The sequence below is a fragment of the Plectropomus leopardus genome, chromosome 21, assembly GCF_008729295.1.
Source record: "Plectropomus leopardus isolate mb chromosome 21, YSFRI_Pleo_2.0, whole genome shotgun sequence".
NCBI lineage: Eukaryota > Metazoa > Chordata > Actinopteri > Perciformes > Serranidae > Plectropomus > Plectropomus leopardus.
This window is the reverse complement of record NC_056483.1, coordinates 21,554,790-21,698,968: the sequence shown is the minus strand read 5'-3', so window position 1 is coordinate 21,698,968 and position 144,179 is coordinate 21,554,790. Positions and strand designations below refer to the sequence as shown.

The 144,179-nt window shown below is 39.9% G+C and overlaps 3 protein-coding genes across 3 annotated transcripts in view; 1 reads left to right on the top strand and 2 right to left on the bottom strand.

Moving 5' to 3' along the window:
* Positions 1 to 30,025, bottom strand: part of kcnh2b (potassium voltage-gated channel, subfamily H (eag-related), member 2b) — a 354,032-nt gene extending 324,007 nt beyond the window's left edge. The window contains 1 exon segment of the mRNA XM_042510198.1: positions 29,440 to 30,025. Within this exon segment, the coding sequence (XP_042366132.1) occupies positions 29,440 to 29,515 (76 nt within the window). The 5' untranslated portion in view covers positions 29,516 to 30,025.
* Positions 30,026 to 33,979: 3,954 nt separating this feature from the next.
* Positions 33,980 to 128,797, bottom strand: sspo (SCO-spondin). Its single transcript, XM_042510441.1, has 117 exons — positions 128,745 to 128,797; positions 127,564 to 127,773; positions 126,726 to 126,808; positions 124,999 to 125,169; positions 124,563 to 124,786; positions 124,176 to 124,278; positions 123,816 to 123,974; positions 122,888 to 122,973; positions 122,571 to 122,696; positions 120,773 to 120,929; positions 119,944 to 120,196; positions 119,681 to 119,822; positions 119,453 to 119,594; positions 118,349 to 118,521; positions 117,989 to 118,207; positions 117,728 to 117,893; positions 116,778 to 117,030; positions 112,966 to 113,176; positions 110,872 to 110,966; positions 110,534 to 110,790; positions 110,286 to 110,420; positions 109,780 to 109,982; positions 109,545 to 109,672; positions 108,433 to 108,542; positions 108,158 to 108,307; positions 107,593 to 107,686; positions 107,284 to 107,493; positions 106,357 to 106,562; positions 105,948 to 106,062; positions 105,517 to 105,638; positions 105,224 to 105,397; positions 104,907 to 105,140; positions 104,625 to 104,747; positions 104,233 to 104,330; positions 103,496 to 103,727; positions 103,232 to 103,384; positions 102,710 to 102,847; positions 102,394 to 102,576; positions 102,129 to 102,279; positions 100,929 to 101,088; positions 100,568 to 100,616; positions 99,963 to 100,064; positions 99,676 to 99,803; positions 98,959 to 99,079; positions 98,748 to 98,875; positions 98,490 to 98,631; positions 98,234 to 98,365; positions 97,415 to 97,595; positions 97,176 to 97,251; positions 96,676 to 96,697; positions 96,358 to 96,478; positions 96,045 to 96,258; positions 95,723 to 95,864; positions 95,368 to 95,544; positions 94,215 to 94,409; positions 94,035 to 94,112; positions 93,791 to 93,946; positions 93,389 to 93,547; positions 93,130 to 93,294; positions 92,843 to 93,034; positions 92,143 to 92,265; positions 91,461 to 91,590; positions 91,005 to 91,130; positions 89,927 to 90,018; positions 89,287 to 89,490; positions 88,974 to 89,144; positions 88,535 to 88,790; positions 88,319 to 88,365; positions 88,053 to 88,223; positions 87,799 to 87,933; positions 87,097 to 87,233; positions 86,909 to 87,003; positions 86,725 to 86,774; positions 86,172 to 86,342; positions 84,101 to 84,271; positions 83,918 to 83,997; positions 83,644 to 83,813; positions 83,188 to 83,234; positions 82,739 to 82,939; positions 81,569 to 81,739; positions 80,469 to 80,669; positions 80,238 to 80,349; positions 79,897 to 80,117; positions 79,274 to 79,426; positions 78,956 to 79,122; positions 78,523 to 78,668; positions 77,962 to 78,182; positions 77,210 to 77,245; positions 76,872 to 77,036; positions 75,540 to 75,752; positions 74,152 to 74,319; positions 73,730 to 73,864; positions 72,153 to 72,390; positions 71,119 to 71,271; positions 70,942 to 70,988; positions 70,495 to 70,665; positions 70,100 to 70,276; positions 68,718 to 68,873; positions 68,317 to 68,441; positions 65,990 to 66,129; positions 65,607 to 65,653; positions 65,116 to 65,361; positions 62,019 to 62,180; positions 61,716 to 61,832; positions 61,459 to 61,597; positions 61,022 to 61,218; positions 60,713 to 60,883; positions 59,639 to 59,766; positions 59,393 to 59,547; positions 57,377 to 57,423; positions 54,086 to 54,250; positions 52,131 to 52,342; positions 50,946 to 51,041; positions 44,047 to 44,107; positions 42,953 to 43,083; positions 39,449 to 39,599; positions 33,980 to 34,467 (listed from the first exon to the last, which is right to left on the bottom strand). The coding sequence occupies exons 1-117, from the start codon at positions 128,795 to 128,797 to the stop codon at positions 34,445 to 34,447; spliced, it is 17,223 nt and encodes a 5,740-aa protein (XP_042366375.1). The 3' UTR covers positions 33,980 to 34,444.
* Positions 128,798 to 132,807: 4,010 nt separating this feature from the next.
* Positions 132,808 to 137,784, top strand: aoc1 (amine oxidase copper containing 1). Its single transcript, XM_042510479.1, has 5 exons — positions 132,808 to 132,896; positions 133,301 to 134,839; positions 135,786 to 136,074; positions 136,552 to 136,684; positions 137,312 to 137,784. The coding sequence occupies exons 2-5, from the start codon at positions 133,303 to 133,305 to the stop codon at positions 137,579 to 137,581; spliced, it is 2,229 nt and encodes a 742-aa protein (XP_042366413.1). The 5' UTR covers positions 132,808 to 132,896; positions 133,301 to 133,302; the 3' UTR covers positions 137,582 to 137,784.
* Positions 137,785 to 144,179: the final 6,395 nt, after the last annotated feature.

Here is a 144,179-nt window from a genome sequence, read left to right as displayed (position 1 = left end):
TTTGGTCTATTCTTCTAGGTGATAGTTAAACTCCTTCATGCTTCTCAGTGCTGGACCGCTGGCTCTCCTGGGACCGCTCTCTTTCTCTCTCCTGTCTGCATCATTCCTCATGTAGGATCCAGATCTCTATCCTCAAGAAGATTCAGCCTCTCCTCCTTACTCTCTCTCCCTTTGTTTGTTTCATTCATTCTGGTCTATCTGTGTGAATGATGATGAGCTTCAGCTCAGCTGTTTGTGCAGCCATCCTCTTTCTAGATTACATGGCAGCGAGGAGGTCGTGTGACGCAGGATTTAGTTGTTTGGTGACACCTAGAAGCTGCTTTTTTTCATTTGGATTGTTTATATTGTAATGTTTACATTAAGGAATTCCTCCTCAGTTCCTCCTCTTGAGGTTTCCCCCCATTAAAGGATTTTTGAGGGATTTTTAAAAGAAGCGTTTAAAGGACAGAGGATGGCCTATGCTGCACACATTGTAAAGCCCCTTGAGGCAAATTCTGATCTGTGAAATTGGGCTGTATAAATAAAACTGACTTTACTTGACTTTAGTGCTGATCCTAGACTCTGGGGAGCCAGGGGGGTCAAAGGTGAAGAAGCCCATAAATTGGACATTGGGAGGGCTTAGTGGCAGTACACTGAGTAATGACTTGATGGGCGATTTAAGAGTGGTTATAGATGTGATTGCAAAATTGGCCAATATGAGTGACCATCGGGGACCCCTTTTCCAAAAAGTCTTTGAGGGGCCCAAAAACACTTGCCTGGTTTGCCTCTCCTGCATTACTTGAAATAAAGTATTATTATTAGGATTATTATCCAATCACAAGTGTTTCTCGGTCCTTTAGAACCACTTCCAGCCTCTGTGCCACTTTTCTGAGATTTTAGCAATTACTCTGATGGGATCAATGCTATCATGACTGGTAAAATCTGATGGCCAAAGCTACAAAATGAAACTAAGGTTGTAGTAAACCATAGTTTTCCTTTAAATCCACCAGCGCCTCAAATAATGTGACTCTGCCGGTGTCTCCGCTCTGCCTCCAATAAAGCAATCTACAGTACAAACTAACCTTCCATGGCATGCACACTTGACATTGATCAAGCTGACTGGTCTACTTGTAACTACAGTTATGCTCTCAAAGGACTTCATAGAACCTGAATTACTGTCAGCAGAATCAAAATTTCTATTTCTCCCTTTATTCCCCGAAAACACCCATCAATCAAAGTCAAGCTACAAAAATCAAAACTGACCATGCCCATTTTTCCAATGTGAATATTGATCAATGCAGTCTATGTCTGCTGTCATTTCTTCCTGTGTTAAGCACACAAGTATCACATTTTCTCCCTGCTTCCTTCATAAAACACACATATCATCTATAGAGGCTGCCTGTCCGGGCTTCAACAGGCTGTTCTCCAGGGAGACATAAAGTAGTGGAAGGGCCTGTTCAGATATTCATGGAAACAGTGGAGATCGGTAGTGTGGATGCGCTTGATAGTCTGCCTCCATGAATTAGCGGCAGCAGCAGCAGCCCGCAGAGCCTCATAAAGCTTGATGGGTTTGTCTGGCTGCAATGAGCACTAGGTAATACAAAGGCAGAGATGTGTGTGTGTGTGTGTGTGTGTGTGTGTGTGTGTGTGTGTGTGTGTGTGTGTGTGTGTGTGTGTGTGTGTGTGTGTGTGTGTGTTCATTTCCCAGCCTTGGAGCTGTGGATTTCAGTCATTGATAATGGCCAACAGGACCAAGCAGATGGGTTTTCCCAAGTTGTTTAGGTCTTTAAAAGAGCCTGGGTCCTTTAGAATGCATGATAGCTCAAAAGATGAGTCATGTGTGGATAAATGTGGCCATTCTTCAGACAAATGCACACACATAAACAGAAGATATAATGCAATCTTGATGAAGACATAAAGTACATGCTGAATGATTCAACCACAAGAAAACCACAGAGGAGGGAACGTTAGGAGAATGAAACAGGGACACAAATGTGCGTTTGGAGACAGACAGGTGCGGATAGACAGACGAGAAGAGCAGCAGGAGAGACAGCAGAGTGTAAAAACCAGCTGTCTCAGTGTTTGTGCTGCTCAGTTTTCAGGCCACAGCTGGACATGAAGGAAGGCTGGCATTATTCTGCCAGAGAGGAGGTCAGCTGCTGTATTATTACGCCGCGGGCATTCTGAGGGAAAAGTGCAAGAGATGGCAATATTTGGAAGCAGCAGGCAATGTGTTCAAATTAAACAAGGGTAATGGTGGGCAGCTATTCACAGCAAGTAAATGGAAATACCATTATGTTTGGAGCACGCTTCTCTCTGTGGTGCTTTACAATGTCAGCACATGGGCCGAGATATTTAGCTTTCTTTAACTTGTGTTGACCTCCATCAGCAACCTGCAGGTGGGCTGTTATCTAACTCACAACTGTTACAAGGAGGGGTGGCATGAATATGGAGAACAAAACCCAATCACCAGAATAAATGTTGGCATTGTATGTTTCTGCAAACCATGGATAAAATACAATTATACATAATTGTGTAGTGGATATGTTAAAACTTCACCTTTCTTTATATTTCAGCAGTGCTGTTGTTAATGCAGTTATGTTTAGGGAACAAAAAACAAATAGAACACCTACACTTGTAAAAGTCAACTTATTTACTATGTGCAAAAGTAGACACGGACGTGTTTCAGGTAGGGAGCCATTATCATTGTAACAAAGTAAAAATTAATGTCAGATTAAATATACACAGGTGAGGTTCAGACCACAATCAGGATAGAGAATACATATTTAGAGATTTGATACATTTGAAATGTATAATTGTAATGTATTTAAGGTTTGCAGAAACATACAGTGCTAACTTTTTTTTTGTGTAGTAACTGGGCTTGAAAACACATAATGTGTAAATGTTTAAAAATGTTCCAAAAATCTATCAAATGTCAAATCCAGTGTCACATATGAAAGTCTCCCAATCCACCACCCCCAGCCTCCACACCCTCACCTTCTCACTACATAAAAGGTGCACTACCTCTTGTATCGACACTGAATATATCGACACTGGTCATTCAATTTTAGAAATCAAAAATAAGAGAACTTTATTGATCCCTGCAGGGATATTGGGACACGTTAAAGTTGCTACTATACTCTATATAACCACAGAGAAATTATAAGAAATTAAAAAACAAGTATGCAAGAAAAAAGTGCATTATGCTAAAATATGTCACATTACATAAATGTGATTATATAACAAAGAAGAGATGTTGTGTAAAAAAAAAGAAATATGTACAGATTCATGCATTGTACTACAAGTGTCCTAAATATAACTGCAAGAGTAAACCAGGTAAGACTTTAATAAGAAACAGTAATGTAAAGATGGAATATTGCACAGGATTTTGCACTGCAGAGTTATTATTTATACAAATAATGCCGAGGGCAAGTCTGTATTGCATATTGTGCAGTTTTGAAGTTGAAACAGTACAGTACTGCACAGTTGGAAATATAAATAAAAAATAAATGATGGGTTATTGCTGCTGCTAACAGGTGAAATAAGTTTATTGACTCAGGCCGTCTGACACTAAGGGAGGAGTTGAAAAGTTGGATGGCCACAGGCAGGAATGACTTCCTGTGGTGCTCTGCAGTGCATCTCAGAGCAATGAGTCTTGCACTGAAAGTACTCCCGTGATCGACCAGCACATCATGAAGTGGCTGGGAGACTTTGTTCAAGATACCACAAAACACAGGCAGCATCCTCTTCGCTGACACTGCCACCAGAGAGTCTAGAGCTCAACCGCCACCACATTTTAGTGGCCTTGAGGATCAGTTTGTTGAGTCTGTTGACGTCAGCTTCCCTCGACCTGCTGCTCCAGCACACAACAGCAAACACAATAACACTGGCCACCACAGACTTTTAAAACATCCTCAGCATTCTTCGGCAAATGTTAAAGAAACTCAGCCTGCTCGGAAAATAGAAACAGCTTTGGCCCTTCTTGTCAACGCATCCTCATACAATGGTTCATACAATGGTTCTTAAAATATCTGACTAATTAGCATAGCACTACAAAAATAACATTATGTACTTCAGTTACGTACATACTGTAAGTTACATACATAATGTACATAACCTAAAATTAGAAATGTTTAGGCAAGTAAAGTTACTGTGGTTGAGTTTAGGAAAAGAAACATGGTGACAACATACCTTACAATGACTCAAAGTTCACTGAAAGTTCACATAATTCAGAGCACCAATCTCCTGGGGAAAGATGTGTGCCGTGATACAAAACTGCTTCTTTCTTTACTATTGTCACTGCATTGATCAAGTGATCACAGCCTTACTTACTGTACAAATTTCCAGCCCATTCTCATTCCCAACTCATCAAATACCACCACTTGGTCAGTGATTTCGGCGTCAGACACAGAAATAAAAGGTGGAATGATACGCCAGGCGGTGTCATTTTGTAACTCCACAGGCCTGCATCTGCCTGAAACAACACCAATAATAACATAATAGAAGGACATAACATAAGGAGCTTGAAAGTCCTTGTAGGGCAGGTGGGAGGGGGGGTCAATGGGTCCAACAATCCCTGGACTTTCACCCTGGAAGCCAATTTTCGGTTTCTGTATGAATGTTGAGCCAAACCATGATGTTTTTTTTTCTAAACCTAAACACGTGTTTATGTACACATGGAAATAAACATAAATCTAATGTGTTTCAGCAAAATTATCAAAAAAAAGACTGTGTTTCTAAGCCTAATGAGCAGAAACTATGACACAATGCATATAACAGACATAAATTGCTATGGGGTCCCAAAATGTCACAGGCAGGCAGGAGGATACCTAGTGCGTCATATGAAGACATGAAAGTCCTTCAACCAAGCAGCAACATTTGATGAATTGGGATGAGAATGTGTTGGAATTTTAGTGCATTACTTCTCGTAGGAAAATGTACAAACAGTGTATGAGAACAGCCTTCTCTTGTTGAAAGCTTCTGTGTTTTACACCCATCTTAATTTCTATGAACTCTACTGGGTATTGAAGCACTCCAAAATGTCGAAACTGACTTCCCGCATTGAAACTGGAGTCACCTGTGCCTTTTCCTCAGATCTACATCCATATAGAAGCAGAATATAGTTGGATATTCAGATGTGCATCATACTGCTCTTGTAACAACAAATGGCCACTTTAGAATTATGAGGGTCCATCTATGTTCGGAGCATTTTTTAGATATTGAGCTCTAAAGTTTTGCATTCCAGATAGCTAAAATTATGTTGGTGTTTTCTAAATAAAAAGTCAGAAAATGCATATAACTTAAAAACACCTCACATTATGTTAATAAACTGTCACAGAATAAGAATGTATGAATAACTCAATTCTGGGAAAATGTCAAATAGAACCTCATCATTCTAAGGTAACGAAATTAGGATGAGACAAAAAAAAAAAGAAAAAAGAAGCACTACAGAGGGCAGGATTTCAATAGTCTTGCAGCTAGTTTATTTAATTATCTGAGCACTAGCCCCCCAAATCTGCTTTGCATAGTATCTAATCAAAATATTAGAGAGCAATTACTAATTCCACACCTACCATTTGCCATGATTGTATTTCATTTGCTATTTACGACATCTATTGCTCGTCTGTCCGTCCTGGAAGAGGGATCCCTCACTATCCTCTACCGCTCTTCCTGAGGTTTCTTCCTCTTTTTTTTTTCCCCGTTACAGGGGTTCTTTTTGGGGAGTTTTTCCTTGGGTGATGTGAGGGTCTAAGGGCAGAGGGATGTCGTACACTGTAAAGCCCTCTGAGGCAAACCATGTTTTGTGATAATGGGCTATATAAATAAAACTGACTTGACTTGAATATTACAACATCCATTGTTGAGAAACATTAAAATCAGCACATTTGCCTTGTTGAATGCTCTCTTGGATTGGATTAAATACAACATATTGTTTTTGATCATAATCAGTGATATTTGCTTTGCAACACAACCTCGTGTCATGATTGAAAACTATGGATTACAATTTAATAAATGCATGTCCCACACACTACCATGTCAAGTTATTGAGTTTTAGGTGATCTAACACTCCCTCCAACAGCTTTGCTTTTAGTGACATCATTGACCACATCTTGCTTCGCCCTGTAATTTCCTTCTAATGAGCTTTTGAAGCTGTAGAGGAGGGAGCTGATGGAGAGGCTGATTAAAGACGAGCTGCTGCTGCTCAGGAGGAAAACACCATTTCATATTCCCACAGACACACACTCTCTCACAGATTCATGAGACACGCACACCAACACACATATAAGATCTTCGACGCACGTACATGTTCACACAGACCCACCAACGCAGACTGAATAATTCACTAAGACCAGACCTTGGGGGCTCTGCAGTCTGCCAGTTTGTGTGTGTGTGCACACCGTGTGTTTGTGAGTGAGTGAGCGAGTGTGTATCTGCGAGTGTGTGTATGTGCTTGGAATCTCCCTGAGTACACTGCGTAGGCGGGTAAGGAGGGAAGCCCGTGTGTTAGAAGCACAAGTCAACACAGTAGCTCTCGCCTGCTAGCTACAGAGACAGAGAGATAAAGAAAAAACAAGTGAGATTAAGGACAAAGAGAGAGAGATGAATGAAGAATAAACAGGGCGAAAGGATGAAATAGAGAAGGACACTAAGAGCAAAAGAGAAAAAGAGAAAATGGACAAAGAAGAAGCGGACGTATGTGATTGGTGGGTTTGGCTGAAGAGAATTTTTTGGTGTCTACCCGTTTCTAACCGAGCAATTGCCATGGAAACTGAAGATGTGACACATGCTTTATTCTCAAACACAGAGAGCCGACACTCACAATGAATTCACACTAAATGTAGAGCCACTTTACATGCTGGAGTGTCTGTTAAACCAGCCAGCCAATGTTCAGAAACAAAAACACTGTTTATTCTATGTCTCTGGTAATCAGAAATGAATAGCAGCCTCAGGTAACTAATGTATACCCACCAAATCTCCAGAATAAATACTGGCATTGTGTGTTTCTGCAAATCATCAGGAAGGTACATTTATGTGTCTTATGCAACAAAAGCAGGAACCAAGGCTGGGATATTAAGTGCACATGATAAGGATTACACAGCAAAGGCATGGATGGGTAGGTTCAGGAGAAAAACATGGCTTGGCTTTACATACAGGAAGGAAATACTGGGCTCCCAGGTGAAAGTGTGAGGTTTGTTGGACATACTCCTCCTGCTACTTATATTATATTCAGATTCTACTCACATTCTATCCGGCTGTATTATAAACTGATGACGCTTATCCATGTGTCACACTGCCGGTATCTTAAGTTAAAATCACTGACACTGACAAATCTTTGGAATAAGAACGTGCCTGTCTATCTTGTTCAAATGGGAATACTCATCATTACTCTTTGGCCCAGAATGCCCACTTGAGACAACTACAGTAACTCCATATGCTAATGAATACCAACAGACGAGGGTGCAATCTGTGCAATTAGCTAGTAAGAGGACCTTGAGTTAGTCTAAATTTTTCAAATTACCATTTCATCAATTTGTATAGTTTCATGACTAAACATGACTGTATTGTATTATATTGCAAAGCATTACTACCTCACCATAAACTTTACTGTCTTGGACTAAAGTTGTATTTTTGCCTGCTCCACTGGTCCAAGCTATAGAGACTTCCAGAAAAATGATGACTAGGAATAAAACAGTCCATTGAGTCATACTCTATGAATTATAAGGGGGTGTTTCCAGCTCAATACTCGCATTTTCTTAGAAGCTGTCAGACCTAAAAATAAAACTCTTTTGAGGGAGAGCTATGTGTCATCACTTCAAATTCTAAAAGTAATGAGATTTCTGATAAGGGAGCAAATCTGGACATTTTATATCAGTAGGTTTCCAGTTCTTTAGGACAAGTGTGAAACAACGCTGGAGTCAAAAACTCTTTCAGGGCACCAAGTGAAATTTATATGTAAATTCCTATTGACCGCTGATGTATGAGCAATGTTCCAGTGATCCCGTGCATCATGTAATAGCATTGTAGGTGTAAACCAATCCAATCCACACCTGTCAGATCACAGATGGGACAACTTCCTGTCTGAGTCCCTCCTGATCACCTCATCAATCAAACTGTGCCAGAAAATAATTACACTTCCTCTAACTTTCATCTGGTTTGCTCGGCTTTGCAAAGTGTTACAGTATTTCCCCGAAATGAAAATGCTGCCAAAGCACAACATGTCTTTCCAAAATGTACTTGTATTTTTTGTCCCATTAGAGATGCTGGCTGCACACTCTGTTGGCAAGACAGAAGTGAACACTGCTAGAGAAGTGCTGATGTCATCAGTGTGAGACAGCTGACAGGAGGACGGGGGGTCCTGTCATGTTTTGACAGCACAAGCATTTATTTCAGTCCACTTAGTGTTGCATTTTGGTGTCGTTTCTAAACACTTTGTATAAATAATACATTTCCACAAATATGCTTTCATTTATTTCTGAACAGAGAGGTGTAAAATACTTGCTGGCACATTGTCCTCTGTGTCCGCTCATATTATGAGACATGTAGCACATATTCTGGCAAATACATAGAAATTACTACAGGGCTACAGTAGTAAAGTAGTACAGTACAAATATGACTCGACACTTCACTGAACACTCGTTCACACCTGCTAATAACGTGTTTTGGTGATCTAAATTCAAGTTGACAGCTGAGACACATTTACACCTGTGTCAATCGTGTGTCTTCAGATGACCACTCGTGTTCAGATTTTGTTAAAGCCTTCGTCACTCAAGCTGGAAGGTCAAAGAGCCTCACGCAGTTATTATGTCCACACTCTCACTAGCTGGAGATATTCAGTGCATCGCCTTCCATTGGGCAGAATGATGGACAGCCATGCAATTATTTCATCCAACTTGTAAAATGGGTAAGTTATGGAGCGTTAACGCACTGTCACCAAAACAACCACCACGTCCTGCATTGATGACATAGTTCTTGTCAGAATGCATCAGGATGCATTAGTGTTTACACTACAAAAGATATGTGGTCAAATGTGTCCCAGACCACCTCAGCAAGTGGTTTGAGTTACCGGTTGACAGTGTGTCTTGGTGGTCGTTTTGTACTCAGCACTGTCCACTTTTGATCGGCTCACCGAACATGCATATCAACATCACCAAGCGGTGACCTCTGGGGTTGAAAAATGAAGTTAATGCAGTTCCTCTAATGGCCACTTGAGACTCCAAAACAGAGAAAATCCCTATAGACCACTGTGTTGGGGTGCCTGGTGGCTCAGCTGGTGGAGCAGGCGCCCCATGTACAGAGGCTGTGTCCTCGCCGTGGCGGCCGTGGGTTTCAGTCCGACTTCGGTCCTCTATCTGTCCTGGTAAATAAAGGCATTGAAAAAGCCCACAAAAAATATCTTTAAAAAAAAGACCACTATGTTAATATGCACAACTTTTCAACATGTTTACGGCCTGGTACAAAAAAACAGTTTTGGTCTCGATAGGTGAATTATTATGTAACTCATCCAATTACAATGCATTATGGCCCAAAGTTAAGCATATCCAAGGGCAGGCCTGCTTAAATGACAGCCCGTCTGCCAATAGAATAAATGACTTTCAGTCAGCTCCACCCCTTGCTCCACCACAGTGCCAGACTCTCATCTAAATATGGTCACTTCTGGTTCCAAAAAACCGAGACAGCTACGGCCAAAATGCCAAACTTGAAGCTTCAAAATGGCAGGCCACAAATCATCAGGGAGGCTACATCCATCATTTATACAGATTATGATCCAAATACAAGTGGACAGTCGAGAAATATGGCCGTTTATACCTGTGTCTGTCATGCATCTCTAGCTGATCACTTATGTTAAGGTTTCTTCACTGCTTATGTCAACTCAAGCTAGAAGGTCAGGGAGCCTTTTGCACAGTTAATATGTCCACACTCTTGCTGGCCGCTCGCTAGCATGCCGGTTATTTTCCTGTTAGCAGTGTGTCGGCACAGCTGGAGAGATCGCTGTTAGCAGAATTCACAGGGCAAAACTATGGACAGTGACAGGTTTTCATGAATCTGGCCTGTTTTCCTCTTAAAGTGTAACAGATTGATGCGTCTCCACAGATCATCTTAAAGGGTTTGGAATCCCTCTATTGTCGTTTGACAAAATAGGGGGCCCCAAACAGCATCTTGCATAGGGCCCCCCAAAAGCTAGAAACAACCCTGGAAAGTTACACAACACTTTGTCCAACTTGACTTAAAATAGGCAAGTCATCAAGCACACTGTTAGCTAAACAACCACCAGGTCCTGCATCAAGCTGTATTAGTGTTTACCAAATATATGAAAAAGATAAGTGGTCAAATGTGTTCCAGACCACTTTTAAGGTGGTTTTTGAACAATTGCTCTGATGCCCATTTTTCTCATACAGCTACTACTGAATATGAAATAGTTTTTCTTAAAGCTCACATCAGTTTTTCAAAGAGGTAACGCCTGTTGCTATGTTACTAGGCTACAACTGAATTGAAGCAGTTAAAAAAACTGTTCTTCGACCTTGTCTAAAAGCAAAGATGCTACAGCTGATTTTTATGGCCAGACATTCAGTGTTGCACCCCGTTGTACACACAAGAGACAGAAGTAATGGGAAAAGAGAAAACTTCAGATCCTGCTTACTTTCTCATTTCCTGACAGATAGCTGTGTGAAATGTCTGTGCTTGTCAGATTGCCAGTTTGGGAAAGCTACATAAATTGTTGGATACAATTCTGACTTTGGGAAGGTGTGGAGGGAGCAGGCATTAGACTCCATCCCAACACCGACAAGCATCTCCGTTGAGGATTAACGGCCCCTTCAAGGAGAACAGCTAAAAAGGTTTATTCTAGTTCCACAGGGTTAAACTAGAATAAACTAGAAGTTGACTCATATGTGCATTTAGGAGCCAGGCAATAAGTGGGAGAAACTTTGTCAGTGAATGTGCTGAGTAGGCAGCTTTCATTAAAACAAATGAGCCACCGTGTTTGTATTCTTAATCCGTGCTATCTCCAATACGCTACTTGAAATCATTTTAATGGAAATAAAAACATAGGCAGGAACAAATCCCACACAAATGCAATCCCAAAGTCACCTGACTCAAATCTTGGATCCCCTCACTCCACACAGCTTTGGATGCGGTCATGCGACGTAGCACTTTTCAGAGAGTACACACCGGTCCAGTCCCCCAACAGTCGTTAAGAGTGATAATCCCATAATCACCACAATCCTTAATGGGCTGTTTCGCTCTGAAGTGTCTCAAGCTACAGTGTGTACAGCGTCTTCCTCGGCCTTAACGAGGTTATGCAGATTTATGCAAATGAGGTCTAATCCCCGGAACGCAGGGGACTCCGGGGTCTTTAAATCGGTTAGCTGGCCTTTTCTGTGGCTCAGCTCTCAGGGTGGCAGAGGAGTCACGGTGAATGAGAGAGGGAGTTCGAACAGGTGAGGGGGAGACAAAGGAGACTGGATGAGAGGGAGGTGTGATCAAGCTGGAGCAGAACCCGGAGGAGGGAGACTTGATGAATGGGAGGACGAGAGTGAAAGGGCAGCTGCCAGGAGATAAAGCAGTGACAAATCGAGGTACAGGCAAAGGGCTGAGAAGTGAAGGACAGCAAAATGCAGGGAGCTACCAAAGCGGCCGGACGGTCGCACTGGCCTCTGTTTTGCCTTCACACTCCGTCAACTTTGGATTTCAAAAGATAGGTGATAAACAGGCACTCCCACCCTCTTTAACTTCTGAGTCCTAAATTTGATCACTACATCCATATTTAAATATGAGGAGTTGATCTTGACTATGTAAGATTATAATTACAGGTTTTAGTATGCTGTAACATACTGTGTTTCCAGACAGCAGCAAAGGAAGTCTGCTCCCAAGCCCCATTTGCATTACTTTTCAAATCAATGCATCAGCTGCAGACATCTGTTTTAGTGTGCTGCAGCAGTATGGAACAGCTGCTCTGTGGAATTGTACCACACAAAGAGACACATAGGGGATAGATTCTGCCAAACAAAACCCAAACCAAAACCCAACCCAAAACTCAATTTCTTTAACGCAACTGTTTGAAATGAAACTTATGTATAAACTTTTTGTGCACGACTACAACAGTAGGATCCATGGTAAGATTATGGCTACTTAATTAACTATAGTTATGACTGGTTAAGTTTTGTGCAACTAAAAAATTTAAAAATTAGATGGAGACTGTGGTTACAGCTACAAAAAAGTACAGAAAAAAGTAAGCATAGTAAACCCTTTACCTTCCACCTTGCAACAAAGCAACAATAATTTCTGCAGTGGCACCAAGTGGCAACCTCTAGTGCTGAGAAATGGAGCCATTGCAAAAGAACCAACAACTGCAAATCCTCTAATGGTCACTTGAAGCTGGCTCAAAAAGTGAGTCAACCTCCACAGACCCCCATGTTAAAATGTACAACTTTACAGCAGGCCATTTACAGCTCGGTATAAAAAACCCCAAACTTTTTACTATATATAGCTAATTTCCCAGTTCATGATAACTGTACACTATTGGGGTGGGAGGGCTTTGAGTTATGCATACTTAAGACTGCATGCTCACTTTGAGCGACAGGTGGACACCATTGTTGAAAAGTTGCTACAAAGGCAACACTGCTTACATACTGTACTGTAACTATGGCATAACACCAGATTTACAGGGTATAGACGGAGTTGTTGCTATTATAATGTGTTTTCATTTCATCGAAGTTAATTGTAATATTTAAGTCCCCTAAAAAAGTCTTGTCTAGTGCTTGGTTGTACTAAAAGACCCTCTAAGGCAGTGGTTCCAAAAGGGTGGATCCCAGTCCAAAAGTGAGCCATGACATTTTGTGAAATAAACATGGTAATTTATAATGTGAGGGCCTTGAATTAGTGACTAAGAAGAAATCTGGACCCCGTGAATGGACCAGTTAGGAATCACTGCTCTAAGGGGTCGGATATGCAGTTAAAATGCCAAACTCGAGACTTCAAAATCTGGAGTCCCTAATTATTGGGTAATGATACAGTGGCTATGTCCATTATTTTATACAGTCCATGATTGGCACTTAATATCATTCGTGTGAATTATAATCCAATAACATAATTCCAAGGGATGGACTCCTATTGGTCTTACAACTGCTCAAGTGTTTAAGGATACTGTAAATACTATAGCATTGGGAATTTATAGCTGTTTTTGTTTATTTTTTAATGCATAACCAATAGTAGAGCAAAACTAGAAACAAAGGGCCCACAACGTAATGCATGAATACTTGTCTGCATCAAACTCTGAACAAGTCTGATGCATTTTCATTTGTATCATTTTCTTCTTTATCATTCTTTGTTCAGTTTCAAGGAAAATGCTGCCCCTCTTTACAGCTTAACATCAAAGAATGAAATAAACCTGACAAGGTGCTGTTGGTGCATTCAAGACTGTCTCATCCTTTCCAAGAAGAAACACAGTAGAGATTCAGCGTTTGATGCTTTGGTCTTTGGGGCACACATTTTTTTTTTTTTTTTCATAAAGACATAGCCAATTAGAAGCTGATGATGTGGAGGGAGATATAACTCTCCCAGAGATGCTTTTAAAGTGTGTGTCATCATCTGAGAAAACAGATTGGGAGCTCATTTTTCCCTCAATCGCTGTGCAGCCACAAACATTCAGCTCTGACTTTGAAAAGAAAAACAGACTTTCAAAGGTGTTTTTGTAAAAGCTGGTTTCGGGGCACTACAGATTTTCATAAGTTCAGCTTTCTCACAGGGGAGCCTGCACATTCTCGGCTTTTTATCGAAATACGAAGAACACCCAACCGCATTGACTGGTAAACTTGATCATGATGATATTATAAAGCAATCCAACACATCCATTAAAGGACAGAAATAAAGCATTTGGTCTCCATGTCCATTTCCCCTCCATGGCCAATAAACTAGATCTTCCTGTTCTGGTCTTTATTAATCACGTTACATTGCAGTAAAATTATATTACATGAATTATGTACGGTTCAAAACTCGCAGAATCTGCAATCTTTCTGGTATATTTTTAGACAATAACATGCTTGACCCTTAGGGAGTGTTTGGTGGATTTTCTGCGATTTTCATTCTTCATTTTTGATAAATTCGACTGTGTTCATGCATACATTTTAGCATACATTTTGGCAAGATTGTGTATTTTTGTTTCATCTTGGAATTCCCAACTCAACTCCTATGGTAAGTCTAAAATACACTCTGTTAACAAAATCGTTTCATTCATACTGTTAAGTGTAAAAAAAATGTGGCATTTAAACCCAGCAGCAACAGCAGATTTTTATCCCACAGGCATCCAAGTATAAAAACATGCATTGTATTATTTCTGGGTGTCATTTGTCATTGTTGCTATTTTCCAACCTGATGACATCATTGTTTTTTTCCTTCTGAAAACCTAGTGGCATCATGACAAAAAATCTGTACCTTTGAAGGATTAAAGTTCTGGAAATTAATGAATATTTGATATTTGATGAGAACTGATGTTAGTTAAAAGAATTACCTCAGTGAAAGCAGAAAATCATATTCATGTAAAATATTTTTTAAAGCTTAATTTTGAAAAGTGCATTTTGTGTGCGCAGAGCAATACAAGGGTGTGTTATCTTTAAGCAGTCCCTAAGGGTTAAATGTGGTTTAATGTTTATAAGCTTCGCTTTTCAAATATTAGTAATACAAAATCTAACTCTGTTCCAGGCCTAAAAGCTATAGCAGTTATTTGACATGTTAATGGCACCTTTAGCCAGGGTACCAACCAAGGTATCACATATTGAATCTGCAACTCATGAATGAACTGCATGTTTGAATGGTCTGCAAGAAAAACATTTTGCATGAATGTTTAATTCAACCCAGGCAATTAATAAATAACATTTTTTTAAATTTTTTATACATTATAAAAAATACATGCCCTAGCTAAGTTACATTATGATCTGCTGTTGTTTTCATACTAGTTCCCACTGTAAGTTCAGATATGGCCATATGATCATACTCGAAGACAGCTAGGGCCGATATAGATCCAGATGTGGTCTTTATCAGTGCAAAGGTTGGTCAGATTTTTAAAACATATTTTTATGGAGCATCAGCAGTCGCTTTGGGTAATATGCAAGACAGGCTAAAACAGAAAACAGTACTCACATTAGGTTTAAAGAAGGAAGAAAGAAAAACAAAATAACAACAGTTTAAAAAAGCAACTGAACAGGTGGGTGAAAATAAGGATAACAATTAAAAATAAAAAATTTAAAAAATAATGTATTATTGTTTGGGCATAATGCCCAGAGTGGTGATAAGAAATAAAAGTGGTCTCCATAGTTAATAAACAAAAAACGCCCCCAAAAAACAACAACAACTGAACAGGAAGGTGAAAATGAGAATACAAATAAAATAAAATGAGATGAAATGAAATAAAATAAAATCTTATTCTTTGGGCATAATGTCCAGAGTGTGGATACGAGATAAAAGCGGTCCCCATATTTTGTCAGTTTTTTTAAAAAACCTAGAGGACAGAGCCTCAGCTTTTCCAGCTTGGCATTGTACACAACCGCTTTGGTCAACTGATCATGGGATGGGGGTGAGGCAGGTTTCCAATGTAAGAGAGTTGAGCGCCAGGCTTGAAGGTTGGTAAAGGCCATGACTCAACTGAAAGGACATTGGAGGAAAGTTGAGCAGATTTCGATTTCAGAATGAACTTTGTGCACTTTGTGTGTGAACATGATTGGCTCAAAGTAACTAAAATTCAATTGAAAAATTAACCATGTAAATGTGTTGACTTTCTTTCAGAAAAGTTGACTTCACAGCTGCTGCCCTAAATACAGATACAAATCCTTCTACAGGCATGATTCCTCCTGTTATATTCACTAAAGCTTACAGCATCACTGTGCTCCAAAGCCCCGGTGGTCAAGATGGACCGATAACAACAGGGTCAAAAGTAGGATTCTCCAAACAGCGCTAAAGCATGCAGTCTTATCAAAGCGTCCTTGACTAGAAACAGAAGCTGCTGTGTGCCCCAGCGCTCCAAGTTTGTCTTATTTTATAGCTGTAATAATGACACAGTCCAAAACTCCTACGGAACAAAGTGTCTCAGGTTTTGGACTATGTGTTCTCTCAGTATTTATACTAGCCAAAATAAAGCAATTAAGACTGAATTATTGCTCAGGTTTATGTGTTTATGAATGAGTTGAAGACCAGAGGGACACCAGTTAAAATCCTGGAAGCAGTTGGGACGATGAGGGTGGTCATACTCAAACACACTCTCCCCTCTTCAACAACTACTGCCTGTGTGCTCTGAAGCAAGACATCAAGCTCCATCTGTTCCATTAAAATAATTGTAGTTGTACTGGGCAATACTTGTAGGTTATGGACTGAACCCTGTCCGGCCATAGAAGACTAGAGCAGAGGATTAGGGCCTCATAAAAAATGTAAATGAGTTTTGAGATAAAACTCAAGTTTAAGTCAAAATTTGAAGATTAAAACTCAGAATTTTAAAGTTTAAATCAAAAATGCAGAGAATGAAGTCATAATTCTGAGATTAAAGTGACAAATCTGACAGTAAAACAGAATTCTCTTTGAATAAAGTCAGAACTCTGAACTTTAAACAAGTCACCAAAGTCAGAACCATGAAATTAATGCTTTAAAATTTTAAAATCTTTAAAATCAGAACTCAAAATTTTCACCTGGCCCTCATCCTAAGAATAAATGTGGAATAATCAACTATTATTATGTTCTCAAACTCACAAGATCTGTGTAGACCATGAACTATTTATAGGTACAGACAGGAACATTTTAGTTTAGTATAAAAAAAAATCCCTGAAAATGTCAGAATATATTTGGTTTTGTTTGAAGAACAAAGGCACTGAGAAAAACAGCCAGTGATACAGGCAATTCAAGAAAGTCGTCTTGTTTCAAAATGACTAAATAGCATGTTCTTTTAAGGGAAAAAAAAGCAATCCTACAGAGGTTAGTGCAGATGCTGTGGCAGCATCAGTTACATCAGAACAGTTTTTCTCTAAAGAAAACAAAGCAAAGCAAAGCAAAGCACAGTACTGAAGGTTTTTCTCAATAGAAAAATGTTTCACTCTTCTCCTGACTGATTTCGGCTTCTGTGATAAACGGTGATAGACAGATGGTTCATCCAGTCACCTGCCAAGTACTTTTTCAAAGTATCTTGCCCTTTTCCAAACTGTTCCCAATGACGTCTTTTCAGATGGTTTTGTGTAACAAACCATCTGGCGAGTCAGGTTGGCCAGATCTGGCAATTACAGGATAATGGTAAATGCTACAACATAATGTAATAGTAGCAGAATTAATAAAAAGTCATAAAGTCAGCAAACTGATTTAGTGATAACAGTTAACCAGCAGTTAGCTAACATTTTGTACATTAACATTGCTCTGGCTTTAAGGTCACAGTGTTCTGTACTTGCCTGTTGGTGTCAAAAAGTCATTTTTGCTTCCCCCATTGGCAGATTCTTTTTGTTTGGACAATCACATTTCTGTACACTATAGGATTATTTTACTCTTAATGGGAAGCTTGAACTCACAAGCACACACATAGAGAATCCAAAAACCACGCACAACCGCTTTCCTCTCAGCACTGCCCAGCAGGTGCCATGTTACCCGGTTGGATGCATGCCGATTTGAGATGTGAAGGCAGTTGGGCATTGCAGCACAGCGGGCATCTGCTGGCCACTGAAAAAGATGGAGGTGTGGAAGGAGGGAGGGAGAAAACAGGTTGTCAAACGAGACAAAGAGCAGAAAGAAGGAAGGAGCGAGGAGGGCAGCGGGAGAGAAAAGTGTTTACAGGCTCCAAGAGTTTGCAAGTATGAGCGAGTGCTTGTGTCTGTGTTCTTTTGTGTGCCCGTTTGGTAACGTGTGGGTGTATGTGTATGAACGAGAGACGGGGAAGAAGCCATGAGAGGAGACAGAAAGGGAGAGTGTGTGATTTCACACCAATAAAGTGCAATCATGAGGCACTGACTTTCTCCTGACATCAGCTCAGTGTAGCAGTGTTGCTGTGTTTGCACCCTCTGAGTGAAACAGATGGAGCAGAGAAATAAAACTAACCACTGCTGAACAAGGGCTGAGCCAGGGGGTGGCCTCTGGGGCCCCAGGCCTGGATTGTTTTCTCAAAAGCCCTGAAATCTTGAAGGTTTTTAAAATACCTTCAACTTTGTGTCAGTCAGACAATAATATAAACCCATGTTGTTTATCACACTATGATGTTCCCTACAGATATGTGATATAAGGGAATAAGTGTGCTTTTGTTGGCCTAATATTCAATTCAGAATATTAATGCCTGCATTTTTGGGTATTGTTGGGAAACCTTGATTTGTATTTGAAAAGTATTATGGAATAGATTCACATGCAACACATTTGTTAAATTTGTTAATTTGCACATTTGCTTAAAATTTAAAATCTACTCCAAGGTAACAAAACTATAACAAAAATAGGTTTCAAAATGAATAATTCTATAATCTCATAAAACGGGTTTTATGATATCCGACAAGAAGTGCACACAGCAGTTCATATTGTGCTTGTCAGGCGGTCCTCTCTTGCTGCTGCGTGACCCATTTTTCTGGCGGTTTTTGGGCATGCATAAAAGTTTAAATATTTTCAACTTTTCCACTCAAGGCAGAGAGTTGCACCCATCTGCAATGTCACTTTTGGTACGCAGTATGCTAGCTCTGCTCCACAGGTGCTGTTGCTAAAATTTTAGGACGGTTCTAAAATTTTAGGACATTTCTGTGGTTTTAAGACATTATGATTTTAGGATGTGTCTAGGATTATAGGACATTTTTAGGATTTAAGGACATTTCTAAGATTTAAGGACATTAGGGGCTAGGACTTCTGTTGGGGATGCGGAGGATCCTCCACTGGCATTTTTTTTATAAGCAAGCTCTATTTTGATGTTCTTATATGCACTCTGGCACCTTATGTATACTAGAAGTACAAAAACAATTCCCTGCGTACAAAAACAATACCTAGCACCCTATTGGGGGTCAGAGTTGGCCTGCAGGCTGCAAGTTGTATGCATTTAAAAAAAGCACAAAATTGAGCTTGTTAACAAAACATTTTGCAAGGGGAGGATCCACCTGGACCCCTCAACTAAAGCTCATTTTTTCGCCCCAAATTTCCTCAAGCCTTAAAAAAGATGCTCATTCAGTTTTGGATAAAACATAAGACTATTAAGCATACAGTCCTGAATAATAACCCATATTTCCAACCAACATCTCATTCCCGTCCCCGCTAATCAAAGCTGTCTAGAACCAGCCTTGCCCTGGACCCCCCTGCCCCCCAGGTTTGGGCTGAGCACCAAAAGTCTGTCTCCACCCCTGCAAATAAAGCCCGTCATAATGTATTTATTCTGTACTGGTACATTACGGCAACAACAAAAGCCTTTATGCAGAATGATTTTGAGACTGTTTGATTGAACATCTGGAGGATGATCACAAAACTGCAGGAGTGTGTAGTGACTCTGTTCCAGCAAGAAAAATCCAACAAGCAAGCTGGCAGATTGAACCCTCCAATGTCTCCTCACAGCCTAATCCACATATACAAGCCATATGTTGCTGTATGTGTGTGCAACATTTGCATGTACTCAGCAGCACTTGTGTGTGCTCACAGGAGCACAGAAGGCTTCTCCTCCTCCCTGCACTGGGAACATCAGTCTCTGCACCTTATGCAACTCTAAGATGAGCTCATCAAAGCAGGAGGAAGCACAGAAGCATTGAGCTCTAAACGCTGAGGAGGATGACCTGCTGTTGAAGGCAAAATGCTGGTTTGACTGACACGAGCTGAGAGGGAGATTTTGGAATGCTGAAGGCAGTAGAAGCACCTTTCTTGGCTCTTTTGAAGTTATGACAGTTATGTTTGTATAAGTGCTACATTTTGCAATAAATGACGCCATTGGTTTGGGCAGACCGAGAGAGTGTGTCCCTGGGCCCCACCATATCTCCATAGAAGCAAGGCCCACAGACTTTGTGGTGGTTTAGAGTCTATCTGCAGTCGTTATGCATCGTTTTGTGTTTCTTTGAGGGAATATTTTTTGTCATTTTTGTGTCTCTTTGCAATCATTGTGTTTCTCTTTGTGATTCTTTTGCTTCTTTTTGTGTTTTTTTAGTCTCTTTTCATGCCATTTGTATCTATTTGTGGTCATTTTTAGTCACTTCTTAGTCAGTTTCTGGTTATTTTATTTATTAATTTCCATCTTATAACAGATAACAGCAACAGCCAGCAGGGCATACTATAGATCATATGATCACAGCCACCTAGCTCATGTTTATGTGGCTTAAATATGAATTACAGTGCATTATATTTTGCTCAAACAGTTGATCAGAAATGCCTAAATAATTCAATTTATCAAGTAAATGCACTTAAGTGTAGAGTACAATATTCTCTGAATTGTACTAAAGTAGAAAAGAGAACAGAAAATGAGTGCAGGTACATGGACCCGGAGAACCTGTTTATGAGGCTTTTTCAGGTTATGATCATATTCCAGATATGGTGATTACAAAAGCACAGAGGTATTGGGTTGTTTACATTCCCAGCATTTATTCCAGTCTCTCCAGCTAGCATATTTGGGTTTCTCATAAACCGAATATGGTGTTTATATGGTCAAACACATAAAAAAAAATTAACTTCAACAACCCAATTATTATATGATAATTCATGTCCATGTAGGGGTGTGCTAAATGTTGAGTATAAATTGCTACATTGTATTTATAAGCCATCAAGATTTAGGTTCCCTCGCTCTCCTCTCTAGCCCTCTGCCTCTCACAGACACACAACAAAAACATCGACACTTCCTTCCTGAGATAAGCCAGGTCCTTCAAAATAAAAGCACCATGGATCCCCCCCTTTGATTTATTTAATTATTAAAGTACATTTTTAAATTTCATTCTAAAAGTACTTAAATTAACTTCTTCATAACCATATTTTATTAGATATTATAGTAGTGCATTAAACTGTATTATAGCTACTTTATTTAACTTTGTGACTGCAGTTCATTCAATAAGTTTGTCATTTAGTAGTAAACATTAGTTTAAAAGACATTTAAAAATATCAAGTTATTTATCATGTATCGTGATATAGCCTTAAAATATCATGATATTATTTAACAAGCCATATTGCCAAGCCCTATTCACATCCATGTAAATTACTCAAGAATATACAAATACCTCAACATTGTAGCTACATTTCTTGAGTAAATGTATTTAGTCATATACACCACAATCACTCAGTGCAACAGTGTGGCTCAAAGATGTATTTTTGATATAGATCTCTGAAACACAGAGAAGATTACTGTATATACCAGGCCTTGGATACACAATACTTGTTAGTAGGATCATCTCCTACACACGTTCTACTCCATCTAAGCCGTGCCTCTTATACTTTTATACTCTTAACTAAAATCTCAATTGTCTATATTTTAAGTTCAAACCTCGCAGCTAGTTACTCCAACCAATCATTTCTCCTAAAATTGGAGGCAGTCAGTTGTCAACATTAGCTGCACCTGTGGCAAGCAGCAGTAGTACATTGTAATCATTCAAAAATACTGCAATATATATGAACTACTTCTCCATGACAGAACGTAAAATCACCTGGAGATTATTACTACTCTACCTTTTCCTGCTCTGTGTGCATGTGTGTGCGTTTGTGAGGATGGGTGGGTGGGTGTGTAGGTGGGGGGGTCCTGGGGGGGGGGCAGTTGCTATGGCGACAGTGTGTTTGTACTTCAGCTGTGGAGTGGGAACATCCTCCCTGGAGGACAGTGGCTTCAAGGCTTGTAATTGGGCAAAGTCTTCTCTAAGGAGCGGCGAACAGACAGCAACACATTCCCCAAAAGGTTGCTATGACCTCATATTGAGGTCGAAGATGTTGTTGGTTGAGGCTCACAATCTGTCAGTGCAGTGTAACGTGTGTGGAGGCTATCACAGCACAGCAAACAGAGAGAGATACACGCACAGAGGATTGGAGAACAGTAAGCAGAGAAGATGTGAAGTCAGGCGAGAGCAGTGCATTAAGTGCCTGAGCTGGAAACTGTAACATCTACCCATAGATCTATTGATTTAATTAGTTTTATAAAGGTAAAATCTAATTACATTTAGTTTTTTGTCCATAACAAGCATTCAGAACAAATAGAAAACGAGGCAACAGTAAACATGTTGTCCCCCATGAATTATGCATTTTTTAGACTCTTGCAAATGAGTAGGTCTCCAGACAAACAGCACACCCTTTGGCCAATCACTGCAATTTCAGAAAGTGCCAACATGGAGAAACGAGAAGCAAAGTTTTGTGAAAATCTGATTATCTGATATTATGCATATTATTTTGAATATGTCATAGTCAAGCAATAACAGAGAATATTTCCGGGAAATTTGGTCAAAATCTGATCAGTGGTGTCTGCGACATTTTGGGTATGGGGCCTGGAGCCAGCCGCTCCCCGCTTGATGAAAAGAGAGGCATGACAGAGATTAAAGCAGAGCATAAGAAATATAAATGAAAGAATGTTGTATTAATATGGATAATATTTTCAGTAAACATGATGTGGCCACATCTTTATCTGCAAAGGATTACATAAGGCCTGGTCTTCTTCCTAAATAAGCAAAGATCATGCTGTCCATTGATTTTCCTCCAGTGGACACATCAATAATCTATATGCAAAACAGCTTTGACCTCCTGCCCATTTTTGTCCAATAATCATTTAACCATCCCATCATCCTCAGAATTTAATAGCCACTGTCCATTACTATCCAGGCGGTCTGTTACCCTGGTTGGATCAGTGAACCATATGTATAATTCCTGTTTTTTGTAATGTATCTTACACACGTGATGTACGAGTCTTAAATTAACTTAAATGTAAAAAGATTTCTGTCTTTAGCATTGTGATTGGTGGGGACTAATAGTACAACCAAAAGGAAAACCAGTCATCAGACCCAAGTTTTAAACTCCACTGTACACAAGTCATAGTACGTTCCCTCCATTTTAAATCATTAATGTATTTTTAAAGGAGCATACACAGAACTACACTATCGCTAAACGCCACCCCTTTAGTTTACGCAGACAAACAATGGGCACATTGTCTGAACCATAGCTAACTTAAGCTAACGTTTCCTAGCAAAGTTTGCTGCAAGGTGACATTATACACAATGTTTCTGACACATCGTATGAGATTATATAAACTTGTCACTTTGCAGCAAATGCTAACGCTGTGTTGTCTTACCTTTCAACAAATGGGGGCATCTTTGTTTGTTTATCCTCTTTACAGGCCACACAACTTAATCCAAAAGGAGACACTTTGCTCTGTTTATGTGAAGTTTATGGATGAAATACAGTCCATTTTTTAGCTTCTCAGGATACCTCGTATCAGTGTTGCATTTGCCCCATGCACATTGTTGACCGTTTTTAAAGTTAGAACTGCATTAATTTAAATAAAACTGCAGGAAATTCAAAATTTCTGATGCTTTTCTATTGAGGTCTACAAGCAGGATGTCCTGCTGCTGCTTGTGTAGCTGCATGCAATGTGATTGGCTTGTGGTGTTTGAGGGCGGGGCTTAGCAATCGGTCAATAAAACAGAAAAGTCACCATCTGACCTTAAAGCTAATTTTAATCTGCAGTCCCTTAAACTGTGTATTTTATGTGGGTCATAATTATAAAGACTATCACACCCTCGACCCCCACCCCCAAAGCAAAGCAAAGTGCAGCACAAGTGTCATTGCCTGTTTCAGACCAACGCAGTTGTCATTTTCTCTATCAGCACCCATGTTGAGTAAGTTACTTGCATCCATATGTGAATCCATCGGCGTGTAGGTTTTAAAATGAGATGGTCAGGCACATTGTTGGCATATTGAAAATGATTGTGCCATTGACCAAAAAAAAAAAACTGATCTACAGTGAGAATAGCCAAGTATTTTACTGCTCTTTAAAGGGTGTATTATTCATATAGTAAGATGCTCCGACATAGGCAAGTTCACAATTGCGCATACTCTCTGCTTGTTACAACAACAGTGATGCGTCTATGGGTTGCAACTGGGTGAAATAATACATGATTAATGAGGAAAATATGAATGACATTTAGTAAAATGTGAACATGAGCTGATCAGAGCTGCTGTCTGACTCTATATTAAGAAGAACTCTGTGCACATTTACAAACAAGAAGCAGCTTAACTTCATTTTTTATTTCAGAAGCTAAGAGTTCTGTTTCCTCCATTAAGTTTATACCCTCAGTTTTCTCTTTTGCCGTTTAAATGTCCCACAATATTTACTGCAGTGACATCACTTCTCTTCCTACATTACTATCAGCAGAAAACCACTTGCTGCTCTAATTAGCTGAATCCATCATGTTAAATAGTAGTGCACCGCTGCAGGCGTACCTGGCTTTTAAAGGAAATGAGAGATGACACTCTGATTGGTTGACTTCATGTTTTGCCAAAAACACACCTATAATTAATTGAGAGACTAAATACAACCTCTTCTTCCCTTACACCTTACTCTGCACCCAGATTAGGCACCATTTAACCAGCAAAGTTATATGCCTTAAATGCACTTACATCATACACTTTGAACCACGCTCTGTAGCTTGTTTATATTGGGCACTTAAAACTAATGAAATTGTTCAGAAAGACCATAAAGTTTACCCTGTCCTACGGGGATGCACATTTACAAACCTGCAATACCAGGTACTGAGCGGAGCTGTCTGAGAATGCAAAATTAATTTAAATCAGTATATGATGTTAGAGAAAGTCAAATTATTGTGTTAGTCTAACTAAAACTGGATTTTTAAAATTTATGTAACACATTAGTCCAACTGAATTCTTACTGAGTCAAAATTCATAAAGTCTGACTAAAAACACCTAAATAATGGGTTGATTTTCTCTTTCATGTACACCTCAACCGGACCTGAACTGAAATAGGTGTTCTGCACATGCTCCATAGTCCCTGGACCAGGCTTTGAGCCAGAAGTCAAGCAGCATAAATTTGTAGAAGAAACCTGGGAAAAACAACAGAAGAAGGAAAGAAAACAAAACCAGATGAAGGTATCAAGTAAAGCATAGAGTATGTGTGAAATGCACAGTGCTGAAAAGTTGCCCATGTTTTCAATGTTCAACATGCAACCCTTTTGCCGCTTGATAACTTTTTTGATATGTGATGTAAGTTGGAAAAAGGTCCAATAACAAATAGCTGAAAGGGAGCATATCACCACCTATCGTTCTCCCCACAATGCTTGTACACTAGGACAAGGACAGTGGTCAAAATAAATGACCTAATTGAGGTATAACCATAGCTCGACGTCACTGTTCATGTAAAGGAACTGATTGTAAACTGAAAATTAAAGTTGTATCGTATCGTATCGTATCGTATCGTATCGTATCGTATCGTATCGTATCGCAACATAACCAGCTGAAAATATGTTGGGTCTACACAGAAAGCAGCATGTTAGCAAACAGTGGCAGCAGCTTCAGCTCTCAACAGATGTCTATACAGGATGCATTCAGGCAAAGTATCAAATTAAAAATTTATAGACAACCACTTACTGTATTTCTGGGTTTCTGCTTAAATCATTAAATCTTGACTGTAACACAACAAATTTTTATTTCCTAACTAATTTAGGACAAAAAGGCACCACTCCAGTGATAAAATGTTTTTAAAAAGTGAAAGAATGACCTTCAATCATCATATTTTCAACTAATGCACTGACATTTGTTTTCCTTTATGAACTTGTCTGTAAATGTAGCTGCAGAGCTGGTTGATCAAATTGTCTCTTGTCTCATTAACATGTACAACAGGATTTCTCACACAATATGTCGAGTGGAAACGGTCTTGGTGCGATGTGTGGTGACAACAGATGCCAATTGTTTGCTCCTTAATCATCTCCTCCGAGGCTGAGCATCAAGTATCCATAGTACATCACTTTAAAAGCAGCCCATCCTGGGTAAAGAATGGCCTTGCCAAGCTTACTCTACCATGAACATTGCTTTTATTCCTCTCTACGTTCCACATGAGATACTTTTCATCACATACTGTATAGCTGAACAAACAGGATAAGCCTACCCTTGATTGTTGCTTGCATTAAGTACACCCAGCCTCTATTACAATATAAGGATCAGATGAATAAATGCACAGTTTACTCAGATATGGATAACATGAGGAGAGGGCTCAAGTTTCAATATGTGGAGCTGTGGGGTCAAAGTGGATTCAGGGGAAGGCATCGGAAATAGGCTTGGGCAGTATGTAATATTTCATACCTTCATAAAATGTCACTCCAGGGTATATGGTATATAAATGACGCACTAAGCTACCCAAACTGCCCTCCCCAGCTCCCAGTATGTGATGATATAAGTGTGCAGCACTAACAATCCCCTGAAGGCGACTTTGCTACCTACTTGCAACTTTTGAGACTAATAATTATACAATGGAAACCCACAAAATATTAAGCAAAGTAATATTCTCGTATCTATTTTCTTTATTAAATAAGCTGCACAACTGTACACCTTTTGGATTCAACTTTCTGTCACTTACAGAGGACTGACGAGGCTTAATTGCCTCATTAACTCATCAAAACACACATCATTCAAACTCGACAGAAACAAGTAAAACTCACCCAAACCATCTTGGTTAGTCTTTGCTAGTAACCTACTCAGTAAGTCCACTGTTCCAACAATCACCAGCTCCGGTTTGCTCGAAAAAATCCTTAACTCACCAAGTTAGAAGACGGTGGGCCAGCCACTAGGTGTCATGTTGTCTTTTAGCTCAGCTGCCTTTTCCCAGTGTTGCCTGATTGAAAATGTTAAACTATCGTAGCAGAGGCTCAAAATTATCATATTTTGAGAAAAATAATTGTACGCCAGTCACAATCACGAGAACGAATAGGTTCAATTTATAACTTAAGTAAACATGTATTTAAACGACTTTTTGACACATCTACAAATCTACCCATACCCACTGCCTTAGAGAGAAGCTATTTAAAGTCTACACGGCTCAGCCCAAAGCTGACGTCAGGTCAGCGGCCGAGTGTTCGCAAATACAAACGACAGCAGTGCATGCTCAACAAATGTGACAAGTTGTCAAGTGCGGGTCGCATTCATGTCATTACATGATTGGCTGTAAGGAGATCAGGTGAGAAGTGATGTGGAATGACAGATGTAGGAGCCTGGAAATGAGTTAAAATGAGATGTGTAATTAAACTAAGTGCTTATTGTAAGTGTCTCAATGGTCAAGTTCTCGTACATGATGGCAATTTTGGAATTATTGATCGAACATCATACAGAGGGCAAAATTATCATACAAATACAATAATGATCATTCATCTGGCAATGCTGCCTGTTGCACTGGTAGAGACTGGAGCTCTAGTGGTGCATGCTGTGCACTACATACAATGAGTTTATTTAAAAAAAAAAGGGGGAGCACCTGTATTTATGATGACATTGAAAAACATACCTTGAGGATTTCTAAATACCCTGGAAAACTGTAAAATGGTGATACCATCCATGCCTAACGGAAAGACTGAAATGGGATGTTTTGAAGAAATATTGGCAAAGCTTTCCACCAGGCTGCAGTTTAAAGTTCAATCAATAGAAGAGTTTGCTGTATAAAAGATAGATTTTCTCTCTTAACATTCTTGAATCAGTAAGGATGTCTAAACAGCTGCTCGTGTCCACCGACACTCCTCCTCAATGTCCACTAGTTCATTACCCACAGCCATTAGACACCATGTCATCACCATCATTAACATGCTTGGTTAGCCCGCCTATAAGGCCGCAACAATCAATAGACAATTATTCTAAAGATATGAGTCACTGGGAAAACATTTGGAGAGCACTGATGTGAGGTTCCCTGCCTCTCAGTTGTTCCCCTGCAACACCGAAGCGCTCCTCTCATAAATAAACATCAACCACACAGAGGAGATTTCTGCCACACGCTCAACTCATGCAAATCTGCTGTACAGAAACATTTAAGATATGAACACAACAAGGCCGGCAGCGAGCAGTAGAGTGTGTTCACCTTTGCAAAGCTATACGAGCTCATCAGGATGGAAAAAATAAGTACTGCAGGATTAATGTCAATTACCCAACTCCAACGTCAATTATTCAACTTGACTGCACTTGTGTGGAGTCGCTTTTCAGCGCCTCTGTGTCAGGGAAAAGGGTATTTTTGCACAAAATCCACCCCTTCACCTTGTTTGAAGCTCGGCTGATTCCGTGACTCTTGGGTGTTAGGGACACAGCACGACATCACTTGGTGTTCAAAAGCAGCCCGGTGAACTGCTCAACCCCAAAAGCAGATGGTAAGTGGAGGAAGTCAGATTTTTTTCAGCATTTTTAGAAAGGGCACCTCAAGAGTTCAAGCTGATCAGCTCCTGATGGGAGCAATTAACATTCAGAGTCCTCAAACATTTCAACCTAACATTAAAGCATCAGCTGACACTCATCCACTTTTCCACACAAAAACCACCATCTTCTTTTTCATCAGCCCTGAGGTGAATTTCCACATGAGCCTGTGGCTGCTGAGGCACGTTTGAAGTCTGGTCACACGTCCAGAGACGGAAAAAAAACATGAATGATTTGCATCAAAGATAAGACCGCCGCGGGGAAGTGAGCAAGGATGAAGCCTGTGTATTTTCAAATATAGACAGCTTCAAATTGCGTGCCCCCTGGGCTCGATGAAAAATTTAGTAGCTGGAATACATTGTTTGTTTTTGTGGCTTATAAATAAGTGTAGATTAATTGAGAGGATATTGATTTTTTTCTTTCTTTCAAGGCAAACAAAACAAGTGTGTAATAGTTTTGTCTGAAAAGCGTGTGTAAACTGGAATTGAAGTGTCCACAGACAATAGATCACACACCACCTGAAGCACCTAAGTGTGACTTCTTTTTGTTTTTTTGCAGATTGCTTTTTCTGACAATATCAGCCATGGCAGCAGCAGAGTGAGACACAAGGGTGACATTAAAGCATGAGAAGATGCGCAGGAAAAAAACGAATCACATTTCATTTTTAAGTTGCTGTGTACCCTTTGAATATACAGGAATCCTTCCTGAATGACAGATGTCTGATGCAGCTGCAGGGTTCGCATGCACAAATATGAGACTTCAAGCAGCTCAGATCTACACAAGCTGTTCATGTTTTCATCAGAAATGAATGTGGTGGAAAATTAAAAAGTAAATAGTTATTTGACGGGATTTTTTTTTTTTTTAAAGATCTTTTTATAAAGAATTTTACCAAATATCACATTTTCTAACCCCAGCTGCTGTAGCATGACTGCACCACCCTGTGACTATTACCCTTGCATCAGCAAACATTATTATGGAGGTTAACTCTGGAAAACAAAATGTCAACTGTGCGCCAACATCATTAAAATGCCATTTTCCAACCCCTTTGAGTCAACAAATCAATTATTAAAAGTGGGCCTTAATGACAGAAAATAGGTTATAGGAATGCTCTGAGAGAGAGGAAGAAAACAATCAGCTTACTTTGACTGTCGAATTTCCTGATGATTGTATCCAGGAAGGTGTTCTGCGGAGCCACATGGCCCCTCCGGACCGGCATCTTGGCTGCGGTGGCCCCTGGACTTTATGAGACTTCGCAGGAGTTAGATATATCACACAGTTTCCAGTCCCCGCAGCCGAGCGCGCGATGATCACTGCGCTCCCCGCATGGAGCCTCAGCGCTCACAGGTTCAGCAGCTGTAATCCGGGGGCCAAAGTTTTCCCAAGTTGGTCAGAGAGAGACGGTGGCTCCGGGAGAAAGTGAGGGCAGGAGAGTTCTGGACTGTTCTGTACGCGCGGCAGATCTGGGCCGTTTCAAGCCTCCAGTTTCCAGGTTAAGAGGAGCGAAGGGTTTCTGTCCCCCTCGAGGGGAGGGCCGCCTGTCAGGTGATATTTCCTCCTGGTCTCACACTCGGTGGAGCGCAGCAGACCTCTCATCCTGCACTACAGCCCGCTCCTGTGAAGCAGACTGGCCGAGCTTCCCGACGAGCGTCGTTGGAGCCATAGTTGGCGCTGCGCGTTTTCTTTTTTCTTCTTTTATTTATTTCTCATTCCACCTCCTCTCTGTTCTGCACCTCTGAGTCTCTGTGTGTAACTGGGGGAGAGAAGGAAAAACAATGATGGTGAACAGAAAAAGAGCAGAGCGCAGATCCGCAGCTCGAAGCGTCCTAGATGTGTGTTTTTGGAGGTGTTCTCTGTATCTCTCCTCCTCCTCGCTGTGCGCTCTGCCGGATGACTTCAGCTCTACCGGCGTCTAGCTGCGCCTCTTTTAACCCTTTGCTCATCGGGAGCTGCTCACACTTCTGATGGTGGATGAAGGAGTTCATGCGCTCTCAGCTACCCAAATTTTCCTAATCTCCAAATAAAAACGCTTTCACTTACACCCGAGGTTCCCAGAGTGGCGCCACGACGACACTTAGTTGCTAAAGCTGGCTCCTTTATCTATAATAAAATTGTTACAAATTATTCATTTGATAAAATTTGGGGGGGATGGCCTAAAAATAACACCCCAGCTACGGTTTTCTGATGCTTGGTATCAGACAAAAGAGGAAGGCGCTTTGTGCTTATCACACACACCTGCTGCGGCCAAACGACTAACAGGTGTGCGGCTTTACCTGTCTTCCTGTTTGGGATTCATTTGAGAGTGACACACACTCATACACGCCCGGCTGTCTGCTCCTATTGTTCTGCACTGTCCAAAAGCACCCTCCCCCCCCCCCCCCCCACTCAGAAATACTTACCCGCACTGAAGTGAAGCGCCTGTTTCTCTGGAGGAGTCCGGCTGCTCCTGGATCAGTGAATCGGATGTGAATGTGGCGAGCAGCTGCAGTTGTAATGCTGCTTCATTGTATTTCAGGGCTGGATGGGGATTCACCACTCAGGCTGCTCAGCTACGTCACACCGCCGGGGTTCCCCCCTTCCGTCATGCTGGGGATGATGCATTTAGGAACCGTCGGATATTGTGCTTTATGCTCGCGCGCACGTGAGTGATGACCTAGTTCTGTTTAGACTGCGTTTTATATGCTGCATATCTTTATGCAGGAATGATTTCCAAGGAGTGAATCAAAGGACTGAGACTTGTAGTGATCTTTGTGTGCATAGCTGCAGTGTAGGCATGTGTTTTCTGCAGCTCAAATCTAGATCATAGTCTGCCAAATTCCATCAGATTTAAATTCAAAAGCAAAATAAGGCTGCAGAATCAGTGGCTTGTTTTAAATCACTTCTTAAGACTTTTATAGACTTGCTTGTATGTGATGTTGTCTTTTGATTTCTTCTATTTCCTTTTGTTTATTTATATTTATTTTTTACCTATGTCATTCATGGTTTTTTTTTAAATTGTATTTGTGGTTTTATTGTTTTAATTGTTTCTGTTGGTTTTGGTCTTTTGGTTGGCATTATTTTATATTGATATTTTGTGTCTTGCATCTTGTATAATTTGTCCTTCTATTTTATAATTTTATAATCTTATCCTAACTCTGTCACGGTTTCATCTTGCTTGTGCTCACTTGGACTGTTTGGCTTTCCGTTGTTGTATTGCCTTCTATATTTCCCATTTCTGCTTTTGCTCTGTTTGTCACAGCACTTTGCAAGCTTTGTTTTTAAAGGCACTATATAAATAAAGTTGCTATTATTTTATTATAAAACACAGCCAAATTCTAACAGTAATGTTAAAAAAACAAACAAGCAGTGAAACACTGTAAATCTTGATTCTTTTTGGGGCCAGTTATTTTTCAAGGACCCATAATATTTTTTTGTTTTGTTTTGTTTTGTTTGTCCCAAATTAAGTAAAACCCAAACCAAAATCAATATTAATATCAATATCAACCAATCTATCTATGGCTGGTGCTTCATTATGCAAACCAAGAAAAATTGATGAGTACAGGCTCTATGCATAGCCTGTATATGGAACTTATTTAATACATTTATAAACATATATACATAAATGAGTGGAGTGTTATGAAAAAGATATGTTGCAGGCAGAGTTTTCCTTTTCCTGACTGCATTTGAAGGCAGCAGCAGACAAAGCTGTTGCCTGCATGTCTCACGGCCTCCTTCTCTCTCTGAGTTTTCCCTTTTAAATCCATAAGAAGTTGGCTGTTTCAGATTATTTTTATATCCATCTAATGGATGTAATAAGCCGTGACGGAGTTACATTTCTTTGTTTTCAGTTGTGTCTCACACAGGCCTAAAGCAACACGGCTGCTCACTGGATACATTTATCAAAATGACCTGCACAGCACAGCAGCATGAATGCATTCATTTTTCCTGCGATCACTGTTTTAATGATTGCTTAGACGTGATGAATTGCAGCCTTGCAGTTGGACAAGGCGTGCAGAGCCATCTATCAAAATGTGACATGTTGGTATGAATTAAAAAAATGTATCAGTTCCTGTGCTTATTACACCCAGCTCTATTTACTACAGCAGCTGAACGCCAGAGGAAGAGTGCTGCTCGGCCTTCCTCTCTCAACTCCCTTATTTAGTCAGGAACAGAGAGAGGGAGGAGTGAGGGGAGCAAGGAAGGGAGGAAAGAGGAGCCAAGGAGGGGAAGGAGGGAGAGAAGAAGGCAGACAGTTTCTTGTCACAGATGAGAGAGATTCCAGCCTGGCAAACTCTTGCTGTTGTTTTACGAACACAAAGAGAGACAGCTGACTATAGCTGCTCAGGGAGTTGTTAATATATTTCACCTTGCACAATAATAAATAAATATTTGACTAAAGACAGCGAAAAAAAATCTCCAGGCATAACTTTGACAATCCAATAAAAGCTGCACCTTGTTAGAATGAATAGACATACAACAAATTTAACTCTATCATAAAAAATATCACTTTATATTAAAAGTGCAGCTTTCTAGGGAAGCATTTGTATAAATACTTTATTTATTCTGCACAAAACAAACCACAGAAATGCACAAGCCTTCATCTGTGGGGTGAAAACAAAAGTATCAGAGAAAATTGCTTGAGTAATTTATGTCTGACTGTCCTGTGTGAAAGATTTATTGATATACTATTCCAGAGTCCAGATTAAAAGGTGATGGAGGCTTTGCAACACTGGCTCCCACTGCGCATCAAATCTGCTGACTCAGCTCACGCTTTTAAATCACGTCGGAAAACTTACTTTTATAGTGAAGCTTTTTCTTATAGTTGATAGTCTGACATTATTTTACTGTTCAATTTCACTTCTGTCTTATTATTATTATTTCTTCTAATTGAGTTCTTTTGTGCGTGTGTGTGCATTGGCATATGTTAGTATACATATATATGTCTTTATGAGTATATGTAGGTGTATGTATATGCATATGTTTCATAATTATTCCTTTTGGTTTTTGGATAACACTTTGTGCTTTTGCTTAAAAAAATTGAAACATTTTACTTAGATGATACCTGATACTTGTAAAAAGTACATTAACTGTACCGGGTACTTGTTTCATCAGAGGATTTGGCTCAAACCCACATAATTATTGAATTATATTTCTGCCAGTATATCCTCCTGAATCTACACAGTGAACCTTCTGGATCTACTCCAAGTTTAAACCTTGAGTTTGTAACTTGACTATAAAGAAGGGAAGTTTGTGTAAACGCCAGAGTTTTTAGTTAAGAAACACGGTAGAACCTGATCCACCACTGGCTGTGTTTGAAGTACAAGAGATAACTTTTTTTAGCTGTAGCATGGTTTATAACCATTTTAGCACGTAGATTAATTTCATTGAACTGGAAACAGACTCAACCTCCCATCAGCATTATGTTGGTAAGAAGTGTTATGCAGAACTTTAAAGGTCAAATTTATTTTACGAGGCTCTGTGACGAAGATGAAATAAGACTTGGCAACCCTTTACTGATTATGTAAAAGTGAGGCAGGTGAGTGTGTATGTCGTAAAACGATACTGTATATTTATTGGAAAAAGGTATAGATATTTTTGGAACAGCTACTAGTAAAAAAAGATTCTTGAATAGACAGACAGCTGACGGTACTCTCCAAATGTAGAAAAGGTTTATTGACTCACATGTTGCACTATGAACTGCAACATGTAAAAATACCTAACCAGTTCTGGTAATTTCTGTCTTTAAGAAGACTGCAGGCACATATACATTTTCTTACAACATACAAATGAAACATATGTCAATGCATAATAGGTCTGACTTGAACTGTATCACAGGTCCTTTAATATTACTATAAATACACAGAAGAAAAAGGCTGTACAGGCTGAAGAATAAACAGTGAAGCTGCAGAGCAGGAACTCTATGATCAGCAGTAGCTTCCAGTCATATGATGACTAAGCACTACAGAATAACGTGTACATCAACAGTCTCAGGACTTCATTTCTCCACTCCTCCCTCCATCCATGGATCTGTCCTTCCCAAATTCTCTATCCATTACCCAGCTGGTTTTCAGCTGCTCTTGCTCTCTCTAGTACATACACACATTCACATTCACACTCACACACACACTCACACTCACACTCAGCTCACAGACACACTCAGAATACTTGCTCAGCGTCTGGACAGGTCACCTCCTGTGAAGAAGAGAAACAGTGAGACTGATGGAGTCATAACTTCACTGCCTCCTCTGCAGGATGAACTAGAAGGGCACTCAGAGAGCGCGAACCTGCACCGATGCCTAACGCCCTGAGTCGCAATGTTTAAAAAAGTAAACGATAATTTGTGTATCCACCACCTGATTTAGATCAAATGTATTGGGTTTTTCCATTGTTCATCACACACTTTTGGCAGGTTTTGGGAAATTCTGACAGTTTTTTTTCCTGTAATCCTGCTGACAAACACAACAAAACATGACCTTCAGATCCAGATACTCTGAAGCATTTTATCATCATTCATAAATGTATCTTAAGCTAGGCTGTAATCACGGCACCCAATATTAAATAATGCTCAAAATGCTCCCTTCAGTCTTATACACTTACAGAAAGAAGGGATCCCTAGCTTTCTAATGATACCAGTATTGTTTTTGCACTTTTAATATTAAGCAGAATATGTCACATTACATAATGACTGTAACCAGGCCATGATTTAGACAAAACGGCTTTCAAAGTTCGCAGTACAAATGCTGTGCTCCTGAGGGCTGCCCGGGGTGAAAAATACTCAGAAAAAGCCTGCAGACACTTTTATTTTGTAGCCAGCAAGGAAACAAAAACAAGCGTACCTAACAACACTGTGAAGGATGCTAAGAAGATGTTGAACTGCAGTTTGTGGGATGATTTAACTTAGCAATGGTCTTCACTCGACAGTATTCACAACTTTATTTGTTATGAAAACTCTTTCATTCATTTGATCGCTGGAAGCTTTAATGAACTAAAGGAATATAAATTAGCAGAGTCGGCACTTTTTCTTCGTCTCTTTTGTCTACCACTTTGGTAAATCTGAATGAACTACATTTATTGTTGCTCATAGTTTCCATTTATTAAACTGAGTGATGAATTATGGAACATTTAGCCAAGCTAATGATGTGCAACATGTCCATACTGAGAAAAAGTTTGATGTTACACATGTTTATATTGTGATGCACAATCCTAAGCACTTTTCCTCTGCAGTTCTCAAACAGATGCTGGCTCAGGAGAGATTTATCTTTCAAAATGCTCTTAAAAACCTTTTTTATTTTTCCTTTATTAAACAGGAAAACTTCAGCAGCAGCCGCTGTGGAAGGAACATACCCAGCTAGCAGGGAACGTTCCCACAACATTGACTAATGTTACCTACAAGTTCAAAATAATGTTTTCAGAAAAATGTTTAATCTAATGTTCCAAGAATGTTTCAAATGATGTTCCTATAAGATTAAATGCTGACTAAGACGGAACGTTTTGAGGATGTTTTGGTGATGCTGAGAGGTGACAGATCATATTGTTCCTTTTAGAAAATGTTCCCACAATGCTACATGAGAACAAAGGAAGAACATTTTCAAAGCAACATTCAGAAAACGTCATTAAGGTCTGAGATTACAGAACTTATTATTTTTTAATGAAAATGCAACGTAATGTGATATGTTCACAATAAAACACATTTTTTGAAAATGGTTTGATGTTTATAGAGAATGTTATTCTAACTTTAAGAAGAACATTATGGGAACTAAAAGAAAACTTGCCGCTGACATTGTTGCTAAAATTGCATTGCCTGTATTGTATGAGTCTCATGTTTTTAGAACCAAAAATTGCTGGCTGGATAGCCTTTGTACACGAGGCGCCCGCTCTACCAGGAGAGCTAGAGGGCGTCTCTCAGATTGCTCTTAAATGGTCAATTTAACTATTGAGTTTCCAAAAAATATCTCCCAGGCCCCCCTGAAGGGGTGAACCACAGGGGTTGATGATTAAAAATGGTCCCCTCCAATGCTGAATTGGTGATTGCGGCCTTATTTGGAACAGCTTGACTTAATATATTTTGGTCATGAGGTTTTAAATCTGAACTGTATCCAAAAATCTATTGTAACAAATCCACCTCAAATTTATAGCGAGTCATTTATAACAGTAAAAACATGAGCCAAAGTTTTACAGATCCCAGCAGCTTTGACAAACGCATCCTTGAAAGTCATCTTGTGGCTATGAGTGTGTGTCAGTCAGAACAGAGAGCATTGTAGTGGCAGTTAATACATGTAAGTGTGTGTGAGTGTGTGTGACAGCGGCCACATGCTATCAAAGATTGATCGCCGTAACGACCGAATCCGTCAGACGTGATGTCCACAGGAGTGTGTTGCTGGGAGGAGAATATGAGCGGGGGGGATGTTCTGCGTCGTATGTGACCACATCCAATTAACTAACGCAATCAGCCATGTTGATGAATGGATTAGCACATAATTGCTTCAGAGGTGGGATTCTTGATTGAATTATTCATGGTGGGCAAAGGCAAACGTATGTTTCACGAAGATTACTCAAGTGTGTGTGTGTGTGTGTCAGTGTGGCGTTAATCAAAAGCGACTGAGAAACTGTATTGAGAGGAAGAGACGGACATGAGCGTTGCAGCTCCTTACTGAGCTGTCTTTAAAACCTTCAAACTCATTGCAACGCCGGCCACATTCATCAGTGTTGTTACTGCGAGTATTTTTCATGGGTGTGTTCCAAAAAGTGACCGGCACAGTGCCAGTTAGAGCAGCGTGAGCATGGTATCTATATCATTTTAATGTGGAACATAAACTGGCACATGCTGCTGATGTCTGTTGACCTACATGATGGCTAATACAGCTCATAAAAAAATGCCACATGTACTCAGAGCCCGGTAGAGTAGAGGTAGTGAGCACGTGCACTGTGCTGATCATGTGTTTCACACAGCTTGTCACGCCTGAACCTAAATGGAGAAGATAAAGTTTTTTTTATCAACTCTTATAAGCTGTCAAAACATGAAATTTAAAGCCATCGGTTGCATGTGACCTAAAAGACAGTGGATTATGTAACAGCATGAATTGCCCCTAACAACAAGCGTCAGTACGGTATCTGCAGCAATATCTGCAGCCGTTTTATTGTCAGTGAGTGCAGTGGTACGTGCGCCGCAGAGAGTACTTCTGCAATTATAAGGAGCTATCCTGGAAAGATTGTGGAGAGGCTCTGCTGATTTGTAAAAATAGATCATTATTTTGATACATTAAGACCATGTTCAGAGGAGTGATTATCATGACTGTGTTCTTTATTTGTTTTGGTCTTCAAAAGTGTCTTTTGTTGTGTTTTGTCTTCTTTTCTTCTCTGTTTTACTCGTTTTGTGGCATGTCGATGGTTTGTGATCTGTTGGCAAAATGGTGAATCTTATTGTTTTAATGTTATAAACATAATTAAAAAAATATTTTGATAAATTTGGATCATTGTAATTTTTTAACGGGGACAAATCGTTGGTCACATATCACCTGGATTCTTGCCTTCCTCACTAAGATTCCTTTGCTAACTTTTAAGGCTCAACACGGTTTAGCACAGTATGACCGAACCTCTGACTCCTGCTGTTCATGGTTGTGATCTGGGATCCTCTAGTCTACCCTGACTACTCATCCGGACTATAATCTTAGCTCTTAACATTGTTTTATTTATTTTTACTGTATATTTCTTTGCTCTATTCATATGCACTTAATGAAGCACTCTGTAACTTTGTTAAAGTGCCATATATATAAAGTTATATTCTTCTTATTATTATTATAGTCTGAAGAAGGGCTATGACACAAAAAGTCACACATGTGGAGGTAATTTAAAAAATGTTCATGGAAGCATTTTCTAGTATGCAGACTTTATTTATTTTATTTTGGGATCTATTATTATTAGATTCAAAAATATATCCAGATTTGTGTTTAGAAGTAAAATAAACACACAAATAGGATGTGATGATCGTCTTTAGTATTATTTATAATTTCCCCCAAACCGATACACTATCATCTACAACCATCTGATAGTACTGGACCTCCCACCAACCCGAAGTAGTACGAAACACCTGAACACCGCCCACTGTGATTTATGGTACATTAAAAGTACTCGTCAAGCAACACAACAAGTCAAAATATAAATAGGTAATATTTGTGTTTAGCTTCTGCCACTTCAGATGGTAAGCTGTGCAAATGAAAATTCAACAAAGGAGAAAAAGTGAAACAAAATACGTCAACATGATCTCTGGAAAGAGACATTGCTGTTGAGTTTTTCACGTATTTTTTTGGCGCTCTGGCACCACAAGTCCAATGCCATCTACTTCCATTATATTAGAGAGAAGACAGACATCTCTGCAGCCGATATCTCCAACACTCACACCAAAACTATCTGGCACTACAGGGGTGCCCCATGCACAGAGGCTGTGTCCTTGCTGCAGCATTTGCAGGTTCAATTCCAGCCTGTGGCACGTTGCTGCATGTCAGCCCCTCTCTCCACCCCTTTTATTCTGTAGCTGTCCCATACAAAAAAATAGCACTACAGGTAAGAAGAAAAATGTTTTTTGTGTAATTTTTGAGTTGAACTGTCCCTTTAATGCAGTTCCTCATGTTTTAATTGGCCTTAGTGCCATGCCAGCCACTCATGAGTTGTCCTGATGAATGTTGTTAAATGCTAAGTCATGTGGACAATATTTCAAAATAAAATGGACTATTATCACTCAGTCCAAGACTAGTGGCATAAGAAAAAAAAGAATCATGTTCTCTGGCTCACATGATATTATATTAGTTAGACCATGTTGAAAAACAGGTCCAGAGCAGCAGCAGATTTTTGTCAAGTGTGATTTAGCCCTTTGAAAGGTGTTTTCTTTTATATTTCACTCACGCACTTCATCAGTAAAACGCAATTATCGTGTGAAAAAAAATGTAAAATGCATTCTGCAATATGCAGCTAAAAATTTAAATTTTCAATCACATCCCCTTACTTCTCCTGTGTGGAACATGTCCAGCACTTCCATTCCTCTGTGTCTGCTGCCAGCCAGGAGTGAGTGAGTGTGTGTCACATGCAAACATTTTTACATATATTCAAATTTGCATTTCTCTCACTGACATGAGAGATGAACATGAAAATCCATTCGGCCACATTCATTATTCCCCACCTTGGCAGCTGGTGCATTCGCAGCTGTGGATGACGGGCAGTACGACCGGCTCGCTCTCTCCGCTGTCACACTGCAGGCTGAGGAAACGGACCGGGTTGTCAGGGTCCAAACGGTAACTACAGCATTCACAAATGGACTGGAGGTAGGGCTCCTGTAGAGGAGAGGGGAGGACAAGAGAGAATGAAATGATGGAAAAGGATGGGTGAAGTAAAAGGAGAAGAGGAGGTGAAGGGAGAGCCAGAGCGATGTGATGGAGGGAGCCAACTAGGAGATATGAGTGTAATCAGGAAAGAAAAGAAAATTAGAGGAGAAGGAAGTTATCAGAGAATTTCAGAAGAAAATAATATTGAGGGATTGGACGTTGAGGAAGAGAGAAAAAAGGAGGAAGAGTTTAAAGGAGGTGAAAGAGTACTGGAAGCATTGGTGAAGGAGTAGAAAGGAGGCAGATGGAGAAAACAGAAGCCCTCAACATTAAATGAAAAAGCTCCACTTTATTAACCCTTTGAAACCTGAGCAATTTTAGCTTAATTTTTTTTTTCCAAAAACATGTGAAAAAGGCAATGAGCAACAAAAGACAAATTGGCCTGAAAAACAAAACAAAAACAAACAAAAAATTACCTGAAAATTAGTTTAAAAAAAGAAAAAACGTTTTTTAAAAAATCGGAAATGACCTGGAAAAGTGCTTTCATAATAAAGAGTTTCCCCCTATTTTTTCCCCTCTTTTTCTTAAAAATAAAATTCTAAATCTGCTAATTACTTGCAATCTGTAACAGCCACTTGGGGGCAGTGGAAAAGGCAGCAGAGTTATTATCACATATAAAGTTGTTAAAAGTGTTAAATGTTTCCATATAAGCACATCCAGCAGACTCAGCACAATATTATCATTCAAACACAATATTCACTCTTCCAGCTCTGACTTGTTCTCCTCCTTCACTATGTTTAAAAGCTTGTTACTAATTTTGTGTTGTTGTTTTTTTATCATGGGCAGTTTGACTACAGTGGCTTTAATCAAAGGAATGAGCTGAAAAGCGCTAAAATGCTTCACAGAGCTGAGGAGAGGATTCTGTAATAATTATCCGTCAGCTCATCACTGTGAGCTACACCCACATTGTAGGTATTTGGCATTTTTAAAAAAAGAATTATGAATTAGTGCAGCTTTCAAGAAAAAGTGTGGACTTTAGAGTTAGTGGCATAGCGATAAGGACTGCAGATTACACCCAGCTGAAACTTCTCCCATGTGCCAAGCATTTCTTCAGTGTTCATTGTTGAGACAGTTTTTAACAAGAGATGAATCATCTGCAGAGGTCTCCTCTCCAAAACAAACACACCATGGTTTAAAAACCTCTAAAATCACTAAATAATTCAGTTTTATGTTAAGAAATCGGTGTTTTTTGACGCTGCTCATGATGTAGGATCTGCTAACTACAATGAAAGGATGTAAAAAATAACAAAAACATGAAAAAACATGAATGGCTTTGTCTTAGAGTCAATGTTTGGTTTGACTGCTCTGGGCTTCTGTAGAAATAAGCCAGTGCAACCTGGTGGACTCTGTAGATGAGGACCTGCTCCCTCTGTAGATATAAAAAGCAAAAAAAAAAAAAAAGCAAATAAAAAAAACAAAAACACAGCAATTCTGATTTTCAGGTGAACGAAAAAAAAACTTATTATGTTATAACCTATTTCTGCCAATATACCCCCCTCGATCAGTCATGTCCAAAGTTTGACGTGGTGGCCAATTGTGGCCCTCAGACTGATTTTAAATGGCCCTCGGCTTGACTTTCAAAATATAGTTTTTGATTTAATTGCAGGACAGCCTAGACTCTACACAGTGGACCAAATACTGTAATACAAATAATACAAATACACTACAGACAGTCATTTTGGTGATCTTACGTTCTAGAAATAAATAACAATAATAATACTAACAATCTGAACAGTAAAAACAATTGTATGAATATTAATTAAAGTCCTTTCTTTTCATTGAGAGCCTATCAAAAATTAAATAATTATCAAAAAAATAAATTAGTAAAAAAGAACTTAGGTAGCTAAAACACAATACAAGCACATATTTGGCAGTTATGGGATAATTTAGCTTTTTTTTTATAACTCATAAAACCCAAAAATACAGCCTTGGTGTTTTGTTTGACGAAATGCAGTTTCTTGGAAGTTGTGCTCATGTGTCCAATTAGTGCAGGCGAAGACCCAAGGAGGCGAGAGATTGTGGAAAAGAACAATAGGTTGTAGCAGAGAATGATAGATAAGGGAGGGTGAGGGAGCTGCTGTGGGAACCATGGATCAAAAACACCTTTAAACTCTCTGTAAAATAGTTATTAGTGCTTCACACACTTTGAAAAGTCCCGTGTGTGTGCACGTGTGTGTGCCTGCATGCGTTTTAAGACTTCAGCTGTGGGGGGGCTGAATGCACTCCTGCTTCCTTCAGTCCTGCTGATCAATGAAAAGGGAACTTCTCTGCGCTGCCTAGTCACTGGTTACCATCGCGGGTTGCCACAGTAACAGGAGGTAATGACACATTTGGCTGAGCTGATGTTTATTTTTACTAATCTGACTGACTCTATTTTTACTGTGGAGATGTATGGATGCCAAGGAAGAACAAAGTCACCATGGAGATGAGGTGATGAGCTCGCTGTCTTGCAAGGAAGAAAAGACATAAAGTGAAAGCAGAGGAGAAAAAGAAAGAGATACAGACTCTACATGTGACCCCCACACAACGCTCCTGTTCAGAACACCTATATTTAGATCACTGGGGACTCAACTGCTGAATTCTGTATTTTGTTTACCTGCCTTCATGTCAACTGTGCGAACTTTGTGTCTAACTGTGACCACAGCTGACTGAAGATAAAATGATCAAATAATCAGTTTGCCACAGTTTAAGACAGAGTTCAGCGGACCCTGCACGTGTTGATGGCCTGTGTTTGTGTGTGAAGAAGTGAGATTACAGAAGGTGTGACCAGCTGCACAGGACCTCGCTTTGTTTTGCAGAAACACTCTCAACACCCTGATGCTGGGTCACGCTTCAGGAGGAAAACAGATGCACTATTTGGTTGCACAATGATAGCCAAGGCAATAATCCTGATTATGTTCCTGCATATTGTAAGAAAATGTTTTTAATAGATAGTGTCTTTGGATTTGAGGAGAGAAAATTGTTTTACTACTTTTTTGGCAGTTTGCATCGACATGTTATGATGGCAGACAATCCTAATTAGATGAATATTGCTGAAATTCCTAACTTTCCGGGCTGATAAAGCACTAAGTCTATATATATCTGTCTTATACTTAAACAGAATTAACTGTGCAGCCCTGATAGGCAATTTGCAAACAATTATAACCAACAGCTTTATCACTTCCAGTTTTGGTGCCTTTGAGTCCACTTTGCTGTATTGACATTTATTGTACTAACAGCTGCCACTCATGTTAAGTCAATACTTGTTAGTGTTGCCTCATATTCACAGAGTATTATCTTGTGAGTGTGTGTATGCTCCGTACCTCCAGGATGACATCAGTCCTAGACAAACAGCGTCCCCTGCAGAAGCTGACCTCCACGTTGTCAAGCCGACAGTCTCCCTTGGTGATGTTCCTGACCTGCACGTAGCGACGACACTCTGGCACGAGCTCGCCTGACAGAGACGCAGGGAGAGAAAGGAGGAAAAAGGGGCAGATTGGACAGAGCAAAGGGAGCACACAGAGGGCATGGCAAAGGGGACTTTGAGAAACATAATTTCTGCATGAAAAAAAGCAGGAAAAAGACAATAGAAGAGAGAGAGACAGAGTTCCTTGCAGAGAGCAAAGTGACATTGCCTCGCTCCCTGGCAGCATGTGACATTTCCTCCACTGGGAGAGAGATTAAAGCCTCAATGTAGGTTAAGTAATGTAATCTCTCACTAATTGGGCACTGCGGCACTGGGTTTTCAGCCTCCTATAAAATGAAATATGGAAAATTCAGATCCAGTGAAGTGGTTCGGAAGCCATGACATGATACAAAGGGAACCATGGTGATGCTGTGTGACATTTGCATATTTGACAACTAATATTATTTCAATTGTTTAATTTGTTTTACTTTACTATGGGTTAAAAAGTAGACTGCGGTATTTGAGTATCCACATGGAGATTAGAGATGGCATGAAAATATGTGCCATCTTGGTCATCAGCCTCGGAGTAAAAGTGGAGCTTTTGTGTTTTATTGACCCTGTAGACTTTGATTTAAAGGTAATTTTTATTTTATTCATTTATTTGATAGAATCAGTGCATACTACTACCATTCCTAAAAACATGCCAGAGATAGCTAGGATGGCTTATGTTCATCTGTGTCCCCCAGGCAGGCAATAGTTAAAAGCACAAACATTACGAATAAAAGCACTGAAAATACAATCAATGATAAAAGCAGTGAAATGGACAAAAGGCTGCACTACATAGAGACAAGACAGACAACTGTTACTGTAGGACACACAAAGAACTAAGCAAAATCATGACAAATGGGCAAAGAGAAAAGTCAAGGCAAAAACACTTCACCTTTTCTGTTTTACCCTTTTAATTTATGGATTTTGTGATGTGATTTTTTGAACACTGTGTATCGTACTAACCTGGAAACTGCTTCCTACAGACAGGACAGCAACTGCCTGGCTCCTCCACCTTTACCTCACCCTGACATAGAGAGAAATAACACGAGTTTCACATTCCTGTGATCCGTCTCATGGAGAGAAGACAGGGCATGATACAACAAGTGATGGAAAGACAGTTAAAAATAAATGCCCCTTATCCTGCCAATGCACAGTCTATACAGTCAGCTACGTTTGGGCATAACAGCTTGCGTGATGCATTTCATTCAGCGTGTGACAATGAGCATGCATTGTATTACACATTTTTCAAAAGGTCAACAACCAATCCCAGAGACCAAGCAAGATAATCTCCAAAACAGGAAAAAAGAAAATCTGGTAACTGGCCGGGAAAGGGAGCCCAACCAAGTGATGCATCGCCTCTCTGAAAACACACCCAATACAGGTTAAAAAATGTGAAAATCACATCAACCAAACCAAGGAAAAATGCTAAATATGTCAATAATCATCTAAAGGAGAGGAAAAGAAATTAAAGAGTGTTACATCCCAAAGGAAGGGGATAATTTAAAATGAAATGTTTAAAATAGTAAAAGTACAATAGGTCACAAAAAGTGTAATTTTACAAGACTGAGAGTCTACAGCTATGCTAGCATGTCTGAGTACTTGGACACAGCGTTGCTGTGAACTTAATGTGAATATCCACATTCTAATGTGCTCACAATGACTAACATTCTGATGTTCGTAAGCTATAATGTTTACCATCTTAGTGTAGCATAGCATGCTATCATATGCTAATCAGAACTAAACACAAGGTAAAGTTGAGACTGGTGGGGATGTCAGAGATTTGGGCATGAACCAAATTACTATGCACACTGAACTTTGACCTCAAGATCATGGTAAATTAAAGTAAATTTATCTTGGAGGGAGCATGAATGTACCAAATTTTATCGTAGTCAATCCAATTATTTTTGAAATAACTTAAACTAATAAAATTGATAAACAGTATTGGATCTTTTGCTGATATCCGATATGCCAATATATAACAACTCATTTGGCTGATAACCGATATCAATATATACACTTTTTTCCCCCACCTAATGTTATTGATCAAGTCTCTTCTGTAGTGGCATTAAAATCATATTATGCATGCCTACCTTTATAGTGATGGTCCACCAGCATATAGAGACATAAAATGCATTTTTTTTCAATGTATGTCATATATTCATTGTGAAAAATAAGAAAAAAGCATGGTGACCGATTCCAAGTTCATTTTAAAGTTGATACTGGCCAATAATGATGACATGCCGATGGCTGATCCTGATAGTTTACTATAAAGCCAATATCAGCTGATACAGATGACATGCCGATATTATCGTGCATCTCTAACCAAAAATGTAAACTCATGGTGGTGCTAGAGAGGAAACTGTTCATGGTAATCCACCCAATATTGTCTGAGATATTTCAGGCAGGACTAGGTCTGCAACAGTATACCAGTTTCAACATATACCATGGTATGAAAATTCCCGATTATCATACCCTGTACATTTACTTATCTATGGTATTTAACAAACGTATCTGAATGAAGAATCTCACCTTTATTATAGTTATTTCCAAAGGGGAGACTTTTTACATATACCTCCTTTATTAAGAATTACTTTAAAGTTTTAATTTTAGTAATACAATTTTTGTTCATCTCTGTTTAACCTTTCTGTTTTAATTTCGTTAAGGGTCAATATCGGAAAACAATTTCCTGTCATAATTTTCTGTATTACTGTAATAGCGTCACAGGGAGATAGTATCTGAGGCTGTTATTGTACCATGACAGTCTAATACTGTTGCAATGCTAGTAGGGACCAAAGCTAGTAGGCTTAAAGCAACTTGTAATTATTATCTTACATCAGTTCTCTTATTTTTACTATTCTCATTGTTCTCTGTACTTTTTACTTGGACTTCAAATCTTGTTTATCAACGCCTGTCTGTTAATTGTCTAAACTTGTTGTCTTTTTGTGTGTTTTTGTTGCATGTTTTTAATGTGAAGCACTTTGAGCTGCATCCCTTGTAAGAAAAATGTTCTAAAAGCATTAATAATATTATTATCATTATTATTATTATTATCAAAACCACAATTTAAAAAGATACACCAGGGCATACCAGAAGGACAGTGGGAACTGATAGTGTTAAAACATAGACGCTGTAACATCAGTCCCAGTTCTCACCTCCCAGAGTGCTGTTGGTTTTCGTTCTAATCAGTCTAGGCAAAATTTAGACCTGGACACCCTGGATCATGAGGACCGGGGTTGAGATCGAGCACAGAGATGAGAAACAGAGCAGGAATAAAGAAGGCACAAAGTGAGACTTAAGGAACAAAAATAGCGAGAGAGCGAGACAATGACGTAGGGACACAAAGGACATAGACAGAGGGAGCCAAGTCACTGAGGAAGAAAGATGCAGAACAGTCCAGAGAGAAGCAGGGTGTCCCGTGGTGTCCCTGTCTGAGAATAGCTGCTGTTAGCATGCAGAGTCACACGCACACACACAGTCTGACAGCAGGCTTCAGCATCCCCACCAACACCAGCCTCAGCTCACCCCTCAAACTTCACCCAACTATAAAATGTCTCCAACACACACACACTAACACACACACACACACACACACACACACACACACACACGCTTCTCCTGACTGTTCACCCCGAGGACTTCTCCTCCCACTCTGCACTGCCGCCAGCCTTCCCTCAGGGATGGAGGGAGCCCACTCACTTAAAGGGTGGGAGGTCACAAAAAGGACCATTTTCAGGCATTTAAGTTAAGAGACAGTTTGTGTGTACGTGTCTGTGTGCGTCTGATGTGGCGAGAGGTGAAAATTATGTGGAATGCAGATTCCTGGTTATTTCACAAGAAAAGGCACTTGGCATTTAAAGTAAAGGGTATTCAAATTTGTGTCGTCTACAGGAGATCTCGGAGCTCTATTAATGTGTCTGGTACACAGTGAAAGAATTAAAAGGAGTCATACATTCTGATGGCTCTCAATGCCCAATGTGATAACAGAACTTTCAATACATTACCTCAAAAGGTCCTCCCAGCGGAGCGGCGGAGGCATGTTGGGTGATTTCAATTTTAAGAGGCATTGTTCATAACTGTATGCTGACTCATAAATATCAGAGTGCATTGTCAGTAACCAATTCTCAGCCTGTCAGGAGAGGGAACACGGCGCATTAAATGACCTTTTCATATTGGTCGGGATGAGGAGTGCTTTCACTGAGGCATAACTTAGTGCGGCTGGGGGTGGCGAGGGATTTGAAAATGCGAGAGGAAATAGTTACACAACTTCGAGCCGTTCCCGAGACACAGTGTAAAGACCTGTGTACACCACAGGTGGAACACTCAGTAGACTGTCTACTGTGTGGAGCTCAGTGTGCAATCAACCTCTCCTCTAAAGTTCTGGATGTCAGCAGAATGTATTTTTACCTCAGCCTTTATACAGCCCCGGTGTGCTACGGGTATAAACTCAGCTTACTGTGTCAAGGATGAGACAGTTGACTTTTTCCACTGTGACTTTTCTTAGCTTCATCACCATGGAGAGGAGATGTTTCATCTATTAAGTAAGATCATTAGTGGACAGCTTTTATTTATTCTATATTTTCTCATTTACCTCTTGTGTTATTTAACAGTGCAGATAGTTTTGCTTTTATTTAGACAGCTTTTGAGACAATGACTATGAAAGATAAAAAAAAAAAAAAATCATAAAAATGTATTATTTTTTGTAGTCTTTGACAGAGGTAGAGCTTTCGGTAGCAAACAAATACTGATTCAATTCAGTTCTGCATCTGACAGAAACAGAGGAGAAATCATTGACCTGGAAGAAGAGACAGAGCCACATGAGGACACTTCCCATCAGAGACAATGTTAAAACTGTAGTTTATGGAATTCACCACAGAGGCTGCCATTGTGTATTTTTGATGCAATTTAAATAATTTTCTCCCAAACATGAACTATTCTCTTGATGTATCTTGGCTACCATTCAATAATTAAAGGGTAATTTCAGCCAAATTATACTCTTTGTGTAGCCATGCAATTATTAATTTTTTTATTAAGACCTCTTGAGCAGAATTGCTTAAATAGAAATAAAGGGAAGCATGTGACTGGACAGAGGTGGACGGCACGTTTTTAAGGGCACTTTTCATTGGAGCAAATGTTAAACTTCACTTTGATTGTGTCATCCCTCTGAGGCTGCCATCATGTTAATTAGAAACAAAAAATAATAATTGAATTAATTATTTTTAAACATAGTTTTGTAATCTTGTTTACTTTTTTCTCAAAATTTTCTGGCTGCAACCCTATAGCATTTTTTGAGGTTGGTCCGTTCATTCACTATTAAAAGGTAAAAGGTAGATTTTATTCGACATTTTTTAAACATTGCTTAAAAAATGAAATTAAAATTTGTCCTTAATCCTGCTACATGTGTAGCTGTGGTCCAGACTAAGATATCTCAAAACCTACTGAATAGATTGCTTTCACATTTTGTTCTGTGCAAACATTCATGTTCCCCAACTTCGTGTCCTAGTGCCATAAAGTCAGACTCTTTATTTGTTCAATACTGAGGCGTATAGCCAGTTACCAGCAAAACCAAAGAAATTCTTACAAGCCTCGGCTGTACTTGTTGTTTTGTGCTAATAGCATATGTAAGCATGCTAATATGCAGAGCCCCTACAGTCATACGCTTTACCTTGTATGCACAAGTTGTCATCTTGTGTGAACAAATTATTTTGTACATACAAGTAGTTGTCTTGTTTGCACAAGATAATTATGTTGTGCACACAAGATAATAATAACTTTTTTCCCACAAGTCAACAACTTTTGCACACAAGTTAAAAAAAGAAGGTTTTGGGATTTTAGGAGCGCCATACTGAAATGCTCACCTACAGTGGTTAATGATATAATCAATGTGGTAAACATTATATGTGCAAAATATGTTAGCTTTGATACTTATGTTAGCATTTAGCTTGAGCCACTGCTGTCTGACCATACAAACCTCACAGAGATGCTAACTTGCCTGTAAACTCTTGTTAAATGGTTTATTCACCCTAATGACCCTTTAAATAAGGCAAAGAGTCACAGCTGACAAGCTAGAACAAAAGCATTGTGAAAGGATGTTTGGGAGAAAAAAAGGTTCATCTCATTGTGAGCAGAGGGATGACACAAACAGCATTAAGTTTAACATTATCTTATCCTTATGCCCTATTTCTTTCCAAGGCAGGACTTGACAGATTCTGTATTTATATGGTACCAAAAGTTCCCTCTGTTTCAAAATGTATTCATATTTTATATGGAGTTTATTTTTTTCTTTATCTGCCTCTAGTTGTACAGAGCTCATACATAATTGAGCATTCAGCTCACCGCCCTCTGCCAGATGACCAGCTGCTAACCAGTCATACAGTGTGCATATGACTGAGCATTATCTGCAAAATAGAAGACATTTTTTTCCAATGATGAGCTGTCACCAGCATTGATGATCTAATTACCCAAAATCATGTGCAAAATGCTGCTGTAGAAAGTTAATTAATGAATATTTAAAATTTAAAGAAGATGATAAACTTGATATATAACATTCCTAAATCTGTCTCAAAATTTCAGCTATGACTAAAATCACGCTTTACATATGGTCCCATTCATTTTGCAGAACAGATCTGTCAAATAATGAATATACTGCATTGGAAAGAAACTCAATTATGCTTAACAAGGAAACCAGGTTTCAGTGTTTCATGGGAGACAGAAGGGCATGTTAAAGGAAAAAGTGCAGGCTTGTGGGCGGCTCGGACAGTCAGGTATTGATCTACTTCAGCCAGCGACTTGCAGAGAACATCCCACACATTCTTGAGGGAGCAGAGCGTTTTCTCCCTCGTTCAGAGTAATTGAGATGTTTGTGACCAACAGAGACGTGGCGTGAACTGTACCACCCCGGGCTAGGAATGGCAGTTAAATGGGCCGATGCGTTTCTCTCTGAGACTGATTGTGCCTCTGTATGTGAACCTTCATCTCTCTCAAACTGTACTTAGATGCAGAGGGTGCACACAAGACTGCAGAAGAGCAAAAACAGACTTCAAATGCAGCTACAATATTCTTAGAACCTGTGTTAATGTCAGAAGTTTTCTACTGTACTTTGAGCAGATGTCCATAAATTTGAATTACCACTTCAGAAACATTATAGTAAATAACATGTAACGTCAACTGACTGTTTACGAAACCCCTCCCACAAAAAGTAATTGTCTAATCACAGTTTAGCAAGCGTAACTACACATAAAGGGCCTGACACGTATAACAAGCATGTAAGCTAAGCAGTCAAACAGTGTTATGTCAGCTCTTACATTGTCCTCATAATACTATGAACAGTAATCTGCGTATGTATGCAAAGTCCTGGGACAAGATTTTGAAGAGTTCTTCTATCAGTTTTTAGTCAGAGTAGTAATGACCAATCATGTTTGAGCAGGATTTGCAGTTTAACAGTCCATGAGGAGAGCAAAAGAGGCAAACGCACTGGCTGAAATACAATCTTGGAACACGATATCCGGACCAAGACTTGGCAACAACAGATCTCCCAAAATGTTGGCCGTTGTCCCCAGAGGCTAAATCATTGTCAGACAACAGCCTCTGAGACTGCACTGGGATAATAATAATAATACATCAGCTAGTAGAGATTTTCTGAGGTAGTTATTCCTCTGATATTTCAGGGTCTATCAGGCCACTGAGAGCAATGATGCAAGCAATACATATTTAATGCAATATTTAAAAATTTTTTGACTTAATCCAATAAAGTACCTGAGATTTTCTGGGATTCATGATACAAACAGACAGTCCTGTTTAATGTCAACAAATGCACAATCATACAGACGTCGGTTTACCATGGAGTGTCAGGGTGCATGTCTCACCTCATCACAGTGGAGTGGCGGGCATCTTAAGTGGCACAGTTTTTTCCCGTTCACACAGCGACATGACAGACAGCCCTCCTCCCACTCTGATCCAGCCTGGCTCACACACACAAAAGCACACACGATATTTATTAACTCGCTAGACTTTTAAAATGCAGGTATTACGCACGCTCACATTACTGCGAGACAGTCAGAGCAGAGTTGATAAAGTGCAACTGGTCATAGCTCAGGATTGATTTCCTTAGTGAATCCAGTAAAGCTGCACCTTGTGAATAATTTAGGTTTTGGAGGCCCATTTGATGCTATAATTATTACATCTCATAATGCAGACTACGTTATGCATTTTCTGTATGTGTGTTGGCTATAGGAATCATTAACAGTGCTCAGGTTTTATACAAAGGCACCAACTAGGGAGTGCCTTTACGGCTCACACTGAGCCATTTGGCATAATAGTCATGAGGTAGTTAATTAAAAAACCATAGAAGGTCTTTAAATGGACATTCATCATCACCAGCTGACAGACACAGAGAGAGAAACAGAGAAGACAGGCAGAAAAAAAGACAGATAGGAAGAATGACTGAGAGGGTAGATGAAGGGAGAGAAAGAGAAGCGCTGCGGGAGAATGGGGATGAAAAGAAAGAGGATGGAGTAAGTCAGAGATCGAACACGACTCCTGTAATGAAAGCAGAAGAGGGACTAGTGAGAGATAAAGTGGAGGTATGAGGGAGGAAAGAATGGAACAAAGAGAGAATGAAAGACAGAGAGAAAGTCCTGAAGAGGAAAGATCAAGGGGGGGGGGTGTGACCTCTTGTCAGTGTATGATTAATTCTTATAATCCTATAATATCCCCTCCTTCATAAATAATTCCTGGCAGGCTTGCCCAGTTGCGGTCCCAGTGCCGGCTTTCTACGGCACTTCCTGCATAATAGATGAGGCTGAGGATTGGAGAGGCGCTGCGGTGTAATGTGGCCCATGGGGCATGTCACTCATCTTCTAATGGGCCCTTCTTTATGAGTAAATAACACAATGGGAGTGAATTGGAGGGAACGTAAACACCACTCTACTGGTAAGGTTCAGATGCACAAAACAATGAGGCGGGCACAATGGGTACAAGCCGCTGAGTTAGCCGGGCAGCAGCTGTCTGTTTACTTTGGGTGTAAGCCAGTGTGTGTTTTGAGCGTGTACCTCCCGCAGGACGCCCTGGTCATGACAGGGGCAGAGGGCGGCGATGACACACACGCCCTTGGTGTTGCGGTAAAGCCCCTCCCGACACACGCAGCCCTGGGCGGAGCGGCTGCAGTTGACTGGAGAGGAGGAGTAAATGTCCTCGCAGCTCCTCTCGCACAGCGGGACCTCCTCCAACGCGCTCCTCCTCCACTGCTCCCCGTCAGGACACGCTGCAGAGGAGGAGGAGAAGAGGAGTGAAAAAAACATGTCAGGGTGTACAGGAGAAAGGAGACAGAGGAGGGAAGATGTTAGGATGTAGAGTAGAAATTGAAAAAATGAAGAGACTTTAAAGGTAATTGGTGGGAAAAAGGGAGTACGGGAATCAACAGGGGGTGCAGACACAAAATCAGTGACTCAAAAGGTACAGTTTTACTCAGCATAACATTTTAAATCGCTTCCTGAGGGATAAAAATTTGAATTACCACTTCAGAAACATTATAGTAAATAAAATGTAATGTCAATTGACTGTTTACGAAACCCCTCCCACAAACAGTAATTGTCTAATCACAGTTTAGCAAGCGTAACTACACATAAAGGGCCTGACACGTATAACAAGCATGTAAGCTAAGCAGTCAAACAGTGTTATGTCAGCTCTTACATTGTCCTCATCATAATACTATGAACAGTAATCTGCGTATGTATGCAAAGTCTTGGGACAAGATTTTGAAGTGTTCTTCTATCAGTTTTTAGTCAGAGTAGTAATGACCAATCATGTTTGAGCAGGATTTGCAGGTTAACAGTCCATGAGGAGAGCAAAAGAGGCAAACGCACTGGCTGAAACACAATCTTGGAACACGATATCCGGACCAAGACTTGGTAACAACGGATCTCCCGAAATGTTGGCCGTTGCCCCCAGAGGCTAAATCATTGTCAGACAATAGCCTCTGAGACTGCACTGGGATAAACCAGCTCTTGTACAATGCTGTTTCTTTATGTCCATGCAGCCTTTTTGCCATTGATATGTAGTTTTAGTCTTTTAGCATTTGATTATATGTGTAGCTATCATGTGCATATTGAAAACCATGCATCTTAAGTTAGTGAGATAGCTTAACTGTTTTGCAAGCTATAGCTAATAAAATCTACCAGCAACAGTTGTCATCTAAGCAGAAAAAGTAAGATCACTTAGAAGAAATGAGAATCCTACTTTTGACTATCTCTGTCTGAAATCAAGCACTGATTGCTCCTAAGACGACCTGGGATATTGAGTAGTAAACTTGCCTCTGTTATGGTTGTGAAGTGCACATGTGCTGTGCAAGAATGAAAAGTTCCACAGGCATAGCAACAGTAACTAAGGTGGGCAGGACTCTGCTAACTGTCAATTTACACCCTTTTTGCTTTAACAAGAGGTTTAAGGCTCCACACTGACATTAACAGTGGATGTTATATTGATCAACATTTCTGATGAACTTGTAGAGAAATTATGTCTACCTAAGGTTCTTTAATAAAAGGCTAAATCAATGTATCTGTAAATACCAGTTTGTTTTACTCGTCTTTAAGACAGAGAGGACTTTAAAATCAAATCACAATGTCTAAATGAGCAGTCTTTGAGTTCCAATTCTACCTCTCTTTTATGAGTGACAAACCAAACTTGCATAACTCGTGAGAGCAGCTTGGCTTTCTCATTGTTCTTTAAACAGAGTCTAAGATTAGATTTAATTGGCACTACATATGTACACACATAGATTTTTCCAATCTATCTAGCTCGAGGTTGGAGATAACAAGCGTGCATATCTGCTCCCCGTTTCCCAACATCAAAGCACACGTTCTTTTCATATGATGAGCACTCAGTGAGATTCTGGTGAGCTGTAAGGACTTTTTCGATTAACTGTTACGATATCAACCTTTTAGCTGCTTAGCTACTTATTACTTATACCACACAATAATAATTGCCTGTCTCTCCTCTTCTCACTCACCACAGTCAGGGGCCATGCAGGTTGTTGTGCGGTGGTCGGGGCCCTCACATGGGGCCCCTCCATACTGGCTGGACTGCAGGATGATTCTGCTGGAGCTCCGCTGTCCTGTGCCACAGCTTGCAGAGCACGGACTCCACTGAGACCAGCTGGACCACTCACAGTCCACTGCAGAGGGAGACGATGGGATAAGAATGTAAACATGCTTAGGTCAGTTTGACATTTATTTACCTGAAGCAGTAAAACAGAATGTAGAAAAAAAAAAATCATCAGAGCACCATTCCTCAGCTCGCCCATAAAAAACTGCGATTACAGAACATTACACCACACACACACACACACATTGCTTTTTATTAAAGTCATTTGTTAAGAGTAACAGCGACTGTCTTGGAAATAATGGTGAAACAGGGAATGAAACAAAACCCCAACGTCAACATAAGGTATGTTATGTTATATCTTTTTTCTTTAATATATAAATTTATGGACAAAGTATCACCCAAGACAGTTCACTATATTTTTAGATTTAGTGTAAGAGGCCTCTTAAGAAAATCAAGCATTAAGAAGAAGGCCAGAGAAATGACTTACACACAAAAAACAAATACATGTTTGTATCATTCCAGACTGTTGGCAGTTAAAGGAAAGTACCATTAACTTTCAACTTGGATCTTACCCACATATTTTTTTTAATCAGTTCTGACTATTGATCATAAATTTATTCATCAACCCCTTTGTAAAGATTTCGGAAACATTGATTATGGCGCGAGCAAGGTTGGCTTTCTTTACACAGAAATAACCTCAAACAATTCAAATTCCTACAACTGCTGTAGTGAACTGTATCAGTTTGTTCATAGCAATATCACTTCCAGGTAGACAACCGAGATTTGTGAAATCATAAAACTTGTTTATTTGTGTTGTCATTTTCATTTTCAGCCCTAACTGTAAGATACAGTATATAGTTAAACATCTAATGTTCCTTCTGTGCTTATATTAAGTAGCGTTTTACTTTTACTTTACTGCTACCATCAAATCTACCAGCACAGAAGCCAATGTCTTTTTAGCCACATAAAAGGACCCAAAAGAAAAATTGTACATCAGTTTAAGTGTACGCTATATTTGAAATATTTTCTCCACTTCACCTAACACACTTACTCAGCAGTGTCCAAACTTTTTTGAACAGGGGCCAGATTATTTGAAAATACTTGGAAGCCATCTGTTTCTCGCATCATATTGGTTTGAAAAAATAATCACATACAAAAAACAAATGCAACTCTTTTATCTTCAGGTGAAAAAGTATTCAACTTTCCCACACTCCTCAAAGCAGTAGCCTTCACTGTCGACTTTACGCCTCTTTGTGTCTGCTTCCTAACAGTGAATATCTGGTGTTAGATAACTTTTAGTTTGCCTGTTTACAATCTGTTTATGAAAACACATCAGTTTTGCCTACTTGGTTCCTTCTTGCTGCATGTCTAAAACCTGTAGACAGTCCTCCCATTGTGAGGTGGATGAAAATAATGATAGTGATCTTGCTTGATTAACCATTGTAATGTTAATCATATTGTATATTTTGGAAGACAAGCTGAGGGCTGTTTAAAATCGTTCTGAGGGCCACAACTGGCCGGACATAAAACATGACTGAACTAACTATCAAGTTAGTGGTAGACCTCTTTTCTTCTAGGAAATTACTGTTTTTGTCAAGTCTCGAGTCTAGTCGCTTTGAGGTACTTCAGTGGGCTATCTGACAGTAAGTAATAATATTCTAAATAGTGCTATTGATTTTTATAGTTAGCTAAAACCTAACCAACTGTGGCAGCAATTGGTGAGCGCTGTGTCATGTCATGTACACTATATTGACAAAAGTATTGGGACACCTACACATTACACCTACAGGAGTTTTTATGACATCCCACTCTAAATCCATAATCCTAAAAGGCATTAATATGGAGTTTCCCCCCCCAATACTTTTGTCCATATAGTGTATGTGTCAACGAGGTTACCTGAAAGTTATTGTAAATGAACACTGTGATTCAGTCTAAAGAGCTGCAGATCTTCTTACCGGTTCACTTGCAGGCTGATTTATCTGCTTTATTCATATGAACACTGTGGTTGCTATTCATGTGAGAATGTGGCCCACTTTCCATTTAGCTTTTTCGCATGTTAGAGTAGCAAAGTGAGAAAATGGTTAATGTCAACAAGTTTGACACTTGTAAAATTAAGCTCATACTGTGTCTTTCTCATACAACACTGTACGATAAAGGGAAACTATTTGCCCCACGATTGTTAAGATGTTTACTACAACAGCCAAAATGATGGCCAGGGGAATACTTGCTGTGTTAACTCTAACACTCTAATTTTTTTTTAATTTTCTATTCAACCATGTCTTGTGTTATTTTTACACGGATCCTTATTGACTGCAGGATAACCTGTTTAAAGCAGCTGTGTACCAGCACTAATTAGTACATGAACTACTGTTTTCACTTATTTCAACCCTTGGCCCATTGTGGCTTTTCACTCTGATGAAGCACTGAGGGAAAATCAGCAGTAATAAAAGATCCTTGGTTTTAAAAAAACAACCTACGGGCTGATTGAGCTGTCATTACCACAAGCACTTATTGTTTTTCTGACAACATGATTTCTGTTAAATTGAGGTTCTATTGAAAGCTGTAGGAGGCAACACTCCAATCAACACTGTTCTTGACAAAGTATTCTTTCCAGATAATCCACTATGGAGGTGTTGGAAAAAATATTATCATAATCAATAGAAAAAGATGAGAATAAATCACAGGTTTACAAATACCTGAATTTCTCTCTAAATGTAAAACACCTTTCTTTGTAAAAGGAAATTCACAGTGACCACTGGCAGAGGAGAGAGGAGTCAGCAGGAGGATAAAAGGCACTGCTGATCAAACGATGACAGATTGAAACCTGGGGTCAAATCACAGAGCTATTCACACATTCGAGTCTCTTAAGAGGATATGATTGGTTGCACTTTGTGACACTGATCCCAATTATCTTTCATCTTGCTCCCCCTGCTAGTTCAAGACTGCATCGTGTGTTTACGAAACAAAATCCAGTAATGGCCTTTGTGGGCTGTGATTGATGTGAGTGCTGCTCGGTTATTTGAGCCAACTGTTGCAGCAGCTGTTACTAACTATAGATAGGTTGACATATCTATCAGGGCCCTGACAGTTCAACTAAAGATTGTTGTTGCCGGTGCTTTCAGTGCTAAAAGAGAGGGGCCAAATAAAGTGCAAGAAATGTGTTTGGTAAGAACAGCTGTGACAGAGCATCACTCACCATCACACAGCTCGGAGGTACAGTTGAACACTCCTCGTTGGCACACACTGTGGGAAGAAAAATCAGTTGAGTGGAATAATACGAGGGGAAAACAGCAATGCTGATATTATTGAACACCAAGATACCAAAGCCATCATCATGTCACATAGCTGAGTATATTAAATGAGTATCAAAACCACTGTGAGGAAGATGAGATGACTTACGGCATGTCTGCTGCATGCCAGACTATCTGTTACAGCAGATATCGTACTACCAAACTGGATTGTTGTTGACTATATAGTTCATCTGAGAAAATGACATCAAACTCTGCCGATGCTCCAACTCAGAGATGATCAGAAGAAATTAGACCGTAGTCAAACTGACAGCTTGAGCTAGTGTTTCTTAAATACAAACGTGTGTGATTGCAAAGAACATTTGTTACTTTGATCTGTTGGTTAAGGGTTCTTACTTTTACTATCCGAAAATTCAATACATCTCCTAAGAGATTCAGGTTTTGCACAATAAAACTAAAGTGGGTAATAAAGCAAAAAGACAGACTGGAAGTCCAGGAAGATGGATGCACAAAGTGACTTTGTAGCTGCAGTTTGCACCCCGTTCTCTACCAACAGTCAATGTTGCTTTTCTTAATCATGCCCACAATCTTTCCGTTGACTTAACCAAGTAGTTTATGTTGTCTGAACTTAACTTCACAATTAGAAAACTCATTTCAATTGTTTTGACCAAACATAATGTACTAATGACGTTCAAGTCTGAAAGATGATTATTATAATAATGACATTTGTAGTGCGATTAAATGAAAAATATGGGACTCTAAATGTTCTTTGCTGACTGAAGAAATGAAATCAATTATATTAATGACAGTATTAAAAATGATTAGTGTGTATGAGCAATTGCGTCATGCATGTTGCATCTTTTATTCATACAATGATGCTGAGCAGGTTATAAATAATACATCATATTATACAGCAGTTAGTTCCAAACAATTAATTTGAGCACTGAGACTTTTAACTGTGTATACATCACTCTACAATAATCCTTAATTGGCCTACAATAAGAGTGGGCACAACAAACTTTGCAACGCAAAGAAAAATACATTTTCTCAAGTAACATTTGAGTTAAATAATGAATGGTTGCCAGAAAATAACAAAAGTAAGGAACATAGCCTGGATAATTAACTACAAACCTTCAGGTATGCTCATATGACATCAGAAGATGACGAAGCCTGTTGACCAAACTGTTAACTCGTCGGTATCACACTTGCCACCAAAGTTATTTCACCGGTTGTGCAAATGAAATATTCAGACAAATGCAGGATGATTCGAAGTAGCTGGCCTGTGGTAACGTGCAGATCTACATGGAACTGCAAGCTAGTGTGCAGGAAAATGTTCATATTTTGGTTGACAAAAATCCACTCTCCCTTGTGTGATACTGCTGAGATAATAATAATAATAATAATAATAATAATAATAGCAAGGTTATTATTTGTTTCATGTGGACATGAAGTCTACTTTTAAGAACGGAATCAGGCAGCTGGGAGGAAAATTAAATTGATGGAGAAGCACAGCAACAGTTAAATGTACCACAATGTTTTCAAGACGAAATAGATACACATATATATCATAATATACATCAGTATGAAGGAATCAATTCATTAAAAGGCCAAAAGAAGACACTTATGAGGATATAAAATCAGAGGCAATGCTAATGAAAGCCAATATGAGTCACCTCAGTGTTAATGCTCTAATAAAAAAAACTTAAATCATCACAGTGTATTAGTTGCTCCGTGAAAGTCAGGTTCAAGTTCACTGACTGCACACAGCCATCCATCACCGCTCAGTATGGTGCTAAAAATTGCACACTTTTTTTTTTTTTAGATATTTATGGAGTAGAGTTTATCAGTTTCTCTTCCCCACCACAATCTGCCGTTTTTTTGCCCTTTAGACTTCTCTTTAAAGGCAAATCATTTTTCAAGCAAAACTGCAAATTGTGTGGATGACACTGCGTGTGATGTATTACCATGTGTTGCAGAGGTGCTGAATGGTTGTTCCTGGTGGCAGCAGAGCTTCTGTGATCTCTTCAGTGCTGACATTCCAGCTTTGGTAACCAGTCGGCAAGGACAGCGGTGAACAGGGACAGTCAGCATGTGACACACAGGAGCCTTCATGCAACACCTAGGAGGGACACAGTAAGCCTTGGAAGATTAGATATAAAAATTTTATCACAGCTATCGAACCACACGAGCACACACACTGGAGTCCTGACCTGTCCAGGAGAGCAGGTGCACCCAGGGGTGCAGGGCCCAGGTAAACACTGAGTATGTGGCCACAGGTCCTCACAGGTATATGGACAGGAACCTGAACAATCACTAAACACCTGCTCGCTGGGACACTCTGCAACACACAGACAAATTAATATGCGATGAATTCAATTATGTCTCTAATAAATTTCAATATACAGAGATATGTGAGTTTTTTCTATGCACACATTCCAATCTATCTGTGCAATCCATTACCCATACTACCATACTATGTAGTATGGCAAAAAAAGAAAGTGTCACCTTATGTACTGTGTCAAATGCAGTTTGCCAAAATACCAGGATGCTCTAATCAGCCAGCATGAGCCAGCATGCTTTTCTGGCTATTTTTACCCACAATCCTCTACGCAGCAACAGTTACATCACATATTGACAGCTGACAGAAGCTGCAATGACGAATGATACCACATTCAAATGACTGATGACCAGTCCAATAAAATAATCATAGAGAAAATCAACAACAAAAAAATGAAAATAATAATAATAATAGAGAAATTCATATGTAGGTTTATTTAAGGCATATAAAATGTAAGAATCCACACAGTTATAACTTAAAAGATAAATATTTCATAGTAACAATATCAGATTTCTTCAGGTTGACCTCTGTCTCTGCTAAGTTTGGCGAACTGCAATTTAACTCCATGGTAACGGATATATGAGAAAGAGGGTCAAAGTTCAGGGAACAGCGTGATAAAAAAGTAGCATGTCCCAACTGTGTACATACTGCATGCAACAGTGCATACTTTGTAAGGTCAGCAGCAGTGCCTACTAAAAGTAAAAAGTAAAAGTATGTGATTCAAAACGCACGCTTCATCTTCAGAACAGAATGTCTCTGTCACATTTGAGGTCAAATCTTTGACTACAAGACATTACAAATGATTCGCTCAAAATACCACTCATTTTAATTCTTATGATTGCCTGGCAACCACTTTGTTAAACTAGAATTAATGCATTATATTGCATGTTAGAAATATATAACCTATATGTATTCATTTTACATATGTTAATGATGTGTGTGTTACCAGGCAGGCAGCTGTTGGTGTTACAGACAGTGTGCTGTTCAAGTGGTCCAACACAGTCAGCCCCACCAGGTTCTGGCTCTCTAAGAACTGTCTTGTTCCGCACTGACAACCCGCCACCACACGTGGCGCTGCAGTCACTCCATGGTGACCACTCACTCAACAAACATCCAACTGGAGAGAGAGAGAGAGAAAGAGAGAGAAAACGTTCAGCAAGTTAAATTTTGTTCTTTCAACACTTGGCTGGGTTGGCATGATGAAACATTTTGGACATTCTCAATTATGTATGTGGGTACTTGTTCCATGTCAGACCTGGACAAGATGGCAGATCACAGCTCTCTGTCTGGATTGTGTCAGCACAGGCTGGGCCGCCGTCTGTGTCCTGGCAAAGGCGTGTCCTTGTCATGTGGCCGTGCCCACAGGAGACTGAGCAGGAGCTCCATGGGCTCCAGGGCTCATAAACTGGGCAAGGAAGCTTGGTGCACACCAGAGTGCCATTCTCACACACACTGCAGGTGGAAAGGTGTTTGGAGAGGTGAGATAGCAGCTTATTTTATGGTCAGTAGAAAAGTAGGGTATGTAAACTCTATCTGCAAGTAAAACAAACCTGAACGAGCTATAAAAGCTGCTTCTAATGTGAGACATCCTTTATATTACAGACCAATTTGGCAACATTTTTCTTACAAGCTCAAACTTGTAATTTTCACTTAGCACATCTAAAAATAAAATCCATGCAAAGCTGTTCTCACCAGGTGTTACAGTCCATGGAAAGCTCCTCTTTAGGGGTGAACTCCAGCGTCCCGTTGCCAGATGGGATACCACAGCGACACTCTGTCACTGACACACAGTGGCCGTCCTGCAGTAGCTGTCCCTCTGGACACCGACAACCTGAGAAATGAGCGTAAAATGAAGAAAGAGAAATATAAAAATAGAAAAACAGACATTTTGCTGGCCAGTAATAAAAGAGTGTTTATGGCTACTATTCATGTGAGAAGTCAAAGATCACCTGGATGGCAGGCTCCTTGAAGACACTGCACATGCTCCCATAAATCAGTGCAGCTGCGAGGACATTGATTGGTACAGCTTTCTTGGTAGGTCCGCCCCCTATCCTCACAGCGCTCACCTAGAAAAGAAAGAAAATCAATCTTTCCCACTTTTTATAAAGGCTTTGAAACATGATTTCACCATCAAATTTATTTATTTTTTTCTGTTAACAGTCGTGTTTGTCATAGTATGTAAATATTCAAGTCCAGTAAGTTGGGTTTTTTTTATTTATTATTTTATTTTTTTAAGTAGGAGCAGTTCTTACCTGGGCAGAGTCCCGTGTTGCAGCTCTGGCTCTGTGTCTGTTGGCTCTTACAGCGAGGTCCTGGAGGAGAGGCCAGGGGCCGTCTGAAGCGCTGCCTGACACCACCGCTGCAAGGCTCTGCACAAGCTGTCCACGCGCTCCAGATACTCCACTGACACAGATCTGGAAGGGTAGAATGATTATCATAACCGCTATCAACTCTGTTCTTGTCCTAATTATAATGACCATAATTATCATGATGGCTGCTGTAATAGCTGTAATTGTTGTAATCATCATCTACGATAATGAAAGCGTATTTACTGTTTATGGACTATGTACAATCATGGAAGAGCTGGTGAGATGTGTGATTTCTATGTTTGTTGTATTTATTCACACTGTAGTAAATAAAACTTCTGTTCATCCTCACTGAACAGTTTCACATATCTGGACGATATCTGATGAAGTAAAAGGTTGAAATATTTGTCATGCAAAGGTCCATTAGGCCTGGTAGTCATTCAGAGACATTTCCATTCATATCCAAAGGGGATAGGCCACAGAAGATAATAGAGATGAGTTCAGGATGAATCACACGACACCAAATCCAATCACCCTTACGGTATGTATCCCACAGACACATGCACATCAATCTCTTCCTTTCTTCAATGCCCTTTCCCATTCTCACTCCTTTGGAAAATAATGACAACATTGCAGAAGGGACACTCAATGTTGTTTTCACCGTGGATAATGATTACAAACCACTTGAATTAACTTTTGATGGCAACTATTAATCTGAGCTGGCAGCAGTGAATTGACACCTAATAAAAATGCGCAGGAATACAAACCTGGCACCCCCTGGTTATTTCTAAAGATTCCAAATCAAAATTCTGACCATGAATTAATTTTCATTCATTTCTTCATCTTTTGAAACCTGAACAAATTGACTAAATTTCTTTCAAAAACATGAGAAGAATACAAAGACCAACTTCAGAAGCAAAATAGCAAGAAATTAGTAAAAAGAAGATTACCTGAAAATTAGCAAACAAAGAAAAACAAAAGACCAAGAAAGTTTCTTGTTCTTTTGAAAAATACAACAAAAACAACAACAGGGAAAATTAACTGAAAGAATTGAAATTACAATAATTCTATGAAATAATTTTAAATATATAATCATGATGATCAGAAATATAGTTCTCTGAATTTTTTCCCTGCTTTTTAAAAATAATTTTTCTATAACTTATGATTTCTGGGACATTTCTTGCCTAGTAGCTTATTGACTTTTTCCCCATGTTTTTGAATGAATCAAAGGGTTAACACTTAAATGATGTAATTGTACTGTTAAAAGCAGATGTGACTTTTAGGAACTTGCCTGATCTGGTTTAATTCATACTTGTGGGACACTGACTGCTTTGTGTCGACCTGTAATTCCACATTTGAGTGAATAAAAATGAGCCAGGGCTCAGTTCTCAGGCCTCTTTTGTGCAGCCTCTACAACCATCTTCCAGTAGCTTAGATTCGGAAGAATCGGACTTATATCTCAGCAGAATCTAGAAAAACCTGACCATTGTTTATCCTTGACAGGCTCAACTACTGTAGTGGTGTCTTTACAGGTCTCTCTAAGAAGAAAATCAGGAAGCTGCGTCTCATACAGAACTGCTGCTAAAGCTACCAAAGCCCTCACTAAGGCTAGCAACTGGCAAATATTCTCCTCTTGTTCACTTAATGCAAGCAAAGGGATGAATGAAATATTTGCTTCACATGGCAAAGCATATTGGCATCTTCGCATCACATGGAATTAAACTTTGGTGAATTTTGACCGACCGAGTCACAGCCTGAACCAGTAGCAAAGCCTTAAATGTGGAGGACACATTGATTGTTGCCATGTTTAACAGATATTTTTTAATATTGGTCATAAAAATACAAACTGCCCTCCATGAGAGATGTTGCCTTGCCAGCAGTAAGTCAGGAGACAGGCATGGGATGCAAGGAAATGGAAAATGGTACCATTAACATAATATTTTGCAGTATTCATAAGGAAGCTAGGTAACACTAGCTGGCAAGTTAGCATGATGCAATCATCAGAAATTAAGAGCTGATGGGCAGAAACTGGAAGTGTTAAAATGCAAACTCATTTCTGTGAATTGGGACTCATTCCTTCACCACCGTTTTTCCTTGGCGGGCAATGGTCACTTGCCCTCATGAAGTTGAATATATCAGTCAAGTTCTCAAGTCTTTGCACTGGCCTCTTGCTTGTAAAATAATAATCATCTCTTACTGAATCATTTAGGGCTAAAACAGAGGTCTGATATGAACAGCCAAGACCTCTCTTGTCTCTGAGACAGTTCTGCCTACTAAACTTCTCCCCAGGGTCAAAATGAAACCTGGAGAAGCAGTATTTAGAGTATAAGCACCTAATACCTGAGAGAAACTCTCCCAAAACTTGATGTTTGCTCCAACTCTTAGTTAATAAATAATGGACTTTTTAATATTTCTGTTTTCAGCTGCTCCGTATCGAATCACATTCTGAGCTATTTATTCATTTCTCTCACTGGAGTGTAACTGCACTGTTTTTTTTCTTTTTCTTTTCATGTTTTATTCAATTTTAGCTTATGAATCCTTTTTAGATGTGTCTTGTTATATCGGCTTGTGTCTCTTATACAGCTTGTCTTAACGCCTTTTTTTATGTAAAGCACTTTGAATTTCCTTGTTGTTGAAAGGTGCTGTACGAATACACTTGCCTTGCTCTGTATTCTGCCCATATTTTGGCATGACAGTACTCTCCTCTCATCCCAAGAGAAAGCCATGTTAGACTCATTTCATCACCAAGCTCTCTGACCTGATCTGTGATTCATTTTTCTATGGTGTCACGCTTGTCCAGCGTTGACTAGTTCACTGCGTTGTCTGCATACAATCTTTTGATGGGAAGAATGAAACACAGTGAGGGGAACTCGGGTGAAGCAGAACTGTCCCTTTCATTACTTTCCCTCACTTTGGAGTAAAAGGAGCAACTGGAGCTTAACAAAGGCAGACTGAGGAACTGACTTCATTTCTGGACTGAGATAAAGAACTCACTCAGTTCCTCTGTGAACCTCTGTTTGTCTTCACAGACAATCATCATTACCTCTGCAGATGTTAGCATCTGGACAGAGCCTCTCGTCAACCAGTGGTCCTGGACACTGGCTCTTCTCTTCCTCCCGGGAGACTGGAAGACCAGAGTCCAGGTCCAGACAGGCCCGGAAACGTCTCTGGATTGAGACCATTGTACTGCCACTAACATCTCCTACTTGGGAGTTGCTGTGCTGCAGGGAGGAGGAGGAGGGCACACAGGGAGAACAGGGAGTCCACTCTGACCACTCGCTGAGGATGACTGAAAGAAGGCAAGGGAAGCAGGGTAACAGGATAATGGCATTATGATTGGATGAAAAATATAACAAAAATAACTTTATTTGTATAGCACTAATCTAAAAAAAGTTACAAAGTGATTTACAGGTGCATAAGAATAAAACAAAGAACTATACAGTTATGATAAATGAACCAATGTTAAAAACTAAGATAAAGGTTATTATTTAATCAGGAGCTCTTTACATCAATCTCATTTATCTGCTCTCTTACCTTCACACTCCCTCATGTCACACTGCAAAGTTCCATCATGGCAAAGGCTGCAGGACAGAACAGCAGATTATAACAACAACACGTCAACAGAAAAGCAAAGAAATCACAGAGAATTAGATGCAAGAGAGATTAAGATGCGTCACAGAGACATAAATACAGTGGTAGGTATGGCATAAGTCCCTCATACTGCATTAATCCTGTTTTAAAGCACTGCTTGGAACATAGTCAATACAAACTGTGTCCTGTTTCTTATTTTACAAGTGTTTCTTAAACTTTCTGTCTTGTAAAATTTGAAAAGTGCTTCGGTGTACAAGGGTGACTGAAACAGAAAACATGAGGCCCTCTGTCATAGTTCCATTTGTTTCTAACAGGCGGGGTCTAACCAGGTACTGCAGCCTATGGTGACTGTGGCCCCCTGAGGGACAGTGACAGGTGTGGGGGGTTGTCCTGAAGTTTGGTGCTGCAGATGGATGCAGCCACACTCCTCTGGACGAACACAACTACCGTTCTGCTGCAGCAGACCCTGGAAGGAAATAAACACAATTTGAAAAAAGCAGAACTGGTGCATGTATATAGTAAATATATTGTATATATCCTTTATTTAACCAGGTAAAAGATATAAGATATTAGCAAACTGTACTTTATTTGCATGACTTGGACTCGAGTTAAACTTGATTCATAAATTTGTTTACTTTAGACTAGACATGACAACATCAAAAAGACTTGCAACCCGACTCGGACTTTAACAACACTGACTTCACTTGGATTAAAAAGTCAAAAAAACAAAAAAACAACACAAATCTATTAATTTCCTTGGAACTGACTAACGTTAATGCTAGTAATTCTAAGCAAGTCAACACTTAATTCCTCAAATCCACTTTGTTTGAATCAATCTGACCACATCCAAACAAGTTGTAAGAGATTTCATGTGAATTACTAAAATACCAATCTTATCAACTGTTTTGTTTGTGAACAAAAATGATATGGTGATCAACATAATACAAATTGAAGTATGCAAAACGAGCATACGTCAAATTAGAGACAGAGACAGAACAACTTTGAATTTTGTTCAAGTTAGCCAAGGCTAATAATAACATAGTTATTGAGCTAAAGCTTAACTAACTTTATTAATCTGTTTCTAGACAGCATTTTGTTGATGATTTGGTTGAAACTCAAAATATGGCACTTGGGACTTGACTTTGGACTTGCCTGTCTTGACTTAGGCCTTGGAATCTGACTTGCAAAACAAAGACGACAGTCTAATTGTAAATTAGAAAACATTTCATATATTTATGTTGCATTTTATTATTTAAAGCATCTTAACTGATATTTTTACTATAACAATGTATTAAATGTGACAATGTGAAAGGGGTTGCTTATCGAGATGAACCTACAGAGATGAACATCTGTAGCAACCTTCATTTTATGGAGCTTTATAGTGAATTTCAGCTCATCGCTTATCTGTCCAGCTGCAACTTTACTGTTCTGGTTCAGCCTCACTGCTCTCATCGTGTTGTTTTTAGGATCCTGAGGGCAGCTGCTCAGTTCAGCTGAAAACTCTAAAAACCCACTGTACACTAACAGCTCCAAACAGGCACCGTCAGCAACTAGCTGGTGAACATAGTGGAGCATTTAGCAGCTGAGGAGCCAGATATTTCCCTCAGGAGCTGGTAGAGACCAAAAGCAAACTAAAAAAGGGAGAATAGGGCACTGACACTCATCAGATGGATTCAAACATGTCTCCAAATGAATGATAATGTTGCTTTGTAACCGCTGGATATGTAAATAATACATGTTTGCTATGGAAATTTGAAAGGTGATGATGATATGTGAGTGCTGTGGTCATAACTTTTTCTTACAACCCCCAAGTCGCAAAAAAAAGTCTGTTATTTCAAGAATTCAATGACACATGCTGTAAAAGTAATCTGTGTTTGTTGAATGAATTATGGTTACTGGCTTGTAACACTGCTGGAGATCTGCTTTCTCGTCCATATTTCATTATCTCCCCTCACTGCTGCTGTATGGGCGTATCATCAGTCTATCAGAGAGGATTTTTTGCAATAAATCAAAGCTGGAAGCTCCCAAACTGGGCCAAACATCATGAGAAAATTGTCATCCCTTCCCACACCAAAGTAATGGATTAACAACAATATATAGCACAGCGCATTTGACTTTCTATATTCATGCCAGTATATCTGCACTATGGTTTCATACAAACACACATACAGTCCAGCAACATGCAACTATTTTTACATGCACATTGCAGTGTTGTCAGAATTGTTTGAAAAAAGGGAAAAGAAGCATAAGGTTTTGACCTGAATGAATATTTGTTAATTGCTTGCCTCTAAATCATATTCAGATGTAATCTTATCTAATATAAAAAATATTCATAAAAATATACAAACATATTACATATATCATTTTGTTTTGCAACACATTAATTTGATTAAATTGTCTAAAACTCTCTGAGTGACTAGGAATAAAGAGTGCATCTTCACCTTCACAATATCAGGATTAGTCTCACATGCTATGCTTATTTTCAGAAAACATGATTATGAACACTGAAGTCAGTTTTTCAGGTTCTGAAATTAGAATAATTCAGTTCAAGGATTGCTTGTTGTGAGTAAAAGAGTGTGAGGGTGAGTGTTGATTTGAACACAGTGTGCCCTGTATATACTCTAAAAAAGACTAGGCCAAATGAAATACTCACCTGTGGGCAGTAGCAGCCAGGTGTGCACTCTCTGACACCTAAACACAGATCTCCATGTCCCTGCAGAGCACACTGCTTCTCACAGGGCGCACCACATGATGAGTACACAAATGGAGCCTCACAATCTAAAAAAACATGAGAAAAAAAAGATCATGAACAGTATCAACATGAACAAAATCAAACACACACACACACACACGCACAGAGTCAATCATAAGCAAGTACTAGAGAAAAGGGGTGCTTGATTTCCTGTGTGTCCGTTTTTTTGGTGCCAAAGTCTATGAAAAAAAATCAAATGCATCTTGAGCATAAGGGCAATGACACAAGCAGGGCTCTTTGTGCATACAGAATTGTAGTACATTGCATACACATCTTTTTGTTTACTGTGGTTGTTGACTCACTATCACATTGACTGAGACTGCATGTCCTGTTCTGTGTTTCAACAGGAGTGCACCGTTGTCCCCTGGTGGCTGGGGAGAGAGCTACACGGTAGCGCTGCTGCCTCTGAGACTCACAGGAGCACTGAGACCAAAGACTCCACTCCGACATGGGACAGCCTGCAGGAGGAGAACAAGTTATTTATGAATTATTTATTACAGTAAGTACAATTATTAACATTCTGTTTAAATCAGGTAATCGTGAACAATGGACCAAGAAGGTCCATATATAGACCACACGTGATTCAGCCCAGGTGTGAACCAAACCAAATCAAGCTCATTACCATCATCAACATTAAATTATTTACACTATTTAAATATTTAAAAACAAAACTAAGATGTGAACCACTTTACAAAGGCAGGACATAACATTAGCTTTATGAGACCTATAGACATTGAAATAGTTGCCACTCCCTCTAGGAGTGAAAGCAAACTTATTGGATACACATACTCTTTTACTGTTAACTTAACAGGGATCGGGTGCTTTGTCTGAGCAGGTCAATCATTATTGTACCACATGTTTTCAAATGACCCTATTTAGATGTAGTCTACTATATGAGTTATATTACTTACTGGCTACATCACTGCATGTGTTTCAGGGAGCTGCACCACAGTGAAAGATGTGAAACTGATATCTCTATATCTCTATTTACTGTTGCAAATGTTGCAGATAATTTGATGTGTCCATTATAATGTGATTGATGGACTCAGAATAAGAATCACACCTGGGCTAAAGGTGAACTCTATGTATGAAACTTCATAAGCACATGTTCAATGACGATATAATGAAACATTGTAAATTTACTTAAAAATCATTGAATCTTTGGCTTTATTTTTTTTTTTACTTTGAATTCTTCTTCAAATGCATTGATGTCCAAGTGACAGATGGAGGGAACCATTTTTGTGGTCCAGCACTGACAGAGAGAGATCTGCAGCCAGCAGCAGTGAAACAATGCATGTCTGCTAAAAGTGTTTTTGCCACCAAAAGGCTCAGATAGTTAAAAGTGTCTGACAACATTATGAAAAGGATCCCTACAGAGATAGAAATTTTTGTTAAAGAGTAAGATCCTTTTTATTTAACCAGAAACCTGTAAGTCAGACACTTCATATTGTTCTTCCAATTAGCTACCCAGACAGGAATAAATCAATTAACCTCTAAGAATCTGTAAAACCCACTAATTATATGGTTACTCATGCACAGAAATGGTTCATGTTATCAGACAGACCCACCACAAACAGGACCTTGTGTCGTTGTACAACACACACAGTGCATTCTGCTATTTGACTCTGACCAGAATCAGTGAACCAAGCTGACCACAACCAAAAGTACCCCTTGTTTTCTGTACCGGGACAGGGCCGTTTGTAACACAGCTGGGTCTCCTCTCTGTTCCTCTCAGCCTCGATCTCAGTGGGACACGCTGCATCTCCTGCCTCCTCACACACACACACCCTGCGCCGTGACACAGAACCTGCGCCACAGCTCCTGGAACACGGTGACCATGGCGACCAGGGGCAAAGGTCATCTGTAAACAAGTAGGTCGATATGCTTAGGGCAAATGTGAACTGTATCTACTTGCTTCCTGATCCAGTTTTGCTGACATCACTCCTCCAAGATTACACAGTTTATACAGTATGTACTGAAATATTTTAACTGGAATGATGTGTTCCTGCACTCTGGTAACAGACAGATAGCTATGAATATATGAATGAATTAATATAATTATGGTATTTCTCTACAAACCCAGACATGGAGGAGTGTGACAGTCCTGTGTTTCTCTGTCTGGCCCGCTGCAGTGAGACCCGTTGTTACGTGGAGGGGGGTTGATGCAGGCGCGGGTTCGAACCTGTGTGCCACGACCACAGGTCACTGAGCAGTCAGACCACACTGACCATGGGGTCCAACCACCATCCACTGGAAACAACACACAGAACTTACTGTCTTTTAAGGTAACTTTGCAGAATGCCACTCAACTCTTTTAAAATGAGGCCAAAATAATAACATATCAAAATGTGAGGTTTTCCCTGTGCTGTGGTCCCCGTCACAGGTCAATGCAAATACGAATCTCGTTTTTGAATAAAACTAAGCTAGTAATGTAACTAACACATTTGCAACAGTTTCCATGTTATTTTACCACATTTAGGCCTGCTCCATTTACTCTTTGTCTTTTAAATAATTGCAGTGACCCACCCCTGCAGTCGATGTCTTGGCAGTAATCTCCCTCTGGGGTGCATGTGCTAGGAGGCAAAACAAATTAGAGTGTTTAACACATAAAGCAGAGTCCTTAGAATTCTCATTTCCTTTTCAATGCAAACACTTAATCAGCAAAATACACTTTTCCTCCTTGTTTGTGAGCATCCACCTCACCATTGTTTACATTCCCCTTGCAGCCAGGTGTCTCCCACTCTGAGCTCCTGGTTGTCATGGAGACACAGAGGTGGGCAGGGTCCAGGGTCGCAAGATTTATGCTGGACTTCCTCAAACTGGCATTCTGCTCCTTCAGTTTCTGGGATAAGAGATCTAAAACAGAACAGTGGCACAAAACAATATGTTTGTTTTTGTGGTTTACTATTACTGTTACTGACGGTGGGAAGTTTCAATTAATGAACAAAAATGTAGTAATAAAGGCACCATAATCACTATAAACAGCTACGTGTGAGTCTCTTTTCGGCAGTGATGGAATGTAACTAAGTACATTTATTCAAGTACTGTACTTAAGTATAAGTTTGAGGCACCTGTGGGAAATAATGTACTTTTTACTTCACTACACTTATATGACAGCTTAAGTTACTTTACAGATTTTTGTTCATAAAATATGATGTTTTGTTATAAATAAAATGACCAAAGGTGGTGGTGCTGGTGATTAATCAATCAATCAATACCTGGAAAATTATTTAAGATTTGACAATTATTTTGATAGACATATCAAGTCTTTTTCTTTTTCTTTTTTTATGATTGAGACTTCTTTGGGGGAAGGTGGGTATTTTCTATTTTGTTTATAATTTTCACATTCTTCTGATGCCTCTGATGTTTTTTCTTTCTTCTATATTTCTTTCTTCTTTATTCTGTTTTTCTAGTTTTTAGTTTTTCTTATTTTATAATTTTGGCATTTTGAATATTTTTTCTCTCTTTCAAAATAATTTTGAGGGTTCTTTTTTTTTGTTTTGTTTTTTGTTTTTTTTTGGATGTGTATGGTTCTTTTTAAACATTTTTTTTTGCAATGAGTATGTTTACTTGTAATACTTTTAGTGCTTTTTCCTGATTACAATTACTTACTTTTAATTATGAAACATTTTCAATGCAGGACATTTACTTGTAACAGAGTATTTTCACAGGGTGACATTAGTACTTTTACTTAAGTAAAAGATCTGAATACTTCATCCACAACTGCTTTTCCTCACCTGTATCTGGTTCTCTGGCCCTGACCACAGGAAACGCTGCACGAAGCCCAACTGGACCAGGAGCTCCAGGTGCAGGTGGCCTGGCAGCTGTGATTGGTGCAGAGGAGCTGTCCATCAGAGCAGCTGCAGTTGTTACAGTCCACCTGATGCGAGCTGCCGGCTGCCCAAATCTGTCCTAGTGAGTCTACACAGTCACACTGCCACAGCTGCACACACACCCCGTCCTGCTGCAACTGGCCTGGACACACACATTAGTTATTTATTTAACATGTACTATGTTATTGAAAAAACATAAGGGTCGTATTAGGCCCCTTTATTCCATTGCAGCATCTGGTTTAGAGTCATAGCTACCTCTGAAATACATGCCACTAAAAACCCCAAATGTACTTTCAAAACAATGAGCTCCTCATCACAAACAGACCTCGTTATAAACAGCCTGGATGGTAAATATGTTTTTTCTTTTGCAGAAAAAAAAATTTAATCAGGTTATACCCAGAAACACTGGCTAAGGTTACATGCATACCAATATTCCCCTCTAATATGACTATATTCTGAATTTGATGTCAGTCTTATAAACAGCATATTCTGTTTAAATACCCCAAATTAGGCTGTTTTCGGAATTGAGCATTTTCTGATTAAGGCATGTGGGATATGGTGGTATTATTCAGGTTTTAGGAGCATTATTTGGGCATGTACACAGCCTATTCAGAATATGTGTCTCAACTACGGTTTTTACTGAAGTTTGCAACCTGTGGCTCTTATCTGTGAGTTGTCATGGATACACTGTACACAAATCAACTCGCCAACAGTTTGCAAAGCTTTGGGGTAGAGACGCACACAAACGAAAATCCCTCATTTCTTGTCAGAAGGGGAAACACTGCCACTTTATAAAAGATTTAAGTATCAACAGATTTTTGGATAGGCATCAATACTGCAGCACTGACATTTTCAAGAAGGTGAAGGAAGAGAAGACAACAACAACAACAACAAGTCTGCCACTGGTAGCAAAGTGAAAATATCATATTTTGATGTAAAGGAGCAAAATGGCACAAGCAGCTCCAGCTGTTCCACTTTTCCATATTTTGACGTGATAAACGACATGTTAGGACACGTTAGTATGAATATGCACAGCTGCATTTGAACAGGAGTTTTACTGGAATAATTATTTTCATTAGCTATTAACAGCTTGGTAGAAACATGGTCTTTTCAAAATAAGGGCAAAACCCAGAATATTTTGTGCATGTAAACGTACTCACTGAGGTCATGAGTCCAACTTTTTGACAAGAACCAAACTCTTTAAATTGCCTAAATTAACTGTTTGTAAGACAGCATTATATATAGTTTTGCAATTTAGGTGAACTGACCGTTTACACGATTTTTTTTAACTTTAGGTTTACAGCACCGAGGCTCATTCAGATACTGCTTGTGCCCACATGCATACATGCATATATATGGTGCTTATCTTTTGAATACCAGCAGGAACAGAACCTTTAGGGGTGAATCACACACACACACACACACGCGCACACACACACACATAGGCTTATCTGTTAGTGAAATGATAGCAGCTTCAGTGCCTTTAGGGCAGCGACAGCCAGGCTGACATTCGGTGTTGCCCTGGCACTCGATGCCCTGCTGGAGGTCTGAGCAGCGCTGTGGACACTGGTTGGCACACGACACGAACTCCTGGCCTGGCGGGCACCCTTTCTCATCTGGCAATACACAAATAGAAGGTCATGAATTTTCCCATGATGCTGCAGGCCTTTTCCTCGCATAACGTGCCCCACCAAGAATGCTGATCACAGGCTGTGCTGACTTTTTGAACACAAAGACTTGCCTAGAAAAATAGCCATGTGCTGAATTAATGAGCACAGGATGATCCATCCTTGGGGTCAGAGCACTCTAAACTCAACAAGCGTGTGTGTGTGTGTGTGTGTGTGTGTGTGTGTGTGTGTGTGTGTGTGTGTTTGTGAGTGAGAATATGTTGGGTCTGTCTTACCGCAGGGTTTGGTGTTGCAGGGTTTGACCTGGTTTTTCTCTCCTTCACACTTCTTCCCTCCGTTCTTGGGCGGAGGACTTGAGCAGGAGCGTGTGCGTATGGAGCGCCCGCCACCACAGCGCTTATCGCAGCGAGACCAGGGACTCCAGCGAGACCAACCTCCATCCACTACAGCATCCACACACAGGCAGACATGAACATAAAGGATGGACATGACATACTATACCTGTGTTTCTGCATGTTTTATACTGTATACTACAAATCATACAGACTAAATGATCACTCTAAATGATCACAATTTGGCCCTTTAATATTTTTGGGCACCATTTCTATTGGTTATAATAACAAGCATCCACCAAATTAAGCGACTGCAGCTATTAACTTGATAGATTAAATAGTATATTATTGTAGAGTGCTAACTGGAACGATTTCAAAAAACAACAACAAAGGCCCTGGGTTATGATAAACCGGAAGTCTTTTGATCCATTTTTAAAGCAAAGACTCCAGGTTTACAAGGTGTGTTATCCAAACTTTAAGGCAGCAAGGCTCCCCAAACCAACGGGGGCAAAAGGCTCACCATGTGGCAATTACTTTGTCATCATTTCACTAATTGAGAGTGAGTTCACTAAAGCATAATATAAATTGAATTTATAGGGATAGAAACACCTGCATTACCTCATTTTGAGGGACAATCTTGTGCAGATCTTAAGTCTAATAGTGTGGTGCAGGAATGAGTCTTTAAACCCCAAAATGAGTTTGCATTTTGGCAGTTTTGCTAGTCCCTCATCTTAAAGTCAAGGGTTTTTTTTAATTGGTTTTTGGTAAGATATCTGAAATAAGTACAGTGGTTTACGCAGGCTTAAGGTATTTTCTCGTTTGGCTCTTCAACATAAAATAACTTAGTAAATACTCCACTTGTGAATTTTAATTTCCTAGTTGCAATAATGTCATCCCTGCACCACTCTATTTCAAGGCCTTTTTTATTCATAGTGTTTATTTAAATCAATAAATTAACAACTCATAAAAAAACATGCACTTTTTGGTGGAAAAATATGAGGGTAAGGGGCCACCAGGGGGCCCACAGTTCTTTTCTGCCCCAGGGCTCGCTTGTGGGTAAATGTGTCCTTTCATAATCACTCCACATAAATATAAGCATAATGTCTGCTCATATTTAGTCAAAGCTCTGTTATTTTGGGGCAATGCTGTTGTGGGTGCAGCTTGATTTTAGAAGTCTCTATTACATTACTACACAACAATAATGTTAACAATTATCACAAACTCAAACACTGACCACTTACTATTAATGCTCAAAACAGGATGTACAGCAGCAGACATGAATTTTAATTGAAAATTGGAGATTGATTCTACATGCTGAGCAGTTGGCTGACCTCTACAGGGCTTGATGTTACAGAAGCGATGCTCCAGGTTTCCTCCCAAGATGTCTTCACACCACGAGCCATTGGTCCGGGGACTAAGGAAGGTTCGGATCCTCTGCTGCTGACCCACGCCGCAGGACCGTGAACAGGAGCTCCAATCCCCCCACTCTGTCCACGAACAGTTCCTCCGTGCACAGTCTGCCCCGACACACACCTCGTCTCCATCTGGGAACATATTACAAAAGACATAAGACTGCTCAATACTGTCATTGAATATCTGTGCAGATTAGTCTAATAACTGGGATACTAGATTTTTTGTAACTGGAATCTAATTTCCTTTTCCATTTCTAACACCTGTTGCTACAATTTACCATAATTACAGTAACATCCATTTACGGTATTTAAAGTAATGTTGCAATATCTAGTCATTGCAAAAAAATTAGTAGAAAATGACCTTTTTTACTTATTTCTTGTTTGTCGTTTATGGGTCATTTCTCTGTAATCTGCTAACTGATCCCTTTCCATGTTTCTGAAAGAAATCAAGGCAGAATTTGTCAGGTTTTAAAGGGTTAAGTCTGAGTAAGGGCTGAATCATGAAAATTTTATTCATACCCTATATTGTCTCCCAATTTAAAAGTCATTAATTCTGGATGGTATTCCCCTTGGTGAATACTTCTGTTTACCACCTCCGATGAATTAACAATGTCTGATAAAAATCAAACAGTAAACACTTCAGCAGCCTCCTTTCTGGTTATATTTGATTAAATCAGTTCTCATGCAAAACAATCCTATATTCTCAAACAGAGTTGCTAAATAATACAGCTTTCCTCCTGATCGTACTAATCTCTTGTGATGTCTGTGCTGATCAGTTAATAAAACAGCATGTCCACCCCAAAATCTGTTCTGTCGTCTCTAAGATAAGGAACTGAGAAAAAGGACAAACCAAATCACAACACAAACAGTATCACACAGTAAACCAACAGATGTTATGAAACAAAGTTTGCATAGAGATTTTGCTGGGAAATTCTAAACATTACTTACAGCATGAGCTCTCTCACACACAGAGCCTCCTAATATCTGAGTAATTCATACTTTGTTGTCTGATTTAAGTCATTGGAATGGTATTTATCTTATCACAAATGTTGCATTCTTTTGGTTACAATATTATTAAGTTTGACTAATGTTCCAACATGTTCCAAATGTGCCACCTTCATTCACAACTCATAACTGAGTTGCTTTCTCAGAATATAACAACATTACAACGTAAGTGAACAGAAGGCTTGTGAAATTTGATTGGGACAAGATTTGGTAGCAAAAACAGACTCTGATAAGGCAGGATCATACCAGGACACTGTGGCAGGTTACAGGCCTTCTCTTGATGAGAGCTTCCAGTGCAGGGGGGTCTGACACACTGTCGATGACGGGACTTCATGGCCGGACTAAGAGCATCAGTGCAGGTCTTGGTGCAGGGACTCCATAATGACCAGGGAGAGAAGCCAGCATCCTCATCTAAAGAAAATAGAGAGAACAGACAAGGTTTTAAAATAAAGAAAACAAATCACAATAGCATGTATCATAGAAATAAATGGAAAACACTTAGATTAGCCAATTAAGCAATATTATGCCAATAAAAACTGGGAAGATCTAGTTGGTATTAAACTTTGTATCAATGAATAATTTACCTGGTAAACCTGGTTCTTCTGTAGGACCGACAATAACTGCCAACAAGAAAGGAAATTTTAATATCAGCACACCGCTGCACTATATAATACATACTGTCTCTTTTATGACATTATTTATTATGGCTGCAAATGAAGGATACAGAATAGCCCTTTACAATTAAATTAGATTTATGATTACATTTAATGCATACACACTCTAACTCTTAGGTCACATTTATACGAGAACATCCCCACTAAAAATGGAAGTCTTTTCCTTGCTTTTCAAAAAAAATCTGCGTTCACATGATTACATTGTGAAAACGACCCTCACGTACACGGATCTGCAAAAACAACCGAAAACTCTGTAGTATGCATATCATGCCAATAATTGGCAGTGTAACTTGATGATGACACACCATAGAAGAACACCATGCACATGCGCAAAGTGCAGCTGTGACATCACCATTCTCACAGGACCCGTGCATTGCCAGTTTACACGGTGACAGAAGGGGTTGCATTTTCAAAATAGTACAATATGGAACACTTTTTCAAAAGTTTGTGTTTTCAGGCCCCCGAAACACTGTTGCCGTGCAAACAAAAAGGCCACACCGCTACAAAACTTCATAATTTCATGTTTAGTGTTTAGTGCTAAACCAATATCCCTCACCTGTGACTGCTGGTTATAGTGATAAAGTGCCATTCTTTTCCTCTTTACCTTAGCAAATCCATTACATACAGTACCTACCACATCTAAACTGGCCACTTCACTGTACCTGGGCAGTCAGGGGCCTGGCAGTAGGTGGTTTCCTGGCGTGGCCCCTGGCAGTCTCTCCCTCCATGGGCCGGGGTGGGATGTGTGCAGCTCCTGGAACGAGTCTTCAATCCCAGACCTCCACAGGACAGTGAGCACGGGCTCCAGGAGCCCCAGGGAGACAGACCGCCGTTGACTGGGCAATGCTCCAGGGAACAGTTCCACCTGCCGTGTTCACAGCCGCTACAGAGCAGAGGGGGGTAAGAGTGAGGTGTGGTGCTATTGGTCAGAAGAGTTTCACTTTGAAAGCAGTGACATGAATGGGAAGGAAAAAGCTTTATAGTTAGAAAAGTCAACTTGGGGCCAAGTTTTGTAAATTCATAGCAAAAAATGTATTTTTTATTTGATATACAATTCTGTGTTATACTTTTAAGGCCTTAAATTAACTCATTTTCATTCTTTTTAGATACTGTAGGACCCCACAGATCCCTCCAATTGTCCAGCAGAAGAAAACAGTGTGTGTAGAAGGTAGTTTGGGACTGTATGGAATATAGAGCAACAGCAAAAATGATTTTATGCTCACCAGGTGCTGCAGTCATGAACCAGTGTGTCTCCAGACTGAAGTTCCACTCCCTCAGAAATGTTATGAAGGAGCAGAGATGTGACCGGCATGACAGAAACTCTCTGCAGAGAGGCCAGAAACTCTTTGTCCACCAGACAAGGACACTCCTGAAACACACGCAGTCACATGACGTGAAAACCTTTTTTTTCCCAAAGTTAAATAACACTTTCAATGGTATATTCATTTTAGAAGATCGTTAAAAGTCTGTTGGAAACCTTTTGACTTTATTAAAGTCATTAATGCATTTTAGCTCACTTTACTTGTTACAGAAATGTGTTAACTACTAACCTTTTGTCTTTCTGTGCTGCAAGGTTTACTGTTTTACTGTTATTCAGCTGTATGATATCATGATTCTGTGAGTATGCTTCAGTTGTTCAGATGACATGGAACTCACCTGCAGACAGACACCGTGGTGATGGTATGTGTGCGGGGGGCAGTGGCAACCTTCCTCGCAGCCATCAGAGTAGCAGCCCTCTCTGCCACTGATCTGAGCACAGCTAAACGGACAGCCTTCACCTCGTTCACACTCCCTGTACAACCTGCCAGGAGGGCAGCCCACTTCTGCACAATAATATTTCCACACAGAGACACAAATTTAAAAAACTGTATACAAATCTGCAAATGACAACTTTTACAAGGTTAGCCTGGATCTTACAATCAAACTAACTTTGATGCCATGGCAACAGATATTTTACAGGAAAACAGGACTCACCGAGGCAGACCTGGGTGTTACAGGTCTTGCTCTGGCGGGTGAGGCCGCTGCAGGGTGGAGAGCTGCAGAGACGAGAGCGGGACTGCTGTCCTCCACCACAGCTGACCGAACACACTGACCACTGAGACCACGGGAGCCACGGACCCACTGAGTCTGGAAGCAAAGACACACAGAGATGTAACACACCTGCATATAGAAAGGTAGTAAAATGCCTTCAATTTTATTCTAACACTGTATTTCTATCTATGACTACTCTTTTTCATTTAGGTCTTTCTGGACAGGTGGTCTATGGCTGTGTTGCATACTATAGTACCTGTCTTCTAGTATGTGAAAAAGTAATAAAACTGCCCTTGAATTTTTTTTAGATCTTTATGATATTTTCTTTTCAGTGTTTTTGAAAAGGCAAAAATAAGATTTTCTAAAAATGGAGAGAACAAACCTACAATTCATCATTGAGCATTGTTAGAGTTTGCAGTAAAGTATGTGTTACCACCCATGTGTTAATATATAGGTACGGACTTTGTGTTCAACTTTGGTTTCAGATAATAATGTAAAAAAAACTTTTCCTACTTCAGATTTCAGTAAAGCTGAGAGAAAGACATTATTTGGCCAGATAGGACTACCTGTGCACAGGTACACGTTGCAGTCTTTCTTCTGTTCAGCGGCTCCCAGGCAGCCTCTCCCATTGCTTTGCGGGGACGGGTTATCACACTGGCGTCGCCTAGACTTGACTCCTCCTCCACAAGAGAGGGAGCATTCAGTCCAGGCCCCCCATTGGCTCCATCCACCATCAACATAGCAACCAGGGACTGACTGACACTGCATGACCCCAGCCTCACATGAACTGAGATACGAGAGAAACACAATAAAACACTGAAACATGTACAGTGTTGTACATTAGCTGTATTAGATTCTGTATAACAAAAACAGATTTCTGTTGTAGTGCTAGTCAGTTGTGTTGTACCAGTTTTTGCAGTCACTGACGATGCTGTCTCCTGGATTGGCAAACTGCCAGTCAGATCCACCAGGCCATACCCATGATGTATTACTGGAATCTAGCCCGCTGAATGCAGTTTCTATATTAAAGACAAAAACCTATTGATTAGACTAATCTCTGCTTAGTCCAAAACAGTTTAACAATACAATGTAAACACTGTCATTAGCAACTTTCACATTAACATATTGTGAACCTAACCGGTAGCAGAACTGTTGTGGTATTTGCAGCGACACTCCTCCCTGGACACACATACTCCATCCTGCAGAACCGTGTCACCCGGACAACCGCAGGTCCGCCTGCACCCAGGGGAGTCCAAGCACTCTGTGTCACCATGGAGATCTGAACAGGAGCGAGGGCAGGGCTTCCCACAAGGCCATTCTTCCTGGCCTCCGCCACAGTCTGCAGCGCGCAGGAGGAAATACAGTTTGCATAGAGGGGAGAGATGCATTTTATGGTCTACTATGTTCTGACAGAGTTTAAGGCAATATAATATTACACCTACTCCTTTCTTTTAATATTTTTGTAGATCATAAACACACTGCCCAGAAGGAAAGCATTTAGTTGTTTTGCATAATCCTTGACTTAGGTTGAATGTGTTAAGGATTTTGCTGGTACAGCCTCTGGGCCTCTCTTCTTTTATTATTTTCCTTTTGTTGTTTTTAGGTATGGCTTGCATTCTATTATGTAAAAATCTTTTTTTTTTATGTGGAGCTAATCTTGCTGCCATCGTGACCAAGACTGCCAGGAAGAAGAGATTTTGAATCTTAATGGGACCTTCCTGGCTAAATAAAGGATAAGCAATAAGCAAACTTGAAACTAGACTAGATGGAGAATGGAATCATCCATGGGCAAAGTGGAGTGCTGGTCCCCAAATGGACAGGTATTTGTCAGACTAATGAAATGAGGGGCTAGCGTGTGTGGAGCCCTGTTAGTGAATTGAGCAGTGCAGGATTCTGTCACCTTGCTGTTTATGACTATCCCCTGTTCTCATTCTGTGGGAGTTCAATCAAAGCTGAGAGTTCATTAGTCTTCCTTTTCACGCAGCCATTTCTTTTTAAAAGGCCTTTTGGCTTTTTAATTAAACTCAAGCACTCTCCAAGGCTTCATCACCTAATGGGTGTCACCTTGTTTCTCGTGAGGCTTCTCTTAATGTCTTTCTGCGGTTTCACTAGAGCTCATGTTTCTGTCTTCATTCCTCATGTCATCCTCATTTCCATCCAGTAACCTCCCTTCAAGTGGTACATGAGTGCTTTTCAAGATAAAATACGCAATCATATACAATTCTTTATTATGCTGACCTGAGCAGACGGTGATGTTGTCATGGCAACCGCGTCTCTGCCTGCTTTCACCAAGACAGGGCAGCCCACCAAACCTAGCGGGAGGACTGCTACACTCCCTGGTGCGAGTGGACGACCCGGCACACCCATCACACTCTGACCATGCTGACCAGGGACTCCACGAACCGTGAACTACAGGGAGAGTGAGAGGAGGAAACAAAGATGGCATTGGAGTTTAAAATATGTGGGGTATTGTTTAATTTGTCCACCTGTAGAGGGACATCAAAAGTCGATAAAATGACAGTGATATGTACTTGGGTAGAAGCACAAGAGGACGTAAATGAAGGAGGTATGAAGGATAACTGAAGAAACAAACAGGAATAAAAAATATTTAAATGTCACTTAATTATATCACCATGGAGAAAAACCTCACATCTAAGTGAGCTATTAACAAAGGGATCTAGAGCCTGTTTTCATTCTCCAGTCACATTACTTACTAGTAAGTTGGGGCTAAATAATTCTATTCAAATTCTAAAAACATCTTTAATTTGATCAGCTTAGCTGAGGTTCTGTTATCGAGAACCAAATGAGTTTTTGTGTTATCTGTTGTCAGCTTTATTCTTTTTATTCTTTTTTCTTCTTTTACCATGTAAGTTGTTTTAACTTTGCACTGAACCCGCACAACACAAGTCTGTTTAAGACAAACAAAGTCGTGTGGCATGAAGGAAGTGTGCAGACGTTACCTACATGATGTGTGTATAAGAACCACCTTCAAGTTGTTTTAACTTTTCCATTTTAGTCTTGCCTTTTCTCTATTATTGCACTATTTATTTATTGTTATTTATGAATTTGGATTATATAATTTTAAAGGTTATTTTTTGTCATTTTTGGCCTTCATTAGTTAGGATAGCTATGGTGTGAAAGGGGCAAACAGAGAGGGGATGACATGCAGCAAAGGGCAAAGGGTGGAAACAAACTTGCGGCTGCTGCTGCGAGGACAAAGCCTTTGTACATGGGGTGCTCTCTCTACTAGGTTAGCTAATGGCCAACCCACTTAATTTTGATCCTTGAGGCAGATCCTAAAAAATCTGCCTCAACTGGAGAACACATTGGTTTAACTCCTTGTTTTTAAATGTTATATTTACTTTAAAGTACTGTGACTCAACTTGACGATGAGTGGTGGTGTCTCACCTGGACAGAAGGTAATGACAGGGCACGGCTGTCTCTGGATTTGAACTCCAACCCCATTGTGTATTTCCTGTTCTCCAGCACAGGCTGCTCCACCAGCTTTGGGCTCAGGACAGCCACAGCTCCTGTAGCGGGACACCGACTCTGCCCCACAGGTCCTGGAGCACGGCGTCCACTCTGACCAATCACACCAGCCACCTGACACTGGAAACACACAAAAGAAGAAAAAAAGGTAAAATCTACATTTGTAAACATCTCCAGGTATAACTTTCCTATCCAGGTTTGCTTTTAATCAAGTCAAAAATAAAAACTGTTGTCATGTAATATTGTTTTTTGCCTTTGAGTGTTTAAATTTTAGTCGAAGACAGACTGACATATGCAAATAATAAAGCCAAGTTTTATATGTTATTCTTATTTGACACATACAGAGATTTACAGCTGGTCTGACTCACCTGGGCAGGAGTGTCTGGTGCAGTTAAGCATCCCACCCTCACAAGTGCTGAAACAAGAAGGAAACATCAACAATGATCTTTTTTCACTGGATATTCCTCTGTTAACCCTTTGAAACCTGAGCAAATTGCTTTGATTTCTTTCAAAAACATTGGGAGAAGTTCTCTCTCTCTCTCTCTCTCTCTCTCTCTCTCTCTCTCTCTCTCTCTCTCTTTCTCTCTTTTAAAAGTAATTTTGAGGTCTTTTTCTTTTGCTAATTTCTTGTAGTTTGCAGGACATGTCTCGCCAATTCACTCATTGCCTTTTTAGACATGTTTTCAATGGAAATTAAACCAATTTGGTCAAGTTCTTAAAGTTTAAACACATCTGAAAAGCATCTAAACGCAACATAAGAAAAGGTTTCAAAGGGTTAATTATAAATGTGGTGTACTATGTGCTACTCTGAGTATTTTTCTGACCAGTTGTTACAGCCATCAGGGGCTTCAGTGGTCTCCCCTGGTTCCAGCCGGTGTCCAGTGCTGATGTCCAGGCAGGGACAGTCTTCTCTGTCTACACAGACTGTCCCGTTAGCAGACAGGACCTTTCCCCCTGTGCAGTAGCACCCCGGCTCACATTGCCACTCACAGTGCTGAGGAACAGGATGAAAATGACCTCATCATCATCTGAATTCTTAAGTGTTGCCTACAAAGTGTTATTTATTGTTAAACCTGTGGTAATCAGTGTGATACTCACAGCCAGGTCATCACAGGAGCGAGGGCAGGAGGGACCACAACTACTGAACACTGTGCCTGGGACCTGTGAGCATGGTGCCACTAAAAAGAAAACACACAGAATGACACACTGACAAAACAATAACATACAGTCAGCTGTTACACTCACTGCCTCAGCTATATTCTGAACACTTTGTAAACGTACCTGGACAGTGGTCAGTGTTACAGGCTATGACATCAGTGCCCAGTCCCTCACAGAAGTTCCCCTCCCCGTCTGGACTGGGACTGTCACACTCTCTCTTCCGGCTTCGAACCCCCCCACCACATGACTTGGTACACTCGGTCCAGTTACTCCACTGACCCCAGCCTCCATCACCTGGAAAGAGCCATCACATTATGATGAAATAGTAAAAATAAGAATTAAGGCCTCACAGTTGTATTCTTGTCTCTCCAGACTCATAGAATATACAGATTCAGAAAGAATTTAATAAAAGGTATTAAGTGTACTTTTTGTGCAATTTGGAAGTAAAACCTGTATTAATATTTATGATTTTAGTGATTAATTTCCAGGGTGAGACTTCTTAGAAACAATTTTTTTAACAGCAAAATACAAAGAACTGCTAGAGAGCTTGATCACGTGTTGCAACAACAACTAAGCTCAATATCAGCAGGACCAATGAGTTTGTGGTTGGCTACCAGAGGCAAAAGATAAAAAAAAACCCAAAAAACAGAGTTGTAGCTATGCTAGTAGACAATGCTTCAAATATCGATCTTGCTGCAAACAAGCTACAAATTCTAAAACATAGATTTACACATCTCAAACTGGGCAACTCATTAGATCTATATAATCAGCACAGTGTCAAGGTAGAATGACACCAATAGTATCTGACTAAATGTCTGTCTGAGTTATAATGTTGCATAATGGCAAGAAAATTGTTTTTGCAGAACATTATGATGCCACACTGATGTTGACCTTTTGGATGTAAAATGTCATTGCTTCATCATTTTATCCGTTTAGAAATTTTTGTGAAATTTTGTCATAATCAGTGAATGAATTCAGTTATGGTCAAAACAGGTTTTGTCAGGTCACAGTGACCTTTGACCACCAAATTCTTATCAGCTCAAGTCCAAGTGGATGTGTGTGCCAAATTTCTTATAAATGCCCCAAGGCTGAGATATTGCATTCATGAGAGCGGAGCAGATGACCATGTAGCACTGAAACATAATACTTTTGTACGTTCATTCTAAGAGGAGCAGGTAAAACTATGAATTACCCAAGAAGTTAGTTGAAAAACCTGGCAGCATTGGTTATGCTGGGTGTACAGTGTGCATCTGTCTAACATACACTGGCAAGGACAGGCTGGAGATTACATGGCAGTGTGAGCAAAAAAAAGAGCCATTCACCCAAGTCATCATTTTGTCTAAACTGTAAAATTTTAAAGAGATAGTTGTTGATTTTTGACGCAGGAACTCAGGAATGCAGAAACGGTCAGGGCGCACACGAGTTAATATCAAAATGTATTTTAGCCATTTTAAAAAAGGCCTACCTAAAACATCAATAACAGTCTAAGTGAAGAGTGTATTTAGAGTATTTTCATTGCTTTACCTCGCTGTCGCACAGCCTTTTCCTTTAGCACTACATTTCTCATTAGCTGTTTGGGTTAGAAGGTGCCGTCAGCCACTGTTACCTGATCCTGTAACAAACCTTCACACTGAAAACACTCAATACAGCGTCCTCTTAGACTGATATTCTATTTTTTAGGTAGGCCATGTTCAGATATCCAAAACTATCCCTTTCATGTCTTTATATTTTTGTTTCAGTCGCAAACTTTAAGGGAAATTTTTCAAGAAAAAACAGTCTATTTTGATGTAAGCCAAATCTTTGACTCATCTTGTGGACTCATCCAGATCACAGAGGCCTTCATTTTGTGGATTAACCATAAAACATTGTGAGCAGTAGCTACTGTGTGTTTACTGTCAATTTGTCAATTGACAATAAACATTTCTGTGGCTTACAGGATGTTCAGTTTAAATTTTCCTGGCAAGCACATTACGTTAGCTCAGGCTGCTTTAAGATCTCGTGGTCAGACAAGGATAGCAAATGACCAGGACTCCCTGGAAGAAGAGATCTTGTATCTCAATGTGACCCTCCTGGCTAAATTAAGGATAAATAAAATTTTAAAAAGACGAAAGAAAAGCGGAAAATGTAATTGCAAAACATTTACCAATCAAGAGAACGTCAGTCACTACAAATAAACATAAAACAACAAACTCACGGTCACATGGAGCGGCGATGCAGACTTGGTCCTCTCTGTGAGGGCCCAGACATGGCAGGCCACTGCCAGAGCGCCGAGGGTTGGAACAGAACCTGTACCGAGACTGGAGACCAGCGCCACACAACACCGAACACTGACCCCATGGAGTCCACAATGACCACTGGCCATCAACTGGAGAGAGTGTGTGTTTGTATGAGGAGGAACATAACAACAAAGACACAGAGCGGAACAATGAGGTTAAAGAGAACAGAAAGAAAAATGACATGTTACTTTTTCATGCTGGTTTGCTTCACTTCAGCTTCATTTACAGTCATAAGGGTTATTTACAAAGTGTGTGACTGAAGAAAATTCAAGCTTCAAAAGTAAAGTCTTCATTTAATTAGTGCAGACAGGATTTGAATAAGAGATTAAAGGAATGCAAAGTACTGTTGCAGTTATGCAAACTATGTAAAAAATGACCTAGATTGATAGTGAAATGACAACAATGAAAAGAAAGCAAAGTAAAGAGCAATAGTGGATCAATTTTAGACAAATGCATTGACTCTTTGCCCACCATTGCAGCTGACTTGAGAGCAGTTAACCAGCCTTCCTGCTTCACATGTACTGAAAAATAAACACACAAGTTCAATCATATTGTCATCTCTTCTTCATATACTAATGGATGGAGGCACATGGTGGTGGGGTTTAACTCATGAAGGCATATAAAACAATTAAAGAATAAAGTCAGTTTGATTTACCAGTTGTTGCAGTCTATGGACACAATATCTCCTGGTTTGTACTGTTTTTCATCCAGATCACATCGACAGTCAGACTCCCACACACACGCACCATCCTGGAAAAACGAGAGACCATCAAGAATATGGCTGCGGTTATTGTACATATTTGTGTGCGATTGTTTGTGTTTGCGTTGAGCCGCCCCACCCACCTGTTGGACAGTCCCGTGTGGACACTGGCAGCCTGGCGTACAGTTTCTGCTGAGGTCCATTGTGAGGTCTGTACATGACACTGCTCCTCTCACACACTGCTTCCACTCCTGGCCTGGAGGACACACCCTGCCATCTCCTGACACAGCAACCGAGTCAAGCACAGCAGATCAATGAAAACCCTCTTAGTATAATAAAAAAATCTTATTAACCTGATTTTGTTGAAAACAGAACATCAAATGTTGTTCAGTACTGATATGACAAAAGCTGCATGCCCTGTGACTTAGATGAATCCAAACTAACCCTTTAAAACACCACAGTCAGGCAATTATACCTAAAAATAGCTGGATAAAATTACTGTTTTTGTCAATGAAGTCTGGCTTTGAGGAGAGCAGAGATAAGTTTCATTTTCCATTCAGTTACCCATCAGAAAAGGGCTGTCTGTTTCATAAGTACTGAGCATTTCCAGTTCACCATTAAAGTATTTAAGAAAAACAAAGTTTTCATGAATTCAGCGGAACACAAGGTGAATAACCAACATACAAATGGTCATTTGGGGGGCCAGGTATTCCTTCAATGCAATAAATATATATGTGCCACTACAATAGATTCAGCTGACATCTTGAAAAGACTCGACCACTTACATAATTTTGATATTACAAACGACAATATTGTTATTGAGAGTGGTGTAGGTCTTTCTGTACCACAGGGCTGCAGGTTACAGGCGCTGAACTGCTGAGCGGTGCCGTGGATCCGGATGGGCCCACGGGTTCTGGTCCTGTAACCTCCTCCACATGTCACTGAACACTCTGACCATGCACCCCATGGATCCTTTACCCCTTCAGACACATATTTCATTCAGTTTTAATCTGTGGTTTGTTTTTAATATCTCTGAATGCAGACATGAGCAAAAACGTAGATTTTGTATTTAACCAAGTTAGCAACAAGAAGTTCTCACCAAAGCAGGGTTCAATGCTGCAGGTATCAATCCCAACTCTGTCTCCTTTGCAGGGGCGACCCCCGAAAGCTGGAGGAGGATTGGTTCCTGAACGATAACGCCTTCTCACACCAACATCACATGTTCGGCTGCAAGCGCTCCATTGGGTCCAGCTGCTCCAGCCGCAGTCCACTGAGGGTAAAAGGTGGAGAAAGACCGAGAGAATGGGAGACAAATGAGGAGAGAGGGAAAACTGAAAATTCAAATGTAACAGTGAGGCCACTCACCAGGACAGGGAGCTGATCCACACACCATTTCTCCATTAGTGCAGGTGCTATTGGAGAACACAATGCAAAAAAAGTGACATCAAACTCCAACACCCAAAATATTTAATTACTTTAGATTCTAAACTTTCAAGCTAATTTAAATCATCCACTCTTTGACCAAAGTTTCACCCCGTGTACTTAACAATGAGTGTCATTTTGGACACAGGCCAACAGTACCAGTTATTGCAGGCATCAACAGGCAGGGTGGCAGCGGCTGGGTACATTTCCCCCTGATGGTAACACGGGCACTTTGCCAGAGGCACACAGCTGCCGTTGAGCAAGTAGAGGCCCAGAGTGCAATAGCAGCCATCATAACAGGCAGTGGCACACTGCACCTCTGTGGAGGTCATGTCCAAACACACACGCGGACACGCACCACCATGAGCCTCACACTCTGCTGATGTCATGTACACCATACCCTCTGGACACACACCTGAGAGGAGACAAGTAAGGATCAGAACTGAATGCACAGGCTCACATGGCTGTATTCCCTGAGGTGGATGAAACAATCCCAAATATAATGCAAACCAATACAAAAACACCACCAACACAATTCTATAATAGAGTAATGTTATTCACACATTGTCTTGAGTAATAAGAAAACATGATGCAGTACCTGAGCAGGGGTGGGAGTTGCAGTCTCTTGTCTGTATGTGTGGCCCAGTGCAGCTGCTGCCCCCATGCTGTGGTGAGGGTGAATTGCAGAATCGCTGTCTTGTTTGGACGCCAGAGTCACACTCTGATGAACACTGAGACCATGATGACCACGCTGACCAGCCGCCATTCACTGGAAGAAGACAACTAAAATTGGAGCTAAACTAACTTAAATCAGCTTTTTAGCCTTTTTCCTAACATGTCATTAGTGGAGAGTGGAGGGAACAGAAAATTGTGGACACTGAGGCCTCTGTGTGTGTCTGTATCTGGAATACCTGGACAGCGTACAGTGTTACAAGGCTCTTGCTCCTCGCTGTCTCCATTGCAGGCAGAGTCTGTGTGTGTGTGGTTGAAAATTGTGAGCGTGTGGTTGCAGCTGCGGAATCGCCGTCTGATTCCAACATCATCTACATGGTTGAAACATGTCTTACTGCACTCGGACCAGCCGGTCCATTTGCTCCAAACTCCATCTGGTAGTACTGCACAAGACAAAGACAAAGTCATTATACAAGTAATGAGTATGCAGCTGATTTACAAGACTGCAATACTGGCTCGATACTTTCATTAAAGTATTTGAAGAAAGGCTTTGATTGTTGCTCATAAAATAGTTCTTAAGACGGGTTTTGTTTTAATGTAAGGACAAGGGCCTTACATTATAGTAATATAATAATATCTATGTTTGGTGAAACAAAAACCCCATATGCTATGACAAATGAAGGATAAGTGAGTTTTTATATGTGCTATACATATGTTTTAGTGCAATATCCAATTCAGCCAACATTTTTGTCCCAATCTGAAGATATAAATAAAAAAGTCCTTGAAAAGCTCTTGTTTAAAAGAAATCCCTGAAAAACAAGGTAAAACCATAACAGCATTAGTGGTACTGTTGTGTGCCTGTGGCGTGAGTTAGTGTACCAGGGAGGCAGGGGCTAGAGCAGCGGCGGGCTTCCGAGGAGTCTCCTGAACAGGGCTGGATTCTGACTGCTCCAGCTGGGTTCACTGGAGACCTGATGAGACAAAGTCAAAACATAAAGACTCCTGATCAGAATTCAACAGGTGGCATGTGTATGTGTGTCAAAAATCATCTGTCCATGGCAAGTGCCTTCAGACATGATATAAAAGTGCAAATGAATTTACAGCTTGCTATAGTGGCAGCAAATAGTAAATGACACTGCAGGGAAATATTTGGTAGACAATATAAGGCAATCCTTGTATGTATGTATATTTCATACAGATCTATTTTTTTTATTATACAACTAATATAACTTTATTATCTGATGTGCATAGACTTATACTGCTGCAGTTAGCATTTTGAGCTCCACAACAATCCTGATTTAATGTGTTAAACATCTGCAAATGATAGCCTATTTATGTTTGTTAAAAAGGCTGGCTGTCCTTTTCCTTAAAAAGCAAAATATATGACTTTAGTTTGAAGAAGAACATTGATTATTAGGAACAAAACTTACTGAAAACAAGTGTTCTCAAATTCAGAAATACTGAGGTGGGAGTTCAAGAGACCCCTTTGAAAATGGCCATGCCAGTTGTTACCTCACCAAAATTTAGTCTAATTTTGGAGCCTTATTCAGCCCCCTTCCCAAAAAGATATGCTGACATGGTAGTTAACGATGAATGCCTTAGGCTGTCTAGTTCCACAAGATAGCACTTTTGCCTTAGCTGAAATAATGAGTGGTTGCAACATCTTAAATTCAGTAATGTTGCCATTCAATTATTTTCGCAAGTGGGGGACATTTCATCAGGGTGACCATGGTACCCCCAAGGCCCCAAATTTGTAAAATGTAATTTTATAGTGTTGTTAGAGTGTACAAAAACAGCAAACTGAGGAAATATGTACAGATTACGTACAGAGGTATTGTTAAAATTCAATATAATCACACTCCTGTGGTGAAAATGAATCTTGTGTGGAAGTGGATTGAGGCTGTTTAAAACAGTAAGGTGCTTCATAATTATCTGAATTTGATTTAATTAAGCTCACCTGTAGCGTTGCTGGAGCCCCAGACCACAGGTTACATCACATGGTGACCATGATGACCAGGCTGACCAATGACAGGTTGCAACACAACGGGAAGAGTCACAGGTTACTTGTCCATCTCTGCACACACTGATGGGGTGAAAATATACATTCTATTAGCCTTATTTTTTACATTCATATATGCTTATTTTAACAATAAGGAAGCAGTCCAGTGGTCCCAGACATAGCTGGGAAAAATGTGGGTGTGATTTCAAACAGAGCTTTCCATCAACTGAAAAATGTGACTCAACATTATGACATAAATAAACCAAAAATAATTTAGCATAACTGAAGTCATGAGTGATTTATTTTGAAGTTAAATTTGAGTTAGTTAGCATTTTAGAAAATAACATCAGTTATAAAAAGCAGGCTCTCTTTCAAAGTGGAAAACAAAAAAATAAATCCGTCTTTGTCTCTCACCATGTGGTACACTGGTCCCTGCTGACCGTCTGTCCTGGCTGCAGTGTTTTACCGTCCCAGAGGCAGACACATTGGCTGGCATTCACACATCGCCCATCCTGAAGGTACTGACCATCAGGACAGCGACACCCTGGAGATGAAACAATTTATGTCTTAATCAGAATTTCAGCTACCGTTGAATGTGCTATTATTGTTCTGGAAGCTTCAGAACAAGTTTGTAGCTTTGAAAAAAAAGGTTTGGCTTTACTTACTGAATAATTCAACAGAGTTTATAAAACTGACAACCCACTGAATCTCAGTCAGGTACCAAAGAACGTTTTATATAGTCCAACTGGAAATTTCCAGAATTTCCCAAAACACCCACATCCTTTTCTTAAACACTTTGTGTATCTCAACAATTATCACAATGACAGGTAACAGTTTCTCTTGAGCACATTTGAAGCACATGAAAGAGGCATTATTATGTCTTGCCTTATATACAGTAATGGATACTGAATAGACACAAGCTTGTATTTCAAGGTAGTAGTACTTTGTTTGCATGGTAGTTTTGCATATCCAGTGCTATACATTCAAATACTCTAAACTGTTCATTTACCATGCGTGACATTATATAGCAAAAAAATGACATCAATCTATGAACTTGGGTCCAAAACGACACCCCATCCCCTCCTGTGTGTCCTACCCAGTATACATGCTGCAGTGCAGTTGCTGGTCGAGCTGAGATGTGAGCAGGTAGGAGGACAGGGCTCTACCCTCCCAGCCTGGCAGTCTGCCTCAGTCACCAGCACCATGCCATTGACACAGCCTGAACAATCAGTCAGAGAACACACATAATTTAGGCAGTTTACAAACTTAATCATGCAGCAATGCAATAATCAATAGTATAATCACAGTATTAAGGGTTTCCCCTCACAGCCATTTATTTGTGGCTGGCTGCCACAACTAAATCATCCACCGCCAGTAATAGATTTTTAGAGCTGGACAGTTAATTAGGAGCGCTAATAGAATATATATACTGTGGGTTATTTATGGCACATTTGTGGCAGGACCGGCACAGAGAGAGCGTCAGACACCTTGAAATTGAAACTTAACCAATCATTCCACTGGTTCTAAAACTGCATTCACTTAAAAACAAAAGAAAAACTCTGGAAACTCTGCCTGCTGTGCTTTGTTCATGGATCTACAAAACATTTGATTTTCAAATTAGGATACAGAATGAAAAAAAAACAAATCCCCCACCCCGAGGTCATCAGCTACCGCACATACACTGTCATTCTGTGGGAAACACTGGTAGTGCACTACCATCCTCAGGATAGAAGCAAATAGCTGAAGACTTCAAACACCAGAAATGAAATGTACTGTTAGACAAATGTATGATCCACCTGTCTGTGTGCCGATGTCTTTGGTGCAGGGCTGGCTGTTGCAGCTCTGGCTTTGCAGAGTCATGCCCTCACAGTCCCTCCCACCATTCTTGGGAGGAGGAGCAGAGCAGTTTCGGTTCCTCTGCCTAACACCACCTCCACACTGAGCGTCACACTCCGACCACTCTGTCCACTCTGACCAGTGACCATCAACTATAAGAGGAGACAGGAAAGAATGAGATTGATATGACTACTAAATCAGAGAGCAGGTACTGCGTCCTGTTTGACACCAGGTTCAAAAGACAGACCTGGACATGCTCGGGGGAAACAGGCTCGACTGTCAAACTGAGCTCCACCACAGGTCCCTCCAGGCAGAGCTTCCCTCAGAATGTCCCTCTGCCGGAATAGAGAGCCCAGACCACAGGACACACTGCACGCACTCCACGCTGTCCAAGGGGACATGATGCAGTCCACTGGAGGAGAGGTTAGAGAGTGCAGCAAAATTATCAGTTTTTTCATGTTTTGTTCTGTCTTATTAGCACTTTTGAGGGTGGGCTTGCATCTTACCACAGTCCTTCTCATCTGATCCATCTACACAGTCCCTCTGCAGGTCACATCTGCGGTCCAGGTGAACACACTCCCCACTGTTACAAGAGAACTGCTTGGGAGAGCATGGGCTGGGCACCAGGGGTCGCCGTGGAGTCACTGCTGGCCTGGCTGTGGTGCCTGATAAGACACAGGAATACAATAACAAAATTTACAGCAAACAACAAACTTACATATGAGTTTTTCCAGGGATTACACATTGATTATTATTCATTCCAAATTATTTGCTTTGACTTCACATCATATTTTTTATGTTTGATGACCATCATGAAACTATATATTTTAAATTTGGCAACAATATCGTCAAATCTTTTTTTTTTGTATTTCCATTAATTATCCACCTGACAGGTTGTTGATGCATACCACAACGATCTTCATCTGACCCGTCCAAACAGTCCTGTCTGCCGTCACACACCTGTGCCGAGTCAACACAGCCAAACGACCGGCATGTAAATTGGCCCTCCACACAAAGCACTCTGGGTAGGCCTCCATCATGGGGGGTTGTAGCAATCCATGGGGCTGTAATAGAGATTACAATATGTGTCAAGTCTGTTTAAAGTGTAAATCAAAGAGTCTAGTTGTATGATAGGAAGGCTGTGTTTATCACCTTTTGTGGTTTGCAATCCAGGTCTTCCAGAATGGAGGGATGTGGTGAGATGTAGTCCAGGTTGACCTGTGGTGAGCCCTAGGTTCAACCAAATTGATCAAAAGTGACTTGCAAATCAGGGAAATATCCTGATAAAACCAACAACAACAAATGAAAGATTTGATTAGTAGCTGATTGTACCTGTACTTGAGGTAGTCGTCTTTGGGAGTCCAGTTTGACCTGTGACCCCTGGGCTAGCAACACCAGGGAGACCACCTTGCGACCTGGTGGTATAGAGGCCTGGAGCACCTGTTGTACGGTCACCATGGAAACCTGGTGTGCCTGTGGAGCTGGTATGATTCTGCAGCCCTGGAGAGCCTCTGGTAGGAGCTGTACCTGAAAAACAGGATGAGGATAACGAGATGTAAACAAAGACAGACATGGATCAAGAAAACTGAACACAAGGGGATCACGAAGATGCTGTTTATTCTTGAATAAATTGTCAAGTAAAATGTCAGAAGCTAAGTCCCTCTCTAATATGGCCACTGTCCAATCCAGTGGCAAATGCATGACCAGCCCTGCCCTGACTAAGCCAATCAGAGGCAGAGTAAGGCAGGCCATGCCTTCGCCGTCCCAAGAAAATAAAACTTGTGCATGGATGGCCTGTCATACTTTCAGATCATTAGGAAAAATGCTGAAAAGGTGTGCACATTAGCAAACAAAGACGGTTAAATATTAATTATAAGCAACTTATTTTTTAACTTTAAGCTATAATTTGAGGCTGTTTGCACTTTCAACAAGTGGAAAAGCAGGACAATTTTGCGGGTAATGGGCTAAAACATACATTTGATAATGGCAGCTATTGGGAGTCATAACTAAATGCTAGTTTAAAACAAAATATTGACTTACACTACTGTGCAAGAATATAGTTGCTCCTGTCCTGTTATTGTGTTCCTGTGCTTGTCCTTCATGTGAATTGTCGAGACATGACATAACATTTGCACTTGGCCCTGTGAGCTTTAGCCTAATTTTTTTGTTCAGCCTTATTCACAATACTGCACAGACAAATGACACTGTGCATGTAGCTCTTAAATTCATATTATAGTCCTTTCTAAACTACTTCTGAGAGCCATTATCCCAGAAATGTGCTATTATTTCCTTTGGAGTATCTCTTACTGATATTTTTTAAAATGTCATATTGACAGGCCAGGTGTGACCACTTGACAGGCTTGACAAAAATAAAGAAGGTGGGTAGAATTTAACAAAGGGTCCAATCAATTATCTCAGGAGACTGAATCTTGTTGGTGAGGCATAACTCAGAAGAAGATGTAGATATTCATATGCTAGCTCTCACCACAGTTGATCTCATCAGAGTGGTCCTTGCAGTCTGGTTGACCATCACAAAGCACAGAGACAGAGACACAGTCGCCACTGTGCTGGCATGCAAACTCTCCTGGTTTACAGCGCTGCACAGTCACTTTCCCACCACCAGAGGGCGATGAGGTCACACTGCTGGGGGTCACCAGCTCATCTTGAAGAGCAGGAAAAAAGGTTGTTTCTCACATTAAAACTGATGTGAAACAGGCTCAACAACCCAGCACTGGTACTGTCTAACAAAGCACTGCTAGATGAGTTATTACACAAGAGGAATTAGGTCCTGAGAATTATGACTGTTATCATTTAGTTGTGCATTCAGCTGAGTTCGTCACCTCCTCTGCAGCCGAGGATCTCCACACGCAGGTAGAAGGTGTGTCTGAACTCCACAGGGATGATTCGCAGGTAACGAGCTCTGACCAGCCGGCCAAGCCAGCGGGTAACAGGTGTTCTGCCAACCATCCGCACCTCAAACACCTGCACCACAACCAAAAGGACACGTCCACATGAGCACGACATGTCCAGAAAACTGTATCTGATTTTTCTTTTTCTCTATCATCTTTGATCACATTCATGAAACACTTATTAGGATAAATGTAAATGCAGAAAACATGTGATGCTAAATAAGATACTTATTATCCAAATAAGTACAAATACCTTTGAAGGGCCACCAGGCCTCCTTTCCTCAGTATAGTCAGTAAAGAGGCTGCTATGAAGGGCAAAGGCTATACGGTATTTAGTGAGGTAACCCCACATACGTTCACTGCCCTGGGTCACCACCCCTGATACCCATGTGGGTTCCAGGAAGTCCACCTGAAAATATGGGTGAGGATCTGAAGGTACGGGGCTCCATCCAGGCTCCATAACCTGACTGTACATAACATTATATGGCTTGTTGTTATTCTTGATATTGATATTTTAATCATAGTTCAAAAGGCTTTAAATGCATGCAAAATATCAGATCACCCACACGTTAGGGACGATGTTTAGTCGTCCGGCGTCAGCAGGGTTGTTCTCACGATGCGAGGAAGAGCTCAGCTGACCATATCTAATACTCCCGTCCTCCAGTCCAAGGGGAGAAGAACAGATGCCTGCAGAATATGACAAATTTTAACACCATCCAACCTAGCTGAAGAGTTTGGCAAACTAAACATTTAAAAGACAACATGTTACAGCATTTGCTCTGCAGTTAAATTAAATTTTTCATTGAGAAATTAACCAACATTGTTGTTCTCAAATACAAAAGGTCTCCAAAAATAAATCCATCTACATTGTGTTCAATACTCACCACGATATCCTGGGCCACCATCCTGTAAAAACATTAGAGAGTAATTTCAGTGTTTTGAAACTGTAAAAACTGTGTAATAATCTTTGGATCTTGTTTAATTTGAGTGTAAAGGGGGGTTGGGAAGAGGGCAGTCCTGTGTTGTACCCCTTCCCAAAATAAATTCCTCCGACAATGAATTATCTGCATTACAATTTTGCCTCTGTGGTATTTAAATTGTATAATCTAAACTGGAAAATCTAATTTTCTAATATTTTCAGCAATAAAAGCCGTTCACAATGATCAACATCTTTTAAAGCATCCATAGTCTTTTTGATGTGTTGTATGATGCTTAAGCATGTTCGTATGTATCTCATTTGTAGTATATCCATTAGCGCATTTGCTAATCCATCACTCTTTTGTTTATATTACATTGGAAAGAAAGGAAATAAGGACATATATAGGCATCATGAGATCAGTGACACAGAGATAAATAATTTGAAGGAACTGATGGTTTTTCTTACCGTTGGTGTTACTGCAGGATGAGTGACAGGAGGTTTGGATGGAGTCCTGAGAGGAGCAGGGGTGGGTGTGTACGGTCTGTAAATGATTACACATTGAATGACAATTGAGATCCTTCTTGATTACTTTGCAACTTACAACACCAAGAAACAATGAAAGAAGAAGATCTGGATTAGGAACAATATGATTTATCAAATATCACAATTACTACAACTATTATTACTACAATACTGCCCTTTACCTGTCTGATTGAGTAGTGATGTTGCCATGGGAATGGCAGCCAGTTTCATCCTCTCCTTTGTGACAGTGGGGGATCCCATCACAGCGCTGCCATACCTCAATGCAGCCCCCTGGTGGAGGGCAGGAGAACTGACCAGCAGGGCAGCTGCGGGGACTGATGGCTGTAGGGGATGGCTCTGTACCTGAATGTGGGGAATGGTCAGACTAATTAACAATGATTTCTTTATCCATTTTTGTGTGACTTACAAGGCGTGTTTTAAAAAGCTTAAAGGCACAAAGATCAAATGCTGGACAAATTATGGCCAACTCATAGTTTCCATGTAATTTGTATGTCAGCATCAGCCATGTCCACAAAGGTGCACACAGACCCCTATGCAGAGATCCGTGTGCATTTCTTTTGTGACTGCACAGACTGTACACATAGCAAGTACGCTGACTGTGCATGCTCTAGTTACAAAATATAATCTCTTGTTCCACACTTAAACGTTAGTATAAGGTTGGCTATTTACAGACATTCATTTCAGACCAAGCTGCATCATCTAGTTTCACATTCAGGTTATGCAGTAGGAGGACAGTGAGCTAACCTCCCAGCCCTCAGGTTAACTTCTTGGGGCTGATGCATACCCTCATAAATTGTACTATGAAGGATTTACATGTGTGTCCGCGTGACTGCAGCTGTCTGTGTTTAAAATGTAAAGTATGTCCAGGCCTTTAATAGCCTGATTGTAAGCACGTTTCCGTCGCACCACATCCTTGACAAAAAAAAGCATTTGCTCAGTTCAAATACAATAAACAAGGTGTGTTGGGATGGAAAGCTCACCACAGTACATCTCGTCTGATCCATCCCCACAGTCATTAACTCCATTACAGACAGCTCCCAGTGGACCTGCTGGCACACAGCGTCCATTTTCACACTGGAACTCCTTCTCTCTGCAGCCACCCACAGGGGACACTGGGGAAGGAGGAGTGGGGGTAGTCGACCTGTGATAACCTGGAGGAGAGGATAGGATTTCAGAATCACATTTGTGCACAAAATCAAGTAACACCAGCAAAGTAGCTTTAAACTATCTACCAACCATCTTCACAGCCCATGATCTCAAGCCGAAGGTAGATGCCGTTCTGGAAGTCATGTGGCAGCAGGCGGACAAACTGAGCTGACACCATCCTGTCCAGTCGGCTCTCTGCCACCCCTTGATCGTCATGGTTACCATTGAACACCTGGGCAAGAATGAAAATGGCGATACATCATTTCCAAGATGTGAAACAGCAATAGCACGTGTCCTTCAGTGTATATGATGGAAAGTTGCATTAACTTGGTGGGTCTGCTGTCTAACCTTGGCTCTGGGCCGGGCATCAGTAACAAGCTCTTTGTATGTGTACCATTGTCTGCCATCCTGGCTGAACTGGAGGTAGAAGCTGGACACAAATGTGCCAAACACACCACCACCCTGGGTTAGCACACCTACAGGAGGTTAGAGAAATTGAAAGCATTTTATTTATTATTATGATATATAGTTCATAATGTCACAAATGAATTCAGTTTACCAGTGACGTTGTATCGTTTCTGCAGGTCTATCTGCAGGTATGGGCTTTGTGTGTTGCTGGTGTGTCCCTCAGGGCTCCGCTGTGGTAGATCCTTGTACTCCTCAGGCTCTGGACTCCAGCCCTGCATAGAAATATTAATTAATAAGTACTTTTCCAGCATATTAGCAAGTGCCAAGTTGGATCTGTCAGAGCTTTTAGACAGGTTTCTCAACTGAAGTTATGACTTGAAACTTGGTCAGAAACCCGAATTACAACAACTCCAACATCAGCATTAGTAAGGATTTTTCAACAGTTTACATAATAATGCAGAAAAAAAGAAATAGTAAAGAGATGTATCTTGAAAGGAACATGAATGTCTGTACCCAAGACATATTTATTGCAATCCATTCCACAGATATCATGTAATTTCACTCAAAGCTAAGTGTTTAATGCTACTGTTGACACTGGAAGTAAAGCCAAAGGATCAACAGAGACATTCAGTTTCATCTCAAGCAGACATTGAATGTCTGTGCCAAGTCCTTTCAATACTTTTACAATTTTTAAAAAAAAATTTATTCAGGACTGTGGTGTAAGGGCTGTTTTTTCAAAAATCATGTTACAGCCTACAGAATGGCCCTCCTGGATCTGGTAGGTATTTAGCAACTTGCTCAAGGACATTTCACTCGCATGAAATGTACAAAGTCTTGCATATTATAAAAATCTATCAGCTTGGTATACCTGGAGATCACTGTGGGGGTCCCACCAATGGAGGCGACCGGCCTCAGGGGGATGACCAGTCTGCTGTGATGAGGCACTGAAACTTGAGGCTGGAAGAGTCTGAACACCCAGAGGATACCAACACTCATCTGAACATAGGAGACAAGAAGGTAAGATTTCAAGGAAATTACAATGAGGGGAAACTAATAAACCTCTGGATAATAATCACAGATGCTAAAAAAAAAGCTTACAAGCTCTAAGTCATGCTGTGAACCTGCGTGACATGATCATATGAAAAATACACTAACCTCCAGGAGGAAGTGGATATGTGGGAACCAGAGGTGTAGTGCCGCCTGCTGGCTTGGAGGTCACAGTGACAGGGCCAATTGTCACAAGAACGGTGTCATTTTCTCCTACAGAGGTGTTGTAGTTAAAAAAGATAAAAGTCAGAGAACACTCACTTTGTTATCACAGTGTTTGCAACAATAAAATGGAGATTAAATCTGAAGCGCAGCAATTATGTTTTTGAGGGACTAAATGAATAGATTTTTTTTACTTTTATCTCATGATCTTCAAAAGCTCTTCATGCATCCTTAAGTTAATACAAAAATGAAAATAAACAAGAAAAATATGTGCGCTTTTCTTTGTTAAAGCAACCTTGGAAAGAAAGGATACATCATGGAAAATACAGCATCCCCTTTAAGGGGGAGGGAGGTAAATACAAAAGACAAAAGATTTTCTATCATTTACTGGGATCAATGTCATCTCTGATATTAATGATAACTCAGTGAAAACATTAGTAACCATGGAGTGCAGTTATCTGTGTAGAATTGTCCAATCAAATAATTTTATTTATCATTAAACAGGAGGACATTATTTTCTGTAGATAGCTGAACAAAAGATCTGATTTTACCTTGGCAGTAGCAACACCTGTCTCCCTCTCCAGACACCAGATTCTGGCCCTGCACAAACAAACCAACATTCAACATTTGTCACAGTCACACGTGTGAGATTTGCTAAAGGGCAGAACTATGCAAAGGAACACCAAAGGATGCAGAGGACGCGAGGAGGGGGGTTTACAGGAGATAAGATTAAAACACAGATGCATTAAAGCACACACAGTCACATACTCAAATAAATGTGCATATGTACCAATTTGCTGCACAATATTTCCATAACACATGAGCACATACTTAAGCAGTATATGAAGTAAGTGCAGTCACTTTAATTCATAAATGCACATAAGACACACACACACACAATTCTACTCTTACCTGTGGACATCCACTGTCAGCATACGGACAGTAGGGGGAACATTGCACTGTAAGGTTGGGCAGACAGTGGCATAACTGGCATGGATCTGACCTCCATCTGTCTCCCACAGCATGGGACTGACCCTGGTACTCACACTCGTCACAGGGGTCTGTCTGGCACCTACACACACACACACACACGCACACACACACACACACACACACAGAAAATGCATTAAGGAATAATAGAATGTCTGCTCATTAGTGCATGGTGTTAAACACTAAGACAAAAAGTTACTTCTTCAAAGTAACCACACCGAGGTGTTGTATATAGATGATAACTTCAATAGGGTTTTATATCTTTGAGGGATCGTGAAAATGTACAGTAAATATCACCATCAGGTCAGTAATTATGTGTACAAAATAAGATAACACTTTTTTCTTTTCTTCTTTGTTGGTGTTTTTCTCACTTTTTTTCTTTCCCTCTTTCTCCTATGTTTGTACGGATTGATTGGAAGAGGTGGACAAGGTTTCTTTTTCAGCCACCTTAATGCCGTGTATTTTGTCTTACTGAACAAAGTTTCAAATCAAATATTTTTTAAAAATCAGTTACAAAAATTGGTAAGATTCTATGTGGGGTACACAATGTCAAACTGTATGTTTAATTTGTTATTTTGTACAAAAAGAACATTTTTGCTTGAAGGTGGTAAGAGACAAGAGGCCAAGGAATTGTCAAAACAAACAGTCTTCATCCTCTGTGGAGAACAAACATCCACACCAAACTTAACTCAAATTTTGGATTTTTTTTTATCTTAATATCTTGTGCACAAAGCAAATCACGTACATGTAGGTAAATGCTAGATGATGGCTCAAGTCCAGAAATGTAAAGGGCGGGTCTAATCCTTTGGGTAGAATAAATGTGTTCAGTGTATTATCTTGACAGTAGTTTTTTATCCCATTAAAAACTAAGTCATGATGGTGGAACTAACAAAAAGGGTTGGGTGGGTCTTCTGGAGACTGAATATCCTCAGCAGATTGGAAATGTGGCCATTATATTTCAAGAAAACTGTATGGGAAGAGTAAACTTTGACCTGACTGAGGTACAAGTCAAAAGGTTGCAGGGTCACTATAATTTTTAGGAATAATCCTACAGGGATGTAGAACTCAAGTAGTAGAAACAGTGAAAGTAGTTAACAGTGGCATGAGCAGAGGGACACGTACCGGCGAGCTTTTCTGTAAATTCCTCTACACGTTCTGCCGTCTCCATGCTTGGTGGGGTTGTTAGGGCTGCGGAATGACCACTGGACACTCTGAACACCACAGGGCCCCAAACACTCTCCCCACTCAGACCATGATGACCAGCCACAGTGCACTACAGGATTACAAAATTACTGTGTGGGTTTGCTCAGCCTTTAAAACAACAATAATACCAGGTGTGTGTAAAAGTCAGCTGTGTGGAGTGTCAGTGTGTGTTTGACAGACTCACCTGAACAGTCTGGGTTAGGCTGGCATCTCTGAGGCTTTCCTCTCTCACAAATACAAATTTCACAGTCCACCTTCATCTGCTGGCCCGGCCAGTAGCGCACACCTGCCACCTCGCACACACACTCCTCTGGTGACACGCACTGTTGCATATGGCTCATCACCTGGCCCTCCGGACACCAACAACCTGAAGTTTGAGACACATTGAATGTGATAAAAAAAAGAGTTTGTGAACATGATGAACTTGGAAATTTCAAAATGGCACAAAGTTACAATTTATTTAAGAGTATATCATATGTTCCAGATTCTTTCTGACTGACCTGGGGAACAGGGTGTTACTGGATCACAGGTCGTCCCACTGCTGATGTGGGCACAGGACACTGGGCAGGGAGCACAGCTGTGTCTCACTAGCCCAGTGGGACAGCTGGTGTTGGTACATCCATCGTCAGGACAGGGTTCTGTGGGACAAGGCAAAAAAGGAGAAAAATATATATATCTTTTTTGGCATCTTCACTTTCTTTGCTACTGTGCATTTTGATTAGACGTTTTTTTCTCTGATGAACCTGGACATTTTCTCTTCCCTCTAGTGGTGTCAAGTCATGCAGATAGTTACAGTGTTATTCATTCAGGGATATCCCTCTAGAAAATTTCTGTCTCCACCACAATAAAATGCAGCTACATTTGTTTAAGCTGCTGACATCAGTGACAAATTATAATTTATACAACTCCAAAGCAGCTAACAGTCTGGGTTAGTCTGGAAAATCACTTACCTCCTAAATTATTGTTAATTATTGGCAAGACTGAGACATTTCTCTCTATCATAACTAGTGATCAGCTCTTACTGATTTCCATGGGTAGGTTGGATGGTCCGGGGAGCTGGGAACAGTCGCGGCCTCCGTAGCGAGGAGGGATGCAGCCTCTGTGTCTGATCTGCACTCCACCACAATCGCTGGAACAGTTTGACCAGCTGACCCACGGAAGCCACTGACCATCCACTGCAGGGTCGGGAGAAAGCATCATATTTTAGTAACAAATGCATATAGCATTTGACTTTAATTAAAGCTCTGAGATTTTTTTTCTATTAAACATCTAGATCACACCCATACCAGGGCAGGTGGTGTTGAAGCATTGCTGCCTCTGGAAGTCCTGTCCTCGACAATGGCGCAGAGGGTCTCCTGGAGGACATGTTCTCTGCCGGCTCATTGAGCCTGTACCACAGGAGGTGCTGCAGGGACTCCATGGACCCCAAGAGGTCCAGCTTCTACATCCCTGCTCATCAGTGGGGCCTCTAAGTGGTGCTAAGAAGGAGTCTGGGCAGTCTGCCACACCATTACACACCTAAGTAACAGGGCTGGGTTAGTGAACGGTAATAAAAGCGACAGGGGAAGCACTTTTTTGCTGCTTTCATTAATTTTTCTGTGGGTAAATGTCAAAATGCAATCGTAGAATAATTTATATTTTAATGTTTGAAATGATGCATGCTGATGATAGCTAACCAAGATGACTGTAAATAGGCCATATCAGCATATCTGATTTCTTATTTGTTCATTAAATAGAGGTCATCACAGCAATAATATCAATGTGCAATAATTTTACAAACTTTCTAAACAATTTAAAAATTTCAAAGTATCTCTAGACCTTCAGTGCCTGTAAGGACATCCTGTCTAAATCATCAGATTCACAAAGGAAAAAGTAAAAGATGATGCATTCAACAACTGCAACACACGTTAACTTCATGGCACAAAAGAGAATTCTAACATTTTTTTTAACTTATTCAATCGCCCACTAACTGGATACAAAAAGTTTAGCTTGCTGGTGGATATCATTGTGGTCTAAGACTTACCATGTTAAAGGGGACACAGGATCCATCTATACAGGTGAATTCCGGGCAGGGGACAGTGGTATTTCTACTGCCAGGGGGCACGGGTGAGACAGTTTTATCTGGACAGAGCAAGATTTCAAAACTTTTTTTACACACCAGAGATTATAAGATCTGTCACTATCAGATTTGTGACTATGGCAGACTGGGTTGAGCTCTTTCTTTAAACTTCCCTCCTTTATTTCTTACTCCCTCTATGCTTTCTTTTCTTAATTTCTTTCTTTTTTTATCCTCTCTTCTATTCTTAGTACACAACAATTTTGTTAAGCCTCTTGCAGTCCCCTGCTCCATCTTTTCACTCCATCTACTCTGTCCTCTATTCTCACCTCCCTTCTCCTCATCTCATGAGAACTCACCACACACCAACTCATCTTCGCCATGTGGACAGTCTGGAATGCCGTTGCACACTTGCGACGTGTTCACACAGGTGCGGTTGTCACATAGGAAGCTCCCTGGACAAGGAGGTATCCGAGTAGAGCCTATAGACAGAAAAAGTTGTTGTCAGTGGCCATTAACATGTCTTTAGAAAAAGATTATTTTTGTGGCCTCATGATACAAATTCTAGGGTTGTCTTGATGCTAAAAATCCTTATTTTTTGCCATTTTTGCATATACATTTTAATAATTACAGTAACTTACCGCAGTTGTCAACGCTCTCGTCTGAGGCATCCCTGCAGTGTGGGGTCCCGTCACAGAGCTGCTGGTAGTCCACACACTGGTCCCCACTGAGACAGGGTACCTGGCCTGGGCCACAGGGGGCGGCACACTGCTGCTCATCACTACCATCCATACAGTCTGTTTCCCCATCACAGCGCCAGGCCTGAGGTACACACTGCCCACCAGTGGCACAGCTGAACTCATAGGACCTACAGGCTGGAGAAAGAGCCATGGTGTGAAGCAGAAACACTGAATATGTGTAATATCCTCCTAAATCTCTGCAGCCTGACTGACATTACCTGATGTGGGCATAGTCGGGGTGACAGGTGAGGGTGATGGTGTTATGATAACGGTGTAGCAGTTGGTTCTGTTCTCATCCTCTCCACCTGGACAGTCTGCTGTTCCGTCACACAGCTTAGCAGTAGCAACACATGTACCGTCACTACAGGCAAACTGGTCGGGAGCACAGGTCACTGGCACAAAAGAAAAGGATGCAATTTGATCAGTGAGTTTAAACCACGCAGTATGGCTTTCGGCAGTCATGTATTTAACTTATAGCTGACACATTAAAAAGCTGTATCATTATTTGTACCTTTGCTTGGACAGACAGCTTCATCTGTTCCAGACGGGCAGTCTCTCTTCCCATCACACACTCTGTCTGCAGGAACACACCGGTCCCCAGGGCACTGAAACTCCCCTGGTGCACACACACACCTACAACCAACCAAACATTTAGATTATGGTGACATCATGCTGAACAAAAAAAACAGGCTGTATGTTCTAAACAAACATGTTGAAAAGTATTTGCAAATGATTCTCATTATTTGATGAAACTTTTTTTTTTTAAATACTGTTGAGGGTCTGTGATATTGGCTGCATTCAGATGCTGTCAATTAGACTGATGAAGTACAAGTATTAAGATTTTCTGCTGCTTAAATGCCTTAAAAGCTGCACTCATTTATGCCAATCCGTTTAACATTTCATAATTCCAAATAACAAAATTCATCCGAACTGAAAACCAACCCCCTCTCATCACTGAGGTCCCCACAGTCATCATGTCCATCACAGCGGTGGAGGTAAAGAATGCAACGTCCTCCAGCGCACAAGAATTCCCCCTCATCACACACCACACCACAGTCTGGACCAAGAAAATATGACAGAAAGGTTTAAATTTTTAGTATTGCCTGCAACTAGACCCACAGATAAAACACACAAACAAAACAAAACATAAAACTACATTGTGTAAAAGAATGCTGTGCTTAACAAAGTTTAAAAAGTCCTTTGCATGATAAAATCTGTGAATAAAGGAATCATGCTCAATACAGGTTATGGTAGAGCACCTTTCCTGATAAATTTATGTTGATATCATATTTTGTTTGATAGGTTGTCAATAGAGTTGATTTCATATATGCAGGACAGAGTGATATATTACCTTGCTCGTCTGACCCATCAGCGAAACCACAGTCCAGCCGTCCGTCACACACACGGCTGGCTGGCAGGCACTTTCCGCTGGCACACTGAAACTCCCCCGCTGGGCACAGCGGTATGGGGGTGGTAGGGCCACAGAACTCCTCATCTGATTGGTCAGCACAGTCTGGGTGGCCATCACAACGCAGGGCCAGGTTCAAACATGGTCCACTGCAAAGGGTGGTGTCAATTCACTTTAGTTACTACTGACTGTATGAATTTAACATGCTGATGTTTAGCTTGTATTCTGGAGCTTGCATGTAATGTTTAGATTAAAATATTAGTGTGATAATATGCTAGCATGCTAACACTGGCATGCTAAACTTTCATTCAACACGCCTGTGTGAGACAACATCAGACACCACTATGCTCTGAAGCAAATTTCAAACAAACAAAACATTTGTACTGTTGCTTTAACATGCTAACAATTCACACGTTAATGCATTACATTTAGCATTTTAGCTTGTAAACACAGAAACTGTTTAAACACTTAGCATCTTGCTGTAAAATTCTTGCCCCTTGGTTGCATGGCACTAAACCAGTGCAAACTTTGTTCTGTCGATGGAGCAAGATCAGCAGTTCCCCATGTTCTTAGAATTTATGATCTGGAGACCATGAATGTATTTTCCACATTTCATGGGATTCCATTTCTCTGAAAGTGTCCAAATGTTTTACTCTGGAACAAAGTTTTGGAGCAAACATTACTATACAAAAAGCCAATCCTCTGGGTGGGTTTAAAATGTAAAATGCAAAGTGTAATTTTTGTAATGCAATAATACTAATCTTGTGCTTTATTTATTGTAGTTTGTCCTTAATCCCTTAGTTATCAGTCTATCAATCTTCACACATAGAAATTGTGCTTGTTGATAAACTAAAGTGAGTTGGGATTCACCTCGGTGTGCTGGTACATCGGAATTGGTCTGGAGAGCATGTGGATGGGCAGATCTCATCTGAACCATCGCCACAGTCATCCTCATTGTCACACACCCACTGGGAGGGGATGCAGCGCCCCGCAGCACAGGTGAACTCTGACTCCAAACAGGGAGGGGGGGCAGGAGGGCAAGCCACACCCTCACACTGCCATACACCATCCTCACAGGAACTGGACACAGAAAAACAAAGAACCCCAAATGACTTTGATTTTGATTCATTTAGGAAGCATGAATGGAATACATTTTCATAAGCATTTCCACTGACTGACCAGTTCTGGCAGTGCTGAGTGAGGGTAGTTCCAGGTGGAAACATGGAGCCCTCCCACTCACATGGACACTGAATGGGAACTACACAGCTGCCCCCTGTGCAACAGAAAACAGACAGTTGAATAGAAAGAATGTTTGTCTCAAGAGTGTTGCGAGACAAAAAAAATTGACTGATTTAAGTTGAGATTTTCTTCTTCGGCAATCTTGTTTGTAACTTTGACATTTTGTCCTTGTTGTTTATCTACAAGGAAGCATCAAAGTAGTCAGTAATTTTTGTCCATTATATTCTGAAATCATAAAACAAAATCTCACTTATTGGTGGTGCTGAAGAAAATATCAGGGACTTTTCTAAAATTCATCTTCTGGGAATTACAGTGTATATATACAATGGTACTTTATTGGAAATGCTACCATTAGTTTTGTAGATACCTTTTCATGGTCCAGGTGTTTGTCTTTTGATCTTATTAAGAAGCTAAGAAGAGAATCACACTATCCATACATGACACAAATATGCCAGTAAATACATCCTCTAAAGTGTCTAACATCCTTTGTGGCTCAGTTGCTCACCATGTCGGACCGTGCCAGCAGGGCAGAAGCAGCCCTCCACACAGGAGAGAGCGTCACACTGAGAGTGTGAACTCTGTTGAACACTGGGACATGAAGGAGAGCAAGCTGGTCCACAGGGATCATACACCAGCCCATTCTCACACTGCAGAGCTGCAGGGAATGAGGAAAAAAAAATGTTAAAAAGATAGCAAGACCAGGTCAGATGCAGTTAACAGAGAGACAGTAAGGAGTGGTGCATGTGAAGTGGATTGACTGTGAGGGCGTCTTTGACATACGACAGAGCTCTTGGGATCTCCAGCGGATGTAGACCCCTTTGCGGTTACACTCTTCAGCATAGGAAGCAATAGCTGTACAGAGACACTCACAGTCCCCACCTGAGTCACAGCTAAAACATAAATACACACACACAATAAAATGATTAACATGAATAATGTTATTGTAAAATATGAAAATTAAAAGGTGATTATGATACTTAATGCTTAGGCTGGAAACTATCCTTACACCCTGTCCTTTCAAGGGAACCTCTTTTTTTTTTTTAGCAGTAGTCGCAATATTTTGATGCTCCACTTCATAAACTGTGCATCAGGGCGCTTACAAAGGAACACGTGTGCTATATAGGCTATGATCAAACGCAGGTTAAAAACTTGTGTAAGGTGCTCATGGAAAACGGGAGCCAACAAGATAAACAGCAAGGGAATCCATGCACTCTTATAATGTGAGAAACATGAAATGAGGAGGAATTACATTAAAAAGCTTTTATTATAGTGGCTTAACTATTAAAAAATGCCAACATGTTTTTAAAGTACTGACAAAGACCGGCAGTGGTAGAAACATATTGTTTTTTCAATGATTTAGCCACTAGAAAAAATGGCTTTTTAATGTAATTCCTCCTCATGTTATGCTTTTCAGACTTTTGGAGTGTCTGGATTTCCTTCCTGTTAATGAATATTTTCCATTGGTAGTTTTGATGGACCCTAAATGGTAGCAGTATGATTTGGAAATGTTTCCTAAAATAGGAAATGGAGTCAACATGGGTTTTTTTGTTGTGATTTTAGTAATATATGCAGCTTAGCTGAATAGATATGAATGATATTTAGTGATGTAGCCTGGTACAAACAACAAGCTAGTGAGGATGTAGCAAAATCCTTGAGTCCATGAGCAGACTTACTTATCATACATGTTTATTCCCATATATGGACCAATTTTGCAAAGTCCTAGGAGCTATGAAAAATAGCTGTAAAATCCGTGCATGAGGCAAAAAATGATGAGAAAGAAAGACATTTCTTTTCACTAAAAGTCCATAAGGCACAATTATGATACAACAATTATTATAGTAGATTACATACTTTTAAAAGATAATTTCAAGATACTTAATATTGTTACTCACCCACAAGCATCAAAGACACACCAGTCATAATACTGCTGGAAGGGCACCTCAGGGTGGCACTGAGAGAAGAGCTCCTGAGTCAGGACTGCACACCTTTTCCTGGCCCAGGTCACCCTGTGGGGGTTCAGCTGACCAACAAAAACAGAGAGAAATTAGTTTGCTTTTGCAACAATGTCCAACTCTAATGTTCCTGCCAGTGTGTGTGTGTATGTGAAAGTGTCAGTATTAAACTCACAGCACAAGGGTCTCTGAGGTCCTGGTCTGCCACATCAGGGCAGGAGGGGCTGACCTTCCAGGAGTTTCCAAACAGCTCAGCTGTAGACTCCACAATGCCCTGCCGTGTAGTAAAATCATTCTCTGTGTCCCCATCAAAGTTACCACACAGGCCCCCGACCCGACCCCGCAGGTGGGCAGCCAGACGCACATACACACGCATACCTGGAGACAAAATGCATTTGTTAATGAACCTGCATCCAGCCACAGACATAAGCCATATTTGGAGAACTATTTGCCTCTACAATACATTTCTAAATAATCATGGATAAAGTTCAGTATGAAAATGTAAAAGTCTGTTGAAAAATTATACTTTTAGGCAATAAAAAAAGATGTCTTGTCATAGACACACACACAAAAATCAAAACATCGACAAAGAAATGACAGCACAGAAACATCTGTCGGTGAACATGAGTGGATTGAATGAGAGATTATTTCAGGTTGCAGAAGTTGATTTGTGTCTCCTACCTCCATCCCATAGCAGAGTGACCCCCAGGCGGGAGGAAAGGGACACAAACAGGCCGGCTCTCTCCAAAGTCAGACCACTACCACTGTAAGACTTTGGTAGACTAACTGGCATCCCATTTACTGTCACAGCTCTACCTAGAGGAGATAAAACAGCTTACATCAAGTACCTATCTTCTAGTCTGTGGTGCCTATGGATCACAACGTTCTATCGTCAGCCTCCGCTTCCCCTGTGACACAATCCCTCTTACCTCTCAGCAGATGTATGACGGTATTTCCCAGGCTGAGGGTGACTGATTTTGTACAGGTGACCCCAGTGCTCCCACATGGCACATTCTCTGCGATTACACTGAACAAACCACTTGTCTCCCTCGCCAGCACATATTGGCAGTCGCCAAGGAAAGAGTAGCAGCGGCCGTCGAATGTCACATAGTGTGGGTCACCAGTTGCCACGCACACTCCAGCACAGGCGGACTGGCTGCAGTGCCAGCGGCGCTCTTTACACACACTACAGACACAAAGAAATTCTAGTTGAGATAATTCAGTGTTAAGGGGATTTAATGCAATGATACAACTGCATGTATTTTACCATGTGTTGCAGTCTTTGGTGATAGTGTCATTGCTGTAGTATAGTCGACCATTGTGGTGACACGGGCACTCATCTGGCAGAACACAGTGATCACCCTAGGTAATTCAGAAAAAAACACAATGTACAGTTGTTAAAACCAGATATATGGGGTCATGGCATCAGATGCCTATCATCTGATAATAAATCAGTTGTACTTTACCCTTTTTAATATCTTATCTGTTGTGTTCCACAGCGCATTCAATGGCTAAAGGTGAGATAAATGGGATCAATTTATTTCACCTCGAAATGTGTCTGTTTGGCTTTAATAGTACCTTTTGGCAGCATAGAACGCCCCTTTCATAACTATAAATATACAATTTAATGATACATTCTTTAAGCAACAAAGCTAAATGCACCAACAAAAGTAGAGAAATGATAAAGATAGCACAGATACTAGACATTATTTCTGTTAACCTAATATGTAAAATAGTGAGGGGATCATACTGTATATTTAGAAGGAGGAAAGTTCTGGGCCAGTAAATCTAACATTATAGCACAGGCTAGCAGGAAGATACTGCTCGCCCACCTCTATCAAAAGTAAAAAGAAGAACAATCAAACAAAAACCCATCAAAAACAAACTGTTAGTTATCACATCCTATTATACATGTAACATTATACAAATAAAAGATTATGACAGTGGCATAAATGACTATAAAAATTATAAAATGTGGAGGACAAAACCACAAATAATTGAGCTTGCATTAATCATCACCAACTCAGCAGGCTAGTTCAGCTAGAGCTAGCTAACGTTAGCATCTACCAATTCGGTATCTGCATCTTTTAGCTTACTGTTTTGCTTTAAATGCACAACTTCACTCAGTCTCAGTGCGTTATAAGCCTCATATTCAGCCAAAGCAGCTGTTTTTAGCAAAAATGCTGAAATAAACTGTCAGATTAACTTACCTGTCTCATAAACAAAAGTCAACAAGGTTAGCATTTAAATTAGCTAAAGTTAGCTAACCTTAAATGGTGTAACATAGCGGAGCGTTTTGAAGCCAGCGTTAAAAAGCCAGATATATCCCCCAGGAGTTGTTGAGCCAAGACTGAGCGATACAAATGGTAAATATTGGACTAATATCTGCCAGGAGGTGAGGAAAAAGACCAAAAGTGCTAATTTTGCACTGTGTCTCTTTGACGTGTAGCTCAATAAGCATCCATCTCCTGCTGTTTGTTGTTTTCACCCTCTCTGCTGCCTCCAAGTGGCCAAAAATAATAACCAATGCAGGTGACTAACCCAGGAGTTTTTAACAGAAGATATTTAGCTTTAGCTTTCCCAATTAGAGGTTCCTGTTAATGTGCTAGTTCATTTTAAAGCTTACTAGAGCATTGTAATGAAGCAGAGCCATCGTTAACAATATTAACTACACCTGTGTTTTCCCTGCTATGACAAGTCAAAATAACTGCTGTGAAAAGGGCTTGCAGTCTCACAATTTTGCATTTTAAAAAGATATATATTTATCCCATATACAGGGGTGTAGCATCAACTTCTATAAGCTGTCTTTAGGGCCCACTCACCTTTCCTCTTGTCTTTTTTTGTTTTCTCTTTTTTTCTTTTTTTTAAAAAAAAATTAAATATACAGTAGGTGAAGTGGAGTGTATGCGTGCCTTTTAATTATTTTTCTTTTTTTTTTACTCTTTATTTATACATTTTATTCTTTCTTTTCTCGCTTTTTTTGAAAAAACAAATTTCCCTTTCTTGGCAAAGAACTTAATAGTGTACCTGGGTGCTCCAGCAGTATAAGCACTTGCCTCTGGCTGCATTTAGAGACATATCTTAATGCAGACTAAATTAAATTTTGTGTTTTTAAGGGGTGAGAGGGGCCTCAAACAGTTTACACATTTTTTTATACAAAGTTCAGTCATTAAACCAGTTAATTTAATTCATTTCCCAATTTAGTCATAGCATTAATTACTTAGAAATAATACATTTCAAACAAAACCTAACTTTTAATTACCCTCCCACTGGGGTCCTAAGTACTCAGTCCCACTTTTCCCCTCACCATGACACCCCTGCCCAAATTCACTCAAAAAACTAAATTCAAGTTTTCACCCACTAGTAGCACAGTTCCCTGGGGACAGACACAGCCAGACAGGGGCTCTCTGCAGCTCGACTGAGCCACACTGGACCCCTGCTGTTGGCCCGGAGGGTCCAGGCTGGAGCAGGTGAGGAGGCAGGAGCGTGGAGAGTAGACCAGAGAGCCCGGACACTGGTTCACCTCCTCACAGTGCTCCTGAGAGCAGTTAAACAGCCCCCGCTCACACACACTGAGAGGAGAGAGGGAGCAGAATCAGATCTAACATCCACCAAAAGCAATTCATTTAATATAATCATTTCAGTTGGGCATTTCATTAAAGTTTATTTAAAATACTAATGACTAGGCCTATGTTTCAGCAAAAATCTGTAAATTACGCAAAGTGGAATAATAGTGGTCAAGTGGAGTCACGTTGGCCAAACAGTTAGAGCCAAAATTAGAGTGTGATATTGAGTCCTTGGCTCCAAACTTTACTTTGGATCAATAAAGTTTTAGCTGCAGTAACATAACTCTAAACAGTAGCTGTAAAATGTAACAAGGGAGCTACAAAATGTGCTGTGAGGTGTTATGAAAATCATTGTGCTGGATTAAACAGCCAAGGCTTATCGCTCAAGGTCAGTGGTTGTATTGTTCATCTTTTTTTATATCAGTGCAGTGCCCGTCCAATCCAAATTTTACATTTCTTCATATCAATTAATGAGGTCAATAGTCAGTGTAAGGACATGACTCAGCAGTTTTGACACAACGTGAATGAGTAATGAGTAAAATTAATAAGTAGCTTTCTAGTACTGCTGCTCTGATATAAAGATTAAGATATGACTGAGACCCATAGAGTGATGATCACTGTGGTTATGCAGTGAAGAGACGTGATGAAATCAACCTATCCTGTATCTGGGAGCAGGAACATAGAGTGATTTCATCACAGCTCTTGCACCACCGGGGACACACTGTGACATACAGTTTGCTGTTTCCGTAATTCAAACACGTTAAATGCATCATTTACCTTGGCAAAGAAATTATGAATCAGTACTCCAAAAACACACAATGAACCTTAACTTTTCATACTGTTCCCATTAACCCTGGAAGAGGGAACCCTCCTCAGTCGCTCTTCCTGAGGTTTCTACCATTTTTTAAGGGCAGAGGGATGTCATATGCTGTAAAGCCCTCAGAGGCAAACTTTGATTTGTGATAATCGGCTTTAGAAATAAAATTGAACTGATTTGAATTGAATTGAATTGAATTGAATTGAATTGAATTGAATTGAATTGAATTGAACTGAATTGAATTGACTTGAATTGTATTGAATTGAATTGAACCCTCAAAATGAGCAGATTAAAGTTGCGAATAAAAAAATTTGCCTAATAAAAACTCGTCAATTTTAAAAAAAAAAAAAAACCTATAGCAAAAAATAGTTTTCAGCTTGAATGAGGTGGTATTTCAGGCATTTGAAAAAGCCATATTTCGCAAAACCACAATGGAAACACTTTTTGGCTTTCATAGGTCACATGATGCTATGATTATGTGCTTGTTGGTAGGAAATGGCTTCCTTGGGCATGATGCCGCAAACACTACAACAGGTTGTTATTGTTCGATGGAGCATTATGGCCATTTTAAAGAAAAAGAATTAGATTTTGAGAATTAGGTCATGATATGAGAAAAGAATCCTAATATAATGAGAATGAAGTTGTAGTTTTACAAGAAAAAAGTCATAATTTTATGAGAATAAACTCGGAATATAAGATATAGAGAAACGGTCATGATTTAATGAGAATAAAGTTATAATATTACGAGAATGAGGTCATAATTTTACAAGAAAAAAAGGTGGAATTTTACGAGAATAAAGTCAGATTTTTACGAGAAAGGGGATATTATATTATGGAAATAAACATATTGCCAGGGAACTATAAAACAGGCGAGAGCACAGGTCAACAGGTTACCGGGGACAATGACTGTCAAGGAGGCGCCCTGTGTTCTCGCCTATTTTATAATTTGCTGGCAATATGTTTATTTCTTTAATTTAATATCCCCCTTCTCAGAAAATTACAACTTCTTTTCTTGTAAAACTGCGACTTTATTCTTGTAATAATATGACTTTTTTCTTATAATATTGCGACTTCATTCTCGTACTCTTAAAAAAGATGTACTTTTGCACAGCATGGCCCTAAAACTGTCCTTTCCTGTCCTTTACACACCTTTTCAAAAGCTGAGTAGATCAACGAGACAGTTTGAATCCACAGTTCCTCTGTGAAATTTTGGACTACCACCTCCCAGAAATCCCTCATATGTGGCTGCTTCAATGTTTAACGAGCTTGCCATTCCATTATCGCACTTACGTCGCCTTCGCTTGAAAATAATGACAGCTAGCGTGGTGACTGCAGTAGAAATAAACCTGCTCATGTTTGCAACATTGCCATGCTTCTTAGAATGTTATCGCCAGAGCAGAAGTCACATAATATAGCAAGAGAAGTTGCATGACATCATTCAGTGGAAATGAATGTCATCTCGCAATCGCGTTTTATCAACATTTCTAAATTCTTTGCTCAAGTTTTGCACAAATCTGTAATGAAAACCTGCCTACTGATGGACTGGCTAAGCAAACTTTAGTTAATCTTCAACGAAACCATGTTTTTTAGGGGTTTAAAGCTTTATCAGCACTTGATCTGAGTAGATAGAGTCGCTCCAAGGGATCAAAGGTCACTCAAAAGCACCAAAAGCATGGAACTGTGTCAGTGTTATATTGTAGCTGTGCCCTTGTGACAATGGTGAGAAAATGCTTACACCCTCTGATTCTTTATCACAACACGATCAAAGCAGCACAGATAAAAAGAGAGGGCTGTTTTTATGATGTGCTGTAGAAATATTACATATGCAACTGGGTCAGTAAGAGCTTAAACTGAATTAACCTCCACCATGATGTTTCCTTCTGACAGGTTTAGTTTGTCTGCTGTCCTTAGTTGCAGGGGTTCCGCATCTGTGCTGCCAGGTGAATATTTAACCTGAGTATTACATAAAAAGTCAAACAAGGTTCTGTGAAATGAGCTGATCTGAATATCAGCTAGAAAACGTTCACTTGTGTCTTGATTATACCTTTTATTTTTGATTGTACCAAGTTAACTGGACCATATTTCCAGCTAAATCTGATTCAACAAATATTTTTACACTGCTTTCACACAGCTGCACTGTACCTCGCCCCCTCAGTCATTTCAATGAGGGCATTTGACTAAGAACAAAACCACCAGTACCAGTAACACCAGTCGTATTTTGAAAAATGGTAAGGAACTGTACTTTATATTATATAGAGTAGGGGATGGCTGAGGCAAAATGCATGATCCTTCCCTTCAACATAAATTACTGCATTTCCCAGTTTTGTGCTCTCATAAATGGTGTAATTTTGGAAATTTTAAAGTAAACAAATTGTTAAAACCCAGCTGTGAGTTTAGTTAACTGTCCCTCCACGAAGCCAATTTAAAAATCATTACTTCCTCCCCAGTGTTTAAAAAAATGCCTCAAAGTGCCTCACCTGTTATGCACCACCCTTTCCCTTCTCATAAATAATGAACAGTCCCTAATGCCACTCTCTCCCTCACCAGAATTTAGTGCAACTTTGGAGTGTTATTAGTCCCCCTTCCCGACAAGATAGCATGACATCATGGTCATGGTACCATGGCGGTGTCAGAGTACCTTAAGACATACTGCACACACTGACATAGTGCCAGTCAAGATGCTGAACAAGAAAATGGGTAGCAAAAATAGAAAAGAAGTTGAGTATTTTAACCAAGCAGTACTTGACCTAAACAAATTTATGAGCCACATGTTGTTTCTCTGCTACATACCAGGTATTACAGTTGTTTTGAATAACAGTCCCGGGCTGGTATGTCTTGTCTCCTTGCACACAGGGACACATAGTGATGGGTACACACTGGCCCTGGTGGTCCTCCACTAGTCCTGGTGGGCACTGGCAACCTGGAACACACATCCTTAGACCCAGTCCACCACCACCGTCATCGCAGCTGCTGCTGTCTGAACAGGAGCTCCCACAGGAACGACCACATTCCTGGTACACCTGACCCCCTGAACACTGCACCTCTGGCAAGACAGGAGAGGAGGAAAGATTTTGGAAAGGGCTAAATACAATATCAATCAATTTGGTGCCCTTTAATTTGGACATTTCTATAAATTAGCCCATAATGTGTGTGTGTGTGAAATATATATATATATATATATATATATATATATATATATATATATAAATGTGTTTTGCCATCTTCTTATACCATCATCCTTTAGCAGTTTTCTTTATATTTAATTCACAGATTCATTCATATAATACTAGACAAGTCGATCAGCTTCACTTTCATTCTACAAAACATGGCCAGTATTCCCTCAGGAATGATAAAGAGCTCATCATCTTAAAAAAATTATTTGTATTATTAATTATTTCTGGATGTATATATATATTCACACACACACACACAAACCTTTTTTCCTTTACACTTTGTATTGTGTTGTAATGTATTTCTTGGTTTTTATTGTATTACTGTTTACTGACTGGTTACATTTCCTACTCCTTGTTGTCATTTATCTTTTGCCATATTTCTGTAATTAAGGGATTTTTTTTGGTTTTTTTTTTGGGGGGGGGGGGGGGCATTTGCATTGACCTCTCCTGACATATTTCTTGTATTTTTTTATTCAGTCTGGATTTTATGCCGTTATGCCGTTTCAACTAAAACTGAAACTAATGGATATTGTGAAACACCACTTAGCCATTGGTCTCCTCACTTACGGCAGAAGGTGTGATTGCGCCAGTGGACGGTAACGCCCTCCTGAGCGCAGTGCCGGCTGTAGGCAGTGAGGACGGTGCAGTGACAGGCCCTCTGTGGAGCGCAGCCACAAACCCCCGACAGACAGAGGCGGAAATATGGTTCCCTCTCCACCACATCATGACACCGCTGCAAAATCAGAGCGGTTAGGTGCATGCGTGACGAAAAGAGAGGAAGATGAGGTCACTTCTTGATCGAGATTTAACACATTCCATGCAAACTACCTGAAAGACGGGGCTGTGGATGACAGAGCAGACTGTCTCTGCGTACTGTCTCCTCTGGGTGTAAGTGGTGCAGGGGTCAGGTGGAGCTCCTCTCGGAAGAGTACAGTGCTCTCTTGTGAATTTACTTGTAAACAACGACACGCTGTTCTCCACGTCTCCATCTGGGGTGGTAAAGTCATCGTGCTGATTCCAGGTCAGCGTTCCACACAGGCCGCGCACCTTGAATACAGTATTTGAATTCACATTTTAGCTTACACAATTGACTCAAAATAGCACAAGAACACATTCTGTAGTTAAAATTTGATATTACGTACTACTACGTTAGGACTGAAAAGGAACCACATGGAGTGTGAAGGTCACCTTATTTGCAAAGCCAGGTTGCAGGGTGATGAGGGCCAAAGGTCCATCTAAGTGCCAGAGCAGTTGGGCTCCAAAAGTCTGGATGAGGAGAAATGAAGAGGAGGCCCTACGCACAACCAGGTCCCCCGTAACCACAGGCAATGGCTCCCTCAGGCCATTCAATGTCACTGTACCTGGAAGGAAGGGACAGAGAGAACATTCAACAAAAAGAATTCTCTCCATTCTCATGGACACACTGGCCTTCAACTGCAAAATGTCAAATCAAGATGGACCGATTGGGTAGAGATTTTAAATTACCATAAACAGATGCCAAAAAGCACAATGAGATACAAAGGAACAGCAAAGTGGCAATGCAACCATAAAGACACGAAAAAACATTTACAAAGAGAGACGAAACTACCAAAAAGACAGAAAATTCCCTCAAAGAGACATATAATTACTACAAAGAGACATAAGACCCCAACCAGATGCATTAAAACTACAATACGATGCCATCTGACTACCAAGATACCTTCGACTACCAAACTGTAGCCAGTTCATTTTTGAGTCTGGGGGAACGTTTGTGCCAAATCATTGTTGAGTCCAAGTGGTTGTTTTTTCCCAAATTTGAAGAGATTCCCTCAAGGTGTTCATGAGATGTCACATTCACATGAATGGGATGGACGGACGGACAGATGGACAACCTGAAAACGTAATGCCTCCAGCCACAGCTATTACCAGCTCAGAAGGACAAAAACTTTGAGCATAAGGTAAGAATGGACCAAAACAGTAAAGATGTGGGATGTTAAATCAAAGCAATGAGCTGAAAGATGCTAAAGAAGGAAATACAGAGTCGGGTCATTTTTTTTGCGAGTTTGACACTTCAGGTACTTATACATAAGTCATTTCAGCCATTATTTACTTTTTTTAAATACTCTGAAATACATTGTGAAGGTGACGAAGCTTTCTCCTAACCACAGATATGATGTGGAAAATGTTTGGGATGAAAACAACATAAAGACTCTTCACAGGAACGATTTCACAGGAATGATTTCATTTCTCTACAAATAGACAGATTTGCCAAAAATAATCTTCATGTTTAGTGTCCCAACATAACTAACTCACCAGTATCTGTGATGGTAACTGTGGTGCGGAGCGCTGTGACTGACATCTCCCTTAGACAACCCAGACCTCCTCTTCTTCCTCCCTCTCCTGCTGCACACTCTCCACAGCGCACACTCACCACCAGCTTCCTGTCAACAAAGTCCTGAACACACACAGAACATAAGCACACACACTTACACTAGTGCATCTTACAGTGTGTGTAACTGTGCATGGTTGCATTGATCTCACCTCCACAGCAGTGAAGAGACAGTCTCCTCCTTGAAGTGAATATCTCTTTTTGTCAAAGGTGGTCACTTGTAGCGCCCCCATCAGACTGCACTGGGCTGCACACTTCTCCCCAGTACACTGCCACTGGCCTGCTGTGCACACACTGGGAGGATTAAGAGTGAAAAAGTAAAAAGATGGATGGAGATTAAGAAAAAGTGGAATGGTAATAGCTGAAAGAGACATACAAAGATGAAAGAGAGAAAACACACAGAGTTTCCCCTTACCAAGTGTTGCACCTCTGCTGTATCCTGTCCCCTGACTTGTAGGTGCGTCTGCGATGGAAACAAGGACAGTTGTCTCTCTTCAGACACTGTCCCTGGTGAAGGTAGAGGCCCGGTGGACACTCACAGCCCCCCACACACTCCTCCCTGCACTGGCCCAAGGCTGCAGCAGACCCAGGGGGTTGAGGAGACACACAGGTGGGGGGACAGAAGGACACACAGTCTGAAAACACCTGACCTCTGGGACAGACACGACCTGGATAGACAGTAAAAGAAAGGACAAAACAAAGTCAAGTGGAACAGCAGAAGGTACAGGTCACAACACTGTAAGCTGAACAGGTATGTACTTTTGTTAGTCCCACTATCAATCAAACTACTTAATGCTTTAAAGCCTGGGCAAATTGGCTTGATTACTTTCAAAAACTTGGAAAGAAGGCAATGAGCAAATAAAAAAAAATGACCCAGAAATCAGTCAGAAATTTGCAGAGAAAAAAGAAAAAAAAAATGCATGAAAATTACAAAAAAAAAGATTAAAACAACAGATTTAAAAAAAATAAATTTGCTTAAATTTGTTTAAAGTGTATGGAATAATTTAAAATATATAATTATGATAATTTTAAATAAAAATCTCTCCAAAAAGTTTCCATAGCTTTTTAAAAAATCATTCATTGACTGTATATGTGTGTCCGTGAAGGAGACAATAAAGACTATTCTTATCATATCTTATCTTATCTTAATGGTGGTTTAGCTTGGTTTAGATAGAAGACTATGATTGCCCACAGTTTAAAATTAACACATTCAACAGGACACTAAAATGGTTATATTTCATTACCACATAGAGTGGCTGTCCTCCACAGTATGATGACATGTTGCTGGGCACATTCTCGTACATAGCTGGCCAAGGTGTCACACACTGCTGGATCCCTCTCTGAGGGTGGCAGGCTACAGTACAGGTAGAGGCAGGTGTCTATGTACGCTGCTGGGTCCAACTGAAAGACACAAAGACACAAACTTATCACATGTAGTTATTTAACACTACACCTGCATCAAATTGCATGCAAGTAATGTGACTCAATTGAAGTCTCCAAAGTCAGAAGTGTAAAAAACTGCACATAATGGCTTTAAAGGAGCTGCATGTGACATCCAAAACATATCCATGACTTTGAGTCTAGTCTGATATTGTCTGCATACGCCTCTCAGCAGGGAGTCGACTGAGCCATCAGCTAGCAGCTAATGGTCCTAACAACCTGAGTGGTGCTAACAGCATGAGTGGTGCTCACAACAGCAACAGTCACGACAGAGCTAACAGTGCCAATGTAGGGGAAGAAATGGAGCCCAACATCAATATGACGTAAGAGACGTTAGACTCTTTCAAGCTGTGTGAACACAAATAATTACATATTTTTAACATCTAAATGTCGTTATTCTACATCAAGATGACGTTGGTATGAAGAGTTTGGAAGAGGTAACAACACAACTTCAAACCCATAAAATATAAATCCCAAACTTAGAATGACAACCTTCTGTCTGATAATTTCGTAAAAAAAGAGTTATTTATATATTCCTCCTCTGTGAAAAATTAATAACATTATGTGGGTTAGGGTTAGGGTTAGGGTTAGTGTTGATAGTGTTGATACACCTCACATAATGACACCGAATATGTAATATTTCTAATGACACCGAAATGTCATCTGTCATCAGTGTTCTACATCAAATTGACAGTGACTTAAGATGATGTCCTGACACTGAATTATGGTTACCCGCTGTCACAATATGAATTCAACAAAATACCAGTTTGTGGCCAGCTGGGAAGGTGGGCATTATGCTTCCGGGACGATGTGTTATCTGTGGTGCCATGATTCAATTCTTTGCTGAGGACGCCATTAATTCGCTATATCTATGCATAGCAAATAGTAGTGTGCTGCTATATTAATGCTCTGAATGTTGCATACTGCTCCTTCAATCAACACAGATACACAGTGTGAGTTTCATGGGCTGACTGAGAGGCAGACCTTGTACGAATTAATGTTTACAATGATATACAGATCAGGCACAGGTATTAGGGAAATCTTTACACGATGCATAAACACAAAATGCAAACATGTATATATGCACGGCACTATATTATCATATAAATAGGGAGTGTAGTAATGGGTGACAAGTAAAGGCAGAGTGTTAGGCAATAAAGAAATTGCCTTATCTTCATTCATAAATTATTAACCAGAATTGTATGACACGTATTCATTAATTTCATTGTAAGATAAGGTCAGCGTGATTCAAAAGGATTTTAAGGTGTTGCTACATGTAGGCTGAACTAAAACTAGCAATTAATCTTGCTACTGACAGTTGTTTTTTGATGCATTCCATGTAGTTATTACAGTTCACTAGTATACAGTCCGTGGCTCATATCATTCTAATCCATTTGTCGGAACTGCAATCACAATTGATACCTGCTAAATGATTTAATTTCAGGAGCATTTGGATTCACAGCTCATTACAGACTTGAGTTTTAAAGAAATTCTACTGAAGCATGTTTTTGTATCCACCGAGGGACTACCAGCAAATGTAAAACAGAGTTAACAAACACTGGTAATGCAATGTGACTGTTATATGTATTAGAGGTGTCTAACCCGATGGTGGCAGTGTGTAAAGGGGTCTTCCAGCAGTCGATGACACACTGACTCTGCCTGCCTGCGTATTGCAGTGTCTCCTGAGACATCACAGCTGTGACCGAGCTCAGCCGCATCGCTGCAGCCCTGAGGGAAGCATGGGACACAGAGAGAATCACTTAGTGGGGATGAATCCTGTAAAGGCATGTTTATTTTGAATACAGTAGAAATGTTTCTGCTTTCACACCATATATCATAAAGAAAAACAACAGTGGTAACGGAAAGCTATAATGGTGCAAAGAAAGTGAAATACTCATTCAATGCATTCAGTGCAGTACTTCATTCTGCTGGTCAGGAACTTTCCATGAGTTGCCAAAGCTTGCGGCATACTGGGACACAGTTCCACTCATTGTGGTGAAATCATCTATGGCACCAAGAAAGATGTTGGTTAATGATAAAATGCAAAGATGAGTGAACATTCAAACTTTAAAGAATTAGAGTTAACTAACGAACTCAAGAGAAAATTGGAAAAAACATACTACACTAGGCAGGTTTCCATTAACCCTCAAATTGTGCAAATTGAAATTGCAAATATTAGATACACCTGTTGGAAACACATCAATTTAAAAAAAAAAGTTTTAACACTTGTATGATGTGGTATTTCAGGCAATTTTAAAAAGACATATTTCACAAAACTGCAATGGAAACACTTTTTTGGCTTTTATAGGTCACATGATACTTTGGCTATCCACTTGTTGGTATGAACTGGCTCCCTCATGATGCATCCTGCACTAGAAGAGGTATTATTGCATCACAACTTCATCAACTTTTACAAAGCTGAGCAGATCATCCTGAAGTTTTAAATCCACAATTCCTCTGTGAAATCGTGGACTATCACCTCCCAGAAATCCATCAACGTAGCCGCTCTCACATATAAGGGGCTTCCATTATTGCTCACCTACATCACATTCAATTGGAAATAATGATGGCTAGTGCGGTGGCTGCAAGTGAAATAAACCTGCTAATGTTGTGAACATCCATCACCATGTTTCTTGAAATGTTGATGCCAGAGGAGAAGTTGTATAACATCACTCAACAGAAACCCAGTCATCTCGCAATTGTGTTTTATGGACATTTCGAAAATATTGCCTAAGTTTTGTGTGAATCTGCCATGGAAACCTGCCTACTGTGATTCTGAATGTGTGTTTGTATGCCTGTGTGCAATTGCATCTTTTGCATCTTTTGCATTTGTTGCACTTTGCGCACCATCAGCATTGTTGTTGTAGACTCCACAGAGCCCCCTGGTGGCTGCCAGGTGTTCCGCGGTCACTGTCAGGTACACAGTGTTGGTCAGGTCAAACTTCACTCTCACTCCCAGGCCGCTCTCCACAAACACAAAGTCCCCGAGCCAATGAACGCTCACTCCTGTAAGAAATTTAAGAAATTATTTTGTTTGTTGCAAGCTTCCTCTCTGCTGCTAAATATTGTTGATCAACAGCATTGAATTTTGTAAGGTCAGCAAGTTATATTTCTAGTCAAGGTATAGAATGCTATCACCCAGTATGTCCATCCATCCATCCAATTACAATGAATAGTCCGGAATCATGAGAAAATGTAAAAGTTTACCATTTTGGAAGAGTGGTTCTCCATTTGGAACTGGGAGATTGTTCAACGTTAAGTTCTTGTGATGAATCGAAACCAAATCTAAACCCAGCATCATCCTAAGAGCCTGAAAATGAGGGCCACAGACACATCAACATGTACGGACAAAAACACTTGTAAGCAGATATTTGCATTACTGATTTTCTAACAAATGATGGCCTTTTTATTGCACATTAGTGAATTATAAGCAAAGCAACTGGTTAGGTTGTCTTTTAGTGGCACCCAACTAAGCTCCACAATGTCACTTTTGTTTATGTATTTTAAGTGCTGCTACATCATGGCTAATGGTGGCAAAACTCTAGGAAAGTAGGCACAAGAATATGCAGCAGTGTAATGTGCCATATTTCACACCTTGCTGCAGTCTCCTGTCCCGTCACAGACTGTGCTGATGTAGACTGCCCAGGTGCCATCAGTAGAGGAGGCCAGCAGGTACGTGCAGCTGCCCTGGAAGTGGAAGTGCTTCCTGTCAAAAGTGCGATAGTGAGCTCCACCCCAGGACATGCAGGTGGCCGAGCTCTGAGGCACCCTGGCACTACCCAGCAGACCGCCACGCACTAGAGGGGAGGACTGGGAGTCTACAGAGGGAGAGGTAGTGTGTGTAATTTCTCTGGTGATGTCATATGAAATACAGTGAGCAGCTGCACACTTCTCAGATTATTAAAGTTTAGTAAGAGAAAAATAAGAGAAAACAAATCAGTGCATGTTATTAATTAAACGACATCTAGAGCAGGTAGGTTCAGTGTGTGTTTGTGCATGTGTTTGCAGATGTGCATGGATGTTCTCTGACCAGGAAGGAGAGTGTAGGTGCAGGACAAACAGGTCTGGTCAGAGGCATTCCTCCAGCTCAGCCCCCACAGGCTGCTGCAGCACTGCTCCATGGGCATGAGAGAGGAGTTGTGAACTCCAGGGAACTCCTCACAGCTCCACGTAGAGTAACACTGCCCGCGCACACCCACACCTGGATTGGGGAGGACGTAGAGAAAAGAGGAGTGAAAAAAATGGGACTGGACAATTCTGGTGTTGTCCCCGTCTTAGATGTTAACCCTTAAGACCTTGATCAACATCAGTTTTCTTGTACAGCGTTGAGATGCCTTTAGCAAGTATTTAAATCTTTAAAATGTAATTTCCTCTTCTTTCTTCTCAAAACTGTGGAAAAAAGCCATCTGCAACTTGGCATGAAAGAATGAGAGAGTTTGGATGGATTGATGGAAATGCAGAGGCCCTTGAATGTGGTCCAAGGGAGGGACTAAAACAGACTTTGTCACATTGTCACTCTAAATGAAGTACTAAATGAGCCATATTACTCAAAGAAATGTAGCAGCGTGTGACATTTCTACTTGTCTTAATGTTTTTTTTATTTTCCTGTGTTAATGTCAAGGTTAATGTCAGAGCCTGAAGCTTTAGGCTTATTTTGAAAAAGGATTGCAAATCGCTCTACCTGCTTTGAATGAATGGAAAACAATATACCAATGATTTTACTTTTTTTTTCAAGATTCAAAACACAGCTCAAGCAAATGGGCTTGATTTCTTTTGAAAACACGCGAAGAAAGCAGTGAGTAACTTAAGAAGAAATGACCCCAAAATGAGCAAAACATTAGTAAAAAGTAGAAGTAAATTTCCTTAAAATTTTCAAGGTGTTGAACAGCATCATTACTACACAGGTTTGCCTTGGGTTGGTCACAATAATAGGACACTTTAAAATATGCAGTTTGTTGCAAGTTTTGAGGAAGCATGCCATTGGCACACAGAATGAGGAATGTCCACCTCAAGTCATCGAAGACCAGCCACCTGGACAGCTAATGCAACAGTTGGTTTGCACAACTGAAACATTTCAGGACTAACTGTCAGAACTGCCCAAGGCACACCTGTGTGATGATTACAGTTTAATCAGCACCCTAATACGCCACACCTGTCAGGTGGATTATAGACTGTGTTGGCAAAGTGCTCACTAACACGGCTTAAAACAACTTTGTGAACAAAATTTGAGAGAAATCAGTCCTCTGTCTGCATAGAAATAGCATTAAATCTTTTTTGAACACATGAAAATTGGGACAAAAACAAAAGTCATGCAGTTATATTTTTTGTGCACTGTTTTGTTTTAGTGCCTGCACCTATTTTTCTACCTCATTCTCGTTAACCTGTGGTCTGAACTTACTACTCATGTCTGGAAGCTACTGTAGCTTCACTGTTGTCTGCCTGAACTATCTGCATTTTAGGATCTCACGCTTTGCTGCCGGTATTCATGAAAGACAAAATAAGTAAATCAATAACTAAACTTTGGAAAACATGCTTGCAATATAAACAAAAAATATAACAAATAAAAAGTAAATATAATTTTGTTCTGCAGCTAAAGTCAGTTTGCTTTTTAAGCTTCACACTCTATATGAAAGCTAAGATTGTTTTTTTTGTTGATGATTTCACATACATTTCTATTTCCATTTCAAATCTGTCATATTTCAATGTATTGTCTCATTTCAAATGTAAAATTAGCGTGATGCAACTTTGTTTCCTCACCCTCGGTGCAGCGTGGTCCTCCCCAGCCCTCACAGCACGCCCTCACTGTCTTGTTAACCATCTGCTTCTCCATCTCTGGGGGTCTGAAACCGACAGACACATCATGTTAAGCCCCCAAATGGCAACAAGTAATTTAATCAGACATGGCCAAAAAATAAGCTAAGTTAAAAACCAAACAAGAAAATGACCTTAAAAAGTGTCGAAAATGAAAACATATAAATGAATTAAATTTATTTAAGTATACATGTAAATATAGTCTTCTTGGTATTATTCCCTTTAAAAACATAATTTTCTAACAATCCTCCCCTCTTTTTGTAAACTAATTTTACGGGTAATTTTCTTTAATTTATCGCAAATTGTTGAGCATTTCTTGCTTAGTTGGTTTTTCTCCCTATGTTTTTGGAAAAGATCTGATTTGCTCAGGTGTTAAAAGGTTAAAAGTCATTACATAATTAATAATGTATTACTGTGAACTAAGGGTATACAAGGGAGTACAAAATCTTAAATATTGGCCAGTATCCCATTTACAACATGTTACCCTTTAATGTTCATTTGATTCTGTTGTGCCTTCCTGAGTAAAATATGTACCCCAGCTGACCAAAGTACATTACAAGTCACCTGAGGCATTGTTTTGAGAAATGTTTCACTTTATAAAGGCATCAAAAATTGCTCTGGATTACAGCACCAGGAGGGTGTGAACATGTGCAAATATTTGAGGATGTCTTTTTCATTTTATCAACATGTGACAACACCCAGAATAATTCTGTTTACCAGCAACTCTTATAATAAGATTAAGTGACCGGCCAACAGAGTGACAATGACTCAGCTTTTTACTCACTTGTACAAGAAACAGGATGCTCTGGGACCCTGTTGTTTGTAGTACAGTGCGATGCCGTCATCGCCCCCATGCTTGACTCGCATCCTGTCCACATCCAGCCTCCAGCCCTGGGTGTTGTACTGGTACACCTCAGAACAGCTCACTTCAAGCTGCAGACGCGGGGATAGGACTCGCTCCACTCTCTCCTCCACTGTGTGTTCACACCAGTGTCTGAGGCAAGATACACAGATCCAGTGTCCTCTGTAGTACTTCATTTTTAATTGTTAGACTTGATTCAATGTCCCAAATTCTTTTCTTTTGCAAAGTGCTTTGACAAAACAAAGCAAAAGCAGAAATGGGAAATATAGAAGGCAATACAACAGAAAGCCAAACAGTGCTGCGAGCAAGACGAAACTTTAAACTTAGGATAAAATTAAGATTAAAATTAAAATTAAAACAAGAGGACAAATAATGCAAGATGCAGGATGCATAATGTCAATATAAAAAATAATTCAAACAATTAGACCAAAATAAACAAAAGTAATAAAACCATAAATAAAGGGAAATAAAATAAATTTAAAAAAAAATAAATAGGTAAAATAAATAAAAATAAACAATCAAGAGAGAACAACTAAATTGAGACCTTCAAAAAGTGGTGTTGTGACTGGTCTCAAGACCAGGACCGACCTCAACTACTACAACAATGATGAAACTGAATGGTTCAGGAAGTCAGGGCACTCTACAAAAGACTGCACTTTAAACTTTGTCTCTGCTGCTGTATTGCACATAACACATTACCTCATACAAATTAAAAAACCTGCATTTTTTACACGCACCGCAATGCACCATATTGCACATATATGAATATGTATATAGCATATGTAGGTATGTATAAACATGTCTATATTTTCTTCTTTCTATAGCCTGATTATATAATTATATATAGATATATCAATTCCAATTCCTGCAATTTCAATTCCTGTATGTCAGACATGTCAGAATTGACAATAAAGCTGACTTGGCTTGACTTTGACTTTTGTGTATGGAGAAGCATTACGCTATAATGCATTTACAATGGCTTTAACCAGGTTATTCAGTGGTCTAACAGTGATTTACACAGACAGGTAAATCGTATTTGTAACATTTTATTGTTCTCACCTTTTCTTGTCTACAGAGAGTGTGCTTATTTTAATCATGCTCACCCCATTCCCATCACTGTCTGCAGTCCAAGCAGAGTCAGTAGTAGTATCTCCATGGCTCTCTCCTGAATGTTTGTGCTTACAAGTCCTGTAGAAAAGTTTGTATGTAACTTTTTTTCACATTCATAATTTCTAATTAAACATCACAATCAGTTTAAAATCATTAAATTTGCCTTGAAGGCTCAAAAGTAAAATTCAACTGGCAGCTGAATAAATTCTTCCTGACATTTCACAATAAAAGTCTGGCAGGTTTACAGCCTATTGGTGGACTTTAACCAATTAGATGATTGATTATAATGCACTGTCACTGTGAGTTATCAAATGGGTCCACATCAAATTTCTTGAACGTATATTCATTTTTATGATCGGATCGTCCTGATATAATTAACAAAAGGTGCACTCACCTTTGAAGTGCTTTTGTGAAAGCTTTGCCATTGAAAGTCCTTGGCTTGTTATTCAAAAGTTTTTGTAGTTTTTATGTCCTTTTTTCTGTCATTGTTTTTCTTGTTTCGTCCGACAGAATGTGATACACTCCTCAGTGACACTTTATGGGGGAGTGGAGCCCCAGATGCAGGGTTTTAAATGCGGGGGGTGACTCACAGGATGTACAGTAGCATCTGAACTTGCTGCCATTGGATATAAGTGGCACGGTCACAGCTGGGAGGACAGACATTGGCCACCGGACCCGTGACGGACACATCCACTGACCTCGCCCCGTCAAACATTACAGAACGCTGTAGGTGATGGTGGGGGTGGTGGAGCCTCAGCCACAGAATAAAGAGATGTTTGTCAGAGCCTAATCCTGTAAAGAGGGGCGTTTCGGGAAGGATGATGGGGGCATTTATTTAATGAAGCGTGTCAACAGACATGAGACTGAAGGCTTTTAGACTCACCAATATCCCAAGTCTGACCTCTTGACCCTGGAGCGAGGAGGCTCAAACACAGCTGTCACCAGTACACCTTCATTGAGCCCAGAGGAGAGGACGGAGAAGCAATAGTACTCATGTCACAAGAGTTAGCTTTAATTCTATAAGACAGGGGCTGAAAGAAAGACAGAGAGAGGACACCCGACTACATATATTTTATGAAATTGAGATGCATATTAAACTGGGCCTACATTAACATGTAGGGCAGCCTAAAGTGCCATGTAGCCTATAGAGTGCCCCATAGGTGACGTTTTTTGCAGGCCAACCCGGAAGCTAACATCGTCCCTAGTCTCTCGTCAAAACGCCTATGGGATTTTTCCACTGGATTTAAGATTATTGCAGAAAACAAGCTCTCTTGTAAACAAATGTTTATGTTCAGCAAGATGATCTTCACAAATGAACATCACTTTCAGGATTTTTCAAATGTAATCAACAGAAGTTAAAAGCTATTGTTGGACTACTAGGAGCTACCCGGCCATTGCGTTGCCATTGCTATGAGGCTGTAAAGCCGTGTTCAGTGTGGCTCGATGTGATGACGTTTTGCAGTCTTATTTAGCCACTTTTTAGCAATCACCTTTTGTAAGACACACAGAAGCTTCAAAGTTCGCCAGTGGGATATTTACCTACACTTTTTATGATGTAGATCAAAACGTGAAGGTCTCTTTAACTTGTGTTTACCACAGACATGCTGTAATTTCAGGCTTCTAACCAAAAAATATTCAAAAAACACACTGACTCTGAGATGAGGAAATCAAAGGTGCCAAAAGGCTAATTCATTGCTGGGTTTTAACTCATTACTGAGGTACTCTAATAACATAACTTTTTATGGGGTATTCAATACTAATGTCAAAGGCAGAGTGAATCCTCAGTTCAACTGTATCTGTGGATGACTTACTTAGTGCGATGTCCTACCTTAGCGAGTGGGATTTGGGTCTTGTCTATCTTTCTTGCAGTTTGCTGCTAACTAATCAGCAGCTGTAGCATGGCTAGGTGTGTTAGCCTCACCCTCTGCACTTTTGTTGGTTTCTCATGTGGACAGTGTGTCAAGAGTCTCTTTCTTGAAGAGTTACAAAATGGTCCATTGTGGTTCACAACAATGTCCTTACACTTGGAATAATATTATCTTACAGCTAATCTGTCTATACATCAATAGCATGCAGCTGTTAGCTAACTACCCCAATGTTATATGTGTCGAGTGAAGTGTGTTAGCTAGATCACGTGATCGCACAAGGATTCATGGCTAATAGTAATCCTATCATTACCCCTTGAAAACCTGGGCAAATTGGCTTGATTTATTTCAAAAACATGGAAAGAGGACAATGAGAAATTTTAAAAATAGTTCAAAAATTTGCAAGAAATTAGTAAAAAGTACAAGACAATTAACAGAAAATTAGCACAAAAAACAATGGTAAATTAAACAAAACAACAACAAAATGACCTTGAAAGGTTCTTAAAAACTGAAATAATTTTAAATATAGAATTATAATAATTCAAAATATACTTTTCTGGACATTTTCCCCAAACTTTTATAGATATAGTTTTCTAAATTTACTAATTTCTTGCAATTTACATAACATTTCTTTCCAAGTTGCTCATTCATCATGGGTAAAAACAATTTGCTTGGAGTTCAGAGGTTTAAATACTTTCAGGGGGTTAACGGTGTATTGTAAATTAAATGGTTTTGTTTTCCTTTTTATGAATAGGCTTTTTATGAATATTTTTTTGCTAATAATGTGTTGGAATGATAATAATGTATTTTTTTAGACATACTTTATTTTTTGAGAATATAAAACATCTTAAATTAAAACTTAAAAATAATTTGTAATTCTTAGGACCCCAAAGGAGTCACAGACCCCTTGTTGAAGCAAACAATGTGTCATAATTGACTTCCAAGCAAACTGTGGAGCCCTGGAGACATTGTGTGTCTTGATAGAGATAGCAATGAGCTGGGTCACTTTGTTAGTTAACTGCTTTGTCACCATTTATTGGAAGAAAGGGTCAGAGAAGGGTGGATAGAGAAACAGAGGAAGATCCTATATGGGCCTTATAATCCAAAGCAGTCTCTGAGTCTCTGTGGGCCCTCCATCCTTGCTCTCTGGATCTATGTCTCTCTCACACACCTTTTTTTTATTTCCCTTTCCTTTCTTTTTTAGAAAACTGATTTCCCTTTCTTGGGGTAAAGTCATGAATGTGTACATTGGTGATCCAGTAGTATACGTAGACATTCAATGGACTGTGTTGAGAGATGTGTGTATTTGGTTATAAACCAGAGTATTGGATGAATTGAACGTTGACCTATGTTGGTGCTAAATAAAAAAGTCTGGGAATTACCAAAGTGATCAGATTTCATCCTGTGGGATGCATGAAAATGTGGGCCAAATGTCATGGTAATCCATCTGATAGCTGCAGAGACAATTCCCCAAAATCACAAAAAGGAAAAGTCAGGTGATTATCAAGGTCAATAGGATTCATCCTTTGGAGACCATGAATGCACCAAACCACAACATACTATCACATCAATCACACTTCTGACAGTAAAAGTACGACACCAATAAGAGCTAAAAAATAAAATAAAATGAAATAAATGAAACATTCCTGCCACATCATTTAATCCATGCACACATGGGTGTTCTTTAAATGTAGTACTTTTTCTTAAGAAAGATTAGTATTGATGCCAAACAAGCCTCATATAATATATAAAAAGAATACAATGTTCAGTTGAATGAAGAAGGGAAACTCACTCTAAGACTTAAAGCTTTCGCTTTCTTCCTCACAAAACAAAATCATAGAGGAGCCATTTCTAATGAACCACATATCTCTAACAAAGTCAATCTGTGATCAGATCTGCTCTATCTCTCACTGCTTTTAAATCAGAGCTATAAAAAAACTTTTATTTTTTATTAAATCTAAATTTGCAGGATTTATTCATATCTTGCACTGCCTTGAGTTCATTTTTAATGCCTTTTGCAATATCTTATGTAAAGCAATTTAGATTGCCCTAAAGGTGCCAAACAAATAAACTTGCCTTGCCTGCTGAACCTGATATTTCATCATGTTTACAATCCACTGTTGACCAATCAGCCTCCGTCACTGCAAAGTAGGTGGTTAAATATAAGCAGCAGCCCACTGATTCATGTTTCCATAAGAACGATCTTAGATTGCTGAGGCAGGAGGATTGGACTGATCAACCTTGTTTTACAAACTGCTCGAAGCAGAAGGACAACTACAGGTACAGTAGCTTGCTCCGTTTCTTTTGTCATTATTCAGAGGTGCAAGAGTTTCTCAAGGAAACATGGGAGCATGCAGTTTATTTCCTGAGTGTGCAGCAAAGACAGTGAAGGAAGATCTGAGAGAGGGACAGTGTTGACTGCAAATGTCAGAGGCTGATACATACCACTTGTGCTCCTGTGGAGAAGTAGAGGAGAGACTAATAAGTAAAAAGCAAAGAGAGCAAAGGGAACGAGCAACAATTGCTTATCCAGCTGTAAAGAGAAGAACAGGAAGAAAGAAAGATGGGCCAAGTGTTTCCTTGGAATTCTGCATGACAGGTTAACTGGGGTTATGATGCTTTAGGCTATACGATAGCTTGCTTCTTCACTAAATTCATGTTGTTTTTTTCTCACTATGTTACAGCCATGAGGCTTCTCTGTCTACTGCAGCTGGTCTGCTTGACTGTTTGTAGTGCTTCCAGATCAAGAGACTGGGCTCATCATGGTGCCCCAATGTTCGCCGATCTCACAGCGCGTGAGATGAAAGCTGTCAGGGCTTATCTGCATGGTATTCCAGAGATGGGGCTCACTGATGCTCGTAGCAAGACTCTGATGAAGAACAGCATCATGCTGATGGAACTCCATCTGCCAAGGAAGCATGAAGCCCTGAGAGCTCTGGACCGCGGGCAGGCCAAACCCCAACGTGAAGCTCGTGTGATCGTCCAGTTTGGGAACCAGACCAAACCCAACATCACTGAGTACATTGTCAGTCCTCTGCCATCCCCAAAGACCCACAGAGTTAAGACATTCAAGGGGGATAGGCCTATCCACTTTGAGGCGAGGCCCATTACTGCTGCAGAGTATGAGCATATAAATAATATGCTTGGGAAAATCGCAACAAAAGCTCACAAGCTCCTGTTTGAGACCACAGGAGGGTTTTCTTTTAATAACTGCTCTGACCGCTGCCTGACGTTCTCAGATGTAGGTCCCCGTGGGCTGGGTTCAGGTGAGAGGAGAACCTGGATCATATTACAGAAGTTTGTGGAGGGTTATTTCATCCACCCCATTGGGTTTGAGATACTGATCAATCACAAGGACCTGGATCCAGAAAAGTGGACAGTTGAGAAGGTCTGGTACAACAGCATGTACTTCGACAGTGTTGAGGAACTGGTAGAAAAATATGAATCAGGAGAGGTGGAGAAGTTGAAACTGCCCGATCATGACGACAATGACCACTACTCCACCTACATCCCCCGGGGTCACACCAACACACCCACTAATATCCATGGGCCAAAGCTTGTTGAGCCTCAGGGGCCTCGCTATCATGTTGATCGCAACTTTGTTGAATATGCCGGATGGTCTTTCGCCTACCGAGTCCGCTCAACAGCTGGAATTCAAATCTTTGACCTCCGTTTTAATGGAGAAAGGATTGCCTATGAGATCGGCCTCCAAGAAGCTATTGCCTTCTATTCTGGTGATACTCCTGCAGCCATGCAAACAAAGTACATCGATGCTGGCTGGGCAATGGGCAGCTCAACCTTCGAGCTGGCACCTGGAATTGACTGTCCAGAATTTGCCAGCTTTTTTGATCTATACCACTACTTTGACACAGACAAGCCTGTACGCCACCAAAATGCACTCTGTATTTTTGAGATGACCACTGCTATGCCTTTGAGAAGGCATTTCAACTCTGACTTCAAGGGCGGATACAACTTCTTTGGAGGGCTTGAAAACACTGTTCTGGTGTTGCGGACAGCCTCAACGGTCTATAACTATGATTACATCTGGGACTACGTTTTCTACCAGAATGGGGTGGCGGAGGTCAAGGTCAGCGCTACCGGATACATCCACTCCACTTTCTTCACACCTAACGGACTTAACTATGGTAACAGGGTGTACAACTATGTGCTGGGTAACCTCCACACACACCTCATCCATTATAAAGTGGATCTGGATATTGCTGGTAAGTATAGTTGTACAATTAGCACATTTTTTAAGATCAATTTTAAAGCAGCAACTCTTTATTGACAAAAAAAAGAAAAATAAAATTCAAGATTTGTAAAAAACCCAGTCCACTATCCCATGAATTGCAGCCATATTGGATGATTGTGTACCTAACAATTTATGTCCGGTGTAACATGGACCAAGGTGGAAAGTAAGGGTATAATGTATCAGACTCAGATAGGAGACCAGAGTTTACGTCTTGTCATGCCCTATCATAACAACAATCGTTCCTCAAATACAAGAATTATAGTTTGTCAACCCCCTTAACCATGATATATTTGCCATAACAACAATCATTTCCCATATCATAGATGCCATGTGCAGCTATTGTTGTGATCATAACTGAATCACTTTGGTGGTTAAACTAGTCCAGTGTTTTGAAGAATCCCCTAGTATGGATCTTCTTGTTTGGCCATAGAATTGAGAAAATAAACAAAAACATCATACAATATTTTACAGACAGTGGGTTACATATACACCCCCACTGTGGGTTTTTAAGGAAAAATGGTAACTTATCATTCCTTTTACACCAATTATAAAACCTTGTGTTTATTGTATTTTGAAGCTGTGAAGGCTGTAAAATTAGGTGAAAGAAAGGGCAGACAGAAACATTAACTTTGAGTCTTTTATTGATGCCAATCCAGATACAGCGGTCTTGACTTTACCCTGTCATAAAAATAGTCTTGGTTTAGCCTATTGAGCCCGCAAGACTGTTTTGTTTTTTTAAAATGTGTGATCAAGGCTTTCTGTGATCAAGGCTATGTGCCAAACAAAATTCACTAACATAAGCTGAGGAATGGAGACTTCTGACGTAAAAGTAAATTTACTGTACAGTGTCTCAATAGATCGTATATACCTTGACATCTAACCTTTCCTGACATCTCTTTGCATTCAATGTGACACAGGTCGGGAGAACAGCTTTGAGACGATAGATCTGAAATTCGTCAACTTCACAAACCCCTGGAGCCCAAAGAATTTCGTCGTCCAGTCCAAACTCCACAGGACAGAGCAGAAGACCGAGCGAGCTGCCGCTTTCCGCTTCGGCAAAAAGTTTCCACGTTATGTGCACTTTTACAACCCCAATGAGAAAAATAAGTGGGGACACCAGAAAGGTTATCGTATTCAGTTTAACTCACATGCCGACAGTGTGCTTCCAAGAGGCTGGAAAGAAGAAAATGGCATCAGCTGGTCGAGGTAATAAAATATTTTCCCTTATCTTGCTAAAAAAAATCTAAGATGTAGGGTAAAACATATGCCATGTTTTTATGGTTGCCACCATTCCATCCGTATTCTCCATCATCTTATACACATTTACACCAAATTTTGTCAAATTTATTCCCTGTACCTCACTGGAAAGAGCAGTCTGGGGAAAGATACAGCTTTGAAAATATTTCAAATATGGCGTAAACATAAACTGATACTGATTTTTTCTGTTTTTAGATTGCTAAAAACTAAACAATCGAGGCAACATTCACTCAATGCCCCATCAGGATTTTCTACTTACTGTAAAGAAACACTGTAATTAGCTCTATTTGGCAAAACTAGAATAACAAAGGCCTTCTTTTGCAATGACTACTTCACAGACTGCCTGTGGTGTTGTTACTATGTATGAATTCTTTATCTGTCAGGTGATATAAACAACTGACTGAACAGGAAACTTTCTTTTTGCAGGTATCCTCTGGCTGTGACCCGTCATAAAGATAGTGAAGCCACGAGCAGCAGCATTTACACCCAGAATGATCCCTGGGAGCCCACTGTGTCTTTTGAGGACTACATCCGCAATAATGAAGACATAGTCAACCAGGTACAGTGTTGGAAATTCTGTCTACAATGCACAACAGAATTTTTTTCCAAAATGTTGAACTTTTCCACTGAAAAATTCAACACACCCTGTTTCAATTTTTTAATGAGATTATTTCACACTATGATTTTTTTCCAAACACAGGAATGCTAATGAATGCTGTTAACAAGTACAGATAACTTGAAAATCAGTAAAATAAAGAACCTCAAGTATCTTACAATATCATCCTATGATCACCACTAACCTTGGTAGCATTTTCGTGAATAATTCGGCTCTGTTATGAGATTTGGAGGGGTTAGTAATGATTAACAAACAAAAGATATGCATAGTCCCTTTTTAACCTGTGCAAGGCGTCACAGTTCACTAATGGACAGCATCCTTTGTGATGTTTCAAATGGATTCTCAGAAATGTGGTTTACATTTCGGGGGTGGGGGTGTTTTTCTGTGAGATTACGTCACCAGACTAAGTTTGCTTTTCCTTGGAGAATCTGTTCAGTTCTGGTCACTCACCATCACGGTGACTCACGAATGCTGACATTTTCTCCTGTTTGCACTTTTAAGTAGATAAAACCACCTCTAATGTGTCCTATTCTAAAAGTTCTAATGTAATGTTTGCCCTCCTGTGTGCAGGACCTGGTAGCCTGGGTGACAGTGGGCTTCCTGCATGTGCCTCACTCAGAAGACATCCCCAACACGGCAACACCTGGCAACGCAGTCGGCTTCTTCCTCCGACCTTTCAACTTTTTTGACGAGGACCCTTCGTTGGCATCCAGAAGCACTATCATTATCCGGCCTGGACAGGACGGCAAGCCCAAGGTCCAGAGATGGACGCCTGAGGTCATAGGTCACTGTGTGACAGACAAGCCGTTCCACTACAATGGCAGCTATGTTGGAGTCTAATTGTGTGTTTTTGGGTTTCCCCAAAAGTATTTTTGCTCATATATCATATTAAGTAAATTGCACAATGAGTATTTAATATTAATAACAATCACTTGTAGTACATATGGTCAGATTTATCACATGTAATATCTTCTAATGAGAATTGTTTGCAATATTTACATTTCTGAAAGAAACCCAAATTATGTAATTATAAAATTTAAATAAAATAATGAACGTTGAAAAAATGAGAAAACTGATTAATTGATTTGTTTTCATAAATGAGCCTGTCATAGCTGGTCATATATATCATTCAGCTGCAGACTCTACACATTGCTCTAACATTTTGACCAGCATGAATTGCATGCATTTCTCCACCTCACCATGGATACATAACCCAGATCAGATATGTTATTTTAAAACTTATTTCTTTCAAAAACATAGGAAGAAGGTAATGAGCAGCAACATGACCCAAAAATTAACAACAAATAAGTAAAAAGACTGAAGAAGTGCTTAATTTTTAACTTTTCAAGACATTTTCTCAAGTGTTTTTCTATTTTTTTCGCAGTTTTTAGGATATTTCTTTTCAAGTTTCTTGTTGTTTTTTTGCTACGTTTTTGTAAGAAATCGAACCAATTTACCTGAGTTAAAATGTTTAAATATGTGTGAAAGGTGTTTGAAAGCAGAAGAAGCAAAGTGCTGTCGCTCTAGGTTTCAAAGGGTTGAATCTTAATCTTAAAGATACCACTACATTAAATCAAACCCCACACATGTAACCTGGCAGGGGGAGGGGAGGCAGAGTGGGGCCTTGGGAGCTCCTCTAATCCCGTGTTGGGTTTCCATGGCTGAGGTTTAGCAGCAGCGAGCATCCAGGATGCAGGATGCTCTGCATCCGCCCTGCTTGTGGTAAACTTCTGTCCCTCAGCATGCTGCGCTCGGCCCCATGGTGGGAATGTTTTTCCTGGAAAGACAACAGGCCTTACAGAGCAAACAGCCTGACTCCGGATCCTTCCCCGCAAACAGTCCAGGATACCACCTCGCTGCCCCATCGCCCCTGGAAACCTAACTTTACATACAATGTACAGAATATCAATAACAGCACACGGAGCTGCTTTGTCTGCTGCTTGTTTCACGCATTCCTAACATAGCAAATTCACTTTACAGTTCTCAGCCTAAAGGTAAAAAAGCCAAATAAATCCCAATGTTTTCATCATAGGTTTTTGAAACTTTTCTGCATATATTTTCTGTAATAAACACATAAGCCAGAAAACATAATATAGGCCAACTGCTGAAAAGAAAGTGGATTTTGCATTGGCAATGTTGGTTTGTTTGATGGGTAAATAATGAGTGTTTTTGGAGTAGAGGAAAAGGAATCCAGCCAGCAACTGTTGTCAGGATTTTCCCAGTCTAAAAGCCCTTTTTATAAGTGTGTGCTGATGTTTTACAGTGTGCACGGTAAAAGAGGGATAGTATGAGAGCTATGCACGCATGACTGAATGGACAGCGTCAATGAAGAGGACAAAAAAAACAATGTGAATTGGGTAACAAGCATTCCTATAGCTATTCCCATGGCGATGACGGGTCTGACGTCACATCAGACAAACTATAGGAACACACAGTGTATCATTTCCAACCTGCCATGAGTTTGTTCTGCTTGTACAAAAACATTCAAACAACAATACGAAATTTTATTTCGCTCATGCCCATAAATCATTAATTTGGTTCTCGTAATCTTTCTGTAGCTTTCTGGGCAGTTTGAAATGGATGAGAAATACGGTTATAAGTACCCAAAATATAAAACTGAATACTTTCAGTACATATGAGTTTTACAATATAGCACAACACTCACACACATTCAGCAAGTGTCAGTCAGACAGTGGAACACAAATTAGACATTGAGATGTAAAGATACCAATAAATAAACCAGAGCACGAAAGGCAATCTGCCATGAACATAATGTCACAAACATTATTTTTCTGTTTTTTTTTTTCATTACTATGACTTATGTTTCTAGTGTAAAGGGTAAGAAGCTATTACACAAGAAGCCTGTGATCTTAAATGGTAATGTGCTGCCACCTAGTGGTTTCTTGAGTAACTGTTTGGTCTCAATCATCAGTTGGTGTGTAGTATCCATCACTCTAGTTGAGGCAGACATATGGCAGAAATGTACAAAGCATTTTTTTACTTATTTTTCAAACTAAAACTACAAATTCCAAGGCACACTGTTTAGTAAAAGTTAAAAAGCCTTTAATAAATGGGCTTGACACCAGGGCAGGGAATGTAAAAACAAGTGGTAGCTCACAGATATACCACGGCTGATGTCAGGTGCGAGGAAATCAGAGAAGCACTAGATGATTTTCACAGGGGCAATCAATGGAGTGAGTGAGCACACACTCAGGTCAACTCCAACAAAGCACCGGTATACTCAAAAGCAGCTGGTCTTGAGCATGTCCTCTGTGTAGCGGTATCTGACACCGAGGGCCACTAACCAATTAAATTTGACGTGTTGGGACTGAGACCTGGTGTACCATGCAAGAGGGGTCGAATGAAAAACACAATCAAGTTGCATCAAGTTACACTTTCTGTTAACCCTTTGAAACCTGGATTGACATCACTTTTTTTGTGCTGCGTTGAGATGCCTGTACAAGTATTCAAACCTTTGAACATCTTCTTTTCAAATCATGGGGAAAAGGCAACAAGCAACTTGGCAAGAAATGTTCTGAAAAATTAGTAGATTTGTAAAATTATCTAATAAAAGCTAGGGAAAGCATCCAAGAAAACTATATTTATAATTATCATAATTATATATTTGAAAATATTTCACTGATTTCTTTTATTATTATTAAGTCCTTTTTTCTGGTAGTTTTCTGTTGGTTTTTTTTTTGGGGGGGGGGGGTTACCTTTTTTGATAATTCTTTAGATGATTTTCTTTTTTTTTTTGCAAATGTTTGGGTGATTTCTCCTAGAGTAAATTGTGTTCGCTCAGGATTCTAAGGGTTAAACTTTGCTACATTTGAATGGGAATCTGGATGAATTTATTTAAAACATTCTTTTTTTAAATATTTAGCAATATATTGCTGTTGTTATTTTAATGTTCAGACCAAATTTGGAGGGTTTCTCGTTGCATCTCATTAGTGTAAATGCTCACACACACCCTGTGAAGGTTATAGTCTTCAAAGCATTTTGCTGCAGCCTGAGGACCACAGTAACCATGTCTGGATATAAGGGAGCAAACCTCTCACACATAGCCTGTTGATTTAGCATCCTTCCTTCCTTTCTTTGCTTTAATCATCCATCTGCTATCATCAAAAGATGATTAACCCCCATTCATTTAAGCCATTGTGTGAATCCACACGGTGTGACTTGGTTATGGAAATGTCACATATGATTGAATGATGTAATAGTTCAACACTACATCCTGTTTGAGATCCTCTAAGTCCCGGCTATGAATATCATGTGATAATGACTCAGAAAAACAGCAGAGAATTTCCAGAGGTGTAAAATAGAACAGTGTGACAGTAAACACATTTGCACTGAGGGAATGTATTACTGGGCCAGATATCCAGCAGCTGAGGCAAGCTTGAGCCTGTGTTTCCTGCTTCACATATCACATCCTTTTTCCACACACGTCATTATATTGCAAAAAAATATTGTCACATTGGGTTAAGCTTAAATACACTGACTCTGAATCCAGCACTTTTTATTCTGGCATAATTACTGACATTATATCAGATAATAATTTTATCTATTTTTTAAAGCTGCACTAATTAAAATGTTTAAATGAATAATGGAACAAAAACCAAAAAATTATCAATCGCTTCTGCAGTTCCCTGAAGCTCAAACAAGCATTAAGATCATAGGTAAACCACCAAAAATCATGCAAAAACTTACCTTAAACAAGCTGGTCAACCAGCTTAACCATTTTAAACTGGTCAAGCTGTTTTTGTCAGCACCGAATAAACTAGTAGTTCTGCTACTATGATTTCTACTACCACTGCTACTAGTAGCAGTATTAATACAACTATTTCTACACTACTCCTACTACTACCAGTAGTACTACAACTACTTCTAGTACTGCTACTACTATTACTTCTAGTAGTAGTACGACGCCAACTACCCGTTATTACTATGACTACTGTTACTCCTACCATTACAGCTACTACTAGTAGTTGTGTTAGAACTACTTCTTCTATAAATACCACAACTTCTAATACTACTACCACTACTGCCACTACTACTGCTAGTGCTTCTAATGCCACTATTACTACTCCTACTATTACTACTCCTAGAAGTAAGAAAATTACTGCCACTTCTTCTAGTAGCACTACAACAACAGCAACTACTACTACTGCTACTAATGCTTCTAGTATCACTTTTCTGTACATTTTTGATCGATTACAACCTTTGTCACCTTTTTACCATTTATTTCAAAGCACATATGCACAAGCACACGATGCAGACAAGGGTGTCATTTTGTTTCAATAATGAGGGTGGACATACTGTATATTAAATTTGGTTTTTTTGGGGTCCTCCCCCAGGATTCTTTGTGTATCAAACTTAATTTCCTGTAGTCTTGTGAAGTTTTTCGGCATCAATTTACTTTGGAAATCTATTTATTTATTTAAAGGAAGACACAAAGTTGAGGCAGTATGACAGTTTAGAATGAAATGGAAAATAATGCAGTAAGACTAAAGCATTCTGTAAAATACTTATTATAGGCTACAGTAGATCAACTTTTCTCGTTTTATGTTGTCTCTGCTAACACACAACTTGGATGGCGCTGATCCATGCGCACTTTGTATTTAAACAACACAATGAAAAAATCAATTTTATAATTACCTGCGAAGTACAGAAAAAAAAATCTATGAAAATGTATTTTGTTCAGCTCTGACCGTCACTTTACGTCGGATCCTTATTGATCCTGCTGTCGATGTAAATTGGTCTAATTAATGAAGTTACCGGTGCTGCGCCACGTGCGTAAAATACGCACAGCGCTTCTGTCAATTCGGAGACGCACATATCGATCCAGCGTCAAAAATTCAACAAACACAAAAAGAAGAATGAAATAAATACACACAATTTCAGTGAACCAACACGCTCAATGATGGAACAACTTAACAATTACAGAAGCTGCCTAAATACATTAAAATTGAAATTTGATGCGCAAATTTTAAGTGTTTTGGAGCAAAGGAAAAGAGACCAACCTTAACAGTTAGATTACGGCAACTCTGACATCGGTAAAACAGAACATATTTTATGTACAGTTTGTGATAAAACAGGTCCATATGAGGTTGCAGTTGGCCCATATCTCTCAACTATTTACAAAAACAAAAACAAATCCCACAATTAATCCTCGGTGTTCATCAGACTGAAAGCAAACCTCCTTCAGAGCGAGGATGCAGTCAGGTGAGCAGGCCACATTTCTACATTAGTTCTTTATGGACCTGATCTGAGGTGTTTTGCAAGTTAATTAAATAAAACTTTATATCACAGAGGTGACTGACGCACGTGCACACAGTGCGCCGTGACGTGGAGGATTCCATGGTTGCTAAGTTCGGTGCATTTTTATTTCAAACCAAAACAACCATCAGATTATTCCAGAAAAAGTTTCAACTTTCTCAAAAACAGCTTTCACTCGACGATTTCTCCTGAGAAATTGCATCCTGAGAGGTCTAAAGACTCCCAGAAAGTCACTGAAAGCCACTCAACTCACTTCCATGATGGAAACTGTAAGATTCAAACATTCTGACCGTCTTTTTAATCGTCGATTAAAACATTGCTAACAGGCTAATTTTCTAACAAGCTAGCAAAAAATTGCCAAAAGTATTTTATTTTTTACAGCCACCTAATAGCCTAGTAATATAAAAAAAGTTGAAATCAAAATATCAAATTTCTTGATTTGCATGAAAATATGACATTTCTTTTAATTGCAATTTCAAAAACCTGAATTTAAATATATATTCTTCAGTTTTTAAAAATTCAGATCCACAATTTAATGTATCAGATTTTTTTTTCTTTTTTTTTAAATGTACAGATTTTTTTTTAACTTTTTGGATCTGAATTTCAGCAATCAATTTGGGCAACCTGACACTTTTTCTTTTTAATCTCAAACTTTATGGATCTAAATTTGTGAACACTGACAAAAATATATATTTAAATTCAGCTTTTGAAATTGCAAATCAAGTAATGTTATATTTCAATTTCAAAGAGGTAAAGTCAGATTTTAAAAAATTAAGATACATGTTTTTCAAAGTAAAATATTGCAATGCTCTGAATTCAGTAGCGTTTGAATTTCAATATTAAGTATTAAAGTGTTAAAATAGCCTTCTTCTCTTAAGTTTCTTTCATACACTTCCCCCACTCCCATTGTCACATAGTATGCATAATATATGCTACTGAAGTGAAAATGAATATTCATCTTATATTAATATTTATAAATTGCGGGGAGATAAATATAGGCTTCAATAAGAAAATAACATAAACAATGAAAATGGCTGCTTTTAAAATTAAAATTCAGACAGTTTCAAACACAGACATATATACACAGGCGACACATTTCCTGTGTTGGTCAACATCAGTGTGTCCATTATATTGGATGTGGCAGGTCTGCCCTGTAAACAAA

What these genes read in the sequence shown, in the direction of transcription:
- sspo (XM_042510441.1), bottom strand. Translation starts at nt 128,797, where the DNA reads ATGGAGATACTACTACTGACTCTGCTTGGACTGCAGACAGTGATGGGA. An exon ending in TGGTGGCCCAGGATATCGTG is followed by an intron (nt 96,479 to 96,675) that starts GTGAGTATTGAA and finishes CATATTCTGCAG; the next exon opens with GCATCTGTTCTTCTCCCCTT. An exon ending in ATCAGATGAGAAGGACTGTG is followed by an intron (nt 93,295 to 93,388) that starts GTAAGATGCAAG and finishes CCTCTCCTCCAG; the next exon opens with TGGACTGCATCATGTCCCCT.
- aoc1 (XM_042510479.1), top strand. Translation starts at nt 133,303, where the DNA reads ATGAGGCTTCTCTGTCTACTGCAGCTGGTCTGCTTGACTGTTTGTAGT. An exon ending in AGTGGATCTGGATATTGCTG is followed by an intron (nt 134,840 to 135,785) that starts GTAAGTATAGTT and finishes AATGTGACACAG; the next exon opens with GTCGGGAGAACAGCTTTGAG. An exon ending in AATGGCATCAGCTGGTCGAG is followed by an intron (nt 136,075 to 136,551) that starts GTAATAAAATAT and finishes TTCTTTTTGCAG; the next exon opens with GTATCCTCTGGCTGTGACCC.